General features: G+C 47.3%; 7 protein-coding genes and 1 long non-coding RNA gene across 22 annotated transcripts in view; 5 read left to right on the forward strand and 3 right to left on the reverse strand.

Annotated features, from left to right (window-relative positions):
* Positions 1–24392, forward strand: part of PIEZO1 (piezo type mechanosensitive ion channel component 1 (Er blood group)) — a 111578-nt gene extending 87186 nt beyond the window's left edge. The window contains exons 26-52 of one of the 9 annotated variants that reach the window (XM_083513465.1): positions 14–110; positions 1304–1472; positions 2103–2192; positions 3006–3094; positions 3963–4034; positions 5703–5819; positions 7325–7425; positions 8068–8161; positions 8341–8463; positions 9047–9219; positions 9314–9435; positions 10142–10327; positions 11720–11978; positions 13099–13287; positions 14373–14619; positions 14930–15041; positions 16747–16894; positions 17538–17752; positions 18487–18645; positions 18828–18975; positions 19585–19773; positions 20501–20593; positions 20799–20971; positions 21595–21717; positions 22130–22209; positions 22498–22696; positions 23419–24392. In XM_083513465.1, the coding sequence (XP_083369591.1) occupies positions 14–110; positions 1304–1472; positions 2103–2192; positions 3006–3094; positions 3963–4034; positions 5703–5819; positions 7325–7425; positions 8068–8161; positions 8341–8463; positions 9047–9219; positions 9314–9435; positions 10142–10327; positions 11720–11978; positions 13099–13287; positions 14373–14619; positions 14930–15041; positions 16747–16894; positions 17538–17752; positions 18487–18645; positions 18828–18975; positions 19585–19773; positions 20501–20593; positions 20799–20971; positions 21595–21717; positions 22130–22209; positions 22498–22696; positions 23419–23668 (4017 nt within the window). In that variant the 3' untranslated portion in view covers positions 23669–24392. Of the gene's footprint in view, positions 1–13; positions 111–1303; positions 1473–2102; positions 2193–3005; positions 3095–3962; positions 4035–5702; positions 5820–7324; positions 7426–8067; positions 8162–8340; positions 8464–9046; positions 9220–9313; positions 9436–10138; positions 10328–11719; positions 11979–13098; positions 13288–14372; positions 14620–14923; positions 15042–16746; positions 16895–17537; positions 17753–18486; positions 18646–18827; positions 18976–19584; positions 19774–20500; positions 20594–20798; positions 20972–21594; positions 21718–22129; positions 22210–22497; positions 22697–23418 lie in introns of all 9 variants that reach the window. The other 8 variants (XM_083513464.1, XM_083513467.1, XM_083513468.1 and 5 more) reach the window with 8 other exon arrangements.
* Positions 24393–24920: 528 nt separating this feature from the next.
* Positions 24921–36796, reverse strand: CTU2 (cytosolic thiouridylase subunit 2). 3 transcript variants are annotated; one of them, XM_083513702.1, is made up of 15 exons: positions 36775–36796; positions 35486–35560; positions 34775–34853; positions 34605–34664; positions 33649–33709; positions 32745–32854; positions 31640–31944; positions 30783–30918; positions 29851–29982; positions 29633–29724; positions 28343–28446; positions 27204–27339; positions 26521–26581; positions 26005–26063; positions 24921–25167 (listed from the first exon to the last, which is right to left on the reverse strand). In XM_083513702.1, the coding sequence occupies exons 2-15, from the start codon at positions 35542–35544 to the stop codon at positions 25086–25088; spliced, it is 1476 nt and encodes a 491-aa protein (XP_083369828.1). In that variant the 5' UTR covers positions 35545–35560; positions 36775–36796; the 3' UTR covers positions 24921–25085. The 3 variants fall into 3 exon arrangements, with proteins under 3 accessions (XP_083369828.1, XP_083369827.1, XP_083369829.1); XM_083513701.1 differs by lacking the exon at positions 36775–36796 and adding an exon at positions 36299–36692; XM_083513703.1 differs by lacking the exons at positions 34775–34853; positions 36775–36796 and adding an exon at positions 36299–36690.
* A 146-nt stretch (positions 36797–36942) lies between these two features.
* Positions 36943–47365, forward strand: RNF166 (ring finger protein 166). Of its 4 annotated transcripts, none has more exons than XM_083513836.1 (7): positions 36952–37197; positions 39749–39821; positions 40842–40998; positions 41587–41699; positions 42309–42423; positions 44270–44377; positions 45830–47365. In XM_083513836.1, exons 3-7 carry the CDS (start codon positions 40906–40908, stop codon positions 45893–45895), a joined length of 495 nt encoding a protein of 164 aa, XP_083369962.1. In that variant the 5' UTR covers positions 36952–37197; positions 39749–39821; positions 40842–40905; the 3' UTR covers positions 45896–47365. The 4 variants fall into 4 exon arrangements, with proteins under 4 accessions (XP_083369959.1, XP_083369962.1, XP_083369960.1 ...); XM_083513834.1 differs by lacking the exon at positions 36952–37197 and adding an exon at positions 37300–37452; XM_083513833.1 differs by lacking the exon at positions 39749–39821 and having other exon boundaries at positions 36943–37197.
* Positions 44384–74598, reverse strand: LOC310711683. Its single transcript, XR_014528579.1, has 3 exons — positions 73941–74598; positions 73277–73418; positions 44384–44550 (listed from the first exon to the last, which is right to left on the reverse strand). It is a non-coding gene; the product is annotated as an uncharacterized lncRNA (long non-coding RNA).
* SNAI3 (snail family transcriptional repressor 3) lies at positions 59680–68263 on the forward strand. 2 transcript variants are annotated; one of them, XR_014528549.1, is made up of 4 exons: positions 59680–59814; positions 62514–63146; positions 66248–67968; positions 68008–68263. XR_014528549.1 is itself a non-coding variant. In XM_083513790.1 (3 exons), exons 1-3 carry the CDS (start codon positions 59736–59738, stop codon positions 66430–66432), a joined length of 897 nt encoding a protein of 298 aa, XP_083369916.1. In that variant the 5' UTR covers positions 59698–59735; the 3' UTR covers positions 66433–68263. The 2 variants fall into 2 exon arrangements, 1 of the variants encoding a protein (XP_083369916.1); XM_083513790.1 differs by having other exon boundaries at positions 59698–59814; positions 66248–68263.
* A 133-nt stretch (positions 74599–74731) lies between the features above and the next one.
* On the forward strand, positions 74732–85330 carry MVD (mevalonate diphosphate decarboxylase). The gene is made up of 10 exons (XM_083513759.1): positions 74732–75232; positions 76797–76867; positions 77802–77916; positions 79345–79506; positions 80187–80386; positions 80520–80594; positions 80852–81070; positions 82262–82377; positions 83148–83256; positions 83964–85330. The coding sequence occupies exons 1-10, from the start codon at positions 75163–75165 to the stop codon at positions 84042–84044; spliced, it is 1218 nt and encodes a 405-aa protein (XP_083369885.1). The 5' UTR covers positions 74732–75162; the 3' UTR covers positions 84045–85330.
* Positions 85331–87347: 2017 nt separating this feature from the next.
* Positions 87348–101271, forward strand: CYBA (cytochrome b-245 alpha chain). Its single transcript, XM_083513853.1, has 6 exons — positions 87348–87490; positions 93177–93246; positions 95711–95785; positions 96488–96571; positions 98281–98362; positions 100651–101271. The coding sequence occupies exons 1-6, from the start codon at positions 87433–87435 to the stop codon at positions 100843–100845; spliced, it is 564 nt and encodes a 187-aa protein (XP_083369979.1). The 5' UTR covers positions 87348–87432; the 3' UTR covers positions 100846–101271.
* A 5545-nt stretch (positions 101272–106816) lies between these two features.
* On the reverse strand, positions 106817–112915 carry IL17C (interleukin 17C). The gene is made up of 3 exons (XM_083513854.1): positions 112709–112915; positions 110527–110837; positions 106817–109749 (listed from the first exon to the last, which is right to left on the reverse strand). The coding sequence occupies exons 1-3, from the start codon at positions 112709–112711 to the stop codon at positions 109500–109502; spliced, it is 564 nt and encodes a 187-aa protein (XP_083369980.1). The 5' UTR covers positions 112712–112915; the 3' UTR covers positions 106817–109499.
* Between the last annotated feature and the right edge of the window lie 18551 nt (positions 112916–131466).

Consider the following 131466-nt stretch of genomic DNA (forward strand, 5'->3'; position numbering starts at 1 on the left):
TCTTTCCTCTTAGCTCCTGTCCTGTGTCTTCGTCCAGCAAATGCAAAACAACTTCTGCTGGGTGATCCAGCTCTTCAGCCTGGCCTGCACTGTCAAGGGTTACTACGACCGTGAGTATTTGCAATGGGAGGTGGTGGTTGACAGCAAGGGTGCCTCCCACTCTCTTTTCTGAGTTTCATCACAACTTCTTCCTGTATTAGGCTGGTGGGGAGGGGGAGTACAGAACTGGAAAAGGTGGGCTGAAGTAAAGTGGGCTGGAGTATTGGGGGTCAGCTGAAAGTCTGGCATGCTAAACTTCCTGAATCCCTTACGAATTGCATCCCTTTCAGATTGATTGATTGATTGATTGATTGAAGCACTAGTCCCCTTGTACCTGGAGTTGCTTGTGAATTTTGTGAAAAGAAAGAAAAACTGCAGTTTTGTAATCATAGGTTAAAATCAGTGCAGTTTGGGAAGGTTCTGTTAAAAATGGCCTCCAATGGTATCCAAATCCACTTAGGGACCATCGTGCAAAATTTAGCTACAATCTCTTAAGAGGGGCCCAAATTCAGAGCCAACAAGCCAACAGCTTCCCAAAATAGATAGTTAATTTGTTTATTTATATACTGCCTGTTGCAGTTTATCTCATATGAACTTGCACAAGACCTATTTTCCACTCCAAAAGCTTTCCTTCCTTTCAGTCCAATGGTCAGCTGTGGTAAGACAGGAGGGCAGCTAGAAGAGAGCCCTTTTGGATGCAGCTGCCAGGATGTGGAATTCGCCTCCTGGGAGATACGTGGTCCTGGCCCAAATGCTACCCACTTTCTCAGTCCTGTCTAGCCTTATGTGGAAATGCTGTAGACTGAACCTGGGACCTTCTACATGCAAAGCAGCTGCTCTCCCACTGAGCCACAGCCCTTCCTCACAAGGCAGGGTGTCAATAAATCTCACACAGTCTGAACTTGAGGGCCCACTTTTGCATTCTGCTGTGCTTCTGATTTGGCCAAAATGCAAAGAAGTGGCTCCAACCTCCTCAGCTCCTGCTGTAAAGATGCAAGTGGGAGCAGGGAGAGAGCATGGGAGCCATTTCTTTGTCAGAGGCCCATTCCTGGTTTGGGAAGCATGGCTTCCCATTTAGGAGAGCCAAAATACAGTGAGGAGCAAACCACGTTTCCCACAGATCAGTGGATGTCGGTGTGTGGCAGGGAGGATCCTGTTGGCCGCCTCAGGCCGGGAGTGGGAGGATCCAACCCCTCTGTCCTCTGTTGCTCTGTGCCAAAAAAGGTCCTGTGTGCTGAGCCACCCCTTCCCTCTTCTTTGCCAGCCAAGGATGTGGACAAGAACCAGGACTGTTCGCTGCCCGTGGAAGAAGCTGGCATCATCTGGGACAGCATCTGCTTCTTCTTCCTGCTCCTCCAGCGCAGGGCCTTCCTCAGCTACTATTTCCAGCATGTTGTGGCGGATCTCCAGGCCTCTGCCTTGCAAGCCTCCAGGTGGGTGTGGAAGGGCTGGGGCAAGGGGGAATCTGGCACACAGTTGGGGAGGGACAGTCTTTGGAGGGTCACCAGCAAAACTGTGGGCTTGATCTGAGAGCTGTGTCCTTCCTGCTCCCCAGTGTTGCAGGGTGCCTGGGAGGAGCTAAGAATGCAAGGAGAGCCTGCTGGATCAGGCCAATGGACCATGTGGTCCAGCATCCTGTTCTCACAATGGCCAACCAGATGCCTGTGGGGAAACCCTGCGGAAAGCACAAGAGCAGGACTCTCCCCTCCTGTGGTTTCCAGAAGCATTATTGCCTCTGACAGTGGAGGTAGAAAAATAGCCATTGTGGCTAGTAGTTTTCTCCTCCATGAATTTGTCTTCTCCTTTAAAGCCATCTAAGTTGCTGGCCAGCACTGCTTCCTGTGGAAGTGAGTTCCACAGTTTTAACAATGCACTGCTTGAAGAAGAACTTTCTTTTATCCGTCTTGTATCTTCCAACGTTCAGCTTCACTGGATGACTCTGAGTTCCAGAAAATGCAAAAATTTAGGCTGGTGCTGGAAAGAAAGGGTTGTTGGTGCCAGCCGTGACCACAAAGGGAGGGTCTCCTCCAACCATTCTCCACCGCTTTGTCTCTTCTCCACAGGGGCTGTGCTCTCTTCAAGGCCAGGATGATCAAGAGCATGAGCTTCCACCACCAGGCGGAAAAGAAGTCCTTAGTGCAGCTCAAGCGCCAGTGAGTTTTGTGGGTGGGGAGAGCGGAGAAGCGTCTTCTTGGTTCAGCAGCTTGGGGCATGCTAGTCCTCAGCAGCTTCTAGCCCAGTTCCCGGGCATCAAGGAATTTCATACAGCTGGGAGGTGTGGAACAAGAGACAAGAGTTTTATCCCCTCGCTCTGGAGCCCTGGGACCAGGGATGGTGTGAAGCCAAGTGCCGCCTCCTTTCCACCCAGCTCCCCCTCCTCTCCTGCCCCCACCCCTCCAGCAGCAATTAGGCTTTTTAGGAAGCTTCCCTTGGCACCAAGGGATGGGTCTTAGATGCCTTTGCCTGAAGTACTTGATCACCCAGTGCAAGAAACATGCTTAGGAAAGAGGACACTCTCCTGATGGAACAATTGCACGTTTTGCCTGCCAGCCACGGGCTGCTTATTTCAGGCTCTCTGTTCTCTCGTCAAACTCTAAGAACCAATCCTACGCAGCAGATAGCATGGGTGCAACGCAGTCATTTCCGGGGCGCTGATGGGGGCATTTTTGTTTACCAGGTGCTGCGCAACTGGCTTTCCCAGAAGTTATCTGAAGGCAGAAATGGGGGGTGGGGTGCAGAAGTTCCTAGGATGGAGCTTGATAACATTGTGTAAGATGGAGTGGATCAGATCCCTGGCACAAGTGACTTGGGGATGACCAGAGATTTTGGAGAACAGACATAACAGGGCTGAGACATGGGTGTCCTCCCTTGCTTCTCTGATCACATGGGACCTAGACATAGGGGGTGGGAAACCAGACAGAGGGGGCACAATGGGCCACACTCCTGAAATTGCCACGTGCCTGCAGGATGGAGCGGATCCGGGCCAAGCAAGAAAAGTACCACCAGGGACAGACTGCAGCTGACTCAGAAGAGACACTGGAGACAGAGAGCCCAGGTACGAAGTAGATTCTGGGGCTGGGAGTATGGGGTGGGGTGGGGGTCTGCTTTCAAAGTGCTGGAAGCCTTGCCAGAGAACTCTTCTGGTTTTGAACTCCTGACCCCCATCCCTTGTCAATTGGGGCCCTCTCTGGCCTGCACACTCATGATTAGACACCCAGTTTGACCCTGGTTTCCCTGTGACCTTCCATGACTGTGTGGAGCCTTCATCTTCCCACAGACACATTGCCAACCTGTTCACTGCCAAAGGATATTCCCTAATTAATACAAATAGTATTTCATCCTCAGTCAGGTGGGCTCCACTTTTTGGAGGCAACATAATTTTCAACACCTAAATGCCGGGGTTTAGGAACAGAGGCTAGATGGGGAACGGAGGCTAGATGTGTGTCTTACAGTTCTTGGTTTCTCTCTCAACATTGCTCCTCCAGCAAAGTGTCTTTCTGATCCTCTAACTACAGTGTCACATTTTGACACTGAATTTTCAAAGTGCAGTATTATCTTTACTGTTCATACCTTATCATAGAATTGTAGAGTTGGAAGGGACCCCAAGGGTCATCTAGTAGAACCCCCTGCAGTGCTCCCAAACAGTCCTGTGCGGTGGGCCTCTTCCGTACTGCACTTGGGACTGGTGGGACCCCACTGAGGCTGACAGGCTTCTGCTTGCCTGCGTTCTTGAGCAGCATTAGGGGCTGCCCATCTTACCCTGGCCAAGTCTGCCCTCCTGCCCCTGCCTAGCCTTGTGGGTTCAGAGGAGAGCATTTCTTTGCCTTCAGAGGTCGCCAGCTGCCCTCGTCTGAGCTGGCAGCAACATGCAGGGTGGGGGTCCTTGGCCCGTCCCTCATGCTTCCTTGTGCCCTGTTCCACAGAGGCAGGGACCAAGAAGGAGGCTTCCCGCCAGAGGAAGCAGTGGTGGCGCCCCTGGCTGGATCATGCCACAGGTACTGCCCAGGCCTGGTCTGGAAGGGCTCGATGGGCATCCTAACATCACCTCATCTTGCTCTAAGGCACCTCTAACTCTGCTGGTGGGGGGTCATCACTAACGCAAACCCACCCAGGTGGTTGGTTTCTAGCACTTCCATTCTGCACGCCTCTCATCTGGGTTTTCTCTCTCTCTCATTCCTCTGTGGGCTCCTTGTCCAGCCCCCTCTCGTGCATGCTCTGCTCCACACTGACTTGATACTTCTCTGGGTTTCTCAGATCTTTCTCCCCCGGTTCTCTTCACCATGAAAGGGAACTGTAGCTCAGTTGTAGAGCACCTGCTTTTCATACAGAAGGTCCTGGCATCTCCAGGGAATGTCCCCTGCCTGAAACCCTGGAGAGCTGCTGCCAGTCAGTGCAGACAATACTGAGCCGGGTAGACCAATGCTCTGATTCCATATAAAGCAGCTTATATCTTATGTTCCTAACCCTGCCCAATAAACACCATAGGTGCAAGCATCCCTCTGCCAGAAGATTGTGCAAAAGAAAAAGAAAAAATCTCAAGATTCCTTGAACCTTTATGGATATTCGGTTATTCTCCCCAGCTTTGTGGTTTCCAAGGTTTTTGGGTTCTCCCCAGTGGTCAGGCTTCCCTTTCCAAAGTCCAGGACCAGCTAATGCTTTTATGTATTTTGCTGAATTCCTGAATCACCCTCTCTCCTAAAGGATGCTAGGGTGTGATGTACAATAAAAGATAAAACCACAAAATAAATCAACGACACACCTACAAATAGCCATAGATAGATAGATAGATGATAGATGATAGATGACAGATGACAGATGACAGATGACAGATGATAGATGATAGATGATAGATGATAGATAGATAGATAGATAGATAGATAGATAGATAGATAGACAGATAGATGATAGATAGATAGGAACTATAAAAACACCAGGATTACTTGCAGTTGTTAGGTATGAAAGCAACAAATTTTCCATCTGCAAAGGGCTGTTGAACTGAGGAACGGGAGGGACTGTAGCCCAGTGGCAGAGCATTTGTGCTGCATGCCAAAGGTGTCGGGTTCAAATCCCAGCATCCCAGTGTAGACAATACCGAGCTAGGTGGAGCCCATGGTCTGATTCTGTGTAAAGCAGCTTCCCAAGGAAGAGGTATCAAGACCTGCACAGTGAGAAATGGACACACCTGACAAAATCCGCTGGAATATTTTCCTGCACAAGTCCTGCCGAAATCTGAGAGATGTGTATGCACTGTGGACAGAAAATGCACACCCCATCCTCCATTGCAGATGGTTTGTAGCTTGGGGGGGGGAGAAGAGCACATGCTTTGCATGGGTGGGGAAGACAATAAGAAAGGGGAAGACCCCTTTGGTAGAAGCTGGGGAGCCGTTTCCTGGCAGTCTAAGCGATACTGAGCTCGATGGACCAGTGGGCTTCCTCAGCATAAGTCAGCTTCCTGCATTTCGTCCCAGGACATTTGGGCAGGCACGTCACCTTATGTGCAGAGTGGTTCAGATCAGCGGCAGCGTTTGCATGAACAAGTGCCAGAGAAGAACATCACACGCTTGTGCAGTGGCTGTTAGCAGACCATGCCATCATTTCACCACCCAAGTGCACAATGGTTCAGGATGACCTTTTCTGCTTTTTTCCTTGCTCGCTGCAACAAGGAGGACCGCGCTCAGTAGAGGGGAGCCCAGAATCGCCTGCTCTGCTTTCCAGCAAGGAAGTAGCTGCTCCCTCTAGGGTGGACAGACGCACTGTAGGGACGAGGGGGCATTACAGTGGTAACGTCCGCATGAACCAAGCAACCCAGGACTAGTAGTAGCAGCAGCAGTGTGTGCTGCCCGTGTTGTTGTCGTGTTGAAGCACCCAAATTCCTGCTCCCTCCTGGCTTGTCAGCCCTCTTCAGAATGGGAATCGCTGCCACAAGCTAGTGTCCCCCTCCTTGATTCTTCTGTGGGTATCTGCACTTTATAATTGCAGCAACCCAAGAAAATGTAGTGTGAGAGTTGTGGAGTTGTATTTTGATTTCACTGCAATGGGGGACCAGCATATAACGAAAGCGAAGAGGAGGGAGCAAGGCTTTTGTGTGTGTGTGTGTGTGTGTGTGTGTGACATTTTGTGAACTGCCCTGAGATCTAATGATGAAGTATGGTATATAAATCTAATTAATAATAATATAATTTGTAATCCCCACTTTTTTCAAGATGGCTTGCAAACCAAAAACTAACACAAAGGAATAAACATATGGTTGATATGATTGCTAAAACTAGGTAGAAACCTGTATAAAGCATGAAATCCCAAAAGCTAACGGCAGCAGAAAACAGAGGTGGCTATTTTGTGGGCCCAGGGGCCTGAGTTCCTCTCCACTGAAAAGGAAATTTTCCTGGTTCTTCAAGTCCCTTCAAATAATTTTGGCCGTGGCAGCAGGAATGGCATGGCACCAGAGCGGACAGAGATTCCAACTCTCTGTCTACCCCAGGAACCTGCTGTAGAATAGCCTACCTGCTCAGCTGCTCTGTGTCCTGTGAGTGTGGGGGTGAGCAAACCCATTTTTTTTACCATACTCACCATTAGCCTGCAGGTGACTGCAGCTCTTGAGCCAAAAACAGATAGCCACCCCTGGTATAAAACATGACGTCATGAAGTAATGCAAACCCCAATTCAAAAGCCTGGGCAGATAAATAAAATGTTTTTTTTTACCCAATGCCTTCAGCTCATAAGGCCATGCAGCAGGTGCATGGAGCTTGGAAGCACATTTCAGAGGCAGAGTGTTGCACTAAGGAGAAAGGCCACTCCTACTGCCCTCACTTGACGAAAGGCCTCTGCAGATGACCTGAAAGTAGCTGACCCTTTCCAGGATCTCTTGTCCAGTGTTTGCATCCTGATCTCTGCTTCCAGAGGATGCTCTGGCGCCCCTGGTGGCATTGGGGCAGACCAGGCTTGTGTCACTGAGCCAATCTGTTCCCTGTTCTGTTATAGGGAGGTAGTGCCTGTCTCGGCATCAGACCAGATCATTGGCCTTTGGTGGACCCAATGTTCAGCCCCCAGCAAAGCAGGATTGTAACCAGAGCTCCCATTCGCCAGTCCAAAGCCAGGCAGGCTCTTTGCATGCCCCCTCCTTCTTGCCTTTTTTACTAGGGGCAATGAACCGGTTCTCCTCTCTATGTGCCCTTCTTTTAGCTGTCTTTTAAGTCACACTTGGGCTCTTGGGCTCTTTTTCTGCATGTCTGCAGGGTGGGGGGCAAACAAGGGAACTTCCTAATGGTGGGGTCTTTTTGGATTCCAGTGCTGCACTCGGGAGACTATTTCTTGTTTGAGACGGACAGTGAGGAGGATGAGGAGTCGGTCTTGGAGGATCAGAAGCCCCCGAAACAGAGCGCATTCCAGGTGAGAAGTTGGGAGCAGAAGCAGTGGCGTCGCAAGGGGGGGGCAGGGGGGCGGTGCGCCCTGGGTGCCATGTCTGGGGGGTGACAAGAAGGCACCCCGCGATGTGCTCGCCCCACTGCCTGGAGGCAGGCTTTCCCCACTCCCATCCTTCACGGGTCACTCCAACTGCAATTACTCACTAATGAGCACTCTGTGCATGCCCCAAAGTACTCATGGGAAGCTACTTTCAGTTCACCCACACTTCCGTTTCTCCCAAGATACATGGGTCCAAGAAGTTCTTCTTTTGTCCCTCTGCTTTTCCCGGGAAAACCCGCTGTTTATTGCTGAATCGGGGGAGGGGGGGATCTGTTGGGTTTTCTGCAGAAGTGTGGATGAGCCCTTTCTTTCACATACCACACGCAGTTGAAATATGTTACAAGGCGAAGTGCCAGGGAACACTGAATGACTCCCAAGACATTGGGGTGCTGGTGGGTGCCTGCCATCAACATTAACCTGGTGTTGCTTTTAGTTGCGCCTTCAACCTCTCGGACATCTTTTGATGGAGGCTGCATTGATATGAGGTTGCCTTGCATTCCAGCTCAGAGTCGTGCCTTTTCTTCCTTCCTGCTTTCTCGTTTATGCATTTTGTCGCTTTGTTTGCAGCTGGCTTACCAGGCCTGGGTGACCAACGCCAAGTCTGCACTGCGTGAGCGGCAGCGGCAGGAGAAGGAGCAGCGAAAGGTGGAGCAGGCAGAAGGCAGGTCCTCCTGTACCCTCTCCCCTCTCCTTTCCGACTGGGCTGGGCGGAGGTGGCCCCTCTCAAGTTGACCCCTGCTGCCTGGCCCTCTTGGTCCACATTGGCAGGAGGCCCGGCTCTGATGAGCACTGGGGTAGCCAGACCAGGCGGGAGGGTGTGACCGTATCTGTGCCTTGCAGGTGACTTAACCAAAGGGGAATCCCAGCGAGGTGAAATGGCAGACAGGGCCAGCAGCAAAGGGGAAGAGGGGGAAGAAGAGGAGGAAGAAGAAGAAGAGGAAGAGGAAGAAGAGGCTGCTCCAGGTACCTTGCTCAGTGGGACTACACTCAGGTAGGGCATTCCCTGTGTACTGGGCTGCCTTTGAGCCACATTCATCTGCAAGAACCGCAGCAGAGGATTCATTTTCCTGTTTCACAGATGCAGGGTGAGTTGGGAGGGGGGAGCACAAGGAGTGTAGTGTAGACTGCATGACCCACACAGTCCTGCCCTTCCAGCACCTTGCTGTAATTTATTGTCCCTCAGCATCTGTCGCCTAATGGTATGGCCACTCTGGTTGCTGCTATAGCGACGAGGAATGGCATTTTAAACTCACCCTGCCTAATGGTTCTGAACCAAAATAGAGTTTTAGCCTTAGAAATTTGCACATCTCAGAATTTTGCAGTTATCCAGCCAAGCAGCGTGTACAAAAATGCTGCAGCTCTTTCTCCCTCAGTATCTGCTGCCCAACAGTAGGGCCGGCCCTGGTTGCTAGGAAGCAGTAGTTGGGTTAGGGATATTTTCCCAGAGACCATGGTGTTGGGGAAACTGGTTACCCACTGCAGGGATCAGAGATGGCGTTCTCGATGGACATTTGGCGTCCTTCAACCAGGCTCTCCTTTTATGCAGAGAAGAGCAACGTGGTGCAGCGGGTGCTGAACGTTCTGGGTTTCCTGTGGGTGCTGTGCCAGGCCACGGTGGATGGGCTCACACAGTGGCTGCGGGCCTTTACCAAGGAGCACGAACAGCTGTCTGCCGTGTTGGGACTGGAGAGATTCGTCCTCACGCAACAGCTGGATCAGGTAGGCCTAGCTTGGTACAGCTGGGCTTGGGAGGGGCGTCTTTTGGAAGGGGTGAGGTATGACCCACTTGGTGATGGCATGTAAAACTTTGCAGGTGGGCGAGGTTCAGAGGAGCGTCCTGGACAGGCTGTACAAACCAGCAGCGACAGATAATACCTCAGAGGACACCGCCTTGCCGGGTACGGCGGCAGAGTCTCCAGACAGCATGGCTTCCAGGCAGGTGCATAGGGGCAGAGGGCTGCTGGGGGGGAGGTCAAAGCCACATGTTGGATCTGTGTGGGGCCCCTCCCTCCACCCCAAGCGGAGTTTGTGGGAGCTTAACGGCATGTAATTCAAGCAAGGGGCTGCTCCTCAGCCTGCATTTGGTGCACCGGAATTGGGTGGGCTCAACAGTGGAGAGAAGAGTGTCCCTGGACATGTATGGGCTGCCTTCTCTTCTATAACCACAGCCTAAAACAGATGGGATGAAGTATATTTAGGAAGGCCCCATTCTGGAGGTGGGGGCTTGAACCTGAGTCCCCCCCCCCCCAAGTCTCTCTTCCTTGGTCCACCTTCCACAGCATGGTGCCATCCAGCAACTTTGGACTAGAACTCCCATCCGCCTTGTTTTTATTTCCCAAATATTAATATTAAAGTGTTTTCGCTATACTGTTTTTGACTCCTGCTAAACCCTTTCCCCACTTTTGTTTAAGTTAAGCCTGTCCAGATATGCCATTTTATTATGTATTCTATAACTAAAGAAAAGTTGCCTTTACCTGTTATTTTTTCTTGTTTTATTATGTCTGTTTGTTTTTAATGTCTGTTGGCATTTTCCTAGAAAGATTTAACACAGAGTGGGGACATTTATACGCTCTGTTTTGGAGCTGGTGCATGACTTTCTTTTTCTGCCCTCTTTCTCTCCCCTCCCCCCGCCCCCAAGCAGTGGGTGCGAAGGAGCAGAGGTGCTTAGCAATAACACCACTGGCTACGACACCCGAAGCGGCAGTGAGGAGCAGATCCCTGCCATGGGCTTCCCGGACGACGTGAGGCTCCCTCCCAGCAACTCCCAGGAGCTGCTGACTTACTCCAAGGCACGGCCGCGCACAGCCAGCGAGCTGCTGCTGAGCAGGTACTACTGGGGCCGTTCGCCTATTTTGGCTCAAGGCTTTGTGGGTAAATATGCAAAGCTTTGTGGGTATAGGGCAGGGAAGGGGCAGAGAACCATTCTCAGCCTGAAGGATGCAGCATTTCCTCGTAGTCAGTCTTCCGCAGGGGTGGGGTCATATGTCAGTGGTGGGCGTGGCCATTGGCAAAAGTGGGTGGAGAAATGGGTGTGGCTCTTACCTCTGGGCAGTAGGCTACTTTCCAGCCTTTCTGCAGGTTTCTACCATCTCTCAGTCCTTCTTCCAAGCAAGCAAGGTTTCTGCAGGTTTCTACACATCTCTCAGTCCTTCTTCCAAGCAAGCAAGAGCTGTTATCGCAGTTCAAGGAAACATTCCAGCCAGTCAAAGCACTCAGGGAGAGTGTGTATATCTGGGCCATTGAAGAATGCAGTCTGGGGAGAGTCCTGGGGACCAGATAAAGAGGCCTGGATGGCCACATTCACACACACCCAGGCCTGTGGTTCCCCACCCCAGGAGGCAGGTGCTCAGGGAGGTTGGAAGAATGAAAATTGTTTGCATGGATCACTTTCAGGAGAAAGGGCTGTAGATCAAGGCAAGTGATCTACAGCAAAGGCAAGTGTCCCTGGCTTGATTCCGGACATCTCCAGGTAGGGATAGGAAAGGCCCCTATCTGAAACCCTGGGGAGCTGCTGCCTGTCAGAGTAGGCACAATAGGCTCGATTGGCCTTCCCCCATCTACTATGCTCCACCTGCTTTGGACTAGGGCTCCTATCAACCCCAATATCCTCCAGGCACAGAATGCTGGGGCTGATGGGAGTTGTCATCCAAACCATCTGGAGGGAAGCCTGGAGTGTGATGGACAAAGTGTCTGGTTGGGTATAAAGCACCTTCTTGAGCTCCTAAACAAAAATAAAGTAAGTGTTTATTACCTTTCTATCCCACCTTTCCTCTGAGGAGCTCAAGGTAGCATGTGTGGCCCTCCTCCTTCACATCGTATCCTCACAACAACCCTGAGAGGTAGGCTAGGCTGAGAGGCCCAAGTTCACCCAGCGGGGTTCATGGCCAAGTGGGGATTTGAACCCTGGTCTCCAAGGTCCTACTGCCAATGCTTGTTAACCCCTGCACCATACTTGGGCAAATAATAAATTTGCCAGCTGATGCAAGTTTTGCCAACTGGAATACATTTTGCAGATGGGAGAATGCAGAGTTAGTGGGCATATATATGTATTACAATCTGGAAGATGTTTGTTTTAATCAAGGGTGGCAGAAACGGGTTACCTCTTTGGCTGTGGGCAGGTGACGAGGCAGGCAGACACAGCACAGGTGGGGCTGCTTTCCCTTTTGGCTCAGCCTGACTGACTCTCTCTCCTCCTCTCTCTCCCGTTCGTGCTTTCCAGGCACGTCTCCTTCGAGGAGCTGGAGGAGTCTGAGCGCTTCTACCACTCGCAGAACCGCTTTCTGCAGCTGCTGCTGGCCTGCTACCACTTTGTGGCCGGACACTCGGACCTGCTCTGCTACTTCATCATCATCCTCAACAACATGGTGACGGCCTCCGTCATCTCGCTGGTCCTGCCCATCCTGGTCTTCCTGTGGGCTATGCTGTCCATCCCGCGGCCCAGCAAGCGCTTCTGGATGACAGCCATCGTCTACACAGAGGTGGGGCCCCCAAAATCCTTGTGAAACTCCCCTTTGTCTTGTAGAAGTGAGATGATGAACATGAAAACTTTCCTCCTAATAATTGCCCACAAAAGGGGTGGAGAAACTTTTTCTAATTTTTTTTATTTATTAATTTTCCATTTCCCCCCATATTACATCATAACAATTAATATTTTTCACAATTTCAAAATTTCCCCATTCCTCCCCGACTTCCCTCAACCTCCTTCTCTGGTTTATTTCACAATAATATCATTTCCTGCATAGTACCTTTTTCACTCCTTTTTTTTTTTTAAATAGCTTGTAAATTATATAATTTTTGCTAATTGTAAATGATTATTCAAAACCTGCTAGTGAGTTCAGGATGAGGAACCTTTTTCAGCCTGAGGGCCGCATTCGCTTCTGGACAGCCTTCCAGGGGCCACATGCCAGAGTGGGTGGAGCCATTTTCTACACACACACACCTCTGTCCTCTGTCAGGGCAAGCGAGAGGCTGTATCAGAGTTCAAAGATGCATTCCAGCCAGGCAAAAACACTCAAGCAAGGGGGTGAAGCAAGGTCAGTGAGCAGAGTACCTTGGGAGAGGGATGCATGGCTGGGCAGAGTCCTGAGGGTCAGATAGAAAGGTTGCTGGGGGGGGGCACATTTGAACCTGGGGCTAGAGCACTGTTTCCCCACCTTTGGTCTCAAGCTGTTTTCGGACTACAATTCCCATCACCCCTGACTACTGGTCTTGCTAGCTAGGGATGATGGGAGTTGTAGTCCAAAAACAGCTGGAGACCCAAGACTGGGAAACACTGGGCTAGAAGCTCCCCAGCCCTGGTCTGCAATATTAGTTTCAAGTTAACAAGGGTACCTGGGCTTTTGTATACAGAAAGTAGAAGTGCTTACAAGCGAGGAACGGGCAGATTTTGGTTTGGTTCAAACCAATGTCAATCAGCCTAGGAGGTTGATGTTTTTGGACCTGTACTGAAAGACTGTTGACATATATATCTGTGTAGGTTTGGGTGGCTGGTGGCGGTAAACATTCTTAAGCCTTGCGACTGTTCTGCTGCCATGAGGTGCCAGGAACGTCCCCCTGGCTAGCCTGGTTCTGATCCTCCTCTGCCATCTCCCCACACAGGTGATGGTGGTGGTGAAATACCTCTTCCAGTTCGGCTTCTTCCCCTGGAATAGCTATACCACCCTGGTGCGCTACGAGAGCAAGCCCTTTTTCGCACCGCGCATCCTGGGCCTGGAGAAAACGGACAACTACATCAAGTACGACCTGATCCAGCTGATGGCTCTCTTCTTCCACCGGTCCTTGCTCCTGGTAAGAGGGAGCCTGGGACCCTCCATTTGAGACCGTTTCACGTGCATGCTGCTTTATTGTAATGAAACCTTGAAGCAATCTACAAAGAAAATGTTTTATTTTGAAACGCTGAAGTTGTCAATGAAAGACTGTTAAAACCAGGCTTTTTAAAACATTCAACAATACAGTCGTACCTTGGAAGTCAAATGTTTTGGCTCCCAAATGCCACAAACCCAGGAATGAGTGTTCCAGTTTGCGAACGTTCTTTGGAACCCGAATGTCTGACAGGGCTTCCGCAGCTTCCAATTGAGTGCAAGAAGCTCCTGCAACCAATTGGAAGCCACACCTTGGTTGTCAAACGTTTTCGGAAGTCGAACGGACTTCCTGAACAGATTCCGTTTGACAACCAAGGTATGATTGTAATTAAATTCAACCACAGGGAGCAAAAAGATTAGAGTGTGACAGCATTCAAAATGTCCCACAAGTAAACTGGCCCAAACTATTAAGCAATTTGTATACAAATAGTTACTTCTTGACTAGAAGCCAGCCCCCTCTGACTAACCTGGGAAAGCTGTAGGATGAACCTGGAGTAGCCTGTTGCAGAAAGTGGTACCTGGGCAGTCCCTGGTAGCTATAGCAACAGATGCAGGGAAAGCTTGTTTCTACCAGGCTTGGTATGGAGTTGAATGTAGTGTGCGACCTGAGTCCTGGGGTGGACAACATAGTGCCTTCTTGAAGCTGATGGACTCCAACTCCCATCAGGCTGATAGTCAGGGGTGATGGGAGTTGTCATTGCATGATATTAGGCAGGTGCAGTCCTTACACTGTTTGCTGCAGTAGCTAAAAACTTTTATTTTATTGTGCACATTTATTTTTAAAATGTATTAATTTTATTTATATTTTTGTAATTTTATTATGTCTTCTGTTTTCTAAAATATGTTTTTATTGTTAACCTTTAATGGCTATTTTGTGCCATTTTAGGTAAACAGCTTAGATGAAGTGGTTTGTCAATAAAGTAAATAAAATAAATAGGCCCGCTGCTTGATGTTGGTTTCTGCTTCCCAAACCCTTTCTGAACTTACCTGCCTGCCTGTCCTCTTTGACAGAGCTACGGGCTGTGGGATCACGAGGAAGAGGTCCTGGCCAAAAATTCTCTTGAAGCAGCAGAGCCTGTGGCTTTCACCGAGAGCAAAGAGGGGGCTGAGACTTTGGTGGAAGCCGACGTTGGGGCAGAAACCGTGGTGGATCAGGAGGCGGAGCCCGAGGTGCCCAAGGGAATCCGCTCACGGTTCCGGAAGAAAAAGGAGAAGAAGAAGAAAAGGAGCAAGGCTCTGAAAGAGCAGGGAGAGGAAGGTAGGTGGGGGGACGACACCTATGCTTACTCCTTTAGGAATGCTTGTTTCCAGCCTCCCCAGGTCTGGGGGCAACACTGCATCAAAAATACATATCTAAACTACCTTGTCAAGCATTTCAAGACCTGCTTGCAGCTCACAGATTAAAGCTGGTCTGCAGAAGTCAGACCAGATAAAGAAAACCTCCTGAGATTGTGGTGGGATGCAGGGAAGAGGAGGGGGTCTTTTTAGGCCATATCAGGCTGACACTGAAGCAAGGAGGTGAGGCCAATGCTTGCTTATTCCCCTGCCCCTTCTGTTTCCAACCTCAGAGGAGCAGCAGGGAGAGGAGCAGGATCCGAAGCAAAAGGACAAGAAGTCCAGCCCATCCAAGGAGAAGTTGAAGGCTGCTGGACTCAGAGTGAAGAGCTTCTTTGTCTCTGCGTAAGTGACGATGTGGACTTTTGGGGAGGGGGCTGGGGGCAACGGGCTTGGAGCTGGCTCTCCCCTCCAGGAGGCAGGTTGCCACACGGAGCAAATGAACGTGAAAAGCTGCCAAATGCCAGGGCAGCCTCTTTCTCCATCTGACTCAGCGTTCTTCCCTCTAATTTTATAGCCACTTGGATGGGTTTAAAAAAGGATTGGCCAAAATTGATGAATAAAGCTGTCAATGGCTTCTAGCCACTTGAACGTCCTGCCTTGATGGTTCTTTTAACCGTTTTGCTCTTTTATTGGGCTTGTTAATTATACATTTTAATTAGGGACATTTAAATGTAGTTGTTCTGTTATGCATTTTTAATTGTGGGTAGTTGCATTTTTATAGCTGGTTTTATTCTTGCTATTTTTCTGTTGTTCGTACACTGCCTTGGCATTTCTTCTTGAAAAGCAATATATTCATAATGATGTTCTACCTCCACAGTTGGACGCAGTAAGCCTCTGATTGCCAACTGCTGGGAAATCACCAGGGGGAGGGGGGAAGTGCTGTTCTTCTCAGGCCCTGCTTGAAGGTTTCTCACAAGCATCTGGGTGGCCACGGTAACAAGAGAATGCTGGACCAGATGGGCAACTAGCTGTGGTGGCTATGCTCTACCTCCACTGAATAATATCAGTCTTCCTTGTGGATTTCCCATTGGGGCATCTAGTTGGTGACTCTGAGAACAGGATGCTGGATTCAATGGGCCTCCTTGCGCCTAATCTAGCAGGCCTCTTCTAATGCTGGTCAATGGCTCTCCAGGTTCATTTCCGGGGTCTTTCTCATCACTTAATGCTTCCTGGGGTCCTTTTACCTGGAAGTTCCTGGGATAAAACCTGGGACCTTTTGCTTGCTCCACCTGCCCTTTCCACAACCCACATGGCTATCTTACGTTGAGCAAGCCTCTTCCATCTAACACCATCTGTCCCAAATCTACTTGTTTCTCTCCAGGGTCTCAGGCAGAAAACAGTCTTCCCCACCACTGTTCCACAATCCTTTGCATACTGGAGATGCCAAGGACTGAGCCTGGGAACCTTCTGCTTGCTAAGCATGTGGTTCTGCTATGGTAGGGTTGGCATATGTCCAGAATTTCCCAGACATCGCCAGAATATGATGGCCAAAGTAGCGTCCCAGCGAAAATCGCTAAAAACACCCAGGAAAATCCAGACATATGGCAACCCATGTCAGAAGTGATTTTCCTTTAAAAATAGCTCAACAACTTTTTTTGGTGATTTTGCCAAAAATGCTCAACAATTCTTGTGTTCAGATTTTCACTTTTTGAAACCCTAGCTATGGTACAATTTGGTTTTAATAATTTAATGTGATTTTATTACTTCATATTTTCCTTGCTTCAGGGGTGTGTGTGTGAAGCAATACATAAATTCAATAAGCCTAGCCTTACCATTCTTAGGAGCACAGGATGCAGGCCATTGGTCCATCAAGCTCAGTAATGTCTGCACTGACTGGCAGTGACCCTGGGTTTTCTGGAGTCTGTCCCAGTCTTGCCTGGAGATGCCAAGGACTTGGCCTGACATTTTCTGCATGTGGAAAGCTATATCCCTTCCTGTTATTCATGCAGATGATTTGGTTCTGGATTAGGGGTGGTTCTGCATTAAGTGGCAAGTGACAAAGGCATCAGCCCTACACCTTATCCTCCCCGCCTCCCTCTCCCTCCAGAGCAGAGCGCATGTTCCAACCACTGCAGCGGTTCTTCCAGGACATTTTGCACAGCAAATACCGTGCTGCCACCGATGTCTATGCCCTCATGTTCCTTGCTGATGTGGTCGACTTCATCATCATCATCTTTGGTTTCTGGGCTTTTGGGGTAAGTGGGACCATCACAGTTATTTGTTAGCAAACTTAATTCACACAGTGCCTCCAACAGACATGGTAATTTGCAGAGTAAAATCAATGGGCACGACCAACTCAGGTCCAAGCATTTCAATGGGTCTGTTGTAATTTGGATGTGACTCTGTGCTTGGGTGGCGCTGTGGGTTAAACCACAGAGCCTAGGACTTGCCGATCAGAAGGTCAATGGTTCGAATCCCCGTGACGGGGTGAACTCCCGTTGCTCGGTCCCTGCTCCTGCCAACCTAGCAGTTTGAAAGCACATCAAAGTGCAAGTAGATAAATAGGTACAACTTTGGCGGGAAGGTAAACGGCGTTTCCATGTGCTGCTCTGGTTTGCCAGAAGCGGCTTAGTCATGCTGGCCACATAACCTGGAAGCTGTACACTGGCTCCCTCGGCCAATAAAGCGAGATGAGTGCCGCAACCCCAGAGTCGGTCACAACTGGACCTAATGGTCAGGGGTCCCTTTACCTTTTACCTGTGCTTGGGAATCCCCAAGCAAGTGTTGCCCTCCATATCCTGGGGCAGATCTGGAGGACAGCCGCCCGGGCAAGAGGTATTCCCTTCCTCCTGCCAATCTGCCAAACACCTCCCAGCACAGGCTTCCCTTTCTCCCCAGAAACACTCTGCTGCGGCCGACATCACTTCCTCCCTCTCAGACGACCAGGTGCCGCAGGCCTTCCTGGTGATGCTGCTCATTCAGTTCTCCACCATGGTCATCGACCGGGCTCTCTACCTCCGCAAGAGCGTCTTGGGCAAGCTAGTCTTCCAGGTCTTCCTGGTCTTTGGCATCCACGTTTGGATGTTCTTCATCTTGCCTGCAGTCACTGAGAGGTACCTGGCCTAGCTATCTGTCTGCCTGTTATGTTATGTATTAATAGAATGATATGCTATATGTATTCACAGTACAGGCACAGCCCCGGACCTCTACCATCCTTCTAAACCTGTGGGCAGAAGAAGGACCAGACCCTAGCTGCATATTGCATTTTGATATTTAATGAGATTAATGCTGCAACGAGTCAGACGGTTCTTGCTACACAATTAGTTAATATATGGAGGGGCAATGAGTAGTACGTACACAAAGCATTAAAATTCTTCACGTTACTGGCTGCTCATCTAGAAACTGCAAAAACCTGGAAGCTGGCGGTCAACTTATGCATATTGTGCTTGCAGAAAAATTGGCATTGAACTGAAAAATTGGCCAGAAGAAAGGCAAAACCTTTTTTGACTTTTTTGCTACTTGGAGCCTACTCATGGAATACATTAAGGGGCATATTCAAGATCTTTGTTGTCTGCCTTCCTGAGATTGCAGAACGCTGTCTGAAGTGGCTGAAGTGTACCTCTGCCATTGGAACTCTTAATTTATTCTAGTTTGGATGTCCTCAAATGTTTTTCTGCTGCTTGTTCTTCCGTGGGTGGGTAAGGGGCTGGGAGGAATTTACCTGTTTCTATATATCATTGATGTTTCCTCATGAGAAGCAATAAAATACATTTTTAAAAATAAAAAGGAAGAACCAGCCCTGAAATGTGCCCCCCTTCCTTCCCCCAATTGTGATTTCCCTCCCCAGGATGTTCAACTTGAATACTGTGGCCCAGCTGTGGTACTTTGTGAAATGCATCTACTTCGCTCTGTCGGCTTACCAGATCCGCTGCGGCTACCCTACTCGCATCCTGGGGAACTTCCTCACCAAGAAGTACAACCACCTTAACCTCTTTCTCTTCCAAGGGTAAGGCCAAGTTCCAGGGTCCTTCCAGAGTGGGGCGAGGGGAGCCCGAGTCAGGTGAAGATGCAAGTTCAGTATGATCAGGGTTTGCTTTGTAGTTACAAGCTGGGGCAGGGGGGAAGCTGCTTTTCAGGGACCAGAGATCAAAGTGCACAGGATCTGAACGCCCCTCTCTCCTCTGACAGCTTCCGCCTGGTGCCTTTCCTGGTGGAGTTGCGGGCTGTCATGGACTGGGTCTGGACGGACACCACCCTGTCTCTCTCCAACTGGATGTGTGTGGAAGACATCTATGCCAACATCTTCATCATCAAGTGCAGCCGCGAGACTGAGAAGGTGGGGCTGACATGGTGGCGAAGGAGGCGGCAGCAAGGGTGGGCCTGACCTCTCCCACCGCTGTCCCAGAGTGTAAAAACTTACCCCATATATACACACTTGGCCACTTTGATTAATGGCACTGGCACTGTTACAAGTGCCACATCATATTGGTCCCACATTTGTAAGAATTTGATTGTTTTCACACTTTGGAACTCCTTGCCTATTGACATCAGGCAGGTATTTTCACCGTACGCTTCTTGGTGCCTGCTAAAAACGTGTTTGTTGGGCAAGTCCATCCAGACATGTAGAAGCTGCCTTGTAATCTGGCTTTAGCTTCTCACTAAACATTAATTTTTTAAATGTTTTAAATAGTTTTTAACTGTTATTTTACTGATACTTTGTTTTATTCTTTTTGTAAACCGCTTTGAGGGGTTTTCTTTTACAATCAAGAGGTATGAAGTTTATCAAATAAATAGAAACGAGAGCAGCTGGCGGGAAGTTGAATTATGAGAAAGGAGGAACTCTGGACGAGCTTTTATCCTCCTGTTGGTCAGGATGCGGCCATCTAACCACGCCGTCATTCACACATGGGCCTCGTCCTTATGCATCTCTGACCCCTCCCTACAGAAATACCCGCAGCCCAAGGGGCAGAAGAAGAAGAAGATTGTAAAGTACGGCATGGGGGGCCTCATCATCCTCTTCCTCATCTGCATCATCTGGTTCCCGCTGCTCTTCATGTCGCTCGTGCGCTCCGTGGTGGGCGTGGTCAACCACCCCATTGACGTCACCGTCACCCTCAAGCTGGGAGGCTACGAGGTAGGAAGAGGACAGCATGGGCCGGACCCACTGGGTGTCTTCGTCTGTCCTGTTCAGAAGGGTGATTCTGCCTCACAGTGAATAACGCAGTAGCAGCACCTGCTGTCAGCTGGAGAAATAGCTGCATGGCCCACTTCCTTGGGAGCTAGCGCTGAGCCGTTCTCTCTAAAGCACTGGTCGGAAGCCACGCTGACTACCATGCGCAGGGAGGGTTTTTGTCTGCCAGGTCAAACCTGCCAAAAGATCCTGGTGGCCTTTTTGCTTACCCTGTCAGAACAGCCTGGCTGAGGCTGATTTGAGTTGCCATCCAAAATGTCTGGAGGGCCCTATCTCGGGAGAGGCTGCTGCAGATGGCGTGGCCTGGTTCTCTTGCTAGAACGATGCGGTCCTTCTGGTCTGCATTCCGACAGCCCCTCCTACTGTCCACTCCTTAGCAGACCCATCTGGATGGCTTAAAGCTTGGTACTGGTCCATGGTCCATTTCTATATGTGTGATGGGTTGTCATTGGTTCCAGGGAGGATAAAGCTATCAATTGCCTCTAGTGTCAGAAGGGAGACGGCTAATGCACTCAAGCCCTGCTTCTCATTGGGGCATCTGGCTGACTTCTGTGGGGAAGAGGCTGCCAGATTAGATTGCTTGATCTGGCAGGGCTGTTCGCTTGAAGCAGCTCTGCTGGCATGAGTAGTTCTCAACCCCCTCCTCCCTCTCACCCTTTTCCTTTTGCAGCCTCTCTTCACCATGAGCGCCCAACAGCAGTCAATCCAAGAGTTCACCCCCAAGGACTATGATGCGTTAACGAACGAGTTTGTGCGGCAGCCGGTGAGTTTCCCAAGGAAACTGGGAATGGGAAAAGAGCTTCCCTCTGCATCCAGGCATGTGGCCATAGCAGCAGCAGCAGCAGGAGTCCTCCCAGTCCTCATGTTCTGTGCTGGTGCTGTGTAAGAAAAGGAGGCTTTATGGGTAAACTGGTTGTGTGTGTGTTGTGGCATACCACCCTGACTCTGGGGCTCTCTCCTGCCCCCAGGTGGCCATGCAGTTCATCACCCTTTACAGTTATGAGGATATCGTGACGGCGCGCATTGAGGGCAGTTCGGGCTCGCTATGGAGCATCAGCCCACCCAGCCGGGAGCAGCTGTACCGAGAGCTGCATAATGGCTCCTCCGCCATCACCCTGCGCTTCACGTGGAACTTCCAGCGGTATGTCCCGGTGGAGATTTTAGGATTATGGTGTCTCGCTAGGGCATGCAACAAGAAACACCTTGCTGGCTCAGCCGAATGGCTTGCGCAGTACGCGTTGCTGTGATTAATACTTCACAGTGTAATCAAGCAGCAGTAATTTCCCACTCCCCAGCCATGTTCTGCACCCTCTCCAAGTGCCTTTGACTGGCTGGAACGTGTCCTTAAGAGTCTGAGGATGCCTCTTGCTTGCCTAGATGGAGAAGTGTTGGTACATAGAGAGCCCTGCTGGAATACAGCCTGTGGTACAAAGACGAGAGTCACATTCATTTCTCTGCCCTCTTCTGCCTCTCACATCCTGCCCATCACTGGCCTGTGGCCCCTGGAAGCTTGTCTGTAAAGGGACGCGGCCCCTGAGCTGAAAATGGTTCTCCATCTCCTAACAGTCTTCCTGGTTAACTTTGACCAAGACACTTTAGCCTCGTTGTTTTTTTTAATGGGTTATCTTCTTGGTGTGTTCTGATTGCACCAAAGGCTCAGCATGGGCAAGAGCTTCTCAGACAAAACAGATGACAAAGGATTTGAAACATTAATACCTCTCTGTCTCTTCCTCTTTTCATCACTCCCACCCCCAAAACCTTCAGGAACCTTAGCATAGGAGGAACAGCAGAGTACACCTCTGAGAAGCACACAATGGAGCTGGGGCAACAAGACAACGTGCGGAGAGATTTGGCAAGGCTGCTGCAAGGCACCCACAACGAGTTTGTGTGAGTTTGAGGGGTGGCACACACCCTCCCAGCACACTCCCAAGGATTTTATTGCAAGAAAGGAGGCAATCTCTCCCCCATCTCAAAAACAAAACCCCATGGGTGACCCCACACAGTGGGGATGAGAAAATGATTCGCAGTTGACCAGAGTTTCCCCAGTGGAGCCTTGGCATGGCTTAGCATAAGAGCATCAGAAGCGACTGGCTGCTGGATCAGGCCAAATGGGGCCCATCTAGTCCAGCATCTTGGTCTCACACTGGCCAGCTTGATGCCTTTGGGAAGCCCGCAAGCAGGATCTGAGTGCAAGAGAGACTCTTCCCTCCCTTGGGGTTGGGATCATGTATGTGGGAGGGAGTGTGGCTCTGTGCACCCTTTAAAGGCTTCCTCTGATCCTTCTCCTTTTTTGTTGCAGTAAAGTTCCCAAACTCTTTCCTCCCTACATTCGTGCACCTAATGGCCCTGAAGCCAAACCTGTCGAGCAGATGCTGCCAGGTGAGACTGTTTCCGTTCTGTTTCCATATACGGGTTCAAAAGTGCCAAGTGCAAACACAGAGTAACAGTTCGTTTAGTTATCCTAGAAATCTCAACAAACACCTTATTCCAAAATTCAGCCTGCAACCCAATAAGATCCCGACAGATTGGTAACTATGGGGAAATGTTCAGTTCAAACATTTCCAGAAAGCCCACACTCCTGTTTCTGATTAAGCTGGAGGGATAGGAGAACACCCATTCTTTATGAAGACAGAGTTGCTCATTCAAAGTTTCTGTCTACCGTGGCAGAGGATGAGGACAGCTACTGGGACGTAGAGGTGCAACTAAAACGGCAGCAGGTGGGAATTGAGAACGGCAGTGCCAACTTCCTTGAGTGGTGGGTGATTCGGCTGGCCAACTGCCAGGAACAGGACTGCAACATCCTGCCCATGGTCATTTTCAACGACAAAGTCAGCCCTCCCAGCCTCGGTTTCTTGGCAGGATATGGGTGAGTAACATCAGGAGGGAGTCATTTACATTCATGGGAGAATTGTTGCCTACATTCTAAGCTCTGGAGCTGATGCAAATTTTTGGCTCAGAGGTCATGGGCTTGGATAGCCCATAACTTAGAGCACAGGGGTGGGGAAGAAACACAGGCCCCTAAGACTGTCTGGCGCCTGGGACTCTTCTGAGGCCACACACAGCCTCCTGAACCACCCCCATCCTGCTTTACATCTTCCCTGAATGTTTTGTTCCCAATTGAACGCCTAGAACCCTTCTAAAGGCTCCAAGCTAAACCCTTGGCGTTTAACCAGGCCTTTGGTTAATTAACATGGCCTCCTATGGTGGTGATCATTTTTCAGTAGCATGGGTAGGATTTGTCCTGATTAGTATGTTGCTGGGTGAGCATTTTCTGTATTTTACGTGTCACTGCTTTACATTTTTCTAGTCTTAAATCATTTTTAAGTGCTGAATTTTATTTTCGGGGACACTTTTTATTATAGAGAGCGGCTGACAAATGCTATAATAATCCTGCCCCCTCCCCCCCCCAATGCACTAGCAAAGCAGCCATTTCTTAGCTGCATTATTCTGAGCAGAATGAAATTAAAGAGGCATACAATGCTGTGATCTTGCATGCCTGCAAAGCAGAACCGCATGGGTGTGGCTTCCGCCGTGTGCTGGCAGCTGCTTTCTTGGATCCCTAGCTAACCCCCTTCTCCCCCCACCCAGGATCATGGGCCTCTACGTCTCCATCGTGCTGGTGATCGGCAAGTTCGTGCGGGGCTTCTTCAGTGAGATCTCTCACTCCATCATGTTTGAGGAGCTGCCCTGCGTCAACCGCATCCTTAAGCTGTGCCACGACATCTTCCTGGTCCGTGAGACGGGCGAGTTGGAGCTGGAGGAGGAGCTGTACGCCAAGCTCATCTTCCTCTACCGCTCGCCGGAGACCATGATCAAGTGGACACGCGAGAAAGAGTGAGGAGCCGCTACCACAACAGAGCCAAGCAGCCGGCAAGACACGAGAACAGGTGTTGAGAAAACACCGCCTTCTCTCTCACTCTCTCTAAGGGGCGGATGGAGAGCCTAAAGATGGACCTGGAGGGGATGCTGAGCTCCTCCTACTGCTGGACCTGGAAACTGCCTCTCTTCCCCACCTGCCTTTTGCTTCACCTCTGTGGGTGGGGCAGCCTCTTAACCTCTGAGCCAAACCTGCTGCCCCACTGCCTTAGGAGGAGGAGGGGAATACTGTCACTCTTTGCATCAGATTTCCCTTTTTGAAACGGCTGAATGGGAAGCACCTTTGCACTCTCCGAAGCCCCTTACCCTCCTGGGTTATTCACAGCAGCACAAGGGGGTGTTTTGCAAAGCAGGAAGTCTGCAACCATTTGCTGATTGACTTGCGGTGCTGTATCCTGCTGAAAAGCCCACTGTATGCACAGCAATAACCTGTTTGCATCTTCCTCTCCCCCTGCAAAACAAAAGAATGTGGGGGTACAGAGCTTCTCTACCCCCTCCCACTTCTTGTTCTCACATTGCCACAAACACTCCTCCCCCCCACAACCGAGTGCCATAGTCTAGGCATCACTACGTGCCAACCCCAGCTGCTGGAAACAAAGGGGTGGCTGGAGTCTATTGACTTTTTTTTCCTAAAGGAGGTGGTTTTATTTATACAGATCTATATAATAAAACTTTAAAAATAAAAAGCTGTGGTTATTAGCGATATTAGAGCATACTGAATAATGGGGACAAGGGTGACCTTGGGGGGGGGGTGGGGTGGAAAAGAGGTGATACACCCTCACCTTGAACAGAGCTTTTTCTTGGCTTCATCCTTACTACCCCATCTTCTGAAGGGTAGGGAGACTTATACCGCAAGTATAAAGGCACCTTTGTCCCTCCAGATATTGCTGAACTACAACTCCCAAAACTAATACAATACCTTTCTATGCAGATGCAATAATTACAACATATAAAGCGCAACAGGCATCCTGGACTTGATTCGTATGATGGGAAGTAACCATTAAAGAAATTTGTTACAAACATCACCATTCAGCCTGTTGCGCTTTATATGTTAGAACTACAACTCCCATCATTCCTGGCCACTGGCCATGCTTGCTAGGACTGATGGAAGGTGTAGTTCTGCAACATCTGGCAAGGCACTGATTCTCCACACTGGCAGAGTTGTGTAAGGACTCTCAAGTGCTTGACACCAACTGAAATGATGGGAGACCTCCTTGTAGCATCACTGAGCCAGATGCTGGTGGCTTCAGAATAATTTATTTGCATTAGAAAATTTATAAAATTCAGGAAGGAAGAAAAGGTCAAATAAGAGCCAAGAGGGGGTGCTTTCTTGCATTGGGTGTTCTACTCTAGTTCTCCAGAGCTCAGCAAACCTGTCATCAGCTCAGGGGAAGGCCCTCAGCAGCATCACTGTCCTCTTCTTCAAGCAAGAACTCCTGGATTTCTTGCTTCATTGCAGCCCTGCAGGAACAAAACACACACCAGTCTCTACACCTGAACGTTTCTGGTTCCCCAGCAACTCTCATTCAGCTGGCTGGAAGCTAGTAAAGTCACAGAGAGGACCCCTATGACAAGCTGCTGCTTTTTGGGGTGTGTGCGTGTGGAGATGGGACCTGCACAGGGAGAGTGGGTGGTTAAGTGAGAATCAGCACAAGAAGCATCCTCCCCGTGCCCCACAGAGACTGGTAATTCCAGCAAACCAGCGTTGCAGTTCACAACTTGGTCTGATAAAACCCTTGTCAAGATTAAGTCTATCTGGTTGTCATTTGACAGGTACTGGGGATGAGCAGACTTGACCAAATATGAGCATGGCTGCCAAGGCAGGATCTGAGCCTTTGACAGACCCTTTGGTCATCTCTAACCCATGGGGCTATCGTAATAGTCCTTGCCATGCGTGCTACTGCAATACATGCTTTGAACTCAAATTTCTCTTCGTCATACACATTTATCCAACCTACATAACTACAACAGCAACCACAAAACTTTAGATATCGCCATGATTTCCTTTTCTGTCTCAAGAGCACCCTGGCCTTTTGGTAAGGGGAGGGGGCACAACAGTAAATCCCCAGCACTAAATAACTTTGGGACCAGGTCTTGCCATCCAGAGTGATTCCATGGAGAAATGGGCCCGATTTGAGATCTCTTTGGTCTCTTTCACATACATACATACATACACACACTCTTCAGCACTGCCTCCAATATGCTCTTCCCTGCCCTTCCTATAGGTGCTTCTGTTCAGAGATGAACTATGTCTCCCACTGCACATATCCCCTCCACTGCAGAGTGTGTGGCTTGTACCTGCATCGCCGGCGCTCTGCCTCCAAGTGGATGTAGGCTGGGAGAGGCTCCAAGGAGCTCTGCAGAGGAAAGAGGTTGGGGTGAATGAACACTTCCAGATGAATGAATCTGGAAGTGATGAATGCCTGAGCATCCCTTAGGCCTGGCAGAGCCCATGCCCATCCCTAGTCTGGTAAAGAAAATACAAAAGGGTAGGCAGCCTTTCCTCTTTGCCCTGGGTTCTAGTCCTCATGAGGCCAAGCCTCCTTGTCCAGATCTTGCGGCAGGCAATGCCCTATCTCGCTGCACTCTGCTTAGGCCCACAACACTCTTCTCCCCCCTTCCCAAAGGCCGCAACACTCTCCCACCCATCAAACTCAACTGGGATAGCTTCATCCACTCGTCTGGAAGCAGCAGTTTGGTGACAGAGGCAGCCAACTGGCCTGTAGTCTCTGAACAGAAAGCAAATGTGACAGCCCAGAAAAATGCAGCATTAGAGTAGGAGGAATCCTGCGCTCCACACCTCTCTGCACTTACCATGTCTTTGATGGTCAGGCGGCAGCTGTAGCAGAGCAATGGGAGAAGCTGGGAAGAATCTCTACAGGGGAGAACAGAGCAGGAAGGCAGAGGATCAAGTCTGGGCAGGTGATGTCTATGATTCTAGTACAGCAGAGGTGAACTTGCTTCACACCCACCCACCCCAAGTGCTTTGGCCTGCTTGGTGGGCGTGTCTTCTTGAACTTGGATAATACCTCTCACTTCCTTGAATAGAGTGGGGTGTTTGAATAATTTCACAAAGGCGACATTTACATTGGTTGCTCCACCTGCATTTGCTTCTGGCCATTGACATGCAGCCTTCCAAAGGGTTTCCCACCCCTGGTCTAGAAGCACAAGAGCACCTAAGGGGAGCCTGCAGGATCAGGCCAATGGCCCATCTAGTCCAGTGTCCTCTTCTCATCGTGGCCACCCAGATGCCTGTGGGAACCTGGCAAGCAGGATTCGAGTGCAACAGCCCTCTCCCCTCTTGCGGTTTTCAGCAAGCATCTTTGACTCCTGCAGTGGAGGCAGAGCCTAGCCACTGCTGCTGGTAGTCATTCATAGCCTTTGTCCTCCAGCCCTTTTTTTAAAGCCATCCAGGTTGGGGGCAAGGAGTCCCCCCACCCATACAAAGCTAAGTTGTTTGTGGAGCTATCTGTTCTGGATCCAGCATCCCTGCTTACCTTGGTGCCAGAGGGGCCCTGCAGCATCCTGTCTGATTCGAGGCCCCTCCACAGCAGCCGTTCCCAGTGGATGGTGGAAGTGGCTTCTGGCAGAGCTGCTCTGACAGCACCGTCGACTGCAAGGAGGAGCCGTCCACTGGGGAGGAAAGGGAAAGCAGAGTCAGAGGCAGCATCGCTTCTTTGGCCGGCTGAGTCTTTGTCCTCAGTGGCGGAGAGAGTTTCAGCTGTCGCCCCCGAGTGGCTAAGCTTTGTAAGCCAGGACAGTCTTGCTCTCTTTGTACCCAGGGAGTTCAATGGGTACAACAGGCTAGAAGGATACTGTTACAACAGCCATGCTGGATCAGGCCAGTGGTGTATCTAGTCCAGCATCCTCTTCTCAGTGGCAACCCAGGTGCCAAGGGGAAGCCTGCAAGAGGGCAAGAGCCCTCTCCTCTCCTGCAGCTTCTAGCAACTGGTATTCAGAGGCATGCTGCCTCCAACAGTGGAAGAAGAACATAGCCATTGTGGCTAGCAGCCATGAACAGTCTTATCCTTTCATGAATTTGTCTACAAAAAGAAGTCATGGAAAATAAAGCTTCCTGCTGCTTTCCCCAACCAGTTTCCCTTCAGATGTCACTGCACTACAATTCCCATCATCCCTGTCATTTAGACATGCTGGGAGTTGGGAGTCCACCAGGGGGCACCAGGATGGAGAAGGTTGCTCTAGACCAGCCTTTCTCAACCTTGGGGCCCCAGATGTTGTTGGATTACAACTCCAATCATCCCTAGCTTAAGGGACCAGTGGCCAGCAATGATGGGAGTTGTAGTCCAACATCTGGGGACGAAAAGGCTGCTCTAGATGTTACTAGAGGAATCCCAGAGGCAGGTATTCCAGTGGCAAGATCATTAGTTCTATGGCAGTTGGGTACGGCAGCCCAGGAGGAGAAACTCCTGGCTCAGCTAATGCTGCCACCCTGCAGGTTAGAACAGGCAAGCTGGTGGGTGTCTGTGGCTTCTGGTGGGAGGCAGAAGTCAAGCTAGCTTTTGGGGTCCTTCCAGTTCTCCAATTTCTGACTTTGTAGAACCACATCCAGGTGCATCCCCTTCTTAAAGAAGTGAAAAAGAACTTTGCCGTTGAGGTTCACAAGGCCACCACATACCAGCATTGGTGTCCAAGGCGCAGAGACAGAAGAGGCACTGGGGTGTTTCTGTGGGTCCACCAGGGTCAGTCTCTGGGGAAGTCACACAAAGCTTCTCACCTGTCCTGCAGAAAGGATGGAGAGGGCATCAAGAAGAGGGCTGGGAAGACATGGATAGCCCTTCTGCCTCCTATTATCCATCTTGCTTTTGCCTCTCAGGCCTTCTGTGCACCATCCAGCTGGTCTCACCACATGGGGAAGTCACACAACCCACGTCTGCATGTATTCCGCAGACAGCATGTGAGAACTGGCACAGAGTTAAGCTGCCAGAAAGCAACAATGATCTCAACACACTCGTTTTAAGATTAAAAAGGGTTGTGTCCAGTGTTACGTCCTACTCAAGAGAAGACCCTCTGGAGTTAGTGGACTTCTTTAGGTCCATTCATTTCAACAGGTCTACTGTGAGTAAAATTAAGTTGGATACAACCTGGAGTTTCTAGGCTTTAATGGTGGCTGAAGCAAACTTTAAATCCCTTGAGAGGAAAATGTCATGGTCTCAAGAATTCAGAAAGGGATGTGGGGATCAGGATGTGGGGCTTTGCTGCCCTGAAGAATAAGTGGGCTTTTATCATTATTATCATCCACCCTTCACCCTAAGATCCCAGGACAGGTTACAACTGTAAAATACAGTATTAAAACTGCTTACAATCACAGAAATGAGGTGGCTCCTAAAAATATACACCTCCCAGGGCAAAGATATGCATCTTCACTATTTGCCAGAAGTTGTATCGTGAAGGAACCAGACATACCTCAATGGGGAGGGAGTTCCAGAATTTAGCGGCTGCCATGGAGAATGCCCTCTCTTGGACCACCCCAAGCCTCTTAGGGCAGAGGAACTACCACAAGGGCTCCGTCTACTAATCTTAGCACCTGAGAGGGTCTGTAGGGAAGGAGGAGGTCTTTCAGGTATGTTGGGCCTGAGTAGTTTAGGGCTTTAAACACTAATGTGAGAACCCTGAATTGGACCCAAAAGCGAACTGGCAACTCCAGCGGGTTTTAAAAGCACACAGACAACTTCCTAGTTTGCATGGTTTATTCAGCCTGCAGAAACTAGACACTTACTGTCGCTGATGCATACAGTCCTGCTTACAATAGGTGCAAATACTAATAGGCCGGCAGAAGGGAGATTATCAGCGTGCAACCGATAGGGGTGGGGCAATGTGTGTGGGGGAGTGCTGATGAATGTCCTCCTAGAAGCAGGGAGACATGCAGTTGCTTGCAGGAGAATGGCCCAGCCTGAGGGTTGCTTACCGGCAGACTGTGCTGGTGGTGGAGGGGAAGTCACACTGCAACTTGTAGAGGAAGCTTTCAATCAGGCGGTGAATGCTGGCTCTGTCGGGGGTCTGTGGAAGAGGAGAAGAGGGGCATCACTCTTGGGCAACAAGGAAGCTTACTTGCTCCCAGGAGGTCTGGTGGAAGTGGGCCCAAAGGGGTCACCCTACAGGCACCCAGAAGTAGGTCCCTCTTACTTTAGTATCCAGCGCAGGCGTGAAGACTGTGGGCACCCCAAAGAAGCAATTGTAGAAGGCAATCTCTTTGGCAGTGTATTCCCGCATGGGACGCAAGAACAGCACATCACCGTGGCGACTGTCTGAAAAGCCCTTTCAAGGAAAGGAGAAAGTGAACAGTGCAGAAAGTGCGTGATCTGTTGCCCCGTTTGTGAGATAGGATAGCTCTGGGTAGTCCAAAGCGGTGGTGTGGAGAGAACAGAATATAGGAACTTGGGAAGCTGCCTTATCCTGAGTCAGACCATCAGCCTATCTGGCTCACCATAGTCTGCACTGACTTGGCAGCTGCTCTCTAGAGGTTTCAGGCAGGGGACATTCCAGGTTGTACCTGGTGATGCCAAGGGTTGAACCTGGGACCTTCTGCATGCAAAGCAGGTACTCTGACACTGAGCTACGGTTCGTCCTTTTATAGAAGCAATAAAGAAAAGCACAGTGGTGGTGCTAGTGCTGTCAACAGACTTCAGTTTGTCTTCTGATACAATTCATTATACATGTACTTGGAAGTCAGCCCCGTCATGTTCAGTGGGGCTTACTCTCAGGTAAGTACATGCAGGAATTGCAGCTTTAGTCCCTGAATCTGGTGCTGCAACTCTTTGGGAGGTCTGGAACAACTCCCTGCTTCCCTCTCTCCAGTTCTTCAGGGCCAGGAGTGGGATGCAGAGTCTTGGCTTTCTGCTAGCTAGCAAGGCCATTATAAGCAGCTCAGATGCCTGCTGCTGAAATGGCCAGCGCCAAATGTCCTCTCTGGAGAGGGGAAACAGGGACTGGATTCCTCAAGAACCGCACTGCCCACTCCAGCTTGAAGCTTGCACCTCTCACCAAAGGGCAAAGAGGGTAAGAAACATGGGACTCTGTGGCCCCAACATATGGGAGTCTGCAGCCCCTGCTCTCACCGTATCTGCAGCCAGAAAGGCCCCCCGTCCCAGGCACAGGTTGGTCAAGAGCTTGACAGCCACACGGGTACCGCTGTCCCCCATCATCACCTTGGAATATCCACTTGTCCGGGCCACATGCAGAATCAGGTGGTTCCTAAGAACATAAGGAGAGCCCTGTTGCATCAGGCCAAAGCCCATCTAGTTCTGCATCCTGTTTTCACAGTGGCCAAGAGGTAGCCCACAAGCAGGACTCTCCCCCACTGGCAATCCCCACCAAGTGGTATTTAGATGCAATGCACAGCCATTGTAGCAAGTGGCCTTAGCCTCCACTAATTGGTCTCGCCCACTTTTAGACAAACTCATGGAGGGTATAAACTCATGAAGAGGAGCAGGGAGGTGGCTGGCCCCTCCCCAGGAGCACAGACCTCAAATTGCCAAGCAAAGCAGCCGAGTATGTTCTCATTCAGTGAAGCTGTGAAGAGGCCATGAAAAGCAAATCCGGAAGTGGCAGCCTAGAGAGGGTGAAGCAGAATACTCTAGGTCCTGGCTCTGCAGGGCCTTATGCTCCTGAGGTTGCTGATCAGGATGGGTTGGCCTCTGCTCTACCTGCAGCAGCCCTGTCATCCTTCAGCAATCTCAAAGGGGTGCTAGCAGCATCCATTCAGCTGCCAAGGATTCAGGAATTATTGGGATTAGCCAGGATCTAGCACTCAGGTTAAATTAAACAGCAAGAGGGTGGCGGGAATGTCTCCGAATGCAGCCTCCAAAACACCCTTGGGCTGCCCATCTTTGAGAGCAATGCAAACTGGGAGCTCGTTCAGCAGCATTCTAGCCAAAGGAAAGATGATCTCTGTCACTTCTGCAAAGAAGCTCACCGGAGAGTCTGTAGGAGCTCCTCTCTTGCAGTGAGGGTTTTCACAGCCCCAAAGAGCTTGGTCAGTTCTTCAGTATGGGGCACCGGAGGAGGCCTAGTTCCTGGGACTGGCGGTCCCTCCTGCTGTAAAGATCCGTGAACATTAAGCCTAGCCAGCTGGTCCTCCAGGGAGCTTGCTGAGTCCCCCGCCGTCTTCTCATGCTGCTGACATCTTATGAAACCATCCACAGCTTCCTTGTAGCTGCCGCCGTGGTCAGTGGCACTATGGGGAATGGAGTGCAGCACAGAGCCTGGAAGGTCAAACACCTGTGAAAGGGCAGAGCACATGCAGTCAGCCACGGAAAGCAGTAGCAGGACCAGACATTTAAACATAGAAATCAGTGTTTCCCACACACACCCCTTTGATATTTATTTGCCTTGGTTTAGTGTTGGGAGTGTAAAAACATCATAGCTTCTATGATAACATTTATTTTGAGATTTCTAAGCTATGGGGAAATCTGTCCTCTTCCGTTCTTCTAAAAGGTGGAGTGGGGGAACCAGACTCCTGCACAAAGGTAAGATCTGCATGCGTTGCTCTGCCCGCTTTTGCCTCTTCCCCACTCATCACTGACATGTGGTCCTTAGCCTGAAAATGTCATAAGGGGGTCTGTTCTTGCACCTTTCTTATGGGACTAATTGGCTTCCACAGTAATAAGGCTATTTCATTACTGATCAGCCAAACTGAATCTCTAAGGAGATTCCTAACTCCACTCAAAATACACCAACGTACAGTGGTACCTCTAGATACGAACGGGATCCGTTCCAGAGCCCCGTTCGCATCTAGAGGTAAACGTAACTAGCGACGGCACATCTGCGCACACGCGTGTCGCTTTTTGCCGCTTCTGTGCATGTGTGTGACGTCATTTTGAGCATCTGCGCATGCGTAAGCGGCGAAACCCGGAAGTAACGCGCTCCGTTACTTCCAGGTTGCCACAGAGCGCAACTCGAACACGCTCAACTCAAAGCGTATTAATCCGAGGTATGACTGTACTGATATGAGGAAGCGGCAACAAGGTCGAAGGTTGACACGGCACCCCGGGCCTCTCCTCATGTGCATCTTTCCTCACCTCTTCCAAGCACACCAGGTGATAAGGGAACCCTGTGGCTTGCAGGATCATCTCCACCTCGCTGCGGATCTCCTCCCGCTTCCCTGGGCTCTGTCCGCACACAGCTCCCTCTGCACGGCAAGAAAGAGGATCAGGGAGATCAGTTAAACAATCTGAGTGGGCTTCTGGGGGGACTCCCACCCTATTTTCTCCTTGCTTGGACAAGAGTGGGTCATGGTGTAAGTCACCTGAAACATTTGGAGAGCCACCTCACTCAAAACCTTTACCCAAATTAATTTTGATGCCGAAAGAGTCACTCTGAGTTTGGTAACGGTCTATGGTGAAAAATAGGCTTGACAACAGAAATTGCACTAGGAACATAAGACAGCTGCATTTCAGTGTGTGAATCTCTCCTGGGCGCATCCAGGGGTGGAGAACCTCATGCCTTCCAGATGCCCTTGGACTACAACTCCCATCTGCCCCAGACAGCAGAACAAATGGTCAGGGATGTTGAGAGTTGCAGTCCAGCAGCATCTGCAAGGCCTCTATGCTGACTGGCAGTGACACTCCAGAGTCTCAGAAACAGGGCCTTTCCCAGCTCTACCTAGAGATACTGGGGACTGAATCTTTTGCATACAAAGCAGATACTGTGCCACTAAGCCACAGTTCATCCTCTTCTAAATGGCCACACCAATCCTGCCATGGAGATGTGGCCACCTTCACAGACACCCTAAGAGAGTATTTGTTTGCCTCGAAGGTAAGGAAAAGGGGAAAATGAGACTTTTTAGCAGTATTGTTTTCAAACCTTGGAGAAGAGTACAAGTGTTTTGATGCAAGCTTTGTTTCACCTTGAACAAACTGCCTCTACTTAGACTCTTCAGTCTCCCAAACATAGAAGGGAATCCACCCAGCAAGCGTTGCTTACCATCAACATAGATGATTCCTGGCTTGAAGCGGAGTTTCTTGGCTGCTTCCCGGCTCAAGCCCTGGAATGAGAAAGATTTGGGTCAGTTTCAAGCTGTTTTTAATACTGATTTTTAAACTGATTTTTTAATACTGATTTTTAGAGCAGTACATGTGAAAAGGATCTAGGAGTCTTGGTTGACCACAAACTTGACATGAGCCAACAGTGTGACGCGGCAGCTAAAAAAGCCAATGCAATTCTGGGCTGCATCAACAGGAGTATAGCATCTAGATCAAAGGAAGTAATAGTGCCACTGTATTCTGCTCTGGTCAGACCTCACCTGGAGTACTGTGTCCAGTTCTGGGCACCACAATTCAAGAAGGACACTGACAAACTGGAACGTGTCCAGAGGAGGGCAACCAAAATGGTCAAAGGCCTGGAAACGATGCCTTATGAGGAACGGCTAAGGGAGCTGGGCATGTTTAGCCTGGAGAAGAGGAGGTTAAGGGGTGATATGATAGCCATGTTCAAATATATAAAAGGATGTCACATAGAGGAGGGAGAAAGGTTGTTTTCTGCTGCTCCAGAGAAGTGGACACGGAGCAATGGATCCAAACTACAAGAAAGAAGATTCCACCTAAACATTAGGAAGAACTTCCTGGCAGTAAGAGCTGTTCGACAGTGGAATTTGCTGCCAAGGAGTGTGGTGGAGTCTCCTACTTTGGAGGTCTTTAAGCAGAGGCTTGACAACCATATGTCAGGAGTGCTCTGATGGTGTTTCCTGCTTGGCAGGGGGTTGGACTTGATGGCCCTTGTGGTCTCTTCCAACTCTATGATTCTATGATTCTATGACTGCTATAATCCACCCTGCAACCTTGTGGTGAAGGGTACATAATAAATGGTATTAATTTAAGAACCACTCTACTAAACCCCCAAATTCTCTGTATTTACCCGGCTAGGAAGTCATGGGAAAATACCTCTTGCACTTGCCGCACCATTGAACTGGAGGCAGGGCCGCCCGAAAATGCAAGCAGAACCTACAGTAAATAAAAATAAATAAAAAGCATTAGAAAGTATTAGAAAACATGTCTGTCACTTCTAGTTGTTAGCTCCCTTGCCTGCCCACCCCAAAATAACTGGGCAGGACCTTCTCTCCAGGGTAAATGCAGCGATTCTTGCCAAGCATAGCCCGGAACTTGTGAACAAAATAATCCTTGAAACAGCTCCTACAATACAGCAACAAATGCATGTTATTAAAGCAATAAGATGCAACAGAAACACAATTTTAGTCAAATATCTTGGCCTTATTTTGTTTTAGCCATAATGCTATGCTTAGGAGCAGGAATAGAAGAAGCTGCCTTATATCATCAGACTATTTTCCATCCACCTGATAGGCTTTCCAGGGTCTCCAGTGGGGTTCCGCATCCCATCACCTGCCACGACCCTTTTTAACAGGCAATGCCAGGGACTGTATCTGTGAACTTCTGCATGCAACACATGTGCTCTGCAAAGTGTAAGCTATGATCCGCCCCACACTTAACTACAATTGGTTGAAACATCTGGGTTAGGGTAGTAGTGAGAGACCGGCAGTGAGCATGGGTGTTTAGCTCTTGAGAAAAAACAACTCAAATTGTTTTTAAAAAGAGTTCTAAAAGAGATTAAAGAGGTCTAGAAATATGCCATGACTGAAATTCTGCTGTGTGAGTCAACACCAGAGGTTGTCACTTGTAACAAAGATCAGCCAGATCCCTCAAAAAAGGGTTTGCAGCTTTGTTGTAGACCACAGCAGCCTTTCAGAAAATGACAAGCATGTCTGCTGCCAACCCGGTAAGAAGGTACAGCTGCCCGTCATACTTACTTGCAAAAGGCATCCCCAACACGGATGATCAACACCGGGGAACCTTCTTTGCATTTCATGCATTTTGAGGGGCAGCTTAGAAGAGACAAAAGGAAGATCAGATTCCAAAGTACAATTTGTATTCTTTGCCATTGGAATTAAAAACATTAGTGTATAACCATTACTGTTGTGTAGCATTTCTTATCGGTGTAAGCCACTGTGGGTGTGCTACAAGCAGGAGAATGGCATATGATTATATTAACCAAACGGCCTAAAAGATTGTGGCTGCAATCCTACCTCTGCTTACCTGGGAATATCACCCACTGCATTCAATAGAATTTACTTCTGAGTAGACATGGCTAAGGCTGCACCGCAACATTTTTATTACAGCAGAAGCTTTCACCGGACTACAAGCCCTTTCATTGGATGCATTAAGCGCTGCCTTAAATTGGCAGGTGTAATAACTGAGAATACAACCCTTTCACACGTCTAATGAAGCAGACCTCGGTCCACAAAGCTTCTGTTGCAAGACATTTCTTATTATTTAAAGTGCCAAAAAACCAGTCTGCTACAGACAGTCTTTTAATGTGCGAAGATAGCACCACCACCACAACAACTGTTATGTTGATTTGCACAACGTGGATCTTTTCACATCATTTCAGCCTGCCTTCTTAACTTCTGTTGTGGCCTCTGCGGCTATTGCAAAAACAACACCTAGTGGGAAGTCGCGGCTCTGACGGGACAAGCCGGGAAGGCCTCTTCCCAACCCCAGCTCCCTACCCCGTTCCCCTACACTCACTCCCTGCCCAACCCACCCCTACCCCGTTCCCCTACCTGCCCCGGGGTGGCCTCTTAGGCTGCGTCTCGTTTCCGCAGCCTCCCTCCTCGGCTTCACACATCGCGGCCAGACCTCTCAGCCTCCGTCGCGCGAGGCGCCCTAGGCAGCCTCTTCCCGGCTCAGAACCCGAGCAGGACCGGCCACCCGGCGCACTCTTCTGACGTCACACGCCCTGGTTTGTACCATCTGCTCTATAGATCTGTCTGCACATTCACAAAGAGGAAACCTTCCGGGTGCAGTTTGGGTGTTAGGTGTTCGTGCGTGTTAAAAGCCAACCAAATTCCCACTGGTGGGAGGGCCGGTTCATACGGCAAATGAGGTACTGCGCACTAACTGGGTGGTTGTTGAAATAAAAAGGGGGTAGGAAGAAAGATGTACATCGTCTAGAGCTCCTTAAAGGGGAAAATGGGATATAAAAGTAATTACTTAATTAATATGTGGCTTCAAAGTCAAAACTGCATGCAAAGCGAACCCGGAAGCTAGGATCCGAGTGCGACTCTATACACAGTCTACATTCCACACTCCCTTAAGCGCCGCGACGGCCGCGCGCCGCGTGGGTCGAGAGGCTCTCTCTCGCGAGGAGCGCTACGAAACGGTGGTTTGCCTCTGACATCATCAGAGCGCGCCGCCCTACCACCTTGCTTCCGCTTCCGCCTCCCTGGGCCGGGGTTGCCTCCGCCTCCTCGTCCTCCATGGCTGCCGCGATGTTCCGGAGCCTGCTGGTGTCCGCGGGCGGGTCCCGCGAAGCGACTCCTTCTTCTGCCGCCGCCCCCTCGCCCGCCCCACCGCCGCCGCACCCGCCTGAGGCCGGCGCCGCGCTGGAGGCCCAGTTCAGCTGCCCCATTTGCCTGGAGGTCTATCAGCGCCCCGTGCGCATCGCCCCCTGCAGGCACACGTGAGAGCCCAGGGGCCCTGGGGGGTGGGGGGGCACGCGCAGTCATGTCCGAGGGCGGACCGCTTGTAAACATGATGCCCGTCTTTCAGCAAGTGCAACGGGGGTAGTGGGTGGCGTTAGAGGAGGAGATGGTGAGTCTGGTGGGGGAGCATTGGAGGTGTCTGCCTGATTTGGGGGAAAGCAGGAGAAGATTTGAGGGGGCGACCGAGGGAGGAACTACAGGCCTGAGGATGCTAAGGCATAGAGTGGAGTAGGGTAAGTGGGGTCTAGGTTGGGAGAAAGTATGTTAGGGGGATGAGGAGGTGAATTTGTGGTGCAAAACTGACATGGCAGTGTTGACCAAGAATGAGACCTTGGGGCTGAAGCAGATACCTTGTAACAGATGTGGACCCTGTTGTGGGGAAGGTGAATTTCATACTAGGGATCGCTAGGAAGAAGATCATAAACCAAACTGCTAGTATCATAGTGCAAATTTGTGGCTGTTCTAGAAAGCAAGGGGGGTGCACTTGTGGAGATGCTCTCTTAAAAAGAGAGCAGGGCACCTGAATCAATGGTTCCCATGAATACTGGGAGAACTGGACCCACATCACCCTTTTCCTACAGTATTGTTACTAGCTCTGTGTGAAGGGAAAGATAATGCTTATTACAGAAAGTTCAGTAGAGGATAACTATGGAATAGCCTTATGAAATTTCACTGAGTTGTCTATATCTGTGAGTGTGAAAGTGGGGTAATATACCGTATTTTTCGCTCTATAAGACGCACCAGACCATAAGACGCACCTAGTTTTTGGAGGAGGAAAACAAGAAGAAAAATATTCTGAATCTCAGAAGCCAGAACAGCAAGAGGGATCGCTATGCAGTGAAAGCAGCGATCCCTCTTGCTGTTCTGGCTTCTGGGATAGCTGCGCAGCCTGCATTCTCTCCATAAGACGCACAAACATTTCCCCTTACTTTTTAGGAGGGAAAAAGTGAGTCTTATAGAGCAAAAAATACGGTAATCCTTTGAATAACATGAGGCTGCAGGAGTCTATTGTGAGTCCTAACTCTGCTCCTGTGAACACAGATCTTCAGGAGCTTTTTGATACCAAAGCCTTTACCAGACATTGCCATGTGCATGGCAACCTCAAACTTTGAACACCCAAACCCTTGTTACATTGTGTAATGATATAGTGAAATTTAGCACTCCTGAAACTTGTCTGCTGAAACTGTTGAATATTTTCAGACCAGTTCTTGCAATGATTTTTTTCAGAGTTGCAATGCTTGCAGTCTAAATCTTCTAAAAAGGTTTCATGGGGAGGCAAAAACCTGCTCTGGAGCACCATCTCCCGAGGAGACAGATTCTGGAAGAGAGCTGTATCTTCAGTAGTAGTAAGAAGTCAAAAAGATGCTGTGGCATTATGGAAACTAACAGATGAGGTGGCTGAGAAGCATAGCTCCACTATGCATAGTCTAGGGCATGATGCTTCTGGAGCCAGCTTGTCACTGGAAGTCCAGGTAGCCTCAGTGGCTAGAAGTGCCTTTTACTAGCTGTGATTGTTATGACAGCTGCACTTGCTCCTGGATGAAAGCTTGGCCATGGTAGTTCATGTGTTAGTTACTTCAAGACTGGATTACTGTAATTTGCTCTGTGTGTGGCTTCCCTTGCACTTGATCTGGAAGCTGCAGCTAGCACAGAATGATGCAGCACAATTACAATTACAGGAGTGAGATTCTATCAACCTGTTACACCTCAGCTCATTAGTTCAAGGTCTTTCTTATTAGCATATAAAGCCCTTAACAACTTGAGACCAGTTTACTTATGAGATCACATTTCCCCGTATATGCCCACTTGACTGCTTCCATCTGCAGTACTGACTCTATTACAATTGCAACATGACACTCTGTTTTTAAAAGATCTATATTTTAGCGTGGCAGCAACTTTGGGAGCCCCTGCCTGTTGACATCATGCAAATGCCTTCACTGTACCCTTTTTGGCGTCCACATGTGTTTTTAGCTTATCATTTATTTTAAATAACTTTTAAATGTTTTAAATAGTTGTTTTTAACAGGTTTTTTCCTGATAATTCTACTATTTCATTCTTTTTGTAAGCCAGTTCAAGGTCTTATTATAATCAAGCAATATATAAATCTATTAAAATTTATTTGCTAGATATTCTTCAGCTGTATCTCTCTTAGAGGATGCTACCACTAGAAAGGCATTGTCCCTCATCACCACCAATTACACTTTGGTTGGCAGGGGACACTGATTATCTTAATAACCAGACATGCTCATAGGAGCAGGTGGTTCTTTGTTCCCAAGTTATTGAGGGTTTTATGGTTGTAAAGAAAGCATTTTGAATGGTTCTCAGAAATAGATAGGTAGCCAGTTCTGTTAACAGTCCCCAATCCTTTCCCTCCTCAATTCTAATCTTTGCTCACTAATATGTACTGGAAGCACTTCAGGTAGTGACTGTGCTGTTCCTGTATTATATAAAATCACCTTGCCCTCCTGTGGCACCACACAAAGTTCACTTGTGGTAATAGGGTTAACCACCCTTTTCTCCTGCACTCAGTGGTGGGAAAGGCCTCTGCCTTTTCGTTTGGTATTCCCTATTGTGAAGACTTCTGGAACAGAGATGCTGATGGGTAAGTGCAGAGCTGAAGCAGAGGTTTTCCCTCTAAAAGTTAGTCAAGGTAACCAAGAGGAAAGGAGTGGCTTTGAGGAAACTCACTTGGCATATGTCTAGCGGAGCGAGAGTGAGGGCAGAAGCAGAAAACTTACTTGCAGCTAGCTGCTAGCATAAAGCTGATGAAATTTGCTGAAAGACCAGAGCATTTGCAAGTGGGCTGGCAGGTTGTCCTTTCTGCCTCTTGGATTCCCTTGCATAGCCTCAAGCTCCCTTTTCCAGTACAGTGGTTATTTTGCAGTTTCTTCCACCAACTGTATGAGAGGTTCTGATCCTGCAGGCATAAAAGAACTTTAAAGTTGCCATGATCCCTGATCTCTGGCCTGTTTCTAAAAGCCATTCTCTGGCCCGAGGCTCTTTGAGTTACTGCTCAGATTCCTGTAGCCTCTTATTCCAAGTTCAGAGGCAGACATTTCCTGATGGATGCACAAGAGTGCTCTTCATGCACAAGAGTGCTCTTTGACTTCATAGCACGTAGCGCTCAATAGTTATAAAGGGCAAGAGACAATGAGCAGCTCATCAAAATTAGATGCATAAATGACTGCAATAGATTTTTGTACCTCTGAGCAAGTGGTGTGTGGCATTCCAGAGTATGTACTGGTGCTCTGTAGTATTCAGCATACACTAGAATGTTTTGCTTGTGATACAGAAAGCTTCTTGCGTGCTTTAAGACTAGGCCATCTTCTACCCTATGCCCCATAGGTGCTGGAAATAGTCTGAGAACACCCTGCTAATAATTCTGTGTGGGGGCACTTCATAATCTAGGACATACAGAAAGCTAAACTCTCATTGGCAACTTCATGTTTTCCGGAATGTTTTTATGTTTTTTGGCTGGAGAACTGTCAGCATCTTATCCTGTGAGAGGAATCTGGCCAGCCTTTATTGTTGAATTTGCTGGTGATAAGAGTTTGTATGCCTGTAGTACTCTTAGTGCTCTCAAGGCTTGCTGAGCAAAATCAAGTCTCTGTTTCTTTTCCAGATTCTGTGGGGAATGCCTGCAGCCATGCCTCCAAGTACCGTCTCCTCTCTGCCCACTCTGCCGCATGCCCTTTGACCCCAAAAAGGTGGAGAAGGCCTCCAGTGTAGAGAAGCAGCTCTCCTCCTTCAAGGCTCCCTGCCGGGGCTGTAGCAAAAAGGTAATTTCATGAGCCACGTGGGCAAGGGCAGATGCCACATTTAGAACCACAAGGAACTGGCTGGTTAATTCCTCCCGCCCCCTTCCCAGGTCACTTGAAAATTGCTGAGAGTCTTTCTGCCTGTTGTAGCAATTGTAATGCACTGTGCTAGATGCTGCATGATTTTTAATTGTTTTTATTGCTTCTTTTATTATTTACATTGTATTATAGTTTGAATTCCATTGTATTCAAATTATAAGAAAGAAAGCAATAAAAATACAGTTAAAAATCAACATGAAACTTTAGTAAGGACAAGTCATGGACTGGCTGAATGAAGTTTACAAGTCTCAGTTGGAGGGCATGTGGCTTGAGGTTTGGCGGCTGGAAGAACAGTTTGAGGTTCAGTTCAAAGTTCCTTTGCAACCTTAAAGCGGCCACCTTGCCCCTTTTCAAGTAGCATAGAAGACAGTTTGAGTACAGAGTGATACAGTTTGCTTAATTAATTAGTGTGTGACAATTACCCGGAAACCAAGCTTTTATGTTAAGAGGATACAGCACATTCTTAGGAAGAAAAATAGAGTCCTTTTGTCTCCATTCTTCATTTTACAGGTGACCCTCGCAAAGATGAGATCCCATGTCACATCCTGTACTAAGGTTCAGGAGCAGATGGCCAACTGTCCAAAGTTTGTTCCTGTTGTCCCGACATCCCAACCCATTCCCAGGTATCTAATCTTCACCCGTTGGACAAGGTGCTGCATTCTGTTGGAGTGTTGGGCTGATGAGGCTTGCATGGAGAGAAAGTGGATAGATGGAGGAACCTTCTTAGACTGCCTTTCTGACCTAACCTGTGCTGACCTCTTAAAGTGCTAGACTGACATTCTTAGGGTTGTTGACCTCATTTCCTCACTCACCTCCTCTTCCTTGATATCTGCCACTTCTTGAGAAGAGAGGAGGAGAGACCTTTTGTCACTTTCTCCTGCAGATATCAAAGAGCAAGCAGGGCTCCTTTGCATCTCCAGCTTAATTAGGTGGAACTAGGAACTCTTTACCATCCAGTTTGTAATTCCTGTAAGAAACACAGCTTTCTTATTTGCGCACCTAATATCTCGGTGTGATTGCTTTGCCACTAAAAAAAATCATCAGCAAGTATACCATATACAGCCAGCTTTTGTGCTGTGTGCTAACTCTGCAAGGTTAACCAATAGTTTTGAAGCTGTCACGAGTGAGCCATGCTGTCCGTGGGGGTTTTCTTTTGAAAGGGAGCATTGGCAAGCACCCCACAGGTGCTGTTCTCCTGGGTGACCCTTCCAAATTTCTGCTGTCTTTTCCAGCAATATCCCAAACCGGTCCACATTTGTGTGTCCCTATTGTGGAGCGCGGAACCTGGACCAGCAAGAGCTGGTGAAACACTGCATGGAAAACCACCGCAACGACCCCAACAAAGTGGTGAGTGGCCATGGATCTAAATGGAAAAGAGGCTGGGAATTGTGCCCTCCCATATACAGGTTTGGGTTTGGGGGGGGGGAGAAGCAGGATGAAAGGCCAGTGTAGTGGTTTGCCCATCCTGCCTATAGCACAACTTGAGTTACCCGCTGCTTTAGGTTGTGAACTGCAGGCTGTTAAATGCTGCTCTTCAGCTCCTCTGCTGTTGTAGAGCTAGAGGGGCATAACTGTCCAGTGAACTGTGAGGTTTGTGCGCATCTGATTTGTTTCCCAGTGCGGAGTTGGTAGGTGCATGTGCATCCGCTCCCAGGCATGGAGTGCTGTGCCGGTTTCTGGCTCATTTAATCTCTATTCAGCTTCTCAAATGGACAGAGGCAGTGCGGTGATGCCTTTTCTGCAGCCAGATAAAAGAGAGGAGATAAGTGCCCTGGAGAGGGTCATGTTGAGAGTTTAGGGTAGCAGTTCTGTTTTGAGGTCCACCTTCCATCAGTCCAAAACTTAAATTTGGAGATCTGGTCAATTTGGTACCAATAGGTGTTTCCAAAGCAACCCAGGATGGGGTGCAGAAAAGAAGCTTGTTGCTGTTTTTTAGTTGATGTTGGTATTGATTATTTTAATTTTTTCATGGTGGAGAGGGCTATCAATGGCTACTGGCCTTGATGGCTATGCTCTCCCTCCATAATCAGAGGCAGCAATACTTCATAATATCAGTTGCTGGAAACCACGGGAAGGGAAAGGGCTCTTGTGCTCATGTTTTGCTTGCCGGTTTGACACCAGCATCTGGTTGCCACTGTAACAACAGGAGGCTGGACTTGATTGACCACTAGCCCAATCTAGCAGGCTATTCTTACATTATGTACTTAATGCATTTGATTTGCGCATGCATATTCATTTGCCAGCTGCTTTTGATGTTTGGGGTTCCAGAGAAAAGCAGGGTGTAAATATTTTTAAAAGAAATAGTCTGAGCTCCTCAGGAGTCATGTATGGCAAATGCCAGCACAGGAAAGGTCATAGCTCAGTGGTAGGGCATCTGTTTTGCATGCAGAAGGTTGGTTGTTCATTCACCAGGTAGAACTAGGAATGTCCCCTGTTTGAAATCCTAAGAACTTTTGCCAGTTAGTACTGAGGTAGTTCTACCAATGGCTTGACTTTCTAAGACAGCTTCCTAAAATTGGTAAAGGAACCCCAGGTGTGTGCTGTGGAAACTGGAGACTTTACATCAGAACTTTTGTCGCCCTCCTAAGAAAACGTGGAAGCCTTTTCTGTGTGCAGTTAGGGTGTTTGCAGGATAGCAAGGCATGCATTTGTCATATTTTCTGAGCAGAAGTCTACAGGCAGTGCAGCAAGCCTTGGATAATAGCTGAAACAGGGGAGGGAAGAGATAGAAATCAGGACCGCCTCACTGCTACAGATGAGAGACTAGCAGCTTCCGTTGATTCCTCTCAAAGTTTTCCATCCCATCTGGTCAACAGAATAACTTGTAACTAAGAACTTGTGCCTGAGTTTGCCTATTTCCTCCTCCCTCCCAATAGGTTTTCCTTTCGTATTGTGAATTTTTCGATTCTAGGTTTAAGGGCATGGACTTCTTCTCTTTTTTTAATGATTTGTAGGCTGCTTTGGGAACATTTTTTGGTGGAAGAGTAGGACCAAAAATAATTAATTAAACACATGGAATAAATTATAGTGGTATTATTTCCCTAGGCAGTTCTATGCACATATGTGTGTGGTTATACAAATCTCATTGTTGATTTAGTGTGCTACTTTGTTGCTTTAGAATGGGCTAATCTGGTTCTTTCCTGTTTAATTGACAGTCTGCTTCTTCTCTTCCTCCTGCCCCTCTGTGTTCCAGGTATGCCCAGTCTGTTCAGCCATGCCTTGGGGTGACCCCAGTTATAAGAGTGCCAACTTCCTACAGCATCTTCTGCACAGGCACAAGTTCTCCTATGACACATTTGTGGTGGGTACCTACTGCCAAACTTACATGGGGTGCATTAGATGGCGGTCAGGAGCCCTGGTGCTCAATATTGCTTTCTGTGGGTTGGCAATTAGGACACCCTTGTTGCTTGCTTTGATGGTTTGCGGTTTTTGTTGTTATTCTTTAACATGTTCTTCCTAGGGGGTCCTTTGGGCCTGGAAAGAGGGATGAAAATATAATCTTTGATGATAATTGTCAGAGCTGCTTGAAGATCCTAGCTCACAGAGGATCACGCTAGCCAGCGATCATTAAGTAAAAGTCTTTATTGAATTACAGTTTCCATTCTCACGCTGCTGCGCGCAACTCTACGTCTAGTAGCTAGGTCGGCGAAGCTCCGTCTGAGTCTCCGCCCCGTGTGCACCAACTTAATATCCTAGCCTTGCTCCACCTTTTCCGCCTGACTGTCCTCCTCTGGGTCCCTCTACCCCCCGGGGCTTCTTCCTTCCGGGATTCTTCTGACGCTGACCCGGACCCTCCTGCCTCCTTGCGCCGGGCTTTAGGACCTGGTTCCCTTTCGGGGCTGCTTACTGCGCCGCCTTCCTCTGCATTTGAACTTGGCGCGCGCGCCCAACCTTCCACTTTCCTCTTAACCGTTTCTTCGCTCCCCGATGGAGGTGTGGCCACTCCTGACTCATGCCCTCCCTCCTGTGGTGAGCTGCCAGCGCTTCCCCCCTGGCTCCCTTCCTCTTCCCTGCTTCCTGGCGGTGACGCTGGTCCCGATTTCCAGCTGCTCCCCCCTGAGTCCCCTCTGGCTCTATCTTCCTGGGGTGCCCCCCTAGACTCCCCCCTTGCCCTGGCCACTGGTGCTCCTTTCTGTGAATCCTCTGATTCACTGGAAAGACTAGGAGATCTCGGGTCGTCGTCATCACTCATCTTTTCTTCTGCCTCCTCCCCTTCGCTCTCTGTTTCCTCCCTTGCCCGTGCCTCTGCTCCTAAACCCCTGACAATAATCATGGACCAAACTGATATGGGGGGGGGATGGGGATGCTGTTGTATCAGAAATTCCACCTTCCTCCCATTTGAGAGCTCAAGTAGGTGTTCTTTCTACTCCACTCTTATAAGGAGACTTCCCTTTTGGACAACTTGGACATAATTGTTGAGATTTTAATCTTGTCCCAAGCCTTTTATTTATTTTTAAGTCAGTGTAGTGTTTAGATTGCCACGTTGGGAAACCTGGATTCGAATCCCTGCGCATTCATGAAGCTCAGTGGGTGATCTTGGGCCAGTCTTTACCTTTCAGCCTGGCCTACCGCACAAGGTTGCTGAGAGGGTGGGAGGGAAGGGTGAGGAATCAAGGACACTGCTCTGAGCGATGTGGAGGAGGAGAGAGAAAAAAGGAAGTCTTTTGGTAAAGCAATATCGGGGACGGGGCTTGGAGCAGGGAGGGAAATGCTTCCATTTGGTTCCCTGCAATGGTTCTGTCCTCATTTCCAGGACTACAGCATCGATGAAGAAGCAGCACTGCAAGCAGCGCTGGCCCTCTCCCTCTCCGAGAACTGAGGGCAACTGCCATGTGGTGGATCGGGACTGTTCGGGGCTCTCGCTGACCTTTCCCCACACAGTGGGGAGGCACAACCCCTCACCCTTCCCTCGGCCTCCATCTAACAAGTAGGCAGCCCATTCCCTCGGCTCCTGTCCTGCCTTCTTCTGCCAGGTGGAACCTTCCTTCATTTTTCGGAGCTCAGAGGTGAGGGGATTCGATGTAGGTGCCTGAACGGGAAAATGCAGCGGGAGACCCCGGCCTCGCCCACTTCGAACTGTCGTTTGGGCCCACTTTGTACTTCCGGTTGGACATTCCATATGTAACTTCAGCGCAGAGGGTATATTTTATTAAGATGCTTTTACTAAGATTTTAGCACTGTTGGCCCTCATCCTGTTTGCGGTTTATATAGCAACAACGCATTTTGTGGGGAACTCTGTAGTTTAAACCTTTTTTTAAAAAAAAGAAATATCGCCTGTGGTTTTTGTTAAGTCATTTGGGGTTTTTAAAATTATTATTTAAAAGAAGAAGAACAAGCATGGGACACAGGCACTTTGTAGGACTATTTATTACGCCCTTGGGGAGCAAATTGCTTACCACTCAGCCATTGCAACAGAGGCAGCAAATGCTGGGAGTGCATGGAAATGCCAAAGAAAGGCATTTCAAAAGGACCCAGAATCCCCAAGTCAGGTTAGGAAGCCATTCCTAGCCACATGCATCTTTCTCTCCCTTTCCCTTCTGCACCCCCTCCCCCCCAAAAAACCCTTCCTCATTTTGTACCGGCTTTTGTGATAACTCTACATGCAGCCTTTCCCAGCCCGGTGCATTCCAGGTGAGTTGGACCACAGTCCCCATCAGCACCAGCTGGGAGTTGTAGTCCAAAACTCCTGGGAGCCCCATGCTGCCTGAGGCTGCCATGCAGGTATGTCTGGGGGGGGGATTTTTTTCTACATCTATCGGTGTGACAATACTCTTTTCACATTTTATAGAGAGAAAAACAAAACAGTTAACTGTTGATACTGCAATATCTGTGTTTGACTAGGAACAATAGTATTTTTATGGAGCATTATTTTTTAAAGTATATTTTTTAAAGAAAAAAGAGGTATGTATTCAAGAATTTCAGGGTGGGGGTGGGGGGCATGCCAGAACCTGGAGTGGAGAAGGGGCTTCCTTTCATTAACACTGGAGCAATCGGACTATTGTCGTTGTCTTGTTTTTCAATATTTCTCTTCTCTTCCCCCCCACCCCCCACAAAAAAAGGAAAAAGATCTTTGTTGAAATGACCTTTCTGGGTTTCCTTTTCTCCAAGTAACAATCCTTTCTTTTTAGAAGCTAGAGGGGGGAGAGAGCAACTTGTGTGGCCATTTCAGGTTGTCATAAGCTGTTACACGCCACAAGGTACTACAAGATTTTATCATCCAGGTATCATGTTAATGGATCAGCAGGTCCAAAGTAGACTTGAAAGAAATAAAAGCTGTGAATAAGCTACAGTATATGGTGTCTGTTTGTGTCTCTAGTACGAAGAATCTGCTCAAAACGGGCACCTCATAGCACATCCTGGGGGTGGGGTTACATGCCCTCTAGATTATTTTACAGTTGGGAAGTTTCACGGTACAGTGTTTAAAATGGACAACTTCCACTGGAGTCCACAGAGCCCTGCCAGCCACCCTGATAATGCACCCCCCCCCCGGGAACAGTTTTTCAGATGAGGATTCAAAACTGAAGCCCTCCCTACATTCTCAAGGGTTGCAGTCAACCTTCTGTCACCTCATTCTATATATCTGGCCTAATTTACTTCCTAGCATAGATTTTGAGGTTCGGAGGGATGGGGACATTGTGCTGTAGACAACAGAGTCTCCACTAGGAGGAGCAGCAGCCTCAGTGCTACGCTTCCCAGCCTGCAGATCTTCCTTGCTTGAGCTGCCTTTGGCTGAAATCAGGCATGGCTCTCTTGGAGCCTCTTCCAAATGGTTTTGGAATGCAAGCAGACTTAACCCCTGTACTGCCGCACAAATTTCCTGGCCTTTGGATAGGAAGGGGCCCATGCCCCAGGTTTGAATCTCCCCAAGTGAGTTGGCTGTTTGAGGTCACTCTTATCCCAGGCACAGGGCTCAGCAAAGAATCTGTGGGAAAGGACAATATGATCTGCATGAGAAAGAAGCTCCTGTGTGGGCCGTACAAATTGTCCATCAGGGTATTGGAGCCCTTCCTGTTTGCCTTTTCCAACCTGGTGCCCTCCAGATGTTTAGTACTTCAAATTGCGCCAGCACAGCCATAATATAGTGTGGCTGATGGGAGTCATCTTAAACATCTGGAAGGTGCCAGGTTGAGGAAGCCTGGCATACAATAAGGGGAGCGGTACTCATGGGCATGAGCGGTACTTCCAAGGAAGCTGAAGATTCAGGGCAGGTAAAAGAAAGTGCTTCATCTAACACAAAGTTAAACTTTGGAGCTCACTCCAATAGGAAGCAGCGATGGCCAGCAACCTAGATGGCTTTAAAGGAGGATTGAACAAATTAATGGAGAATCATGTTATCAGTGGCTACTAGCCATGATGGCTATGCTCTGCCTCCACCGTTGCAGGCAGTAATGCTTCTGAATACAGTGGCTGGAAACCACAGGAGGGGTTTTGTGCTCTTGTGCTCAGGTCCTGTTTGCAGGTTTCCCAATTCAAGAGAAGGGAGAAAGGGAGATTTTGTTGGCAGTTTAGGGAGCCAAGTATCGCTTAGCCTGGCGAGCTGTTAGTCCCACAGCAAGGCTAGCAGGTGTTGTGCATTTTATCTGCTGCAAATGTCCCAGAGTACTGGAATGCCAAAACAGTCTGACTTCCTGAGCCAATTGAGATAAGCCTGGCTCAGATCAGGAGTCCTTGTTTCCCAAGCACACCACCTACTGACTCATTAACTCCTGCCAGTGGGACTAACAAGCCTGGGTTTCGTCACCACAGGCCCCTCTTCAGCCTCATGTTTTCAGTCTCTCCCCCTGCCTGCCTGACAGCTGAATCAATGCTCAGCATCTTTTATCAGGGGTGACGCAGGATGCAAGGAGCATCTTATCTCCTGCCTGGCTTCTGTCAACAGCACAGCCCCAACCTGCAGCTTCTTCAAGGGCCATAATCACGGCTGTCTCAACTTCAAAGGCCTTGTCTCTTTCGTCAAGTTCTTTTAATGAGGCCAGAGTGCTTAACGACTTCATTATACTTCACCCCCCCCCTTGCACTTCCTTGCCTGCCTCTTAAATGTGCACAGAGGTCATTGAAGCAATGGAAAACTCCACTCTGTGTTGAGAAATCCTGATGGAGAAGGGGGTTGGAGGGATTCAGCAAGTGAGCTGCGACACTGAATAAGTTGATAGGATGCGCCAAGAAACCTAACACTGCCAACTTGGAACACCTGTAGAGCTGTATGGACTAATGCCAATGCTGGACAGCTGGTGCCACATAGCGACTGATGCAATTTTATGCGTACTTTAACAGTAAGACCCACTGGGGCTTCCATGTGTACAGGATTGCAGCCTAAGCAACTGAGCTACAAGCCAGCCATTCCTCACTTCAAATGTGACTTCTGCCATGAATGCTTTGTAGGTAGCCTTGGCCTCCCCCATGTTTTATGGCCTACCTTACAAGGGTGGAGTAAGGATTACAGCTAGGTAATGTGTGGGGAACCTTTGCCCCTCCACAGGTGGCTGAACAACTATCATCCCTAGTCATTGACCATGCTGCCCGTGCCTGACGGAAGCGGCTGTTCAGCAACACCTGGAGAGACAAACATCTCCCACCCCTGATCTATATGAAGTCCTTTGGAAACACACTGTAAATGCTTATTTAACATTCAACAGCCTTCCGCAGCCTGATGCCCTCTATTTGGTTTGGACAACAGCGCCCATTGGCTGTGCTGCTTGGGGCTGATAGAGGCTGTAGTCCAAACCAGCTGGGGGGGGGGGATTGGAAAGTTCAGTATATGCCATACCAAGGATGTGCCATTGAACTCCCAGTGTCACAGAAGCACAGAGGAGGGCCTGTATCTCATGGGAGGGAGCATCAGCTGCTTTGCATGCAGGGAGCCCCTAGTTCCATCCCCAGCATCTCCAGTGAAAAAGTCCATTGGCAATCACTGTTGTCTACACTGACTGGCACCAGAGGCTCTGCTTGGACAACTTTGCATCAAGCAAACTTCTTATCGCTTTCCCCACCCCAGTAAGTATAACACAGTCCAGCAGCACCCTGACTACTTCTGGGCAGAGTTCAGCAAGGTGAAGTAGCTACTGAGGATTGGAATAGAAGGCAAAGAAATGTCTGTATGGCTATTGTCCCTATTTCTAAAGAGCCCTTTTTCAGGTCTCCATGCCGGGATGTTTAGGAAGGGACAATCATGCCATCGAAGAAGCGTACTGCCTCACTTTGCTATTTCCAAACAGATTAGGAACATCTACACACACTCAGATCTTGTTGGGCTCCAAATTCCCATGAGCTCCTGCTGCTGGCATGGCTAATAGGGAAAATGAGTGGGAAAGGAGCAAGAAACAAGAAATGGAACACCCCATAGGCTCTACCTTTAAGTATGGAGGCCTAGCTGGGAAAAGCATAGATCCTGTTGGGCCGGAGCTTCTCCAAGATTTGGTGTTTAGTATCAAGCTCTATCAAAAAGACCGGCAGAGAGGAACTGAGAGACAATCAAGCGCCTCGGACGTGAGATCTCCAGGCTGATAGTAGATTAAGACTGATGGACATTTTTGGGGACTGAAACCGGGAAAGGGGGGGTGGAGTTTGGGATTCCAAAGGGTTCATAATTACAATTTATTTTGTTGCTTTTATTTTTTCTTATCATTGTTATGTAAATTGGGAAATTCGTGGAAGGGAACCTTGGTCGGCCTTAGAAAAAATGGTTTAAGAATAAGAACTGATGTATAAGTTCGATGATTAAGTTTGGATAAGGTAAAACTGGATTTTGTAAATGAACTAAACTAAATGAAGATAAGGTTATCAAAAATAAACTGAAGAAAGGGATGAGAAACACTGCAAAATTAATGAATGTTAGAACGATGACGGCTTAGAAGCTAGATGGTTTATAGCAATAATGTTCAAGTTAAAAAAAAAGAAAGGTTAAAACTAAATGAAATTAAGGGAGAGGACTTGCTGAATAAATATTTTGAAATTGGAATACAGAAAGGGGAGGTAGGAGGAGGTCAGCGAAGTAAGGCATAAGAAAATAAGGGATTGAAATTATACTTGTTCTTTTTTGTCTGTGTTTTGTTTGTTTTTCTTTTGTATATAATTTCTGAAACTGCAATAAAAATCTATTTTAAAAAATAGGGAAAATGAGTGTCACAGGCTCCTCATCTCTGAGATCAAAGGATCCACTGACAGGTGATGTGGGGATGGAAGGAGCTGCTTGAGACCCCAAGGAACCACTGGAGACTAGGCAGATGTATAAATAGGACAGATCTTGTATAAAGCAACATTTTTTGTTTTGTTCCTACATTAACATGGCAGCACCTCCAAGCATGTACAGAGCACTCTCCTCATTATTGTCAACTCAGGTCAGAGAGTGTGGCCTTTGTTCTTCCCCATACACCCTTTCTTTATCCCCCCACCTTAGATCTGCTTCTCAGGCTTGCTGTTCGACACCCAGGAGATGACCCTTCTGAGAACAGCTTTTCCCCATCTCTTGCGTCTGAGCCAATATTTGTTCTGAGTGACTTTGGTACAAGCAGTCATTTCCTGCTGGTCACTGGGTCTGGATGGAGGAGGGAGAATGGGGAAGGCTTTGCTGTTTGGTCAGTTAAGGAGTGGTGACTGCATAAGAGAATCAACACAAGAAATGAGTCTTTGGACTCCTTAAAGGCTCACCGCTTTATGGTGGCATCATAAAGCAGGGGTGGGGGAACATCTGTGGACCTCCAGATGTTGTTGGACAACAACTCCCATCTGCCCCAGCCAGCATGGCCAATGGCCAGGGATGGTGATGGGACTTGCAGTGCCATGATCAAAGAGTTTAAAATTATGCATGGCATGGAGAAAGTGGTCTCACAACAGTAGAACTCATGGTCATTCAATGAAATTAAATGCTAAAAGATTAAAGGTAAAGGTAAAGGGACCCCTGACCATTAGGTCCAGTCGTGACCGACTCTGGGGTTGTGCCGCTCATCTCGCCTTATTGGCCGAGGGAGCCAGCGTACAGCTTCCGGGTCATGTGGCCAGCATGACTAAGCCGCTTCTGGCAAACCAGAGCAGCACATGGAAACGCCGTTTACCTTCCCACCGGAGCGGTCCCTATTTATCTACTTGCACTTTGACGTGCTTTCAAACTGCTAGGTTGGCAGGAGCAGGGACTGAGCAACGGGAGCTCACCCCGTCATGGGGATTCGAACCGCCGACCTTCGGATCGGCAAGTCCTAGGCTCTGTGGTTTAACCCACTAGAAGATTAGGACAGATTTAAAAAGTGCTTCTTCACACCGCACATAGTTAAACTATGGAACTCACTGCCACAGGAAGCAGTGATGGCCACCAACCTGAATGGCTTTAAAAAGAGGATTAGGCAAATTCGTGGAGTTTAAGGCTGTCAATGGCTTCTAGCCAATATGACTATGCTGTGCCACCATGGTTGGTCGGAGGCAGTAATGCTTCTGAATATCCATTGCTGGAAACCACAGGGCAAGTACTCTTGTGTTGGGATCCTGCTTAAGGGTTTCCTGCAGACATCTTTGTGCTAGATGCACAAACCATTACACACACACACCGATTCAGAGAAAATGAGTTGCAGGCAATGGAAGCTGAAGGGCCGGGGTGGGGGGTGGAATGCTAAAGGTAGGAATATGGAACTGTCACATTTCCCTGCAGAGCACAAACACACACAAGAAAAAACCAGACCTTTTTTAACAGTAGGCGTTGGCGATGAATCCGCCAAGCAAGAAATGATTGCATTAACGCAGAAATGGGGACAGTCCTTTTCTGATGGGAGAAAGATAACCCCACTCTTGATTGAGTCTGCTCTGAATTGAATTTGCCAGCAAAAACTTTAGTCATCTCACTTTGGGCTAGACATAGATGAGACCTTTTGGCAGGTGCCTGCAAGGCAGATTCTTTTGTCTTTATACCGCCTCTTCACGGAGCAAAACTCTAGAAATGTAACAGTGTCATCAAAGTGAGAAAATGCCATGACGCCTTTAAGAACCAAATGTTCGAATGTGGCACTAGCACCTTTACAGGTCGTGTAGGCTGCACGCGTTGTCTGGCAGGAAGTGGCTAGTGGGCTTTTCTGATGTGGTTGGGGACCTGGGCAAAAAGAGGTGTCATGCTTCCTCTGCCTGCCACCGCTCCGTTGCTCTGATGTCAGAGGGGTCAGCGCAGGCAGCCTGGGGCTCCGTAGCTGGGTGCTAAAAGGAACCTAGGAGGACAATGTTAAAAGGCAGCAAGTGGCCTTTGCTAAATGAGGAGGAAACTTCGCTAGAACCTGCTTAACACATTGCTAGAGTGGTATTCAAAGCTTCTTGACAGAAACTCCTGGCCGTAGGCAGATGGCACCAATTGCTCATTACGTTTGCTATGTATGACAATCGCTGCCTTCACAGGAACAGAGGAAGCTGCCTCAAGTGAAGTCAAACCCACACTTAGTATTGCCTGCACTGGCTGGCAGCAGCTCCCCAAATTTTCTAGGGCAGGCATAGGCAAACTCGGCCCTCCTGACGTTTTGGGACTACAACTCCCGTCATCTCTACCTAACAGGACCAGTGGTCAGGGATGGTGGGAGTTGTAGTCCCAAAACATCTGGAGGACCAAGTTTGCCTATGCCTGTGCTAGGGATTGAACCTAGGATGTTCTGCATGCAAAGCAGCTGCTCTATCACTGAGCTATGGCCCTTCTAATAGGACTGCAGAAGAAGGAAGGCTTCCTTTGTCAAAGGACTCTGAAGCAGGGTGTCTTCACCCTTGCTATTTCCCATCTGTTCTCAAGCATCCCTGTAGCAAGGGGTAGGCAACTGGGCAGTGCTTCAAAGAGAGCCAGTGTGGTGTAGTGGTTAAGAGCGGTAGTCTTGCAATCTGGGGAACCGGGTTCGCGTCTCTGCTCCTCCACATGTAGCTGCTGGGTGACCTTGGGCTAGTCACACTTCTTTGAAGTCTCTCAGCCCCACTCACCTCACAGAGTGTTTGTTGTGGGGGAGGAAGGGAAAGGAGAATGTTAACTGCTTTGAGACTCCTTAGGGTAGTGATAAAGTGGGATATCAAATCCAAACTCTTCTTCTTCTTCTGGGGAGGGGGTGGGAAGGCAGGTGTCTTCAATGAAACCCCGATACCCTACTTCCTGACTCCCTCCAGTTTTAGCAATATCTTACTTACTTACTTTCTTATTTTGTATACCACCCTTAGTCTGAAAATCACAGGGCAGTTCACAACATAAAAATACAAAATGAGAACACAAAATACAGAATAAAACAAAAAGAAGCCAATCCAGAAGGATATCTTGGTTGATGGTATCTGAAGCCTCTGAGAGGCCAAAGAGAATTAACAGGGGCACATTTCCCCTAGCTCTCTCCTGACATGCGTCATCATACAGGGCAACCAAAGCAGCTTCTGTGCCAAAACCGGCCCTGAACCCAGACTGAAATGGATCTAGAAAATCATGTCACTCTGTAGCTTTTTCCAAGCAAGAGTTAAAGCAGACATCACAAAAAGGCAATGGAGACTGTCCCCCTCTGTCCCCTCCATAATCGCAGCACTGCTTCCACCTTTTAAAAAGGTGCACCTGCACCTTTTAAAAAGGTGTTTGGAGGGGCCATAGTCCAGTAGATTAGAGCACGTGCTTTGCATGCAGAAGGTACCAGGTTCAATCCCCTGCATTCCCAGCTCTGTCTGAGCTAGTAGAGCATGAGACTCTTAATCTCAGGGTTGTGGGTTTGAGCCCCATGTTGGGTAAAAGTTTTCTGCATTGCAGGGGGTTGGACTAGATGACCCTCGTGGTCCTTCCAGCACTACAATACTATGATTCTATGAAACCCTGGAGGGCTACTGCTGCCGGTCAGCGAACATTATATTAATTCACTTATGGAACTTGCAAACTGCCCTTCATTAAAACAGATCCCAGGCTGGTTCACAAAGATCCTCTTAAGGCATCAATGCAACACATTATGTTAAACATTATGAAACTGACATCCAAAACAAACTGATTGACATTTCTAAAAAAATCCTCATAAAGAAGAAAGCAGAATACAGCCATTCATAACCTAAGGATCTTAATAAGGCCAACTAAATCCCACCAAAGGCTGGGGTAAATTGTCCTGATGGTCTGACTTGATATAGGCCCATTTCCTCTGCTCCTAAAAATTAACCACTGGCCTTTGGCATATATTTGAAATGAAAAACAAAGCTCTCTTCCCCTGCCCCAGCCTGCCTGGGAAAACCAGTAGCAGAAGGCAGTCAAGAAGGAGCAAGATCACATAATTGTCTGTTTTCTCAACTGATCCTCCAGCAAGCAAACTGCAGGAGGAGGAATTCTGAGACACAATGGCCAGGTGAGTAAGTTTATGGGGCTGAGCTCTTCCCGATAATGCTTATCTCACCCCCATCCCACTGCCATGCTTCAAAGGGGTTTGCAAATATCTCCTAAGCCCCAGAGATCTCCCAGTGAAGCAATGGGGCAGGGGGTGGGGTGGGGAGGTGGTGACAGAGGATAAGCAGGCCCAGGGTAGAAAGAAGGCCTCCATCTGACTCGGCCAAGATTGGGTCTGCATTTTACAAGCTAAAGCCCAAGGAGGCAGGAGAGGAGAATTGATCACCATCCCTGAAAAATTAAGAGTGTTCAGGGCTTAGCTTGAGCCAGCATGCAGCCCAAAAAAGATTATGTGTAGCCTCTGAGCATGTGCAGTGTACCATTTCTACACACATTTCTGTCCATCCTGACAAGCAAGGGGCCTGATCCAAGTTCAAGGGCACATTCCAGACAGGCAAAAACACTTAAGCAGGATGTGAACCTGGGCCAGTGAGGGGCATGACTTCAGAAGGCTAGACGGAAAGCTCTGTAGGGCCACATTCGCTTCCCACTGCTGCTGTAGGGAGATGGGATGTGGCTGTTTGGAGTGAACAGGAATGAAGTGTGAGTGGGGCAGGGCAGGCACCTCCAAACTGCACCTGGCTCATTCCCTGTCCTCAGAAGAGATGTGCCCAGAAGGGTGAGACTCTGCTAGTCTGTTGTAGCAAAATTCAAAAGGAACATTGTGGCATCTTAAAAACACACCAGTTTCATTATGGAAGAGTGGTCACTTTTGTTCGCTGCATTAATGATGTCCTCAGCTGGCAGATGTATCTACGCCTGCATAGACAGATATAAGACCAGCCTTCTAGAACCTGGTGCCCTCCACTGTTTGGAGGACAACTCTCCTCACCCCCAGCTAGCATGGCCACACCTCCAAAAGGGCCCTGGGAGTCTTTTGAGAGAGGTCTTGCTTGCTTCTTGTGCCATATGCACACTTCTTTTATCCTGCTGACACTTTTGTCAGCATTCAAATAGACTCTGCAGATTTTCGAATCCACACAAAACCTGCCCCTTTCCATAGGCGCCGACTCCATGGGGCTTGAGGGGGCCCGAGCCCCCTCAAAAATTCGTTTGGGGGGGCTCAGCCCCCCCAATAATCTCGGGCGGCGGTGGGCGCGTCCGCGGCTTTTATACGGCGCCCGTGCACCGCCGACGCTGTGGCTGCCCGAGCCCGAGCCTGAGCCTGAGCCCGATCCGGAGCCCGACCCCGAGCCCGACCCGGAGCCCGAGCCCGACCCGGAGCCCGAGCCCGAGCCCGACCCGGAGCCCGAGCCCGAGCCTGAGCCTGAGCCCGAGCCCAAGCCCGTCAGTCAGTCAGTCAGTCAGTCAGTCAGGAAGGAGAAATGGGGAGGGAGACGAGGGAGGAAAATTGCGCGCAGGGTGAAGAAAGGAGAAGGGCGAACGAGACGAGCTTCCAACCCCAAAAAGGGCTGGAAGACTGGGAGGATGCAGGATCAGGAAAGAAAGCGACGCCTTCCCCGCCCGCGACGTCGCCCGCTTGGCGCAGGGCCGCTCCGCAGCCGCAGAGGACAGCTGCGCGGCTAGCAAGGTGCGCCGCGTAGAGCGCGGCCCTTGTGTGGCCCGGTGGCCAGGCAAGCTCGGGCGGGGACCCCCATGCAAATCTAAGACGGAGAAGAGGGCAGAGCAAAGGGGGTCCCTTCCCCAACCTCCGGCTCTGAGACTTCCCTGCGCCCCAGAAAAGCGAAAGGATTTTCTCTCTTTTTTATATATATAAATATTTTATTAAGTTTTCAAATACAAAGTTAGAAACATACACTGAAGAAAAAAGTAAAAGAACAAGAAAAAGAAAAAAAGAAAAAGAAGAAAAGAAAACCAACCATTCAACACATTTTTTATATAACTAACTGGACTTCCTCGCATCTCCCTTACCCTGCATTCTTTATAATAAAGATATCAGCAAATTATTACCTTGTTTCGTACCTTATTTTGTACTTTTCAAATACTATACCTCTAAATTTAACATACTTTTCATCAGTTACTTATATCTTAAATTAAACATAGTATTACCTTAGATTTTGACCTTTTCTTACATAAAATATAATTTCCTGTTTCCCAAATCTAATTGCTGAAGCTATAGTTTCCGAATCATGTAAATTTTTAACATTCATACAACTTATATTGTTTTTGTAAATAGTCCTTAAATTTTTTCCAGTCCTCTTCCGTTGTTTCTTCTCCCAAATCTCGGATTCTGCCAGTCATTTCAGCCAGTTCCATGTAGTCCATCAATTGCGTCTGCCACTCTTCCAGTGTGGGCAAATCTTGTGTCTTCCAATATTTTGCGATAAGTATTCTTGCTGCTGTAGTTGCATACATAAAGAAAGTTCTATCCTTCTTTAACACTTTCTGGCCAACAATGCCCAAGAGGAAGGCCTCTGGTTTCTTGGGAAAGGTATACTTAAATACCTTTTTTAACTCATTATAGATCATTTCCCAGAAGGCCTTCACTTTTGGACAAGTCCACCAGAGGTGAAAGAATGTCCCTTCAGCCTCCTTACATTTCCAACATTTATTATCAGACAGGTGATATATTTTTGCAAGCTTGACTGGGGTCATGTACCACCTATAAATCATTTTCATAATATTTTCCTTCAAGGCATTACATGCCGTGAATTTCATTCCGGTGGTCCATAACCTTTCCCAGTCCTCAAACATGATGTTATACCCAATATCCTGAGCCCATTTTATCATGGCTGATTTGACTGTCTCATCCTGAGTGATTTTCTCTTCAACCTGCCCTCCATCCTCTTGCAGAAAACTCTTTGCCTGCCCTGCCCGTATCTCGTTTTTGCTTTTTAATTCCACACACGCACCCTTCGGACTTCGTGGCAATCGGGCGCGCGGGTACGTTTCCTAAGAGAGTGAGGACCCCCGCCTCCTCCCCACTTGCTCCCTCGCCAGCCAGCCAGCCGCGCGCCCTAGCCGGAGAGCCCCGGCCGTCCCCGTCGCGCAATCAGCTGGATCTCCCTTCAGCAGGCCGTGCTCACAACTCGGCCCAGGGACCCCCAGCAGCGGATCTCCGGCTCAGCTGAAGAATCCGGCAACAAGCCCCCTCCTCCCCAATCGCTCCACCGAAATACGCTCCAAAACCCCCCAGATAGGCTGCTGGCCGCCAAGTCTAGTGGCGCCCTGAGCGAGGGTCTCTCCCCAACACCGCCACCTCGAACTGCGTTCTCCCGGCTACCCGAGCGAACCAGCGGCAGGACCCCGGTATGGGCCCCCCCAATATTTTTTATAAGTCGGCGCCCCTGCCCCTTTCCCCAAAATAAATCTACTCACTCAAGTGGGATAAGTGCACAGACAACGGCAGCTGCTTTGGGAAACAAAACCCCTCTTGCCTGCTTTGTGAAGGGCTGTGGTTCAATGGCTAGAGTATCTGCTTTGCTGGCAGATGGTCCCTGGTTCAATCCCCTCTCCAGAATCTCCAGGTAGGGCTAGAAAAAATTCCTTGCTTGACAACCTGGGAAGCCGTTGCCAGTCAGTGTAGACCAGGGGTCAGCAATCTTTTCCAGCTGTGGGCCGGCCCACCGTCCCTCAGACCATGTGGTGGGCCGGACTATATGAGGGGGGGGAGATGAAGGAATTCCTATGCCCCTCAAATAACCCAGAGGTGCATTTTAAATAAAAGGACACATTCTACTCATGTAAAATCACGCTGATTCCCGGACTGCATCCGGCCCCGGGGGCCTTAGGTTGCCTACCCATGGTGTAGACAATACCGAGCCAATGCTCTGGTACACGTAGCCTATACTGTATTCTTGTGCCTCTGAATAACCATTGCTGGGGTAATTTGGAGAGACTCTTCTTGCCCTCCTGCCCTGTTTGTGGGCTCCTGGTTGTCGCCTAGGCTTGTGAAAGCCTGGATGGGCTTTTGCTCTGACCCAGCAGGGCTCTACTTCAGACGTGGCAGATAAAGCCCCGCTGCTGTGCTGAGCGAGCCCTGGACTACTGCCCTGACTGCACCGTACCGTGTAGGGACCAAGGGGCCGACGTGCTTTTCATTTAAGCGAGGGGTGGCGGGAGAAGCTGTCCTCGCCTAGCCGGAGTTTGGACACCTTAACCTTGGAAGCTAGCGGGAGGATTCAAGGTGATCCCCTCCTCTGCCCCGAGCGAGCCCGCCGCGGGGCTTCCCCGGCGTCGTGGTCGCGGCCGCCCCTTGGGCTTTGCACCTGCCGCGGGGAGGGCGGCCCCGACGGAGGCGGCCAAGGACGGCCCCTCGGCCGGCGGTTGGCTCGGCGGGAAGCCCATGCTAATGAGCCCGCGGGTTTATTGCACCTGCCCGGTCGGCTCGCTCCGCCGGGACTCTCCGCTCGCCATGCCGCGCTCCTTCTTGGTCAAGAAGCCCTCCAGCACTCGCGTCCCCAACTACGGCCAGCTGGAGACGCGCCGCCAAGGTAAGGAAGGGCGAAATGGTTTGCGCCCAGGGCGCACGGCGCGCTTTGGAAAGCTAAGCGGCAGTGAGCGCGCTGCCCACGACGGGTCCTTCCAGCTTTCCCTTCTCGCAGCTCTCCTCGAGCGCTTTTCCTTGCCCCGACCCCCTGTCTATGGAGTGGGCTGTCTCCCTTCCCTCTCCACATTTTTATCTCCGACCGGCTTCCTTTTGCGCTTCAAACTCCGAGCGGCGCGCTCTTGCGCTTGTTTACTCAGAAGGCAGCTCCGCAGGGGCTTTGTCCCAATTACGCCCGCCTAGGTTGCGTGATGGGGACTGGTTTTTAGAGTCCTTTTTGCTGCTTAAAGTGCGCTTGGAAATAGGAAACTAATTTGCAGCACAAAGTAAGTTCCTTTGACTCTCTAGTAAGTGTGTTTCAGACTGTGGCCTTCGTTTTTACCCGGCTGCTTTTTTCTTAACGTGTTGGGGAGGGGGCCCGCGCGCGGTTTTTAAAAGGGGTTTATTTCCCCTCACCCACCCCATCTGAGTTCTCAAGTACTGTATAATAAATACATTAGGGTTGCTTTTTAAAAAAAAAATGAAGTTAATCTAGCAGCGATTATTTCTCCATTCTATCTCACATTTCTATGTATGCAATTGCCGTTATTCCTTGTAGAATGGAAAATGCCCATAGGCAGCTTGGAGGGAAAATATACAGTTTTAAAAATAATACGAATGTAACATCGTAGGCCAAATATCAACAGCCAGACCTCACTCAACAAGAAAGCCTGAATAAATGCAACATTTAAATTCAGAAAGAGGAATCTAAATCTACGAAATTAAAGCCAACAGTGGAGAGAATATGTTAACCCCAGGACACTAAAAAGTGTTTCTGCTGTAAATACTGTTAAACTGCTAAGATTATTTTTAAAAGAAAATGGGTGGGGAGTGCCTAATATTTGCCCAGCCCCAGAAATCCATAGAGTGGATGCCAGGGCAAAAGGAGGTTTTCCTTCTCGCTGCCAGACACACTTCAGTACATGATTATACGAGAATGTCTACTTGGTGAGTTTCGGAGTCATTTATCCTGTACCTTTGTCACATCAAAATAGCTTCCCTGGGCGTGTGGTGTAGTTGGCTACGTGGTGTCAAAAGTTTCCACACAGCTAGTGGCATCTATTGGCAACTGAACGTTCTGTATTGTGCATAAATAAGACGCATGGAAAGGTTGGGCAACATGTCACAGCATTGGTGTGAAAAACCTGCTGTGCTGTCATGGGGTGAGGTGGGGGCTGTTCCCAGGGTCCTCCTTGTGGTAAAGTGTGATGTGTAAAAGGGGGCCTGGAGGGCAGATTTCACTCAAACAGCAACTTTTCCAGGTTAGGTAGCCAGGGTCCCTCTACCCTTGCATTGAACCCTTTTGTACACAGATAAAGAATGCCAAGATTAGGAGGTGGCATGCAGATATTTTAAAAATGCCAAGTGTTGCCTCTTTGGGACAGGATAGTATTTGCTTTATGGTATTCATAAGGGTGAGCTCAATAATAATCTCGTGAGCGTCTTGGCACTTCAACGCAAGGCTCAAATGTGGATCCCCCACCCCCTTACACACTTCTTGGAAGCTCATTTTGCAAAATGAAACTTATTAAGTTAACCACTATGGCAACATGGTTGCAACAGGTAGCATCTCTCTGAATGCATTCTATTATATGTTTTATTTGTTAAAAATAATGCTTCCAGGTTACCTTGGGGTCTGGTGTACTGATTCCAGTGCTTGATACATGGCACTGTGGGCAAATTGTGTTTCTGCGGTGTTTGCACCCGTATGACGCGTGTTTTACTGGAACTGTGTGTACACCGCATGTGCATATTGCAGTGTTTTGAGTGCATAATGCAAAATGTTTGAGTGAGGCAGCCTCGAGGAGAGACTTCTATGCAACTGTTTATAATACTGGAAAGGAGTTTAATTAAACTATGGAACTCACTACCACAAGAGGCAGTGATGGGCAACAACCTAGACAGCTTTAAAACAGGATTAGACAAATTAATGGAGGAAGGAAAGGCTATCAATGGCTACCAGCCATGATGACTATCCTCTGCCTCCACAATTGGAAGCAGCAAAGTTTCTGAATGCCAGCTACTGGAAGCCACAGGAGTGGAGAAGGCTCTTGTGCTTGGATCCTGCTGAGGGGCTTCATGGAGGCATCTGGGTGGCCACTGTGGGAACAGGATGCTGGACTAGATGGACCATTGGCCTGATCCTGCAGGCTCTTCTTATATTCTTATGCTTCTTTGTTAAAACCAACTATTTTATTTACTTCTTTTTCTATATCACCCTTCAGGAACAAAAATACAGTAGATTATATTTTCTAAAAGAATCTCAATAAAACAATTGCAAATTATTAAAAACTAGCGATCCAACAGCAACGACACAGAATGATACAATCACAAGGGCCAGGCCACGAAGTCGGATCCAACAACACAATTAATTTCTGTAAGCCAAGATACAAAGAGGCCTGTTTGAAAAGTTCCAGGTATGGAGCCTGCCTAACATTTCATGCCTGCCTGTTTGCCAGCCTGACATCCTTCTCTGGTGGGCATCTGAACCGGGCTTCAGACACAGGGAATGAACAATTTTCCAAAATATGAAGGGTAGGCATGTTGTCTGGTTTCTGAGGAACAATGGCTGCTTTTTATTTACTTGTTTTGTGTGTCTCCCCCCAGAATCCAGTGGATTGTGCCACTCCTGGAGAGGGGCAGCATTCCCTATCCTCAGTCAAGATGGCACGCCTTGTCCGGCAGCCCCCTATGAAGCTGGTAGCCTCTGGGACCACAATTCTGCCATTGCCTGCCTGTCCCCGCCTCTCCCACAGAGCAGTGAAGCCAAAGGGGAGCCCACATCGAGCTCCCAAGTGGGTTCTGGGAGCAGCCCTGGAGGAAGCTGGGGCTCTGCCACCCCTCTGCGTGATAACCAGAACAACCTCAATCTCCCGTTGGCATTCAGCCTGTTCCAAAGGAGGACTCCCAACCTGGGCAGCCCAGCAGAGGGAAATGGAGACAAACTGCAGGGGCCACAAGGCATAGCTGCTGACCCCCTGGAGACGTTTGAGTGTCCGGACTGCCGCAAGGCCTACAGCACCTTCTCAGGCCTGGCCCGACACAGGCAGCAGCGCTGCAAGCTGCAGGCAACCACGGCAAGGAAGTATTTCAACTGCAAGCACTGCGACAAGGAGTACGCCAGCCTGGGCGCCCTCAAGATGCACATCCGCACCCACACGCTGCCTTGTATGTGCAAGATCTGTGGTAAAGCCTTCTCCCGGCCCTGGCTGCTGCAGGGGCATATCCGGACACACACAGGTAGGGGGCAACCTTGAGGAAGGGGGCAAATGTGCATGGAAAAGAAGGGAGAGAAAGGTGGGGGGAGGTTTGGAGAACACTTGCATTTTGGTGTGGCTGGGGGGAACTGTTGGGCCCTCACACTCTGCTGTGATAAATGTTGCCTCTGATGTTGGTGCAAGGAGGTTCTATTTATTTCTTCTACTTGCTATTCATTATTTATTGAATGTAATTCCTCCCCAAGGACCCTAGGGCAGCATGCAGGTACACTATTTAAAAACAAAGCAGAAAGATTCTAAAACAGTTGAAACATTTTGAAAACAATTAAAATTAAAAACAGTTTCAGTTAAAAGCATTTTCCAAAAGCAATTGCCGTTAAAGACATTATTCTATCCAACGATCACAAGGTTGCCAGGAATACTATTTTTCAGCCTGCAAATGCCTTGGTATGTTTTCAAATTCTTCCTGAAGTTAGTAATGATGGAGACAGCCGTACTTTACTAGGGAGGGCATTCTACAACTAGGGAACCATCACTGAAAAGACCCTGTCATGGGTCAATGCCAACCGGGCAGCCTCACCTGCCTGTTGTAGGATCCAAGTTGGTTGGCACTGTATATAGGCCACCCAATTCCAAATTTTATCCTCCCAGTAACCCTATATGGAAGGCAAGAGTGAGTTGGTCAGTGACCCAAGCTCACCCAATGAGCTTCACTAGGTCTCCCTTGTCCGGGTCTGAGATTCTAACCATTCCACCAGCCTTCTCCTGAAATGCACTCTGCGCATGTTCAGAGAGGCACTCATCTTGTTAAGTCACCTGAACCAGCGCTCAACTCTGGATTTGTAAATGGGTTCTGGGCCGAAGCTGGAGTGAACCTCAACCTTAATTAAGCTCTGACTTAATTGGGATGGATAACTCGGGGTGTTCTTTTTCATAGCATTGTCCACCTATTTTCTCAGTGTGCAAGTGGAATTTGCTATACAAAGAAACACGTACAAGAGCCTTTGCCTCACTGTTTTTGAAAATTCCTGTTAAATTGAACCTCCCCCTCCAGAGGCAGTGTACCTCTGAATACCAGTTGCTGGGGGAACAAACCGCAACTGCAAGCTGTTGCTACCAGGACTTGCTTTGTCCCTCCACTACCTGGCTGGCTACTTCTGGGAACAGACTGTTAGGCTGGAGGGTTCTTTGCTCTGATCCAGCAGGGCACTTTTTATGATTCACTGGGCAGAAGTGTATAAAGGGGAAAGGTCACCCAAGAGCAGCTGAGAACTGTTATGCTGGAGGGAACCTCATTCCAATCCAGCTGAGCCCGTCAGATGTTTTTATGTAAATACTGCGTCAGACTTGCATGAATAACTCCAGTGTAGGGCATTGCCACTGAAGTTGTTCACGGCACAAGCTACGACTGAACAGCTGTGAGCCAGTGTGGCGTAGTGGTTAGAGTGTTGGGCTAAGACCTGGGAGACCAGGGTTCAAATCCCCACTCAGCTATGAAGCTCACTGGGTGACCTTGGGCCAGTCACTGTCTCTCAGCCTAAGCCCCCTCACAGGGTGGTTCTTTTGAGGATAAAATGAGGAGGAAAAGGAGACCTATGTATGTCAACCTGAGCTCACTGGATGAAGGAAGGTGGAACATAATTGTAAAAATAAATATGTAAAGACTTTTCCTGGCCCCGTGAGATTGGACCCCTGCTATTATTAGATTTCTGCTTCATTTGTTTTTTTAATCTCTGTTTTTATGATACTGTTTTTATGTCTGGGTTTTTGTAAGCTGTTTGGGTTTTTTTTTAAATAGTAAGCAGTTTAGCAATGTGTTTTCAATCAAAAATTTATAATAAAATAAAGTTTATTGTGAGAGAAAGTCACTGTGTCAAGCCCATCTTTGTTTTATATCAGGAATGGGAGGCCCAGTGGCTTCCAGATATTGTTAGACTCCAACTCCCATCAGCCCCAGCCATCATGGCCAATGGTTGGGGATGATGGAACAGGAGAGCTGTGCAGTGGCCTGAGAAAGAACAGTTAGTGGATACCCTAGCTGCCATCCTTGGGACCCCTGGAAAACTCACAAAGGCTGCTAAGCTTTGGGGCTGGATATGAGCCATGCAGCTGATTGAGTGCTGAATGAGAGGCAGTCTGAGGAAGCTCTGTCAAGCCCATAGATGCAAACCAAGGGTGAGACATGAGGGTGAGGTCAGCAGGTTCCAGGAACCCTCTTGGTTGTCCGATTTTGGAGGGGAGTGATCTGTGAGTTTGTTTGAGCCCTTGGTAAGAGCCAGGGTGGATGGGTGGAGTCCCAGGTGAGAGCCAGGAGGCTGCGAGGTTTTCATTGAGGAGATTGTGCCAGAAGGAAAAGGGAGAGGGAGAGAGATTAGATAGATAGATAGATAGATAGATAGATAGATAGATAGATAGATAGATAGATGGTTATATTGTGTATTTTTGTAACATTTACTGCTCTAGTTTCCCGTACTAAAGTGGTATAGAAATGGTCTAAATCAGGGGTCAGCAAACTTTTTCAGCAGGGGGCCGGTCTACTGTCCCTCAGGCCTTGTGGGGGGCTGGACTACATTTTGTGGGGGGGGGGGGTGAACAAATTCCTATGCCCCACAAATAACCCAGAGATGCATTTTAAATAAAAGGACACATTCTACTCATGTAAAAACATGCTGATTCCTGGACCGTCCACAGGCCGGGTTTAGAAAGTGATTGGGCCGGATCTGGCCCCTGGGCCTTAGTTTGCCTACCCATGGTTGAAATAAATAAAATGATGGGAGGGCCACAGGTTCTCCATCCTTGGGTACAGCCAGTGTGGTGTAATGGTTAGAGCATTGGACTAGGACCTGGGAGATCAGAGTTTGAATCCCCACTCAGCCATGAAGCTGGCTGGGCCAGCTGGACTACTGCAATGTACTGGGGGGGGGGGCTGCCCTTGGACCTGGTTTGGAAGCTCCAGCTCTGGTGCAGAATGTGCTGGCCAGGTGGGGCATCTAGATGACAACATGTGACTGTTGCTACAGCATCTTCACTGGCTGCCCATCTACTACCAAACCAGGTTCAAGGTCTTACAACAGCCCTGGCATTGCCTGCTCATCTGTCTTTCTTTCTGGCCTCCCTTTCCAGGTGAAAAGCCCTACGCCTGTTCGCACTGCAGCCGAGCCTTTGCCGACCGCTCCAACCTCCGCGCCCACCTGCAGACCCATTCCGACATCAAGAAATACCAGTGCCACACCTGCCTGAAGACCTTCTCCCGGATGTCCCTGCTCCTGAGGCATGAGGAGACGGCCTGCTGCCCTGCTGCAACCTGAGAGCCATGCTGAGCTTGGCTGGCTACCTGGAAAACGTAACCTGAGACCACTTGTGGAGGTTAGGAGGAGAGCCCCGGACTACTGAAGATCTGCAGCAGTGGAGCCTGGAGTCGCGTCCTGCAGCAGAAGTTGGGTGTGTTTTCCTCTTCTTCTGATTCAGATTCTGCAACTGGGTGGTACCCACCACACCAAAGAGTGTGTGGCTTGACCTCTTGGTTGCAGCAAGATCTAGGTGCATCTCAGTTTAGGAAACAGAAAGGTATATGGCCCCATTCCTCTTGTGTGTTTTGAAAAAAAACAGCAAAGGGGCCTCCATATTAGGCTGGTGTTAAATCCCCTGGAGTTCTTCTGCAAATGTGTCTCTGCCTCCTATTGTGCTGTCGTTGATCCATCCAAATGGTGTCATTTGCATGCTGGTGGTGCATCCCCTTAGCTGCTAGCCTGCTTGGTCACTAGGGAGTTGAGGTGGCCTCTCAATTTCTGCATTGCTCTCTGGGATGGTCTCAGGAGAAAACCCAGGACAAGAGATCCTCTGCCTGAGTCCACTTTTGGGTCTTTTGCATGAAAGGGATTTTAAGCTCCCCATTCTTGGATGACTGTTATCGGGGTGTCCTGCATTCTTCCAGCTCCCCACCGCAGTTGCTTTGTGAGGACCTTCCCGTTTCCAGAAGCTTGCCTTCTGGTCTCCCAAATTTCCAAAAGAGAGCAGGGAATGATGCCAGACTGGGCCTCCCCAGCTGCAATGGCTAAATAGTGATGGCTTCTCAAGCGCCTGTGGTGGGAGATCTGCTGTGACTCCTGCTCATCTGATCCAAGGTCTGTTTCCAGGGACGTCATACCAATCAGTGTTTCCTGGGAGTACGGAGGCCTGGAGTGACCTTCAGCTGCCGCAATTTACAGCTCCTCTTCCTTCCTCTGCCCAGCTTTCCCTTTTAAGCTTGAGTGGGTTTCCACGAACACTGAAGCTTTTGTAAAGAATAATCCACCTGGGCTTGGCAGATCCTCAACACCACCCATTTAAATCTGTTCCCGTGAGGAAATTTGTTGGTTGTTGTTTTCCAAGCTACTGGGTTGTATCCAGTATTGATCATACTGGGTAGACTCATTTAAATTAATGGGCATGACTATCCTAGATTTGTTACTTTCAGTGGGTCAGCGCTGAGTAAAACATGATTGGCTACACTTCATTCCTTTTATCTCTGCAAGCCACATTCTCTTACTGCTTTCCCCTCAGCTTAATAACTCCTTAATGCACTTTAACCTCCTGCTTAAACTGCACAGCTGGAGGCAGTGTTGCTTCTGAATACCAGTTGCTGGAAACCACAGGAAGGGAAGTGCTCTCTTCAGCTCAGGTCCTGCTTCCCACAGACATCTGGTTGGCCACTGTGAGGACAGGATGCTGACCTAGATGGGCCACTGGCCTGATCCAGCAGGCTCTTCTTATGTTCTGCCTGCTGTTGAAGGGGTGATGCAACAGGGGAGACAGTAGCAAGGGTGTCCCTTGTGTTCATGTGTACATTACCAAAAGCAAGGCCTGTACCACCCTTCCTAACTGCGACTCTGCGGTAAAAAGAGACTATCCCCTGCTCCCAAGGAGGCAGAGCAAAGAATTCTGGATTAGCCTCATAGAGATTCACCTTCCTTGAACCTTTGGGGTGGGGTTGTGGAGGAGGGGAGCTACAGAACAGTGACTTGGCATTGCTAAAAGTAAAAAAAACTGCTGCTGTTTCTCTCTGTTTTCTGTACATTTTTTGTTGTTCCTTTGGGTTTGGAGAGCGCCTCATGACACCCCCACCTCCCCAAGAAAGCCCAATAAAACTATTCCAAATAATTTCAGTGACACCATTTTTCATTGAATGTGTTCCTTATTATTGTGCTGCTAATCAGGAATGCTCTTCTTACACCTTCCACTATTTCACCAATGAGAAAGGGGACATGACTTGCTACACCCCTATTCTCATGAGACTAATAAATGCCCAAGCCTTCTACGGCTTTAGCATCCACATTGTTGAAAGACTCAACTGTGGACCCCTCCAGACTGGTGGTGTTGTTTTTTGCAATATGTCATTGATGCATTGATCAATGGCTTATACTGGACCATCCACACATCATCCAGCTTTCTGAAGCCTTGGCGAGCAGCTGCCTGTCAGTGTAGACAATACTGAGCTAGTTGGGCCAGTGGCCCGAGTCTGTATAAGGCAGCTTTCTGTGTTCCCAGGCAAAGTTCATTCTTTCATGCATCCTCGCATCCATTGCTCATGTCTTCCCAGTGGTCTGCGTCTTTTCTTTTCTATTTGAGCATCTCTTTCTCTCTCCCGAGAATGGGCTATTAAGAGGAAGGAGAGGCTCGCTGGAGCAATGATGTCAGCCTGGCAAAGCCACGTTAATATTTATAATTTGGGCAATGGGGACGAGGACAACATTCTCCTTCACCGGAGTACGTAAATAGGGTGCGGAGTTGCCTAAAGGAAACTGCGTTGTAAACGGGCCCTTCTATTTTCAGCCCCCAAGTGGCTAAATACGGTCGTTCCACCTGTCCGTCCGAGGGCCAGAGCAGGAAAGAATGTTGTGGGGTCTAAAATAAGCTCAAATGTTTCCTCTCTTCTTCATGTGGCAGATGGAAAGTGCTGATAAATATAGTGCAGGGCTGCCGGGCCGGTGGGGGGTCCAGGCAGACGGCCAGCCACCAATCCGCTGAGCTGGGCCAAAGGAGGGAGTGTTGAGCTGGAATGAATGGGTGAGTTTTTCCACTCGTCCCTGGCTGCGTTGAGCTGGAAAGTGTACCTGATGCTCTCGCCTGCTCTTTTGTCCACTAGCTTTTCTGACAGGGCTGGGGCCTCCTCGGGTCAAGAGGGAAACTGTTTTAGCCACCCCATAAACACACACAGTCAAGACAAAGCAAAGAAATGGCAGCTATTTTTCTGCATTATTGCTCGTTTTACTTATATCCCACCTTACCCTCCAAGGAGCTCATTACATGGTTCTTTTCCTCCGCTTTTCATCTTCACAACCCTGTGAGGGCAGGTTAGGCTGAGAGATGGAGACTGGCCCAAGGCCACACCCAGGGAGCTTCATGACTGAGTGGGGATTCGAACCCTGGTCTCTTAGCTTGTAGTCTAACACTCTAACCTTACATCACACTGTTTCTCAAAATGTTATCCTCACAGGGCCTCCTAAACGCACCTAGGTAATGAACCCATGGCACAACCGTCATACAATTGGAAGGGTCATCCAGTCCAACCCCCTGCAATGCAGGAATCTCAACTAGAGCATCCATGGCAGATGCCCATCCAACCACTCCTTAAAAGCTTCCAAGGAAGGCGAGGCCACAACTTCTTGTGGGCGTCTGTTCCACTGTCAAACAGCTCTTAACTGTTGGAAAGTTATTCTGCCATTTCCTTGCCATTTTGAGTGAAGTCCCAGGTTGAGACCCAGAGGTACCCCAGAACCTTGCAAAGGATGAGGATGGAGTGGAACAGCGAGAACGATGGAAGTCACACACCAACCAGCCACATGTCCTTTCTCACTACCACTTAAGAGAATTTAGGTTTGCCCAATATAAATCACTGCTGTTTTGTAGAACATTGCACTGTTCAAAATGATTTGTTGTTTATGGGATGAATTATCTGTAGTCAGGCCATTGCTATCCTGTGTGTGTGTGGAGCTTGCACCCAAAGGAGACATGGTCTTCCACTTAAGAGGGGTTAGCCAGAAGATGGAAACCAATCTTCCCCCAGTATTAAAGCAGATGATTTTGCAAATATTTCTGAGGTACTTTGCAGCAACTGTCATCTCCTACAGGATTATGTGATTCCATTCTACAATAAGACATGAAGAAGCCAAGCCTACTTGGGAGACAACCTCCTTCCCACTCCTATTCCTAAATGAGTTGTGTAAAGGAACTCTGCACATGCTCATGTGAACCATTTTTTGTGGTTTTTGTAACCACATCACTAGGGCTCCGTGAACCCTCAGTTCCCTGACATTCATTCAGGAACGACAGGATCATGGCGCGGTCGGGAGAGGTCTGGAAAGAGATGACCTTGTTTTTCAGTCTAGTTTTACAATCAGAGGGTTTTACAAGCTGCTGTCAAGTGACCTAGTGTGATCCGATGCTGGATACGAGAGAGGAGGCATTGGTTATAGGACCACGACAACCACGCCTCTCTCCCATCTCAGTTTTCTTTCTCCCACGGCAAAATGGAAAAGCAGCACTGTCCCCCTAAATACCAGCCCCTATAAATAATCCTGACTCTGGGCAGGCCAGTTCCTCTGGCACCTGCACCAAGAAGGGCAAAAATAGAGGCTGTGTTTCTATCTATACCCTGCTGGCTGGGCCTCCGCTGTCTATCTATAACCTGCTGGCAGGCCTTCATGGAACTGACCGCGGACACATCCAGAGGTCTGTGGACACTTCGGATGCTTGGCAGGTGGCAAAACAAGCCCACCAGACGGGTCCAGGGAGATCTGAGCTAGGTGGAATTGAGAGCAGATCACTGTGCCCTGAACTTTTCTGTGGAGAGGTAGGTGCCAGCTCCTCTCGTGGACAGAGCAGGATGGCCATGCTAGTATCCTGAGGCAGCCTTCGCCAACCCTGTCAGATGTTTTGAACAACAACTCCCATCAGTCTCAGCCAGCACAAATTCAGGAGTGAGAAAAGTAAGTCCTTAAGGTAGCACCTTTGGAACTCTCTCCCGCAGGGGCAGTGGATGGCCTCCAACTTTAAAAGAGAATTGGACAGATTCACGGAGGAAGGGGCCTAGCCAGAATGGCTTTCTTCTTCCTCCACAGTTGGAGGCAGCAATGCTTCCGAATACAAGATGCTAGAAACCACAGAAGGGGAGAGTGCTCTGGTTCTTGGGTCCTACTTGGGGGTTTCCCACCAAGGCATCTGGTTGGCCACTGTGAGAACAGGGTGCTGGACTAGATGGGCCATTGGACTGATCCACCAGGCTCTTCTTATGTTCTAATCTTGTGGTCCAAAACATCAGGAGGGCATCAGGTTGCTGAAGGCTACCCTGAGTGGGTATGACCAGGGCCAGCATGAGCAGGGCCTTAGACCACAGTTGACCTATCCAATCTGTGATGCATCATGTGGCAGATCACCAATTCCCATCTCGCTGCGTCAGAAGTGGGTAAAGGAACTATCTGCCAGCTTGTACCTGATTAGATTTGGTTTGTGTACCAGCTCCATGGAAGCTGGGGTTATGAGTCACACACACATGCTCATCTCTTAGTGACAGCAATGTTGAGCAGTGACTCGCATGAGGTTAGAAATGAGGTAGCACAGTTGAAACACAGCACTGGACACGATGTCCTCCATTCAGGGGCATGAGGTGATGGGGCGAGGTGAAGCCATTCGCACCAGGCATTAGATCTGTCCCCAGTCTCCACCATTGCTCTGCTGCCAGCACCTTTGTGGCTTCCTGTGCTGCTGACCCCGTGCCGTTCTCACTGCTGCGCCCACTGCGCCCTGCACACTGTATCACGGTGGCAGGATAGGTGCAGAGTAAGGTACAGTTGCACAGGTGGGGGGGCAGGGAGGGGCTGGAGAGGGGACCCAGATCTGCATGGGGGGCATCATTGGAGCATTTTATCTACAGTGGCAAAACATCTTTGACTGGCCCTGCCTCCATTCACATATTCAAGTCACATCTGCACCATACATTTTAAACAGGATCATATCACTTTAAAAAGTCACGGCTTCCCCCTAAGAATCCTGGAAACCATGGTTTTTTATGAGCACTGAGAGTCCTTAGGAGACCCCTACACAGATCTGCAGCTCTCAGAGTTGCTTAACAATCAATCCCTCTTCTCAGGGAATGCTGGGAATTGTAGCTCTGTGAAGGCCATAGGGGTCTCCTAACAACTCTCAAGAAACACCTTGGAAAACAAAAAGAAACAACTCCTAGCAGCGCTTGAAGATAGAACACAACTACTTTATAATATGATCATGAGACGTCCAGAAAGTATAAAACAATGTCCTTGAATCTTCTCGCTACATGTGCCAGTCTCGCCTGCCACACCAGTGTGGCACACCACACCCTTTAAGAACCATTGGATTAGGGAAAGGAGAGAGACAGAAAAGTGGTTCAGTAGAAGGATGCTTGGGGTAGCTGGAGCAGGGCGAGTTAGACGCACAGAAGGGAAACCTTCCTGCCTACTTGAGTTGCCATCCGTCAGAGTACTCACTAGCACTGGAGAGGGAGAGATGGAGGGGGGGAGGATGGGAACTGTAGTTTGTTAAGGGTGCTTAGAGCTGTTAGGAGATCCCTAGACCCTCATAGAGCTACAATTTCCAGAGTTCCCTGTGAAGAAAAATTGACTGTTATACCACCCAGGGAATCAAAGCTCTGTGAGGGGAGCAGGGGTCTCCTAACAGATGACAGCTAGCAGGATTGTTTGGGGGAAGCCATGGCTAATGAAGTTGTATAGTTCTGCTTTAAACACATAGTGTGGCTGTTCCTCAAGTGTAATGATTTGGTGAAGGCACTGCCATATAAAAGTCCTCATGAAGTAAGAGCACCTTGTGGTGTGTGCAGCCTTTGAGCTCCCTCTAGTGTCTTTATTAGAGGATGATGCCCAGTTGCTAGAAAGTACTGGTAAGCAAAACCAGGAGTAGTGGGCAAGGAAATTGGCTGATGTTGGCACCATGGCTGGTGTCTGCATTTTGTCACAAGATGGAAACTGGATTATATTTAACCGTTACTGATTAAATATATCCTGTGATATCAAATTATATAATTTATTCAAACTCCACCCCCACAAAGGAAAGATAACTCACTTGCAGATGAATGTGGCATGGCACAAATTCAATGTGAAACATCAAAAGGCTGGTGAATACCTGTGGCTCAGTGAAATAACACCTGCTTTGTATGCAGAAGGTCTTAGTTTCAATCCCCAGCATCTCCAGGTAGGACTGACATTGCTGAGCTAGATGAATCAACAGTCTGTCTCACTATAAGGCAGATTTCCTGCATTCTTTCCTGTGATTAAATAAAAACAGGAGCAGTCTTGGATACTTGGATGTGCTTGCACAGTGCTAATCATAAGAATGGTTAATAAGTATATAAATTTCTTAAATAATCATGTTCCAGAAAACGTTTAAGAGCCAAGTTGAGACACAGTCCCTTATCCACCATGTAATTAAAATGCACACAGAGGCAATGGCAGAGGGGAAGTGGGGGGGGGGGCAACCGTGCCATGAACAAGTAGTTTCACTCACTCCCTATGATTACTTTCCTTGAAGAAAAAGGTATTGGAAATTAACAATCTTAAGCACACTCACTTGAAAATGAGCTCCATCAAACCAGGACTTGCTTCAGAGAAAATATATTTAGGATGGGAGTGTTAATGTGAAATATATTGTTATTTCTTTTTCATAAATTTAACATATGGGATAAAGCCACCCTCCTAATAAGCTCATTTTACCCCTTTCATCCCAGTGTTGTTATTGTGGTGGTAGTGCCACCAATGCATTACACACTTTGCTAGTCATAGCAACTTACCTCATCCTCACCCAGTCTGATGCCTTCCAGATGTTTTCGACTAAAATTCCTAGCAGCCTCAGCCAAAATGGGGAAGGTTCCCAACTTCCCATGAACTGCAAAGTTTTTCCAGGGCAACGTTCAGCTCACCCTATTAGCCTATAGAGGAAACCAAACTCCAGAGGGTGAGATTGGAGTGAAAACTTCAGATGGGATGGATAACTTTTACTCTGAGGTAAATGAACGAACAATTGCAGTCTAAATCCTGCAGTTTGTGAACTGCTGTGGTCAACCCACAAGGTGTCACTGTCTACATTTTCACCGTAGCCTACTGAAGAGTTCTGGAGAACTTGAAATTTTGCACGCTGTTTTGTAACACTGCCCTAATGTGGGCAATATCATCACCGTGTTCTTTCGGAGAATATAGCTACAGTTTTCTTTACCGAAGACCCAACTTGAAAAGAGCCCTGTGTGATTCAAAAATTTGCTTCCACCACGAAAAAAATCTACTTTGTCTAAATTAAAGATATTGCTTTACTTGCTCCCATTTTTTCTAAGGGACTATTGCAACAAGAACTCTGAAAAACCAGAAAGCACCTGGTGCACAAATGAATTATGGCTGCGCCCCGTATTCCCACAAACGGAATGGAAAGCGGGGTCTGAGCAGCCTACTATGTCCTTAGAGTTATAGACTCGCATCAAGGTACTGCGCAGGCGCACCGAGCGCCTGCTTGCGCGGTGCAGAAAACGTCCGTACTGGAAACATTTCTCCCTTAAAAGGCGCCTCGAGGGTTCCGCCTTTCTGATCAGGGTTCTGAATGAGGAGAGAGAGGAGCCCCATCTTCCGACGCGCTCTCATTGGATAAGAATTGCAACAGGAGGAGATGAGGCCGACCCTGATTGGGCAGGCTTGCAGCAGCTGGTGCTTCCTTGACCAATCCCAGAGAAGGTAGCTGTGCAGGGCGTGGCATTCCCTTTTCTCCTTGCAGGCACATGTGGGAGTGTTGCAGGGAGGCTTGCAATCTTGCATCTGCTTTCCTGTCGCCCGTGTGGTCAGTGCCACTGGGTAGCTGGGGTAGAGAAAACAGCGCAAGCAAGCTAGGATTCGACTAAGCCGTTGGGTTGGCTCCTGGCATTTTTTCTGGATCTGAAGTTGCGCCCCTTTCTTACTTGATCCACCCTTTGCCCCTCTCTCCTCCTCCTCAACTATAGAAGCAGCGCCCCCTTCTCGTCTGTCATCACCATGGCTGAAGATAAACCCTTGTCCGTCGTGACCTGCACAGCCCCTGTTAACATCGCGGTGATAAAATACTGTGAGTACCTCATTTCATCTCCCATTTCACCTCCCATTTTTCTAGTGGTGTTGTTGCTGCTGTTGCAAACCTTAGCGGCTGCTCCTCGGATCTCAAGACTGGCTTTCAAATTTGTGAACCAGGAGCGTGGGGAGGAAGAAGAGTTAATAGGCCAGGGACGTAGAACCTGTGGCCCTCAGGATATTTGCTGGGCTCCCAACTCTCCTCATTCCTTCACCATTTACCACCCTGGCTGGGGCTGTTGGGAGTTAAGAGTCCAAAAACATCTGGAGGGCAACAACAGGGGGTTGTTGCTTGGCAGGGGGTTGGACTCGATGGCCCTTGTGGTCTCTTCCAACTCTATGATTCTATGATTCTAACATCTGGAGGGCTGCGGATTCCCAAACACTGTCATAGAGGGAAGTGTGTGTGTGTGTGTTCATTTTAAAGGCTGCAATCTTTCTATATGTTTTTGCTCCAGCAAGCTCAACTTTTTCTTGTGCCTTTGGTGAAGTGTGAGTTTCCCTTCTCCCTTCTTAAAATATCCCTAAAAATGCAAGAGTATCAGGAAATGGAACAACATTTTGTTGCATTGAAAGTTAGCTTTTAAAGGATTGATTCTAACACCGACAACTGGGAAACACTGGCCTGCAAGCGCTCCAGTTGGAGAACAGCCTTTACCAAAGGTGTCATGGGCTTTGAAGGCACTCAAACTCAGGACGCAAGGGAGAAATGTGCTAAGAGGAAGGCACGCTTGGCAAATCCACACCCTGATCAACTCCCGCCCAGGAACCAATGTCCCCGCTGTGGAAGGATGTGTAGATACAGAATTAGCCTCTATAGTTGCTTACAGACTCATTGTTAAAACCGTGTTTATGGAAGACAATCTTACTCGGCTGCGAGTGATCTCCAAAGAAGCAGCAGCATGTGCACTCGAAATGTGAGGGTTTGCTGGTATTCCATCAAAAGTAATTGAGGGTTCTGCATGATGTGTCATAATTTCCATTGTACTAAAGAAACTTTAAATTAAAAGTGGATCATCAAGGAAAGAGTGCATTCTGTATGCCAAATACTGACAGTGAAGGCATTTGGAAAAGCATCTTAGGCAGTTACTCCTGAGTTGTGAAATTCCATACCAAGGAACCAAAGATGAAGTGGATTAGAGATATAAACACATTTTTCCAATGTGAAAAGTGAATTGCATTTAGAATATTGTAAATAAAACAACTAATTTTGTAAAAGCCAGTTATAAATTTAAAAAAATGATTGGCCTTGTCCCTTAGAAGACTGGTGGGTTACTCTATGCATACCCAAAAGAACTCAGGATTTGTTAGTTGGTAAATCTAGTTCTGTCAAGCCGAAAGCCAGGAGGAGGAGGAAGATTGCACCAGCAAATAATAGGTTTACCTTGCTGTTATAATGTAGTTCCATCTATTGACATGAGAAAGATCAGGTTGGACTAGTTCTGTCATCTCCCAAGGTTAATGATGCTATTGAGACACTGACCACCCAGGAAACTGACTGTAGAGAATGGTGAAGTGCTTCTGAGTTCACTCATTTTTAAACAATGTCCTCCTTTACCCAGGGGGGAAGCGTGATGAAGAGCTGATCTTGCCTATTAATTCTTCCCTCAGCGTCACCCTGCACCAAGATCAGGTTAGTACCAGATCGTCATAAATGTCCCTTTTTGTTTGCGAAACTGAGGGTTACAAGTGAGCGATTGTTAGTCACTAAACCATGATTAACCTTACTGAGGGCGATACAGTCACACAGAGAGAAATCAAACTCGGTGTAGATGCTCTTAAAAAAATATGGATCTACTGGTGGTCTTGGAAGGGCTGTCATGATTATGAAGCCAAACTTGCAAGTTAGGATTCTGTTTTTTTTTGAAAGAAGAATGGTAGCATCAGGAGGGTGGTAGAAACTAACTCTGTGATTTGGGGCAATGTTACCACCATGTAGATGCATTCCTTAAGGTTTAGGGAAAACACAGGTTCCTTCCTTCCCAACAAGTGACATTGGTAGTTCTTTCTAGCCTGGAATCTGCAGCTAACATTTTATTTCCCTCTTAACCTGTCTAGGTATTGGGGTCATGCAGAGGCTCTTCTCCAAAGAGGTGGTGGTGGTCATATGGGGGAATTTGAGACCAATGCCTTGTGTATGAAAACACAAGGTGTCTGCCTTGTGTGTTTTTTAAAGTTATTTGATCAATGTTTTTACTACTTTTTAAGATTGTAAATATAGGTGTGGCCCCTCATCCTGCTGGCTATAGCACGTTGTGCCTAGCCTACTATGCTCAGTGGGGTTTACTGCCAGGTAATTCCATTGGGCAAAGTGGAACCTACTTCTGAGCAAACGGGCATAGGACTGCAAGGTAGAGGTCTGCTTAGATGGCCCCAGGTGGTTGTTCATTTATGATGGGGGTGGCTAACCTGCAGCTCTACAGTGGATGTTGCACTCCAGCTCCCATCAGCCCCAGCCAGCATGGCTGATGGCCAAGAGTGGTGGGAACTGGAGTCCAACGGGAGCTGGAGGGCGACAGGTTAACTGCTCATGGCTTGCGAGCTTCTAACTTGTGGTTCTGTTACAGCTGAAAACCACCACAACAGCTGCCACCAGCCGGGACTTCACTGAGGACCGCCTCTGGCTCAATGGGAAGGAGGCTGATATTGGTCAGCCACGCCTCCAGTCATGCCTGCGAGAGAGTGAGTAGAAGGCAGCACACAGAAGCATAGACCTCTTTTGTCAAATCTGGATTCTTAAGGTTGCATTTAATTTTAGTCATCACCACGATAGTGTCATTGAAATTAATAGTCATGGTTAACTTGGCTCCATTAATTGCAGTGGGTCCACTCTGAGTAATGGTTGGTTGAATACAACCTGTATATTCCACTTGGGGAGGGGTCGACCATGGAATATTTTTTTTTTCTTTGACTGTTTTCTGATGGAAGGTTGGGAGAACTGTGCTGTTGCTCTTTATCCTGAGGGCAGAGTAAGAAGTTGTGGGTTTAGATTGAGGGAAGGAAGGCTTAGGCACATCTGCGTAGCAAATGCCAGCAAAATGGTTCAGGTCTGTTTTAAGTTATGTGATGCAGCTGCAAGAACTGGCACCAGGCACGGAGTTTGAATTCATCTGAAATATCATTAAAAAGTTTTTCCCCCTAAAAACCGTTGCAGTTAAAAATGTTATTATTCTGTCCAGTGATCTTGGGGTTGCCAAGGCACGGTATTCTTTAGCCACCAAATATGTGGGCAAACAGGGATGTTTTCAAATTGGCTGCTGAAAGTTGATAATGATGGGGACAGGCACACCTCACTAGGGAGGGCATTGGCCAGCCTCTCTGCTGTTACCATGGTTCTGGGATCCACTGCAAAGCACACACAAAAATATACAATTATTCCTATTCAGTTTTATACAGGGCTCATATCTGGGACACTGGTGAGGTACAGCCACAAATTACAGGAGTACAGGAAGCTGTTTTACACCGAGTCAATTCCCTCCACACAGAAAATGAACGTAGTATTATCTTATGGAGCATTTTCCCTCATGAGACCCCACCTGCTGTCGGAAGTGAGCTTCCATAAGAACACAAAAAGAGCATGGCAGAAAAAGGTTAATCTAATCCAGCGTCCTGTTCTCTCTGTGTTCAACCAGATGCCCCCAGAAAGACCATAAGCAAGACAGGGTGCAACAGCACTCTCCCTGCTTGGTATTTCCACCAAGTGGCAGTTAATCCTATTATAAATAATAATAAGTTATATACCTCTTAAGGCCAAACTAGGATTTTAAGTGGTTTTATGAGTAAAAAAAGCCAATCGTAAAACGTTAAAATGTAAACACCCATCAATTAAATACACAGCAGATCAGTCCAATTAAAGTGTGAGCATCCATAATTAAAATATGCAATAAAACTATCTCATTAAAACAGAACAGTAATTAAAGCAAGAGACTCTGATCTAGACATCAAGGGAATGCCTGCATGAACAGGGGCATCTGCAGAAGCCAGTGGGGTGCCAATGTAAATAGGGGCCTTTTGTGTGTCTGTCACATTTCCTTGACTGTGAGTATCTTCTGCCTGGCTTCCATCACGTTCTTTGCTATCCTCCATTTTCTCTCTCTCTCACTCCTCCAGTACGCCGTTTAGCGAGGAAGCGGCACAGCGGTAACGGTAACAGCGGTGACAGCAGCAGCCACTCTGCCCTCAGCCTTGCCTACAAGGTCCACATTGCCTCAGAAAACAACTTTCCCACAGCGGCTGGCCTGGCCTCTTCTGCAGCTGGGTTTGCCTGTCTGGGTGAGTGGGGGAAACTGATGGTAGCCCCTAGAGATCTGGTTTGCTCCCTCCAGATTCTTTTGACTCTCTTGCTTCCCCTGTTCAAAATGGCATCTCTCGCTAGGAGCACAATGGGTATGTTGGCAGCCCCGCAGTTAGAGTGTCAGTCAGGCCTGAGAGGCCAGTTCAAATCCCCTTCATTCATGAAGCTCACCAGGAAACCTGGAGTCAATCTCACTCAGCCTAATCAACCTGGCGGGGTTGTTGAGAGGAAGGGGGAAATGGGGGTGAAAACCATGTAGATTTCTGTGGGAGAGCTGGGTGAGAGCCAAGAGGCTGAGAAGAAATGGCTGTGTTGAGGGTATTATCAAGGTCTTAAGGGATAACAGGTGTCTCATGGGAGGAGCCAGTGTGGTGCAGTGGTTAGAGTGTCGAACTAGGACCTTTGGAGACCAGGGTTCAAATCCTCACACGGCCATGATGCTCACTGGGTGACCTTGGGCCTACCACTGCCTCTCAGCCCAACCTGCCTCACAGGGTTGTTGTGAGGATAAAATGGAGAGAGGGAGAACAGTGTATGCCTCCTTGGAGAAAAAGCTTGGATGTCATAGACATCATGACAGAGGCACTCCTTAGTAGAAGGATATAAATGCAATAAATAAATAAACAACTCCACTCTCTTTTTCTCTCTGATGCTGCAGTCTACGCGTTGGCCAAGCTCTATGGTGTGGAGGGTGAGCTCTCTGAAGTGGCTCGGCAAGGCTCTGGAAGTGCCTGCCGAAGTATGTTTGGGGGCTTCGTGCAGTGGGTCATGGGGCAAAACGCCGATGGCAAGGACAGCATTGCCCAGCAGGTGGCGCCGGAGACGCACTGGCCAGAGCTGAGGGTGCTGATCCTGGTGGTGAGTGAGGGCATTGGCGGGCGCCAGGAAACCACTGCAGGGTAAACTGGCAGGCCCTGGTTTTTCAGGTAATGAGTGGACTGTTTTTGCCAGAGCCTGAACGGCTGCTGTTCTCTGTGCCCCTTCCTGGCAGGTGAGCGCGGAGAAGAAGCAGGTGGCCAGCACAGCAGGCATGCAGACCAGCGTGAAGACCAGCCCCCTGCTGAAGGTAAGAGAACGTGCTGCCTCCTGCTGGCTGCAGAAATGCACAAAGAGCCCTGCTGGATCAGGCCCACCTAGTCCAGCATCCTGTTCTCACAGTGGCCAACTGTGGGGAAACACTCAATCTAGATTTGAGCACCAGAGCCCTCTCCCTTCCTGCGGTCTCCAGCAACTTTCCAGAAGCATTGCTGCCTCCAGCTGTGGAGAAGCCATGGTAAATAAATACTAAACAGCAAAAGCCATCTCTTCCCTCTCCTCTTCCAGCACCGGGCTGAGGCTCTGGTTCCCGAGCGCATGTCCCAAATGACCCAGCATATCCAGCAGCGGGACTTTGAGGCCTTTGGGGAGCTGACCATGAAGGACAGCAACCAGTTCCACGCGACCTGCCTGGACACTTTCCCACCCATCTTCTACCTCAATGACATCTCCAAGCAAGTGGTGGCTCTGGTGCACCGCTACAACGCCCATTGCGGCAAGACCAAGGTGAAGCCGGTGGGGAAGAGAGATGCAGTGCTCATGGGAGGGCAGGGGCACCCTGGGGCTTCGGAAAGGGAGGCACCTGGGTCAAATTGACAAGGACCATCTACGTTTGGAAACATTGCAATGAGAGGATCAAAGGTCCTGAAGCTTCTCTACAGCAGTTTCGTTCTTTTAGAGCCCAACAGGCCTTCCAAGTCCTGAGACTGAAGGGTGATAGCTGTTGGCCCATACAGGCTAGGAGAATAATAGTCGTAGTGATGATAATAATAAATAAATAAATAAATAAATTTGTTATTTATACCCCGCCCATCTGGCTGGGTTTCCCCAGCCACTCTGGGCAGCTTCCAACAAAAAAACTCAGCTGGCTTGGAAGAGTCAGGGGCCAATGATCCCTAGAGCCCAGGGATGTAGTCAAAACAAGGCAGGGTCAAAATGTATGGGTACTTGGGCACCTCCCAAATTCTTTTTCATTAGTATTCTTTCTTTTAGGGCTAAACGTAGTTTAAGGAGTAGATGGCACGCCCTCCTAGTTTCTTTGAACATCCTTGGGGGTTCGTTTGAAGCTTCGTAATGTTATAAGTTTTGTTGATGGGTTTGATAAAACCATTACAGATGTTTTAAAAGTAATATTAGCACTGGAAATCATGGAAGAGCAGCTAGGGCTTTGCCCCTTCTGACGCAGATTTCCCCACAAAAAACGACTGCTTCACTAAATTCACCCTCAGGTTGCCTAAGGTGTAATCTAAGCTTTTAGAACAAGGTCTGCAAGGAGGCTCCCTATATTCTCCCCTCGCTTCACAGGACTTCCCTTAAACGATAAGCCAGGCTTTTTCTGGATCAGGAATGCAGGCACACACACCTACCCTGAGAGCCAGTGTGGTGTAGTGGTTAAGAGCAGTAGACTCGTAATCTGGTGAACCGGGTTCACGTCCTTGCTCCTCCACATGCAGCTGCTGGGTGACCTTGGGCCAGTCACACTTCTTTGAAGTCTCTCAGCCCCACTCACCTCACAGAGTGTTTGTTGTGGGGGAGGAGGGGAAAGGAGAATGTTAGCCGCTTTGAGACTCCTTAGGGTAGTGATAAAGTGGGATATCAAATCCAGACTCTACCCTGCTCCTCCCCATCACACGCAGAGGGATAGTTGCCCTTTAAAGTAAAACAGGTGCTTTGCTGACATCTGGGCTTGATTTACAGGTGGCTTATACATTTGACGCTGGCCCAAACGCAGTTCTCTTCATGCTGGATGACACGGTGGATGAGTTTGTGGAAGTGGTGAAGCGCAGCTTTCCTCCGGAGAATAATGGAGGCCAGTACGTGAGCCCAGTCACTTCGTTGCCACTTACTGTGTCACCCCTGTAATTGGAGGCAGGGGTGCCATGACGGCCAGCACCCAAAGAAGGAGGCAAGCCTCCAGTGCCTGCTCACAAAAATGCTATTGTCTGTTTACAAATGTACTCTGGTTCTGAAAATCTATTATTATAATTATTATTATTTTATTAAAATTTGTATGCCACCCTATACCTGCAAATCTCAGGGTGGTGCACTACATAAAACCACAGTATAAAAACACAAAATACATAATAAAAACAAGACCAACCCAATAACACCCCCCTTATGCCTAATGTTAAATAGGGAAGCGTTTAGTTGTCGGTTGTTTTTTTTTTTTAAGAGCCTACCTTATGTGGCAGGTGAGTGATGACCCTTGTTATTGGAGAGCTCTCCTGTTTTAGGTGTCATAGCAGTAAAATATTGAAGTGTGTGTTTTTAGTTTATTTAGCATAAGGAGGTGAACCTGTGGTCTGCTGGCCAGAAGTGGCCCACCATCCCCTGGGAACATCAGTGACAGCTTTTCTTCCTCTTGTGTCCAACCCATGGGCTGAACAGAAAGCCATTAATAAACAGAACACAAAAAATTTTTAGCACACTTTTGATGCCCACTGCCTTGGTGCTTTCTGTGCATGTCTGAAAACTGTGTTGCCCTCCCTCACCCCAGGCCTCCTAAATCTTCTTTTTCTTCTTGCTGGGGTCAGGACAACCTCAAGCCCTAACCCTTCTGTCTCCACTTCACCCCTCTGCCCAGGTTCCTGAAAGGTCTGCCTGTGGGGTCAGCAACACCCTCTGAGGAGCTGCTGTCAGCTGTGGTGAGGGATCCCATGCCAGGAGCGATCCAGTATATGCTGCTCACCAAGGTATGGCTGGATAAGGGTGGCCTCCTTTCAACGCCCCAGGCACCAGGGATGTGGCCTGACTTGGCTCATAATGCAGCAACGCAAGCTGTTCCTAATCTGTCCCTGGAAGTCTTGTGTCTTTGCTACCGCTATAACTCCTGTCTCAGAGCTCCCTTTGCCCAGTGTGTAGCCACAAGTGCCATCTTTTAAAGCTGGTGCCATCTTTTAAAACTGGCAGCATTTTAAAGGCCGGGCACCTATCTAAAAGGTTAATTTATGGGTTGGGGGGAAAGTTCCAGAAATAATAAAGTGCTTCTGGTTTCACTGACGCAGCCACCTCACTGGAAATCTTTCTTTATTTTTAACTATGTGAGCTCTGCTATTTGCTGTGTTCTCAAACCAGAAGTACTCCACTCTCTATATTAAAAACAACCATTTCCTTGTCGTTGTTTCTCTTCCTTAAACACATGTGGGCTGGGCTGTTAGCTACTCTCTTTTCCCCCAGGGTGGGGCAGAGAAGGAAAAGGAAGTCTTAATAAATATTGCCCAGCAGTGAATGTCTTGTTTTGGGGCAAGGTGCTTCAGGCAGGCTTGGAGGAAATGGATTTACCTGAACCTACATCCTCACTACATTTAAAGCACTATGATTCCACTTTAAACAATGTGTGGTTCTTGCCTCCTAATCTCTTTCCCCTTTTTCATCCCTTATGGTTTTTTTTTCCCTCCAGCCGGGGCCAGGACCAGCACTGGTGGAAGATGCAAGCTGTCATCTCCTGGGGGCAGACGGGTTGCCCCGAAGCAGCAGCTGAGCTGGGTCCCATATTTGGGGCTGCTCCACTCCCCACTCGGGGCCAAGTGACTGGGCAGGAGGACTGTGGAAACATTTGGGCAGGAAACACTGCCTGAAGACCAGTGGCATTTGTTAGTTGGGGAATGGGAAGAGGCTGTGTCTTTATGGGAAATACGAAATTGATGACTATCTGGCGGTTATTTGCATAGGATACTTTGTCTTGCCATTCTTTCAGCGGTGGCGGTGGTGTTGTCCGTTGTATTATTTCAGGGACTCCTGCAAGCCAAAATCCTCACAGGAAGGGGCAGCACAACCTTCCTCTTTTCTCCCTACCCCACAAGCCTTTTTCTGACCTCTTGGGGCTGGAGCTTCTTCCCCTGTAGCTCAGGACTAGGCAGAAGGTCGATTGTGGTAGCTCATGGACCAGTTTCTATTGTACTTCCTAATGCCTGTGGGCACCTGGGATTCTTGCAGAGAATGTTAGACTCTTGCAGGCCTCAGCCCCTGATCCAGCAAGATACCTGTTATCAAGGGGGTATGTACACATTATGATCAATGAACAAAGATGAGTGATGCCTTAACCGCTAAGAGTTTCTGAGGAACTGGAAATGTTAAAGCACAGCTGTGGGCTGTAGAAATTCTAGTAAACGTTAGCCCTTCTTTTGCTAGTCTGTTCTATTACAGCTATGGTTAACTTATGCCAGGGGTTGCCAATGTGGGTTCTAGGGGCTAGATTCTTTCCCTAGCACCCACAAAGCCTCAAAGCCCCCATTCACTACCTGCTTGCTTATGAGTCTGTGGTGGGTGGTTACCTTTTTCTCTCTTGAAAAAAGTACATAAAACTGAAGGAGGAAGTCAGAAGAGCGACAATCTTTCTCACTTCCTCTTTCAGCTCCATTGCTTTTCTAGGCTCCAATTATAGTTCTACTGACTCTTAACCTGGGTCACTTGAAAAAGTGGCGTGTGCCCACAAGCACTCTTTCTCTCATAGGGCGAGGTGGGAAGTGACTAGAGGGGATGGCACCCACCCAAGCTGCTAAAAAAAGTGGGGGCTTGCTTTTTTAGAAAATACAATTGTGGGGAGAGGTGTTAATGGTTGCCTTGTATTCAGGTAAGCCAAAGTATATCCCCCTCAGCATCTTTTGCCTCTCTTTGTTTTTTTTCCAATCCTGTGGGCTGGTTTTATACCGCTGTCTTTTATACAAGATCCCATTTGGGTTTTTCCCACTAAGGTTTTGCTTTCATTGCTACAGAATGTCATTTTTAACTTGTGGTTTTAAAGATAAATGAAAGTGATCTTCTGAACTGTACACGCCATCTTTCTCTCACATCTTCTCTGTATGTACCAATTAGCCGTTCGTTGTCTGTTGCCATCTTCCCCAAACTATTGGCTGAGCTGCTAAGCATTCCAACTGCGCTGAGTGAAGCTGTTGGCTATAGAATACTGGCAAACAGTGCAACTTCAGCAAGGGGAATTAGAGGTGAATTGAGCAGGTTGAAATCCATGCAACCTGGGCTCAGAAGGTCTATGCAGTCCTCGCAGGACAGTGATAGTAGGGCACAAGTTGCAGGCCCAGGGGTGGGTGGGTTGTAGAGTGAGATGGTGGGGGCGGAATTGGGATTGACTGAGTTTACTTGTATGCCGCTTTTCCACAATTAGCTGTGCTCAAAGCGGCTAACAGCAAACATTACACAACAAAAGACGGAGCACTGGAAATACAAATGTGCAAAATACAGAACATGTCAGCAAATTGAAAAATGGCCAAAGGTAATCAAGCACAGAATAAAGACAATAGTACATAAATACAAGGCAAAACAAGAGTTAACTGACTGCAAAGTTTCTGGAGCTGGTCTTGCTGCACTCCAAGGGTGTGGCTTAAATATAGTTCAGAGGAGACTTTCACCAGGCTAGATGACATATAGCTGGCTCCCACCTCTCCTCCACAGGAGCTTGACAGCAGCAAAAGGCAAATGTAGGGGAGGGCAGTGATAGCAGGTCTCTCTCCCCTCCCCTCTTGGAAGTACCATCTGCTGGTGCAAGTCTTACAGCACTTAGGAGAGGAGCGAACGAGACAAAGAAGGAAGAAGCAGACAAAAGGAATTGGAACCATTGTCACACATGGAGTAGGGGAGGAGAGAGGCATGTTGTATGGGAAAGAGTGAAGACGCCATGCAGACTTTGGGGCGACTGGAGAGCGTTCGGTTTTTCAGATGTGGCCTTGAACGAGCAAGGCCAATTTTGGGCTGCAGATCCCCTGCTGCCTTGCTGGATCTCTTGAACTAGTGCAGTTGCTCTACAACAACACACGTGAAGCTGGTTTTTACTGCACCCAGGCCACTGGTCCATCTAGCTCAGTCTTGTCTACACTGACTGGCAGCAGAGCTTCAGATAGCACATTCCCAACCCTACCTGGAGATTCTGCTGACTGAACCTGGGACCTCCTGCAAGCAGAGCAGATTCTCTATCACAAAGCTATGGCCCTTTCGCCTTCAGTGTCCCACAATTCACCCTCCTATTTGGATACTGCTTTTGGAGATGAATACTGATCTTGGTCAATCCAGTTCCTGGCAGCTGAGAGGAAGTCTCTTTCCCCCTCTGCTTGCAGTTAGCAGTAGAAAGTCCCCTCCTTCCCCAAGAGCCGTTGCACAAAATTCATTTCTTGTCTGATTCCAGTTTATACCTGCCAGTTTTGAAGCACAGCTTATGTTCTCTTTGCCTTATCCTGCAGCTTGCGGCACTTGATTCCCTACTTCCAAGTTTCGGGGTGCAAAGCTTAGCATCTCCTTTAAAGGGGCGCTGCTGCTAAGTTCTTTGTCTGTCCCAACTTCTCATTGCTTATTGAATTCATGTGTCATCTTTTCTCGCAAGGGATAAAACACTTAAAATATCTTAAGTAAATAAAACGGATCCCAATGATGTGATGGGTTCTGGATATGAAGAGGTTAATAAAAGTAGAGTATTGGAATGGTTTCAGTTCTACAGTGGTGTTCTCAACTGCATCTAACATCCCACTGCTTTTTGGGGGGCGGGGGGAATCAGTTTTAAGGGGCTGCGTTTACGTGGTGCTTTTACACTATGCTGAGGATTAGGAGGAGTTGTGTTAACTTTTTTGGCGCAGTCTTCCCCCGCGCGCCTCTTGAGCTGAAGAATCCTGTGCAAGTCGAAAGCTGGCATCGTTTGGAACTGGAGCGAGCCGCAGCGGCGCTTCGTGGGAATCGGGGCGGGAGGGACGGCCGAGACGCGTGTCTGGAGGGAGACACTGGCGGAGGCCGGGCTGTTGTGGGGCGTTTCTGGCTCGGCCTGCAGAGGAGGAGCAGGAAGGGACGTAGGGGAGTTAGGGGGGAGAGGTGTCCGCCCAGCAGCCGGCTCCCTCCTTCACTTTCTCGGTGCAGCTGAGCGCAGCGCGATGGGGGGCATCGAGTGGGCCATGTGGGCGAACGAGCAGGCGCTGGCCTCCGGCCTAAGTGAGTTTTTTGGGGGGATCCGAGGAGGGAGGGGGATGGACACCAGCATCTCTTTTTGCCAAGTGGAGCCAAAGGGCCCCTGAGCAAGTGCAGAGTGTCCTTGTTGCCCCGGGCAAGGAAAAGCGGGCGATGCCAGGTTAGAAACTGTTCTGAGCCCCATCCCGAAATCTTTCCTTCGCGAAAGGATTCGAGTCCCTCCAGCAGGTTTGTGGTCCGGGAGTCCTCTCTTCCTCCTCCAATTTCCCTCACCCCCACAGTGGTGTGGTTAAACCAGAGTAAATGAAGGAATCTGCACCTTGCCCATTGCAAGGGGCTCCATAGCCTCAGTCCATTTGCTTTGTGCCTGAGTGGGTAGAATTAAAAAAATTGGGGCGCATCTTTTAGTGGAGTAGCTTTGGGCTGGGGAAAGCAGGGGGTGCAGGTTAAATGTGAGCGAGAGAGAGCCTGCCTGTGAGTTTGCAGAGCCAAGACTGAAATTCTCAACCCCTTAAGTTCTCCCTTCTTTTAAAAAAATACAGAAATAAAATGTATTTGTTCCTAAACATTGAGCATTCCAATTAAGCGTGCTTTTGTGACATTCCCAGTATGTCAGTGGCCAGCAATGATATGCCCTATTCCCCAGTAATCTCAAATTAGTCTTGATGGAACCGAATCTTAAACTTTGAATTTTCATAGTGATGGCAACAGTTTTTACTCGTTTTTTCCCAGCTCTGCCTTGCCATTGGGTTTGTGTGTGTGTGTTGTGACTCTCCTGGAAGTATTGCCTTGCTGTGTGGGAGAGCAGTTCACCTGCCCTGTGGTGGTTATGTTAAACACATAATACCCCCCCCCTTTTGATGGGGGCACTCTTTTTAATTGGGGCAGGAAGGAGACTTCTAGATTTTTGGAGGGGAAAGGACTTTAACCTGGCTTGGCTGTGACCATCAGAGCCAAGGAGATTTTTGTGCTTTCCTTTAGAGGAAGTGCAATGGATGAAAATAAGGAAGGAAACTTGATGTTGCCATTAGCCCAGGAGTGATCTGTGCAGGCTAGGGCATTTGCAAGCACACAGCCTTCCATTTTCCTGTTAGTTAAGGTGGAGTAATCAAGAGCCATATTGTGTATCCATATTCAAAATCATTAGGGCTGATTAGTTGGCCAGCATCACTCAATAGGACTTCTTGCAATAAGGAAAGTGATGGGGAAAGTGCGTGGTAACATTTGCTTTGATGTACCAGACTTCCCTGCACACAGAATAAATGTTCATTAAATAGTCAGCAACATATAATCTTCCTACAAACAAATCAGGTTGATTCCTCAATATATAGGTGGTTTGGAAGCACCCTGAGACTCTTATCAAAACAGACAGTCCACAAACATCCCAAATGAGTTTTTTTTACTGGGCGCATTGCTTAGCATCCAGCATCTGTTTGAGACAGCCCCTATACATAAGCGAAAGTGACCCAGGCATTTGGTGGCTGAAGGATACTGTTCCTGACAACCCTGAGATCCATAAATGAAATAATATTTTTAATTGTAACTGGGGTTTAAAAAAACATTTTAACTATTTTAGAACACTTTAAAAAAATGTGTTTGCCAACCTGGGCTCCTTCAGGAGGAAGTGGGGATATAAATTCAACACATAATAAATAATCAGAACCCAGGGGACTACAGCTGAGCACTCAACAGAAATGTGTAAATGTATCCAACTTGTTGTCATTATAGACTTAGTGAAATTATTTCATATTTTATACCTTTGATAGCACCAATTCTTTTTTTTCAAATTTCCGCACCACGTTTAAAGCGTGTGGCTTCCTTCAAAGGATCCTGGAAGCTGCAAATTGTTAAGGGTGCTGGGAACTGCAGCTCTGTGAGGGAATAAACTACGTTTCCCAGGATTCTTTGGAGGAAGCAATGTGTTTGAAATGTATGGTGTGTACGCAGCCCCAGTCTAAACATTGTACTGTTTGCTTTGCATCTGTCAATTGTTATGTACTGTAAGTACATACCTAAAACATGTACTCTCAACATAATGGATAGTTTTGCCTTGAGGCAATGTGAAAACTGGACGTATGTTTGTGTGCACATACTTGCACTTCTGGCTGCAAGTGCAGTTGTTGAATTTGAGAGACATAACATCGGCACATAGCCTGTGTTGATTTGCGTGTGGCCCTTAGCCTTATTTTTATGTAAAACAAAAGCCAAGACTCAGAAGATAAACAAATCTAATTCACAGATAAACCTTTCAATTAATTCTGGGATATATTTAGCCCCTAAACAGACAGCATCGTTAAAAAGAGAGTTTCATGGTACCATAAAGATAAAAAGATTTCTTGCAGCATAAACTTTCATAGAGTAGCTTTGTGTAGTGTTTATTTGTATGGTATGCTACAGTAAATCATTTTGTCTCTAAATTCCCACAAGACCCTTCCTTGTTTTCACTGCACCATTATTTGGATCTTTTGAAGCTGGTATCTTAAGATGACGCGGAGCTCGGGCTTCTTTGCCAACTCCTTTAATTCCTGCATAGTTCGGCCTTCGTGCTGTAATCACAGCAGTGCACAGAACATCCCGTTTGCTTCCACAGGCCTGCTGGTTCAAGTGTGCTCGAATGCGTCCATCTGGCGCTCTGCTTGACGCATCCCAGATGTCCGCCCAGCTCCTTTCAGACAAGGAGGGCCTGGTGGCACGGCCATGACACGTTCTTGCTTTTTAAAACTTCAGTTGCCCTGTGAACCAAAACACAAGAGGCAGCAGAAGGGAGCTATTTCTGGCTGCTTTCTCGAAATGACTTTGCCGCTGGGAGCCTCACATGCTCCCTTGACAAAATAAGAAATGCTGCCCAGGTCAGAGAAACCAGCAGCTCCACCCTTGAGTGCCTTTGCTGCAGAAGTGGGCTTATTGTCCGCACATACAGAGAAAGTTCCTTTAATCTGGGTTAGTGTGTTCACACAGACGGAGGAGGGCTTATGGCCTAGCACCTTGCAAAAACTTTTTCATGAAATCAGTGCTTGCTCCTGTTCCACACCCATCCAGAGCAGTCAGGTGGTGAGGCAACGACAGACTGGGAGAAGGTTTCACTTCTTGGTTCTTCTCCCTTGCAAAGATCTGATGCTGGTAAACTGGCCTTGTAGGAATTTCCCTGCAGTCAGGTGACCTAGTAGGAAGTGAGGCTCTAAAGGAAAGAGGCATATGAAGAGACCTGTCTGCTAGATCAGGCCAAAGGGGACCCATCTAGTTCAGACTCCTTTTTGCACTGTGGCTAACCAGATGCCCCAATTGAAACCTGGTCTTTCACCTGCACCCTGTGCAAGACCAAAATTTGGCAGGTCTCCACCCATCGCCTTCCATTCTACACATGCACTACATTATAGCTGTGACTCCCTATGGCGCCCCCTTGGCTCAGCTCTCACTCCGGGGGATCCGGCCGTGCTGCCCTAAATCTACATCTATGGGAACTGCCCCCTCCCCACCCCCCACTAACTTGGTTTATCTAGCTCAATATTGCCTACGCTGGCTGGCAGCAGTTCTCCAGGGTTTCAGGCAGGAGTCTTTCCTATCTGGGCTCAGAGACGAAGGGGGTTGAATCTGGCAAGTGCTCTGCCACTGGGTTATGGCCCTTCCCTGAGCTTATATCCGCCCCCTGCACCCCCACCCCCACCCTAAAGATTTCTTCCACTTTTGCAAACATTGGGGTTTCCCTGATGCCTCCTTCCCTCTTGCCAGTGACGTAGCGTGGGGGGGTGCAGGGGGGGCGGGCCGCACCGGGCGCAAATCCACGGGTTAGGGGGCGCAAATCCACGGGTTAGGGGGCGCAAATTACTTGCCTTGCCCCGGGTGCTGACAACCCACGCTACGCCACTGCCTCTTGCACCAAGAGGGTGACATTTTTGACTCCGCAAGCACCAGCAGAAACAAAGGATATGAGCTGATCTCGGAGGCAGTAGCATACAGGCATTATGTGACTCTTAGCTACTGATAGACTCCTCCTCTGTGAATTAGTCTAATCCTCCTAGAAGGACATGAGAAAAGGGTGTGTGGAGCAAGACTAAGGGAGTTCTTAGTTTTGATCTCATCTTGTCCAGGAACACAACCAGATGACTTCCGCCACAAGGACATAAGAAGAAGAAGAAAACACCCTGTCAGATCAGGTCACAAATGTAAATTAATACAGCCTCCTTCTTCACAAGTGGGGCATAACATGTGGCTAAGAAGAGATGTTTCATTTAGGTCAGACTAGAAGCCTAGCTAGGGAGAAGTCCTGAAGCCCAGCCTCTCACAGCATCCAACCAGATAGATGCCTTTGGGAAGCTCACAAGCAGGGAGTAATGGGATAGAAGCCCTCTCCTGCTTCTGCTTCCCCAGCAGCTCTTTGTGTGTGTTGGGGGGGGGGGTAGCCTGCTCTTGAACCTGGAGGCTCTATTACTGTAGGTTGTGGTCTGCAGTTGATATAAGTCTCCCCTGAATTGGCCTCTCCTCTCCTTTTAAAAGTCATTGAAGTGAGGGGCCATTTCCACAGCCCCTGTGGCTGTAAATTCCACAAATGAATGACGTATTGTGTGTGGTGGTGGTGGTGGAATCCTGCCTTTTATCTGCCCTGAGTCTACTGCTAATCATTTTCACTGGGCAACTCCAAGCAAGTAATTCTTTCTTAACAAACAGCTCCCCATCCCCATTCAAAGCTGGGCAGTGTGGAGCTTGAGGGAACATTAAGAGCGCGGCTGAGATAATGTGTGAAAAGTGCTGTGAGCAATTAAAGAATGCCTTGCAGCACCAAAGATTATTATCTGCTGCTATGGGTGTTCCTTGCCCTCACACGTTTTCAGTGAAATAGCAAAGACAAAGTTTCCTCTGAACATGCACAGAGTATCATTCATGGAAAGCAGAAAGTTAAGAAGCAGGAATTCTTAAGGTGGGGAACGGCTGTTTCTTTGGGAGTTAATCTCTGCCTCTGTCAAAGGCCCTTCCTTTATTTCTCAACCTGCCTTTTTGCCAAATAGCATTGTGCATATTTCTGTGCTGCTTTTATCCTCACAACAATCCTGTGGGGAAGGCCACACTCCCTGAGCTGCATGGCTGGGTAGGGAACGGAACCTGGGTCCCTCTGGTCCCAGTGCAACACTCTCTGACGGATGAGTGGGGAACATTCGCCAGTCCAAGGGCCGCATCTCCTTGTGGGAAACCGTCTGAGGGCCGCGTGCCAATGGTAGGCGGAGCCAGAGGTAAAAGTGGGCAGGGCAGCAGATGCAGATTTTACTCTGGGCACAGCAGGCTAGTTTTTACATACACACCTACCCAGCTCTCTCCATCCTCCATGTAGGCAAGTAAGAGGCATTACTAGAGATCAAGGACACATTGCAGCCACTCAAGGAAGGAGCAAAGCAGGGCTGGGGAACGGTGTGGCCTGCGGAGAATGCTAAGGGGCAAACAGAGAGGGCTGCATAAAGCCCCTTGGCCAGAGGTTGCCCACCCTGCTCCAGCCATTGCACAGCATCACATGGACTCTCTAATTTTAAGTGGCTTTTCTGCTCTTTTAATTTATTTTTCTCCCGTAATAAATACATCAATAAAAGTTGGACCATGAATTGTGAGCTGTGGGCTCGTTACATTTGTTTTGCATGTTGGATTTTTTTTTTTTAATGTTGATTTGTGGTGGATGGTGGTTACCGGTAGGTAAGCTTGTCTTTTTTTTCTTCCCCCCTTTTAGTTCTAGTGACTGGTGGGATCGTGGCAGTTGCTGGGCAGTTCAAAAACTGGCAGTTTGCAGCCTATTCAATGTATCCTTCCATGTGATTTCTGTCTCCTTTCTTCTCCCCCCCCCCCCAAGAAAACCCCTGGATTCTGTAGCCGCAAGATGCCTTGTGATTCTGTTGGTATCACAGAATCAAACAGGTGGGAGGCATCTCAAAATCCATCTAGTCCAACTTCCTTTTGACCAGTTCCCCAGATGGTACAGCATAAATAAATTAGGGTTTTGCTTAATCTGGTTGTGTGTGTGTGTGTGTGTGCGCGCGCGCGCGTGTGTGCTTGCAGAAGTCTAGTGATTACAAAATTGGAATTTCTGTGACTGAACAATTTGGTCACTTCCCAGCACTTAACAAGAGGTGGAAGCAAGGTTCCATTGGCCAAATGATGTCAAGGAAATAAAAAATAGTCGCTTTGCTTAATGCAGGCGTTCTGCAGAAGTATGAGGATTGCAAAATGTGGAATTTCTGTAGCTGCAGAAAAGAGGGAAGAAGGTAGGTTCTGTTTAGTAAATGGTGTCCAGGAAGTTGCAGTTCCATAGCCAGTCACTGTGGCTGCTGGTGAAAGGGCAGAGCAGAAAGGACTGAGTTGGCTTGTAGGTTGTGCAAAGGAGCACATGGAGTCACATCCTTCTGCTTGTGGGTTTGAGCCTGCCAGTCAGTGAGATCAAGCTCTCCCCCAGTTCAACCAGAGACTTACCAAATGCCCTTGTGCAGTTTGGTACTTCTCAGACTCAGTTTCCCACATGTAACACAGCAATCAGAGGGGCTTTGTTTGCAGGAGCTGTTGAAAGGGTGAAATGGAAATGACCTTATCCTCCTCCGATCTTTGGGTTATAGTGGGGGGATAAAAGAGAGCAGAGAATTTGCAAAGATTTGGCCTGATGAGTTCAAACCAATATGAAATCCAGCCTGGTCTGTTCTCTCTCCTGTCCCTGGACCATGTGTCCAGTTTTTCTGCTCTTCTATGTCCCTCAAAACTTTGGTGTTTGCTTAAAGTGGTTTTACTCCACTCTTTATCTGAAAAGACTCCCAGAGCAACCTAGGTGTGATTAATAAAAAACACGAGCATCCCTGCTCACAGACATTCAATTTAAAAGACATGGCACAAAAAGAAAAGAGGGATGGGATGGGAAAGGAAGAGGGGAAAAACAAATTTGACAACCAGTTCTTAAAGGTACAAGGGCCATTTTATTCCTTCATCTGATTCCTGGTGCCTTTGTGAGAGAATCTCAGTCTGATCCAGGCTATACACATACAGTAGTACCTTGGTTTACAACCATAATCAGTTCCAGAGGTCCATTTGTAAACCAAAACAGGTTGTAACCCAAGGTGCACTTTCGCCAATAGGGCCTCCAAAATTGTTTTGTTTGTAACCCCAAAAAATGGCTTGTGATCCAAAGAAAGGTTTCAAACTGGGACACGCACTTCCGGGTTTGACATGTTTGTAATCCAAAACGTATGCAAACCAAAGTACCACTGTAGTCACATTTTGAAGGCCACACCCACAACATACATTTAAGGCACTATTATATCACTTTGTGAGTCATGGCTTCCCCCAAAGAATCCTGGGAACTGTAGTTTGTTAAGGGTGCTGAGAGCTGTTAGGAGATTCCATCTTCCCTTCACAGAACTACAATTCTCAGAGTATTCTGAAAATTGTAGCTCTGTGGGGGAAGAAGGGTTCTCCTCACAACTCTCAGTACCCTTAACAAACAAACCTCCCAAGATTCTTTGGGGGTAAGCCATGGCTGCTTACGGTGGCATAAAAGTGAGCTAAACGTGCAGGTATGACCCTAGTATTTGTCTACCGTTTTCTATCTGCATGCTCCCCTACAGATAACAGGTCTCGGTCTCAAGGGGCCTATAGCCTGAAATAGCTTGCAGCCGTTTCAGTTTTGGTATTTTGGGGAAATTTTTGTGTTTGCAACCACAGTGATTGCAGAAAGAGATGCAGACTTTACCTCAGCGTACAGACTGCTTCAAACAGATCTCTCTCCATGCCTCTTCCACCCCCTCACACAGAGGAAAGGTTGTGTTGAGACAAACATGTGTGCTGCATGTGTGAACTGGCTCTTTGGCTTAATATTGCTAAGATACAAACTTCCTCCAGGTCACTAGTGGGACTTTGGAAATATTTTTTCTGTTGGAAATACACACACAAAAATTGTATAACACCATAACATAACATAACATAACATAACATAACATAACATAACATAACATAACATAACATAACATAACATAACATAACATAACATAACATAAAACATAACATAACATAACATAACATAACATAACATAACATAACATAACATAACATAACATAACATAACAACATATATACATTTTTAAAAACTCTTCTCTCATTTTCCGGGACTGAGCAAAGGAGGGATTCTGGGCTGTCCTGGATATCAGTGGCTACTCAGGAGAAAGCTTTCCTAGGATAATGGGGCACAAAAGAGATACCCCCCTTCCTTAACCCTTTTCCCCAAAGAGCTGCTGGAGTCTTTATATGCCTGCTGGAGTACCCGAGGGGGAAGCGGAAAAAGGGATCTACAATGGAGCGGTGGTAAGTGTCTTTTTTAAAAAAATGCTTTATTTTTATTTATGATTTTCAGGTTTATACATTTCAATAATTTTACAGTCATTCTAACATTTCAAAACTTGACTTCCCTCTATTTCTGTGGCTCCTTAAATTTATTTTTAATATCTTCTGCATATCCAAATTAACTTAATTTGATCATTTTTTGATCTACTTTAAATATATACTCTTATGAAACTGCATTACAATAATCCTGCCAATGTTCTTAACTGTTTACAATTTGTAAATATTCAATAAACCATTTCCATTCTTTTATAAGTATGGTGTCTAATGCCTTTTCATTTTTGACCAAGATTGTTATTGACATTGGCTTTCAAAATAGGCATTCATTTTAGTTATGCAGCCTTGTACCTGGTGTTGCTTGGGAATTCTAAGAACCCAAAACTCCAGCACACTTTTGAAATCAATGGTTACGTTCAGCACATTTCCAAAAGGGTCAGCCTGCCATCTTCCTTCAAAATGGCATCCAGTTGTATCCACACATAGACAAAACCCTGCTCCTTGAGCTCGGGAACTGTCTGGTTAAAATCAATGTAGTTTCAAAAGGTTAGGTCTGCCTCCTTCGTTCAGTATGGCTTTTGAGCAAGCTTCTGGGTATCACAGAACCCTTTGACAGCTAGAATCTGTGTTTGTCATTGCACTCTCTCTTTTTACTCCCATCCCCAACAGTGGCCAGAAGTGCTTCACAACTGTCGTGAAGGCATTTGGACCCCTCACTAGGAATTACTACGTCCGTGCTTTCTTGCACATATGGTAAATAATTCATTCCACTTCTTGACTTGTCAGTCTTTTTAGTATTTGAGGGGGAAATTAGACAAAAGTTTCTGCTTTCTCTCTCCAGTTAACTGATGCTCACGTCTCATGGAGACACGGGTGTGTTTGTGTGTGGCCCACATACATGAAACTCACATGGAAGTCTTAACTGGATGTGGTCGGGGGGAGGGGCATTACAGTGGGTCCCCTTTCCTTGGTTCTGCAATGTGGGTGGGTGTTTTGTTTACTCAATTGAATCTTAAGACGGTCATAAGATGTTGCGCTCGCCTCCTTCCTACAGTGCATTCTCCCTTTTTTAATAATAAAAAAAGCAACACTGTATATCTGAAGGCAATGTAGCTTATTTATTTAACAAGATTGATATAGCACTTATTTCCCCCCCAACCCCCCCCCACAATGTTCTGGTTTATGTAAAATAATATAAAATACTCAGAAGAAAATAGCAATAAACTCAGCAGACTTTTTAAAAAGGTGACATAATGAAGCCATCAAAATGTAGATAAAATGGACAGTTTTCGAAACAATATGCATAATAAAATGATCTGTCTTGGGAGGCTTCCCAAACAGAAAAGGTTTTAGCAGGGTCAAAAACTCTACAATGAAGGTGGCTGCCTAATAGGAAGCTCACCAGGTGACCTTGAGTCACTTGCTTCCTCTTAGTGTAACTGACCTTGTTATGTATTGAAGTTCTCACCCTGGCCACCAAGAGTATCATGTATATAGTTTTCACTCAGGTCCACGTCAGTTACTTTAGGCGGGAAACCCTGGGTTGTTGTTGCTACAAGCAGGCCAGCTGAGCTGTTTGCTGTTCAGTTCTGTTCCAGCTTACAAATAAAGAGCTGCTTTGGAGAAATCGCTGCGTCGTCTGCTATGTCTACCCACTATTTAACAGACCTCGCAGGATCATTAAAAGGGGGAGAACCGCGTACGCCTCCTTGAACTGCTTGGAAAGAAATGTGGGTTATAAATGCAATGAATGATATTAACAGTTCCTTTTCAGATCCTGGCCAGTCAGCTGGCAAGACTGTTCTTAAAGTAGGAGGGTCGGGCACAAGCTCCTGCTTTAACTTGCCAACTGCATTTATCTTATTCAGAACAAAAGATGTATGTCACAGGTGCAAAACTAACCTCTTGACCTCCAGACCCCACCAGCCCTGGCCAGCATGGCCAGTGGTCCAAGGATGATTGGACTCATAACATTTGGAGACCTGTTGGTTCCCCATCCCTGACATACAATGTTCAGAAGAAGTGTCTGGGCAGAAATCCCTTAAATGTCTGGGTGGGGAGATTTTCACCTTTCGAAATTTGGGAACCCTATTACCAGCATCCATTAGAGCATCACAAGACGGCATTAAATCATTCCACACATAAATCCGGGCATTGGGAGGAGACTGCCTAGCTGGACTGCTGGGATTCTTGGAAGGAATGGCGCAACACAGGTGATGCTCTGCATATTTCATTGGTGGCTGGTGCCCATTGAGACTGATAGGGCAGAAGGCAGAAAGGTCAACAGTAGGTGGTGCCAGAGCCAACTAATTCTATCTTTGTTCCCATCGTTCTTCTGCTGAGTTCATTGCATTATGGTTTATATGTAAATTGATTTGATAAGCTATCATAGAAGTGAGAAGTAGCTTATAGATTCTCTAAAACAAATACAAATAAATCTCTCTCACTTATTCCTTTTGCAGCTTGGCCGTTCCAGCAGCATTTTTACTGGCCACGATCCTCGGCACAGTTTGTCTCGCCATTGCAAGCGGCATTTACTTACTGGTAAGTAGCCCCCGCCACAACCCCCATTTGACTCCTGAATTAACAACAGCAACAGTAATAATATATACAAAGATGTCAAATAGTTAAAATGATTTGTAGCTAATGGATCATCCAGTGTTTAGTAAACTGAATGATTGATGAGTTAAATTTAAATAAATGTGCATTTTACCACAGTGCCACTCTAGGTGTCCTTTTAAGATAGTCAAGGAGAAAATGGAAAAAAATATTTGGTTTTTGTGGGGAGGATGGTCTTGGAGGGTTATTAGGTCCTTGTCCTGGAAGTTTATTGTAAAACAGAGTCACCCCTGTTTTAAAGCTTCAGTCAGTTTGCACAAAAGTATTCTCCCCTAATATTTTTTGCAAAGATCCAGGGCTCAGCTGTCTGATGGTTTTAGGCTGCAGGATCTGCAAGGCAAGCTTTAGTTCCTGCAATCCTTTGCTTCAGAGCCTAGGAATGGCTAGCAGCCCTCTAGCTCCCTCTGCTGGTCAGAGCTCATGCTACCTTTAAATACAAAATATTGTTGTAGCATATTCCAGTATTTCATGTGGAGCAAGAAATGATGTTGTACATCCTGGGGTTTATGATGCCTAGTGTGGTGTGGCAATTAGAGAGTTGGATGAAAGAAACCTGGGAGACCAGGGTTCAAATTCCCACTTAGGAGGCTTACCATGGGCCAGTTACCAACTCTCAGCCTAACCTACCTCACAGGGTTGTTGTGGGACTTGAATAAGAAGTAGGAGGAGAAGCATGTGTGCCACTCTGAACTCCTTGTAGAAGAAGGTGGGATATAAAAGCAGTAAAAATATGATGATGATGATGATGATGATATTAGTATCTCATTTTCTTATAAGTTTTTGTAGAATGTGTATAATTTATGTGGTGTAAAAAGCTTGTTTAATCTTAACTGGGCATTTGCTATCACTTATTTGAGTCTAACAAGATATTCAATTTTTAAAAGTGCTGAGGCCTCAGCTTTTTACCCCGGACTTTGGCACCTGAGAGAATATATTTTTAGGACTCACGCTCTTCTCTTCACAATGACATTTATTTTTAGATTCTTGTAACCCATCCTGAGACCTTATGGTGAAGGGCAGGGAATAAATCAAATAACCATAATCAGAAATGAATAGTGAAAATGTTTTGTATCCAACTGACATTTACTCAGAGTAGACCCATTGAAATAAATAGTTACATCCCTTAATTTAAATGGTTGTACTCTGAGCATGACTTACATTGGATACAACATAATAAGTCTCTCCAAGGCAGAAATGTACTCATTTTCCCTCTAGTAAAGATTCAACACATTTCCCCCCTTCCTCTCAAATCATTATTATTTGTTTTCATACGTGATACAAAAGTAAAAATAAAATAAACATCGAACAAAAATACAATGCAGGTCCATCGATGCATAAAGGGCATCAAGAAAAACGGAAACAACTTTTTAAAAAAATACACAGTTTCTGTGCAATGAACTCAGTGAGGTCAGCTGGCTGGCTTACATTGCCATCAGACCGACCGACTGGGGTGGGAGGGATGTGACTTGAATGGAGGCTATGGACAGAATGAGTCTTTGACAGAACAGGGATTTGCATCAGGGTTTAAATTCTGCCTTGAAGTATCAGTCGCTGGGAATTGCTGGTGTAGAAAGCGCTGTTAGACACTCAGGTTGTGCTTGAGGATTTCCCTGTGAGAATAGGATGCTGGACTAGATGGGCCTTTAGCCTGATCAGCAAGGCTCTTCTTAGGTTCTTTATGTTCTTATGCTGAGTCCAACCATTTATTCCTCTAGTTCAGCATCATCTACACAGATGGGCAGCAGCTTTCCAGGGTTTCAGGCAGCCTTACCTGGAAATGCCAGCAGCTTCTGCATGCAAGGCAGATGCTCAACCTCTGAGCTATGGCAAGGTCAATATAGGGAACTTAGGAAGCTTCTTCTGCTGACTCAGGCCATTGGTCCAACTAGACAGTGGCTCTCCAAGGTTTCAGGTGGGAGTCTCTCCCAGCCCTACTTCTGTGGTAGATCATCTGCTTTACATACTGAAGTTTCCAGGTTCTATATGTGGCGCCTCCAGGGAGAATTAGGAATGTAGCCTTGCCTGAAGCCCTGAGGTGCTGTTGACAGTCAATGTGGACAATACTGAGCTAGCTCAACTAATCTCGTCTGACTTTGTGTAAGGCCTCAGACGCTCCTGTGAACATGGGACCATGTGCATGCAGAAAATAAAAATGGGTTTTTCCCTTGAGATACCCTTTCCCCCCTCATATCTCTCTGGGGTTTTTCCTCCAGGCTGCCATCCGTGGCGAAGAGTGGCGTCCCATCGAAGTGAGGCAACGGGAAGCGCTACAAATAGGAGCCACAATTAAACACCCTCCAACCAACCCACCCCCACGGCCTCCAGCTGAGGCTCGCAGAAAGCAAGCGGGCGAGGTAGAAGCTGCAGCCCAGGATAACCCGCTGCCTGTTGTCATCGAGGCTGAATGAATGACAGGCCGGGCTGGTGTCCTCGAAGGAGCCTGAGGGGGCTTCTTTTGCTGTGCTCGGAGCAGTGGGGGAGGAGTGGCCATTTTGTGGTTGATCTTCAGATATTGTCCTCCTCTTCCAGCTCTGTTGTCTGCCTCTACAGATGCTTCTCCACAAGCCAGATTCTCCTCAGTCCTGTCACTTCCCCCAGTTTGTTCCTGGCCAGGTAGCTGCCATGCTTGTTTCACGACAGGGCCCAGCGGCGGCCATATTGTTCATCTCCAGAATACCCATTGGAGAATTGTGAAGCTCCAGGCAGGGATGACTCCAGCCGGCATCCTGAGAGTGGCAATGGCTTTCTCTTATCTTCATGGGGAACCTTCCGTTCTCTCTAGGATTCCCCATGTTTTTACTTTGTAATAAAAATTACCTGGTTGGTTGGTTGTCTTCTTTGTACGGTTGCGTTTCTTTGCTCTGTTTCACTTTCTCAGGGTTTTCTACATCCGTGGTTTATATATACATATGCATGATCTGGTTGGCTTGACTGCCATAAATTGGCAAAGGAGTCTGGCTCTCAAGCGATTACAACTTCAGAAATTATTTGCCTCCTAAATTAGGCTGTGAGAATACCTGGTGAACAGCCACTCAAGTGTAGATTTGTACTTGTATTTCCAGGTCATCTCCGGGTTAATGTGTTTGGGTTTGTTTGCTTTTTTGTGAAGTGAAGGAAGTAATTGGCTTCATGCTTTCTGAACCAGCATTTTGCAACTGGCTCCAGGTTACCGCAGTGGAGGTCAGACTTCAAGCTTGAGGAAACTAATTTGCCTTTTGCTAGATCCCCGAGGTTATTTATTCATTTATTACATTTCTATACCACCTGTTCCTCCAAGGACCTCAAGGTGGTGTACATGGTTTCCCCCTCCTCACTTTTTCTTCAGAACAACCTTGTGAGGCAGATTAGGCTGAGAGACAGTGTCACTCAATGAACTTCATGACTCAGGAGGGATTCAAACTCTGGTCTTCCAGGTCACAGTCCAACACACTTTTCGTTACACCACACAGGAACCAGGTGCAAAGAGCAGAGCGTAAAATTAAAAGAACGTGGTGCTACCAAGCAGTTCCTAAACCCAGACATTTTTTCCCAAATACCAGAACTGAGCTGTCACACACCTGCCATACAACTATCCTTTATTGGTTAACCCATGTTTTCTTCATTTCAGCAATCTGATTTAAGTCCCTGTGTATCATATTCTTGCTATCCTTTTTGAACAATTGAGTGTCAGAAATCTATGTATTGCAAATAATCCAGGGATCTGCCCAACTCTGAGTTAGTGGACCTTGGCAGTTGTAGCAAAATGCAACTTAGCTCTCCATATGCCCAATGTTTACCTGTGCGTAATGTTGGCTACCTGTTGTAAATAACATACTCGGGAGGATAAAGCTATCAGCAGCTATGAGCCATCATGGCTACATCCTCTGATGGAGGCAGTATGCCTCTGGGGGCTGTTTACTGGGAATCCCAAGTGGGGAAGAGTGCTGTTGCTTTAAGGTCCTGCTTGTGAGTTTCCCATTGGGGCATCTTGTTGGCTACTGTGAAAACAGGATGCTAGATTAGATGGCTCACGGACATGACCCACAAGATTCTTTTTAAGTCCTTAGTCACACAGTGCATAGCTAAAACTTTGACATTCTCTCCCACAAGAGGTAATGGTGGCCAAAAAGGCTTTAAAAGAAGATAGACAAATTCATATAAGAGGAGGTTATCAATAGCTACCTCCAGTATTGGGCAAGAGGCTGCTTAGCCACACCCACACCATTTTTTCCAAAGCATTATGATAGCACTTGAAACAGTCATGGCTTCCCCCAAATATTCATGGGAACTGTTGTTTGTTAAGGGTGCTGAGAGCTGATAGGAGACCCCCTATTCCCCTCTCAGAGCTATAATTCCCAGAGTTCCTTGGGACAAAGGGATTAACTACTTAAGTGTGGCTTAATTTCCCAGGGCAATTTATTTTTGGCGCCTGAAGGTGGCGCTGCAGAATCAATGTGGCTCTATAGCATGCGCCATCTCTACAATTGGAAGCAGTAATGCCTCTGAATACCAGTTACTCAGAATCACAAGCGGAAAGAGTTCATATTCGCCAAGTGCCCCAATTTTCCGGGGACAGTTCCAGAATTACAGAAGCCATCCCGGTTTCTGATTTGATCCTGGAATGTCCCAGTTTTCCTTTTTCCTCCCCTCCACATCTTGGAGAACAATCGAAAGCATACCCTCCAAGTGTCCTGGTTTTCCAGGGACAGTCCCAGAATTACAAAAGCCGCCAGGCTTCTGATTTGATCCTGAAATGCCCATTCCCTCCAGCCAGCACCGCAGCTGCCAAGCTCAGAGAGGAGGATGAGCCAATGCTTGTCCCAAGCGACGATGGTGGCAGCTGTGGTGGAGCATCCTGTAGCCTCTCCCTGACCGCTGCTGCGGAGTTGAGGAGGGTCAGTTGGGGCGGGGAGTGAGAAATGCCCCTATTTTCATCTGAGGAATGTTGGAGGGTATGGAGAGCTCTGTCATGCTTCTGTCTTGTGTGCAGGCTTCCCACAGTCATCTGGCTCACTGTGAGAACACGATGCTGGGCTAGGTGGACCTGTGGTCCGATTCAGCAGCCAAGCTCTTACATTATTAGATTAGTTAAAGGGATGCTACAACAGCAGCAAGAATACTCATCGCAAAGTATTGGAAGACACAAGATCTACCCACCTTGGAAGAATGGCAGATGAAGGTGATAGACTACATGGGATTGGCAGAAATGACTGGCAGAATCTGAGACCAGGGAAAAGAGACGGTGGAAGAAGATTGGAAGAAATTTAAGAACTATCTTAAGAAACATTGCAAAATTAATGAGTGCTAGAATGATGTGGTTTTAGAAATCAAGTGGAGTACAGCTATAAAGATTAAGTTAAAAGAAAAGAAAGGTTGACAATTAGATAAAATTAAGGGTGAGGATTTGCTGAACTAAATATTTGGAATGGGAACGCAGAAAGGGGAGGTATGAGGAGGTCGGTGAAGTAAGTTTTAAGAAAATAAGGTTCTGAAATTATACTTGTTCTTTTTTGTGTGTCTGCGTTTGTGTGTATTGTTTGTTTGATATAATTTGTGAAACTTTAATAAATATCTTTTTTAAAAAAATAGATTAGTTAAAGGGAAATTCTCTGGCAGAGCATCTTGGCTGCATGCAGAAGGTCCCAAAAGAAAGAAAGGTCTGGAACCCTGGAGAGCGGCTGCCAGTCAGTGTAGGCAACACTGAGCTAGATGGACTGAGCAAAAGGCAGCTCCCTATTTCCCCATGTACCATATTTTCCCATCTATAAGATGCCCCCATGTATAAAACGCCCCCTATTTTTGCGGCAACAACCAATCGCCAGTCCACCTTCAGCACTATCTGTGTATAAGACGCCCCCTAAATTTTGATATTATTTCTTAGGAAAAAAACCTAGCCTTATACAGTAAAAGTCCAAATTTTGTGTGTGTGCGTGCGCGCGCAATTTACAGCTTTGTGTTTTACCTTGGCTTTTCAGTGATGTAATAAAAGTGATTAGTGCTTTGTGAGTCTGTGCCATGTGGTGGGTGTGGCCAGATGTGTGTGTTCACAGCTGCAGTCAATTCAGGCCACTTTCCCACCAGCGAATTGATCAGAAGGGTTGGCACCAGTGGGAAACACTCCTTAGCACACTTTTACTGAAGCATCTCAAAAAGGATGCATAGAAGGGCAGCAAACACTGTGGCAGCTTTCCTACAAGGAAAACTTTAGCACATTTGTGGTTGACTGAGGTTGAGGTGGGGGGGTAGAACATGAATTAAGAGGGTTATATAATTATGCATTAGTGATGTATGGAAGTGAGAGCTGGACCATAAAGAAGACTGATCGCCGAAGAATTGATGCTTTTGAATTATGGTGCTGGAGGAGACTCTTGAGAGTCCCATGGACTGCAAGAAGATCAAACGTATCCATTCTTAAGGAAATCAGCCCTGAGTGCTCACTGGAAGGACAGATCTTGAAGCTGAGGCTCCAATACTTTGGCCACCTCATGAGAAGAGAAGACTCCTTGGAAAAGACCCTGATGTTGGGAAAGATGGAGGGCACAAGGAGAAGGGGACGACAGAGGACAAGACGGTTGGATAGTGTCTTTGAAGCTACAAACATGAGTCTGACCAAACTGCGGGAGACAGTGGAAGACAGGAGTGCCTGGCATGCTCTGGTCCATGGGGTCACAAAGAGTCGGACACGACTAAATGACTAAACAACAACATAATTATGCATCCTGTGGATAAAGTAAACAGAGGCACTGTCCCCCCCTTCCCATACTTACCCTCAAGGTCATCTCCATGATATTGATTGACAAGCAATGGTGTAGTTGTGAAAATTTAGGGGGAGCACAGCTCTGGGACTTTTTTCAGAGCAGGAGTGAAGTCAATGATGTCAACTGTCTTAAGTGTCAGGGAAACCGCTCTGGCAAGTGAATAAGGAGGCTTTCAAGTTTGCTTTTCTTTTTTGAAGTTACCGTATTTTTCGCTCTATAACACGCACCCGACCATAACACGCACATAGTTTTTAGAGGAGGAAAGTCCGCAGGCATGCCACCCGTAGGCATTCCCTCCATAACACGCACAGACATTTCCCCTTACTTTTTAGGAGGAAAAAAGTGAGTGTTATGGTGCAAAAAATACGGTAGTCTGTGGTTCCAATGAATAACTACAGGCTACATGCATTTCAGCTGGCTGAAGACCTTTTCGTTGCAGCTCAGTGTGTGTTTTGCAAATGTAGCCAGTCAGAAGCAAGCATGGCTAACTTCTGTGCAGCTTACTCTTAGGTACTGTAATTATGCACAATCATACCAATTCTGAGCAGCTGGGTCTAATGCTTTGTATGTTTACTGTGTGCGCATGTATATAATGTTTGGCGAAGCTGCTTCCATTTTGGAGCTTTCCTTGTGGGCGGGGGCTGTTATTCTGAGCTAGTATTTCAAAATTCACCACTGTTGGTGAGAGATGCAGAGTGAGAACAGGTAAGTGATTTGCAGAAAACAAATTCACTGGATTTTCTGTCATAAGATGGGATGGTGGTCAACAAAGGAGAAGGAGGTCTTTCAATAACTATCCGCCATTACTGAGAACATAAAAGAGCTGTGTTGGATCAGTCCAAAGGCTTGTCTGGTCCAGCCTCCTGTTTTCAAAGTGGCCAGCTGGCTATTGAAAGCCCACAAGCTACAGCAATTGCCCACTTGCAATTCCCAGCAACTGGTATTCAGAAGCACTTCTGCCTCTGAGAATTAAGGTGGAACATTGCCACCATTGATAGCCTTGTGCTCGATTTATTCACCCAATCCTTTTTTTAAAGTCATCCAAGTTGGTGGCCATCACTGCTTCTTGTGGGGGCAAATGACACGGTTTATCTATGTATCGCTTGAAGCTGACCTTTCTTTTGCCTGCCCTGAATCTTCCAACCTTCAGCTTCGAGTGGAGCTTGCAGTTTCATAGGCAGTCTACCTTGTAGTGCCACAATCTGGTTGAGCAACAGTGGGCGAGGGATCTTGCCTTCAAGCTCTGCCTTGGGGCTGTGTGGAGACACCTGACTGACCACTGCTGGGTGGAGGAGGAGGAAGAACCTTTTGTTTTATTTCTGAACTTTCCTTATGTTTCTGATTCCCTATGACCCTATGAAAATTGTGCTTTTCACTACAGCAGGCCCCTTGGTTCACACATACATCCTGGTCATATGAAGCCATTTGCTCAGCATGGCTTGTGTTCTGGATTGTGTTGCTCAGGGGGCAGGGGACCTTTTTCACTCCAAGGTCCTTCTGGGTGACTTTCTGGGGGGGTCACACGCCAATGGCAAAAGTGGGCAGGACAACACATGCCAAGCAAGGCCAGTGACGGGTGTAGTGACCTGCAGATCTCTCAGGAGAGACCTGCACTGTAAACAAAACAGCCAAGAGTCCCAAATGCTTTCATAGAGAAATAACATTTTATTTTAATGCAATTTATTAAACAATTTCACACTGGAGGAAGCCTCTGCATCCCAGTCTGGGTGATGCCTCCTCCTATCAGGGGTTGTTTGTTTGTTTAGTGTCACAATAAATACATTTGCATAAATAACTTAATAATTTAGACATATAATTAGATATTTAGAGATAAAAACATATCAATTAAAAGCACCACAAGACATCAAATAAATAAGAGCACCTATCCATTAGATATTGAGTCCAAAAATAAATTAATTGATTGGAACTCCCTGAAGCAATTCAATAAATAAGAGTTCCAATCCATGGCTGGAAAAGCAAAAACGAATCAAAACCACACAGTATGCATCACTTGTTGTTCCACACACCCACAGCCAGACCGTGCAATGTTGAAACCTGGTGTGGGAGGTGACATCCAGCAATTGTCAGAGAGAAAAGTCACGGGCTGCTGGCACAAGGTTAGAAATGTATAGGCAGTGCCTCCCATCATCTCTGAGAGCAGCACTTTGGGGAAGGAAGTGCAGGGGTTCCTACCCCTGGGAGAGCAATGGTGAAATTTGTTGATTTTTAATATTTAAGCACACAGAGGTCTTACTGGAGAAGCCAAATAACTTTGGTAGCAACAGCTAAAGCATCTCACCCTGATGATCTGTTGCAGGTTTCCTGAACTAGTAAGGAATGCAGAGCTACTGAGAGTTTCCTCCCAAGCAAACTCCTCACCCAGCGCCTTCCAGCTAAGGAACGCAGCAAGGTTCCTCAAAGACTTGAGTCCTGGGCATGTCATACAGTTGCACTAAACCAGCCACTGCCTGGCGCAGCAATGCCAAGCACCACTTCCCTTTTTAGTATGATGCTCGGCACTCTGGAATTAGCTGTTAAGACAGGGTTGAGCTGGGTCTTCCACCTACAAGGCCCATTTCTGCCACAAGAAGACATTGCGACCATTTCTGTTATGATGAGATTGGCAGGTCAGCATGCTGCACACCAGCACCTAGCTGAAGCTGACAATCGCACCAGGCCACAGGGTTGGCTGTGCTGATCAGCTGCAACAGACAGCCAAGCCATGGGATCCCTGCTGCAGTTTGGCATATTTGGTCAGGCTGTTTGCTGGCACACTTTTGCCAAGATTGTCCCTGCTGTGCTGGGGGTTGGTGCTGTCCTGAAAAATGTCTCAACTAAGAAAAAAAAGATATCACAGTTGAGGTTTTATCAAGGAGGACAGAAAGGCTCAGTGAAATTCTGGCAGCCTGTGCTGGGTTTTTGAAGCATTTGCCTTAATCTTTGAGGTGGCTGAGGGGGAGTTTCCTTTCTTTCATTCCACAAATTACCTCAGGAATGGTCTGCACTCTGCAGCCACCCCAGCTGCCAACGTGTCAGTCAAAGCTCAGGAGAAGACCTCATGAGGTAGCTCCTCCCATGGGGCTTTCTCAGATCAGAAAGTGTGGGCAGCTGGTGGGTGCCGAGGAGCGCTGAGGAAACGTTTTACCAGTAAGTAAGAAAGTAAATATGTAGTGGCCTCAGCCACCTCAGATGGATAAGGTAAGCTCAAAGCCCCACACCCAGAAAAAGTTCTAAAATGCCCTGAGAACGAAGCAGGAAAATGTAAGCTTCTATTCAAAAGGGAAAAAAGATTTTCTAGGGAGTGGGGGACACATTTCAAGACAGCACCAGCAGCAAGAGATCACAGATATGGACTCAGTAAATTCTCGGCAAAGCCTTGGAGAGCTACTAGGGAACAAAATCAATAAATAACCAGAACAAGCACTTGATAACTTCAAACATAAATAATATAAATACAAATATGAATAAATAAATAGGTCAAAAACAATCATATGGGGAGGAGCTACCAGGATCAGTCCCTTCCATCAATGCACGTTTTGCTGGTCCATTTGGGTGAATAGGGCGCTGCCTGCCTACTTACTTGCAATCAATCAGAAAGTGGCTCTGCCTGTCATTGGCACCACCTTCTGTCGGTTTCCCTGCCTGCTGCCTCACCAGCCTCAACTGGCATCAGCCACCAGCGCATTCTGCCTGACAGGTAGAGAGTAAGGAGGACTTCAAAAGATACTGTTGCCTTAAGCACCTCTACCACTGAGCTACAGCCTTTCCCCTTATTCTTAGGATGCAAAAGGGTAGCCAATGTTAGTTTGCTACAGCAAAAGCAATGCAAGAGTCTTGTGGCATTAGAAGTGCGCTGTGGTCCATGGAAGCTACTGCCATTTTTAAAAGAAAAATCTTTAAGGTGCCAAAGGTTTTTTGTTTGTTTGTTTTTTGCTCTTAGGACTGCAGTTTCTCCATTGCTCCCTCCTGGTGAAAAAGTGCTGACATGTCCCAAGACTGTCATCTGATGGGTGGGACCAGGGGCTCTAGGCTATGAGGGGGAGTAGGGATAGGGAACCTGATTAAAATCCCTTCCTGACCTCCAGGGATGACTCAGAGCTGTTGGGCAGCAATTTTGTTATCATCATTACATTGATACCCCGCCCTTCCTCCCAAAGGGGCAGGACCACAATAATCCTTAGAGTTGAAATGAACAAGTGCTTTAAAACAAACACAATGACTGGGACATGTGATGCTGCTGCATTCAGAAAAACAGATTTAGATTTGGACCATGCTGCATATGAAACTGCTCCATAGGAGCATTGGTTGCGCAGACTGTCACCCGCTCAGCTGCTGTATCGGGGGAGGACGCAGGCACAGGCCACGGGCACATCGATGTACTTCACCTCAAAGGTAAAGCCAGCGGCCTCGTCGTTGTGTTGGCACGGCTTGCGTCGCAGCACCATCATGTTCTGGAACACCGGCACAGAGTTGAGCGAGGTCACCTCTTGTCCTGTCTTGACATCAATGCATCCTTTGCAGAGACACTCTGCAATGGACAGTTTGCGTGGATAGCGGTCCTCATCTTCATCAATACTAGTTTAAAAAGAATGGAGAAAGAAGAGTGAGCTAGGCGAACTCAAAACCACAACAATAGCCTTAATAGCTGTCTAACTGTCATGACTTCTATCTTCCCACCCTCAAGGAATTATGGAAATTATAGTTTGTTGCAAATTCTTTTCCTTGCACGACAAGCCGCTTTTGCTAAGACTTCTCCTTCCTCTAAGACTTCTCCTACAGCTCTCGCTCGCTTGTATAAACTTGATGCACCTTCTGTTTCAACTTTTAAACACCTGCTGAATATATTTCTATTCTGTCAGGCTTATTCTGGCAATCAGAATATATATCTCCCTAACAGTTGGCTGATTTCAGATTTTATCATTATAACATTTCATATTTTTATTGTAAAATCTTACATATAATTGTTGTAAACTGCTCTGATTTTTTTAAAAAAACACACAAATAGGGGTATATAAAGATCTTTATAAAATTAAAATGATAGGATGCACCTTATTAGGGGTGTTTGGGAACAGACCCTAGCAAGAGTCGAAGAGTTGCCATGTAGGCTGGGGGACTACCGTTTGGTTGTGGTGTTTAGTACACTCACATCTGTCAGTGGCAGACTTTGGGCTCTCAAATTTCAGCAGCGCCCTGTGTGACACTAAAATCTGGCACCCCTGCCCTGCACCTTGCACTCCTTTCTACAGCAGTGCGGTGCCCAGTGCAGCCGCACTGGTCATGCTACCCTAAAACTGCCTCTGCACCTGTCCACTTGAGATGCTCACCCTTGCTTTTTATGTCTTGTGCCCTTACCGGTATGTCCATGGTGAGATGGAGCGCTCGTGGATTTCTCTGTTCAGAGTGCCCTGGACCTTCAGATCGGGGCAGGTGGTCTCGTGGTGCCTCCGCTGCCTCCGTGGACTGGCCTCTTCACCCTCCACGTAGGGCACCAGCTGAACGGGAGCTTGGCGTTCCCACCGTGTGGCCCTGCTCCGGAACAGCGTGGGCACGTACCCTTCCTGCACATCCTCTGCGGCAAAGCAGTTCTGGTGGTGTCGGTGGTGGCCACCCGGTCGCTTGGCCTCTGCCCAGGCAAGGAGAATCAGTGCAAGCAAAAGGGACCGCTGGAAGGGGAAGAAAGAGATGCATATAACTATACTAGAGGGATTGAAGATGGTGGTTGGAGAGAAAACATTGTTCATCCATGCTAGGATTAATTAGGAGACATCCTTAGTTCAACTAGTTTTGAACTTCTTTCTTACAGTACACTTAAAATAGAAGGGAGAGAGCTGTAGCTCCATGGTAGGGCATCTGCCTTGTACACAGAAAGCATCAATCCCCAGCATCCCAGGTAGGGCTGGGAGAGACTCCCTGTCTGAAGCCCTGGGGAGCTGCTGCCAGTCAGTGTAGACAATACCAAGCTAGATGAGCAAGGGTCTCACTCGGTACAAGGCTACTCCCTATATTCCTATGTCCCAGCCCAGAGAGAGAACTGAAGTTTTCAGATATTCTTCCTCTTGAGTATTTTTCTGTTTCCCCCCCTTGTGTAGAATTTTTAGATTGTAAGCTAGTTGGGGCAAGGACCCATTTCTTTATATTTCGCAGAGCACCATGGGCACAGGTTATGCTATATGTATGTATATATTTAAAATTGTGTCTTTAGCCTTTCTTGTCACTTGAATCTATTTGTTTGGGTCCTAGCCTTCGGAGCAGGAGAAAGCAAGCTTGCTCCCTCCTCTGTGTGACAGCCCTTTATTTGAAGATGGCTATCTCCTCTCAGTCTCCTCCTTAGCTGGCTAAACATACCCAATTTCCTCAACCATTCCTCATAATGTTTGGTTTCTTTATCATCTTGGTCACCCTCCTGGGCACGCATTCCAGCTTGTCAATATTTTTCTTAAACTGGAAGTAGTCCTCCAGGTCTGAATAAGGCAGAATAGAGCAGGACTATTATTTCCCTTGATCGGGACACTATACTTTTGCTAATGCAGCTTACAATAGCATTAGCTCTTTCTTTTTGCTGCTGCATCACACTGTTGACTCATGTTAAGCCTGTGGTCTACTAAGACCCCTAGATCCTTTTCGTCCAGGTGTCCCCCATTTTATATTTGTGCAGCTGGTTCTTCCTACATTTGTCCCTACTGAAATTCATTTTGTTTGTTTTGGCCCAGTTCTCCAATCTGTTAAGGTTATCTTGACTCCTGATTCTGTCTTCTGCGGTATTGGCTACCACACATAGAATTCACTGCACTTCATTTTATCATCCTACAACCCCATACACACTTCACTGGGAGTAAGTCCCATTGAACTCAGCAGGTCTTACTTCAGAATAGACATGTACAGGATTTCCCCCTTCAGTCTCTCCTCAAGACCTTCCACCCGTCTTTCTCTTTCTCTCCCCCCTTCCTATTTTTTCAGATGTCTCTTCCACTGTCCCACGCTAAGGGAGAATGAGTATGTTCTATTATAACCTTACTTATCCACATTTTTAGGTCCAAGGTTATTTACTTTGTGACCATTTACCAACACACTAGACTTTGTCATATTGAAATAAGCCACAAATGAATCAATGCAGCATATACTTAAATGTTACAGTCCTTTGATTTTAAGACAACACTTTCTTGTGAGTAAATCTCAGTTTGAACGGAACATACACATTCTATCGAGATACAGGAACATGCCGCGAGGGTGCTTAGAATTACAGCTTTAAAACAGATATCGTTCATGTACTTGATTGAGTACAAAAGAATAATGTTCTTCAGATAGCAGTTTGACCGCCAGCCCTGTCCACACACAAGTCATAAAAGCACTTTAGCAAATCACAACAGATAAGAAAGAAAAATAGGTCCAGACTAACGCTGAATCCAACCCATCCCATTTCCTTTCTGAAAGGCTGCTTCTTCTCCCTTGCCCTCCTCCAGCAGAGTGGGAACTGTAAGAGAGTCCCTGAGCATTTCCCTCGGGCACCTGGAGGTGGCAGAGGTGGCATCCTTACCATCTCGGCTGATTCGAAAGAGTCAGTGAGCAGGTGCTGATGATGCTTAAGGTGGATTGTCCACGAGCTCCTCTTTCTCTGCCTCTTGGGCTTAGCTTCCCTTGGAGGGTGATTGTCAGTTGCAAGGGACAGGTAAACTGACTCCAGCTTGACACCTGTCTCCCATTTATATGCTGGGGAACAGGGATGTTACTTACACACCTGGAAACTCCAAGGCTCTCCCTCCTCCCTCCTCCCTTTAGGGAAATAGTTGAGTCTACTCACTTCCTCCTCCCTTACCTAGCAGGGTTTCTTTATTCTGCAATCCTCTGGCATTCGTGAAATAGTTCTGTTATACTATGATTACTTATTTAACGACAGTGGGCGGGGAGCTGAGTAGTCAGGCTAACCTAGTCTTTTTTTCTTCTTCTAGCCCCTGCTAATGGTCTATTACTAATAATAGATTTTACTGTAAATATCTAAACAGTTGTTTGATAGGATTTGTAAGGAGGGGGGCATCCTTGGATGACGTGGGACAGGGAAAGGGCATGTACGCAATCAGTGATCTTCTGTACACAACAAACATTGTTGACTGATCTTTCTAGTCTTCATCCTTTGTAGATGGGGAAGCGCATGCTCCATTAATTGAGAAGGCATCCTGTATCAAAAATATGAAATTTGATACTCTGTTTGTTCCATTCTTTAATGAAATAGAAATGCAGGCACCCAAGTGCTACATTTTATTTTGAATTATGCAGCAGGTATAATATTCTCTCTTTGCTGGGTGGGGGGGAGCACCTCAGCATATTTTGGGGAATGCACCAGCTGGTGGGCTCCACAGAACTCTCTGTCATATGGAACGGAAACACAGAAGATTGTACAGAGACTGAGAGCAGGAGGGGGCCATACAGATCAGTGGAGGAGAGAGGTCAGTGGAAGTTTGGCTGCTTTTTTATTCCATTCATTGAAGGGTTCTGTGAAACTCTAAAGCTGGCATACTCTGCAGCCAGCATAACTTGGCCCAATAAAGAAATATATACCTGACTGGGAGAGGGGGTGACTTTGTACACACCATACACTTAAAGCACATCACCTCACTGCCCAAAGTATCATGGGAACTGTAGGTTATGAAGGGTGCTGGGAATTGTAGCTTTGCGAGGGGTAGATATTTTTCAGTTCTTTGCTTGAATCCTTCCCGGAAAATGGTGACAGCTATGAGGCATCCTACCGTTGTCCAAATCCCATAACATCCTGTAGTGATATTGGGAAATCTTAGCAGGTTAGAACTTTGGCTCATGCAGAAGAGCATTATGGGAGAGCCAAGCTCTATAGAATCCTGGGAATGTGCATCTAGTTCTTTAATTTCAGACTTTCTGTCTTTAAGAGTGTGAACTGGTCATCTTCCTCCTACAGGAAAAAGAGTTTCTAGCTGATTTGTGGTTCTTGACACCTGCCTGTTTGGGACTCAGATTCAGAGTGAGAGGGCTTTCTGGCTAATTTGCAACTCAAAGAATCTGGTTTGTTCTGGGGATGCTTTAATCTTCAAGGCCTTTTGATAAACAGGATTCAGCTGTTGAGTCTCCTAACAAGCCTGAGTTATTGTCCCTCTCTGTAACCATTGGCAAATTGCTAATTAATCTAAGGAACTGATTGGCTTTTAAGTTTTGAATCCACCTGGTTCAAAGGGGGAAAAACCTTAGGAAACTAACTTGCAATTCGCAGCCCACCTGGCCTGGCACACCACCCCAGCCGAGAACTTCTTTGAAACTATTATGCTTGTGCTTCTGTTCTTGTTGAGAGTATAGTTAGCGATATTAAATCATGTTTTTATTTTCTGTTTGGGATCTGTAAGAGATGTGCCAACTTTTATTGTTTTGAATACCCTTTCTTTTTAATAAATTTGGAAAAAGGATTTTTTTCCTGCCTTTGTCTTTTGTGCCTTTCTGCCGGGGAAGCTGAACCAGTGCCTAATCTACTTAGTCACCTACCAGAGCCTGTTGGATTTCTGTCTGTGTCACGGAAAAGTGACATAGAGTGGGGTTGTCTGGTAAAGACTGAAGAGTAATCTCCCTCCTTGGGTTACTCTTCGGGGACTGTTCTGGAAATAAGGGGGTGGTGGCAGCAAACTACTGTTTGGTTTGGTTTTTTTGAAAAAAGCTTTTGCGTGCTTTTCTCTCTTCCTGCCGGATTTGGAGGACGGGTTGGAGAGGTGGAGAGCGCGTGTGAATTCTACACATCCTCTTGCTTTAACGCTTTAACACTAATCACTGTTCTGTTAGTCACTGTTATGCTTAGTTCTTTAATATCACTGTTATGATAGTCACTGAAATATTTACCCTACTTTGTGGGCCCTTTCGGACTGGTGTTTTATTACGTGTGTATTCTGCAAAATATTCTTGACACAAACAATAATTGATGTCCGGAGAGGCTCTAGAACAGCAAAAGTGGGACAAAAAATAAACCAGAACATTTGCGGTATTAAAGTTGTAGGAATTCAGCAGGAAGTTATGGGACATGCACTGATTGGAAGCAAAGCAGTATATCTGACCCCAACTCCTGAAGGCAAAGACAGTATTGAAAGAGGGATTGCATATAACCACCCTGATCCCAACACGAGCACAATCATGACTGCACAATATTTATCCCTGCAGAAGGAAAGGCAACACATCACTTTTCCTTTTAAAAAACCAGGTGGAATATTCTAAGGGGGAATATAGGAGGATTGAAATAATGTCTCTGCCTTCATCACACATTTACTCCTTCTTTCATATTTTTTTTAAAAAATATTTATTTATTGCCCACCTTTTTTCTCAAAGGACGTCAAGGTGGCGTTCAGTTTTCCTCCTCCCTTTTTATACCTACAACAACCCTGTGAGGTAGGCTAAGCTGAGAGACAGTGACTGATTGAGTAGGGATTTGACCAGTGTTAGAAAATGAGATATGAAAGCTAGCAGCTAAATGGCACCTTGAACCTAGGCTATGGGCGCAACAATAGAATGTCTAAGCATGCTTTTTTATAACGAGAATACAAAGCTGAAAAAGAATGAACTGCAGCTAAATTATTACGTTCATTTTTCACAGAATCTAGCCCACCCCCCTAATATTCTTAAGAGGGTCTCTTCTCCAGTCTTCAGATTAGCTGGAAATGGGGAGGCAGAAAAAGGTCCTCTTTTCCTTCAACTCTGCAGTTTTAATCTGAAATCTTAGGCACAGTACTGCGCTCAGAGCTCAGAAACTGCTCGCGCTAATGAAATTCCCTGTCACAAAATGCGCCTGGAACAATGGGAGTTTTGAACACTGGATTTGAACCCTAGCCTCCCAAGTTCTCATCCGACACTCTTACCACTACATCACACTTGTGATAAAAATGCAAAGAATTAATAAATACATTGATCACCCATGGAAAATATTTTCTTCCACTTTCTCATAGATTTTATCCTGATGGTCAGTTCTTTATGCTTCTTTGTAACTCTGAAATGCAAATATGAAAGGGAAAAAAGTTGGATTCGCAAACCAGGGAATTGTGTGAGACTTTCCATTCTCTGGGTAAAAAGGGTTTGTTGGTTTTTTTGTTACAGTTTGTATTTTTCCAACAAACCCATTTTCACTTTCTATATGAGTGTCTTTTTTTTTTTTTTGCAAAACAGGTTTGTTCATTCATTGATGTTTGATAGGTCCATATTTGCTCAGTTAGCTCATTCATTTATTCACATTTTATTCCATTGTTGGCTTGTGTTGTGGGAAAACAAACACATCCGCAAGGACACATGAAAGCCACTGTGGTGATGGGCACTGTCTTTCAGCCTAATCAATGTCGTGGGGCTGCATTGTGAGGTCAGACTTGGGAAGGCAGAACCACATCCACCATTCTGATCTCCTCAGAGGAAAGGCAGGACATAAATGAAATAAATAAGCAAAAGAAATATAGAATGGCCAGGCTAGATTGGAGCAAAGGCCTGCCTAGTACAGGGTCCTATTCCCAACGCTGGCAAGCAGGGCAGGAAGACAACAGCCCTCCCTATTGTTTGAATTCCAGTAGCTGGCATTCAGAGGTAGACTGCTTCTGAGTGTGGATGTTCCATACCCATTGACAGACTTGTTCTTCATTTTTTTTTTATCCTGGTAGAAAGGATAACCGGGATCCACTTTCCAGTAGCAGGTGAAACCTGACCCACACACAATCACACACTTTAAATACACAAATAATAATACAGAAATAGAAACACATGTATTTATTTTTTAGTAATTTCGTTTGAAGCTCACTTTCCTTTTCTCCAAAGGTTGTAAACATCTGTTTCTTTTTGACATCCATTGTGGTTTGATGTGGTTTAAAACACCTGAGTAAAACACATTAATTCTGAAACGTTACCATATCCAATAACAAGGCAGCCATGAATAAATTCAGTGTTATATAGGTTGGACATGGGACATGGCTAATTCCTTATTCAGAAGGGTGCATTCTATCTAGCTTCATAGGCATTATAAACATCAATAATGTTTCAACGGCAATACATTATAAGTCATCTGGCATTGTAGATTCTCTTTGCTTATGTGGCTCAGTACGCTTCTTTCTCTTGTCTGGGATCTGAAAGCATGACCAGTCGGATCCAAATGTATGATCGTAAAAAAACTAGACAGGTTAAGAGCTAAATCCATCAGGAGTATATTTCCCTCACCTCACCCCCGGTCTGTAAAAGCTCCTATTCTGTTTCCATTTAGTCACTTTAATGCTATTTTCCCCAAATCTGATCTTTCTATCCCAAAAGTTAGTGGTGACCAGATGGGGTTCAGAATGGGTGGGAAAGGAAAACTGAAATAGTATTCCATTCTAAACTGAGGCACTAGTACGTTCTCAGTTTCTCAGTGCTTATCTTGTTTATCAAGGCAGCCACTCTGCAATGTGGGCTGCCAACGTTTCAATTGTACAGATGGAAAAGAGAGGGATATTGGGATTTGTTATCTGCCCTTCAGTCAAGAGTCCCAAGGTGGCAAAAAATGACATTAAAAATTGCAGTCAACTATGGAAATGTGAGACAAAATTAACCAACCAGCATTGTAAAATTGGTAACGGTCACAAATAAAGCAGGTAGCAGAAACAAATAAAAAAATAAAAGTGTATGTATAGCTGCAGATTTAGAAATGATGGCTATAATTTGATGGAAAGGCAGAGCTTCTCACCATAAGGCGAGAAAGCCGTGACCAAGAACCCACCTTCACTACACATTTAAAGTGGCATCATGCCACTTTAAACAGGCATGGCTTTCCGCCAAAGAATCCCGGGGATTGTGGCATGTGCTGAGAGTTAGAAGACCCCTCTTTCCCCTCACAGAGCTACAATTCCCAAAGTGGTTTAACTGTCAATCCCTCTTCCCAAGGAACTCTGGGAATTGTAGTTCTGTGAGAGGGAGAAGGGCAGCCTAACAACATTCAGCACCCCTAACACACTATACTTCCCAGGATTCTTTGGGGGAAGCAAGCAATGCCTGCTTGAAGTGGCATCGTAGAGATTTAACTGTATGGTGCAGAGGCGGCCTTGGCGAGCTATGTCTGTTGCTCACTGCGGATGTGGGCAAGGCGCTTAGGCGGAGTCCTTTGGCAGAGACAGTGTGGTGTAGAGGTTTGAGCACCAGACTTTGGGGAAAGTGACATCACAGGAAGCTGCCTTATATCAAGCCCAACCATTGCTCTATACCAGCGGTTCTCAACCTGTGGGTCCCCAGATGTTGTTGGACTACAACTCCCATCACCCCTAGCTAGCAAGGCCAAGCTCAGGGATGATGGGAGTTGTAGTCCAACAACATCTGGAGACCCACAGGTTGAGAACCGCTGCTCTATACGGTTCACTGCTGTCTCTCCAGGGTTTCAGGCGGGGGCCATTTCCAGGATGCCACCTGGGATTGACCCTGGGACCTTCCTCATGCAAAACAGGCACTGAGCCACGGCCCTTCCTTGCTTCCTTCCTTCCTGCAACACACCCACCCCACTCCCTCCGCAGCCGCTTGCTTGAAGCGGCTCCCGCATTGCGGTTCGCAGGTGAGCCCGCTCGCCGGCCGTCACTCCGTTTCCTGGATCAGGTTGTCGTGTGGCGTCAGAGAAGAGCCTGCAGAGACAGGCCAGGCCGCTGCGCAAGGGGTTAATGCTGCGCTCTGGCGGTGACGAAAGTAGGTGAGAGTTCGGCTGGAGCCGCAGCAGGTGGTTGAACTCTCTTGGCTCACGGGATCCTCGCAAACCGGCTGCGCAAGGCTAGGCGCACTCTCTCCGGCTGCGTCGTTCCTCGGCCTCGGTGTGTCATTCGCCTCTCCAGTGGGCGCGTCACATGCTCCCGCCAGGCCGGCTCAGGGGAAAGCCCCTCCACGTGGCCCGGCCCCGCTCCATTCCGTCGCAGTTCAGCCCCGAGTCATGAGGAAGAAGAAGGCGTCCAGGGCTCGTGATTGCAAATGATGGCGCGCATCCGAAGAGATTCGGAGCCTCCCAGTTCTAAATATGCTTAACCTCGTGACCTCTTTCCTGGAGGAGATACTCGCGCTCTCGGCACCCGCTCTCCTGCGTCTACAAGATGGAGAATGACAACGCAGGCCTACCTTGCAGGGCTGTTGTGAGCAATACCATGTGTGTGAAGTGCTTGGAACGCTCTCAACTCAGAACGCGGGGAGAGCCGTGCTGGGCCTGGATCAGGCCAAAGAGGGCCACCCAGATGCCCCATGGGGAAGCCCACAAGCAGGAGCTGAGCGCAACATCAGCTCTCCCCCATTTGTGATTCCCAGCAACATGCCTCCCAACAGTGGAGGTAACAAGTCTAGAAGAATACTGTAATAACAATAGTAATAGTAATAATAATAATTTTGTATATTTATCTATCTGTGCAATCAGGAAGGTCAAAACAAACTACAACTGTGTCAATATAATTTGCTTTTAAATTCTTCTGCTCTTCTTGTTTGTTTCTATAAACTGCTCAAAGCGATAGACAATAATTTAAAAAACCCCAGTATAAAGCAAGGGCTAATAAGGAAACAGCAACTACTGTACTATCATAGAGAAAAGTACAGTGGTACCTCGGGTTACAGACGCTTCAGGTTACAGACTCCGCTAACCCAGAAATAGTACCTCGGGTTAAGAACTTTGCTTCAGGATGAGAACAGAAATCGCGCGGCAGTGGAGTGACAGCAGCAGGAGGCCCCATTAGCTAAAGTGGTGCTTCAGGTTAAGAACAGTTTCAGGTTAAGAACGGACCTCTGGAACGAATTAAGTACGTAACCCGAGGTACCACTGTCCAGTGTAATCCCATTCCTGTTTCTCAGAAGTAAGTCCTAGTCAATCCATCTCAGAGGCTGCTCCCAGACTTTGGAACTCCCTTCTTAGAGAAACAAGACTGGCTACTTTCCCTTCCACCTGCAGATGAAGACTGTTTTATTCCTGCAGGGTACAGTAGTACCTCAGGTTACATACGCTTCAGGTTACAGACTCCGCTAACCCAGAAATAGTGCTTCAGGTTAAGAACTTTGCTTCAGGATGAGAACAGAAATCGTGCTCCAGCGGCGCAGCAGTGACGGGAGGCCCCCATTAGCTAAAGTGGTGCTTCAGGTTAAGAACGGACCTCCAGAACGAATTAAGTACTTAACCCGAGGTACCACTGTATTGGGAACTGGCTGCTTTTAAGGAAAGGCTTTTAAGAGTGCTGTGCTGTTTTTATCTGTATTTTAATGGGTTTGTTTTTATATCCATTTAACTTTGCTATATTTTAAATCCCTTTTAAGCATCAGCTTTTATATATGTTGTTAGCTTTCTGTGTTTTATTCATGTTTGCTTTAATTTTTGTGAGCCGCCTTGAGTCCTGGTTCTGGGAGAAAGGCGGGATATAAATAATAAAATAATAGTAACAATTCTGTGGGTCTTCTGGGTAAGTGAGGTTAGGACTGCAGCCTTTGCCATGGAGGACGGAGGGAATCTTAGAGCTGGATGGAACTTCAAAGGTTACCTTGTCCAACCTCTGGCCAGTGCAGGGAATCCATGACACCAACCTCCCTGTTGGGTGGTCTGCCTTAGGCTCTGCTCAACAACTTCTGAGAAAGAAGAGGGCCACCACTTTGGTGGTGAATAAGGGCGAGTTACCCAACTGTTCATAAGAACATTATTTAATAACCACTCAGGCTTCCGCTCTCTCTCTTTTGATGACTTGCAGACTATGTGAGAATAAATTAGCACCTGGTCATGTGGTTTATTCATTCATTGAGAATGTTATCTTGATCACCAAGTACTAATTGCGTATTAATTAGGAAGCAGAGCCATTTGAGCAAGAAATTGGGATGGGCTTTTGTAACGTATCTAGTAGAATGTTTTGTAATGTATTTGTCAGAATGTATTTAATAGAATGCTTATTTTGTTTATGTCTCTGAGGCAATCACTGGCTTGAAAATCAGCGAGTTCCACTTGAGAAAAAACTTCACTTGCGCCTTCTGGTGCCACTTCAAATGGATTCTGAAACGTTATCATTTCCTTTCTGTGCTTCTGGCAATCAGTGATCCTGTTCTGAAACCCCACCTGCAGTAGGTTCCATCTTTCAACATGGAATTGTGAATTTCCGTCCTCAGATTTTAGTTTGTTACTGCATGAAATGTTTGAACAGCTATGTTTACTAACGTGCTTCATAAAATAAAATAAAAAAATCATTTTGCTTCCATAGCTTTCAACTCAGAATACATGTCAGACACAGTAGGCTTTCCTTTTCTCTGCAACCTTATATTAAAAGCATTCAGATGCTCTGTGATATCAGGAAAGGCAAATCAAAAATCCATTTGGGGTCAGAAAGTAGTACTTCTCGACCTTGTATACTGCCCGTGAGTAAGACATCAACTTCATAAAAAGACTAAAATACCACCTGAGGAATACTAAGCCACCTGACTTCTGCATGGAGCAACAGATCTCTGTATTCTGCTTTTATCTCTGAGAGAATTTTTTTTGAAACTGACAGTAATCAAGGCCATGATGCCATGATTAACGCTGGATACAACCAACATACATCACACTGGGAGAATCTTACTGCGGAAGGCTTGCTAGTGGATGATGCAGTGAAATTGCACGGGATGTGTGCCATTTAATTTCATTGTCTCTTGACTGATTCTTGCAGCTGCACCAGTTTTACTTTCCACCAAGTTTCTTGCACCATCAGTAGCAATGCCTCTCAAGTTATACCAACTGAGACAAGGTTTTTTACTGATTCACACACATTCAAGAATGGATTTGTTGTAGTGCTCTCAAGTCTTCTGTAATTCTGAAGTTGCAAGATATCCCGCTGCTAATAATAGTAGTTGAGCAGTGTCTATAATGTTACAGTGGTACCTCGGGTTACATACGCTTCAGGTTACATACGCTTCAGGTTACAGACTCCGCTAACAGAAATCGTGCTCCGGCGGCGTGGCGGCAGCAGGAGGCCCATTAGCTAAAGTGGTGCTTCAGGTTAAGAACAGTTTCAGGTTAAGAACGGATCTCCGGAACGAATTAAGTACTTAACCCAAGGTACCACTGTATTGTTCTTAGCTAATGCCAAAGAAAACTATTCAAAAGTTTTTGCCTTGTCCTTGATTTAGCAATAGTTAATAGTCCATTTGTGTGCGATTTTTTGGTTATTTTAAACAGTGCCGCCATTTGCAGACATCTTACAAAATGTTTAACAGAGTAACAGTCGCAGGGGTTCAATATACAGTAATCATTGAATACGTAAAATATAAAAAGTGTAACTTCAGGGGCCAAGAGAATCATAGCATTAAAGAGTTGGAAGTGATACCACGGGTCATCTACCATGGGTAGGCAAACTAAGGCCCATATCCGGCCCAATCGCCTTCTAAATCTGGCCCGCAGACGGTCTGGGAATCAGCGTGTTTTTACATTAGTAGAATGTGTCCTTTTATTTAGAATGTATCTCTGGGTTATTTGTGGGGCCTGCCTGGTGTTTTTACATGAGTAGAATGTGTGCTTTTATTTAAAACGCATCTCTGGGTTATTTGTGGGGCATAGGAATTCGTTCATTCCCCGCCCCCCCAAAAAATATAGTCCGGCCCCCTCAAGGTCTGAGGGACTGTGGACCAGCTCCCTGCTGAAAACGTTAGCTGGCCCCAACCCCTTGCAATGCAGGAATCACAACTAGATTCTTGGGTTCAGACTACATGTGAGGCAGAAACTGTATTTTAGTGCTCAGATTTACTCTTTCTACCCTGTGCAGGTAGCCTGATGTTGCTCCTGGATGGCTGCTTATGTACTGTCTCTCAAGTTTGAACCTGATATGTCAAGCCTTGCAGCTGGGAACAGTGGTGTGATGGGAGGCAAGGATTAGCTCTTCCCTTTCCTGATGTGTTCCCAATGAACCCCCCCCCCCATATGCTATCAGCAAAAAAGCACAGGCTAGGAAGAATTAAAAATTGGATTAAAAAAATCTGAGGATCACCTGGCAGAGCAGAGTTGCAGTCCTATGTAAATGGACCTTTACTGGGCTCTATGTGTTTATTCAGAAATGAAGTTTAAATCTACAGGTGGTTAAAAGGTAAAGGGACCCCTGACCATTAGGTCCAGTCGTAGCTGACTCTGGGGTTGCAGCGCTCATCTCACTTTATTGGCTGAGGGAGCCGGCGTACAGCTTCCGGGTCATGTGGCCAGCATGACTAAGCCGCTTCTGGCGCAACCAGAGCAGCGCACAGAAATGCTGTTTACCTTCCCGCTGGAGCGGTACCTATTTATCTACTTGCACTTTGACATGCTTTCGAACTGCTAGGTTGCCAGGAGCAGGGACCAAGCAATGGATTTGAACTGCCAACCTTCTGATTGGCAAGTCCTAGGCTCTGTGGTTTAACCCACAGCGCCACCCGCTGTGGTGGTTAGGTCTCATTAAAAAAAATATTGGGGGTTTCCCTCCATGCAAGAGCAAAAAGGGGTGCATAGGCAGAGCGTGAGTGTGTTGGAAAGAGCAGCTTCCCACTTAGGAAAAGAGGATATTCCATTGCTATAAAGTTGGCAGCTGGGCAGGGTGGTGGCGGGGACGGCAGGGACAGGACATGAATGGAGGAAGGTGTGGAAAGGGGAATCCCACAAGCTTCCCTCCTCCATAGTACGTTTTCCTATGTACGTGGAAAATCCAGAGAAATTAGTGCATTCTAACCAATACCCTAAAGCCTATAGAGTTCTGAGTATTCACTGGAGCCTGGCGCATCATCAGCTAATTAATCAATCTATTTGTTAATTGGCAATAACCAGCTAGCGATTGGAGTGGTTATGAAGCATCAAAAAAATTATTTGGAGCTTGCATACAATAGCAAGGAGTCAGGGATGCATGAAACACAGGTATTATACCACTTTTTTCAAAAAGGGGGAAAAGGAAAGGGTTGTAACTGGATCTTAAATAAGAGATTGCCCAACACCCTGATTCGGTGCAGTAAATTGCACAGTCTAGCAAGCTCTGAGGGCTTGCACGGAAGCATCCTTCCACCCCACCGCTGCCCCGCCTCTTGACAATTCTTATGCAAGAAAAGGCTCGCCTGGTATGTGGCTGCCTTTTGTTAACAGGCAGAGCACGCCAACAAGTTAACAAAGGCACCTGGGGGAAAACCAAGGCCGGATAGGAGGAAAAGACAGCTCCCTGGGCCATCATCACATGAGCCGTCATGCTGACTCGTGATTTTAAAGGCCCGTGGCCGGGTGGCTTAGCTAAAGCAGTTTGTACTGACTCCATATTGACTTTCTCAGAGTTCTTTTTTTTAAATAAAATTTTTATTGGTTTTTCACAGTTTTTATAAACACAAACAATACACAGTACAAACAGACAAACACACAAACAAACATGTATAATTTCATATCACTTTTTCTTAAACCTTACTTCGCCAACTTCCCCATACCTCCCCTTTCTACATCCCATTTTCCAAAATTATTTCAGCAAATCCTAACACTTGGTTTTATCAAATTTTGTCTTTCTTTTCTTTTACTTAATATTTTACAGCTGTAATCCCCTTTTTTCCTTAAAACCTCGACATTTTAGCACTCATTAATTTTACAATACTTCTTTAGATAAACTTTGAATTTCTTCCAATCTTCTTCCGCCGTCTCTTTCCCCTGGTCACGGATTCTGCCGGTCATTTCAGCCAGTCCCATATAGTCTATCACCTTCATCTGCCATTCTTCCAGAGTGGGTAAATCTTGAGTCTTCCAGTGCTTTGCGATAAGTACTCTTGCTGCTGTGGTAGCATACATGAAAAAAATTCTGTCCTTCTTTGGCACCAATTGGCCGACAATGCCCAAGAGAAAGGCCTCTGGTTTCTTAGGGAAAGTACATTTAAGTACCTTTTTCATTTCATTATATATCATTTCCCAGAAAGCCTTAATCTTCGGGCATGTCCACCAAAGGTGTTAAAAGGTACCTTCAGTTTCTTTACATTTCCAACACTTATTATCAGGCAAATGGTAAATTTTTGCTAGCTTGACTGGGGTCATGTACCACCTATAACTCACTTTCATAATATTTTCCTTTAAGGCATTACACGCCGTAAATTTCAAACCGGTGGTCCACAACGACTTTCTCAGAGTTCTTGGCCAGGGTCAGACCCCAAGGGAGGCCAAGGGAAGTAAGAGACTTCTGAAAAGTGCACTGAGTTTCAAAATCTCAGATAAAAGAAGTGACTTCTTCACTTCATACAGTGTATAGTTAAACTATGGAGGCAGTGGCCAGCTTGGAAGACTTTAGAAAAGGCAAATTCATGGCTATGCTCTGCCTCCACTGTTTGTCAGAGAGAGGAGAGTTCTCACGTCCTGCTTGTTGTCTTCCAACAGGCCTCTGGTTGGCCACTGTGAGAACAGAATGCTGGACTAGATGGCCTGTTGACCCGATTCACTAGGGATCTTCTTAGGGTCTGATTCTGTGTTCCTCGTTGGGATGAGCCCTATAGCAGAGACTTGTTATGTTGATGAACCCTGGTTTGATTTGTAGCATCTCCACATGAGAAGATCTTGAGCAGTGGAGCTTGAGTGGAGCTTGAGAGATAGACAACAGCTTCACAGGTTCAAATAAAAGCATATTGTGTCTTAAACAGCCGTGCAACAGGCAGACACTCAAAGGTGAAGCTTTATCTACCATAGCATCTCTTCCTTGAGAAAGCTGCAGTTCTTTCATTCCCATGCTGGCTAGGGCTGATGAGAGAAGATACAAGCAGGTGTGAAGAACCTTTGAGCCCCCAGATGTTGCTGATCAACAACTCCCATCTTGCCTGGCCATTGGCCATACTGGCTGGGGCTGATGGGAGTTATTGTTCAGAGGCTTTCGGAGGAGAGGACCAAAGGTTCTCTTAACGCCTGGTGTAACCCAACAACATCTGGCTAGATGCTCTAGCTCTGCCCTGCTGGAACTACCTCAACTTAAATGTATGCACATTATTCTCCTGCATTATCCCCCACACCGTCCTGCTCACCCACTGTCTCCCCTGTGTTGCATTTGAAATTGCAAGACCCTCAGGACAGAGACCTGCATAAAATGCTATTATGTACAAAGTGTGTGCTACTTAAGTAATAATCCAGTTGCTGTGGCCGCCCAAAAGTTATTAGCCCAGAGTTCGAAAGAGGCTAAAAGTCCCTACCAGAGAAGAATGGCAGACCAAGCTGATGGACTATGCAGAGATGGCAAAGTCGATTGGAAAACTCAGAAACCAAGAGGATAAAAACTTTATAAAAGAATGGGGAAAATTTATAAGTTACCTAGGAAACCACTGTAAGCAGAAGGAAACAAGAGCAGGATTTTGACTCACTTTTGGTATAAAAAATACTATGGACAATATGGTTTTCTATAAAAATTAGAGTATGTGTGAATATTCAGTTGCAGATTCTTAAAATGAGACCCCATGGAGGGAATGGGGGGGAGTCCTGAGATTTGGAGAATTTATACAGGTATGTTTTTACTAATTTGTGTTTATTTGTATGTTGTATTTGTAAAACCAATAAACATGATTTATAAAATAATAATAATCCAATTGCTGTGGAGGAAAAGTGTCACTTTGATTTAGGGTTGGGGGCAGGGAAGAAGTTCCTGATTACCCCAGGACCTGTTCATCACCTGGAACCTCAGTATTAATGACTTAACACATGCAAAAGTTCTACTTCTTTTTTCAGTATGGTGAACAGGTGAAGAGGACACTGTCCTGGCGTCACCGTCGTCTGTTGGGGCTGGTGGCCCTTGTGAGTGGTACAGCAGAAGGCAGGGAACCCAAACCGCAGGTGGAGCCAATGACAGGTAAAGCCGACCAACTCTGGATTTGTGCTTCTTGAAAATAAAATTGCTGTTATATAAATTGAGGGTTGAACCGCATTCGAAATAGCAGTGCATCGTTCTGGTCACCTTGCCTCAAAAAGAATATTGTAGAGTTGGAAAAGGTTCAGGAAAGAGCAATTAAAATGATCGAGGGCGTGGAGGAAAAGTTGCAGCATTTGGGACTCTTAGTCTAGAGAAAAGGTGAATAAGAGGTGACACAAAAGAAGTGTATAAAATTATGCACGGTACAGAGAAAGTGGATGGAGAAAGGTTTTTCTCCCTCAGAATGCTGGAACTAAAAGTGAACGTTGGAAGATTCAAGACAGACAAATGAAAGTCCTCCTTCACTCAGGGTGGAGTTAAACTATGGAACTTGCTCCCACAGGAGGCAGTGATGGCCACCGACTTGGCTGCCATTAAAAGAGGAAATGACAAATTCATGTAGGGCACGGCTGTCAATGTCTGTGCATAACCCTTGATGGCTATGCTCAGCCTCCACAGTCAGAAATGCTTCTGAGTGCCAGTTGCTGGAAGCCCCAGGAGGGAAGAGTGCTCTTGTACTGGGTCCTGCTTGAGCATGGGTAGGCAAACTAAGGCCCGGGGTCCGGATCTGGCCCAATCGCCTTCTAAATCTGGCCCGCAGACGGTCTGGGAATCAGCGTGTTTTCACATGAGTAGAATGTGTCCTTTTATTTAAAATTCATCTCTGGGTTATTTGTGGGGCCTGCCTGGTGTTTTTACATGAGTTTTAAATTTTATTTAAAATGCACCTCTGGGTTATTTGTGGGGCATAGGAATTTGTTCATCCCCCCCAAAAAAAATATAGTCCTGCCCCCCACAAGGTCTGAGGGACAGTGGACCGGCCCCCTGTTGAAAAAGTTTGCTGACCCCTGTGCTTGAGGATTCCCACAGATATCAGCTTGGCCACTGCTGGACTAGATGGGCTACTGGCCTGATTCAGCCATTGGCTTTTCTTGTGTCCCCTGCTGAGAGCCATAAGGGCCACAGTGAAACTAAGGAGGACAGGCAGGGCGACCCCCTGGACTGGCTGTTAAGTAGGAAGACAGGCAGATAGGGGAAGACTGTGGTTGGTGGTGGTTGCCTTAATTGACCAGCCTCTGCTAGAAGAAGAGGCTTCATTCCAGTGGCTTTATTTGTCTTTACCCCTGCATGCCCAGCTCTCCTCTTCTGTAGAGCTTCAGAGCTTCTCTCTCTCTCTCTCTCTCTCTCTCTCTCTCTCTCTCTCTCCCTCTCTCTCTCTCCCTCCCCCCCCCATCTCAAACAGAAACTTAAGGAATTGCGTGATTGTTGAAGCTGATGAACTGATAAGCACCTGAGCTGAACTTCCTCTTTGGTTTCCCATAGGAAGGAGGGACTCAACCCGGGGCAGGGCTCTTCACTGCCAGCCCCTGAAGCTGACAGGCACCTTCAAGTGAGCTATTTTTGTTCACTGCAAGTGTCACTGTTGCAACGAGCCAATCAGGGCCCAGTAAAGGCTACACACCTCTTACATAAAGAGACCCAGGGTGACACTGCCAGTTCCCTCTCCAGCACCAGGGTCACATCTTATGTCCTGGGCTAGCTTGACACCTAAAGCCAAGGCCAGAACTCCAAAATTAAGCAAGAATGGAAAGGTCCCAGATAGCTGGCCGATACCTTTTGCCACAATATCAGTTTTTAAAATCATCCTGTAGGCCCTGAGTATGAGGTCTATGCATGGATGTGCTTTAGTGATCAAAACAGAGTCCCAGTTGCACACCTGCACCATCAGCAGGTACATAAAATGCAGAAATTCAGCGGGTGCAGATTTGCTGATCAGAGCATCTCCTCACCAGAAAGTGGGGGAAGAGAGTGCCTCTGCTCATTTAATTTCAGCTTATTACGTATTTCTCCCAGGCAGGTACTCTCTGGGATAGTGGCAACCCTTAAGACTTTGGTGACATTAGTGTTGCCCTACACAGCAAGGAAGGGACGCGGGTAGCGCTGTGAGTTAAACCACAGAGCCTAGGACTTGCCGATCAGAAGGTTGGTGGTTCAAATCCCCGCGACGGGGTGAGCTCCTGTTGCTCGGTCCTTGCTCCTGCCAACCTAGCAGTTCGAAAGCACGTCAAAGTGCAAGTAGATAAATAGGTACCACTCTGGTGGGAAGGTAAACGGCGTTTCCGTGTGCTGCTCTGGTTTCGCCAGAAGCAGCTTAGTCATGCTGGCCACATGACCCGGAAGCTGTATGCCGGCTCCCTCGGCCAATAAAGCGAAATGAGCGCCGCAACCCCAGAGTCGGTCACGACTGGACCTAATGGTCAGGGGTCCCTTTACCTTTTTATACAGCAAGGAGGATCACCTTATGTCCTCCAGATACTTACGGAATAACATGAGCCTGAGTGGGTGGGTGATAAAAGTGATTCCAAGCAACTGGTATTCAGAGGCATCCTGCCTTCAGCAATGGGGATGGAAAATAGCCATTGTGGCAAGTAGCAATTGATAGCCTTGTCCTCTGTCGCTCAGGTTTTTTTAGCAAGTCCATAATCTTCTGCCCACTGAAAATGCAACTGTTACATAAGAGTACCAGACTATGGGCCCATCTTGTCCACTTTTCTTTTCCTGCAAGGGCCAGCTAAATGTCTCCAATGACACAATATTCTGCCTTTACAAAGGGACATAGAAAGCTGCCTTATTCCAAGTCAGACCACTGGTCCCTCTAGCTCAGTATTGTCTACACTGGCTGGCAACAGCTCTCCAGAGTTGCAGGCAAGTAGGACCCATTGGGGATTAAACCTGGGACCTTCTGGTGCAAGGCAGATGCTCTAACAGTGAGCTATGCCCCTTCCCCCAAATGAATACTGTTTTGTTAAATATATATTACTTATTTCCGGCTGTTCTTGTTTTTAGTGTTTAACTCACTTTCAGTTTAATTATTTTGAGAAGCAGCAAATATCATAAGCTAATTGCTGGTGGACTTTGGTGCCATGTTGCAGAATACCAAAGCTTCCGGAAGAACATAAGGCTATTGTATATCATATCTTGGGAGAGCCGGGTCTTAGCCTTGAGTGTAGAAAGCAAGACACAGGAAGAGTGCTTTGGCCTGACCCTACAGGTATCTCCTTATATTCCCTTGAGGTATTGTGCTATTTTAAATACATAAGCATTCACGATGTTGTTTTAAACAGCTTTTTATTACAAGTGTCCAGTGTAATTTGGGAAGTCTCTGTAAGTGGCTTGTAATAAGCATAAGAACCAAAAACTGCATAAATACAAAAAGAATGTAGTTAAACCGAATAAAAATATAAAGCCCATAAACATCCACCCAAACTTCAGCACAGAAAATGGCAATGGACAGCTGAGCGTTTAGCAGAATTCATCAAATTACAAAGACACTTGTAGAACCAGAGGTGGATAGGTGAGTAGTGTGTTAAAAGGCTTAAGGGTACTTGAAGTGAGGTCAGCAGCTTTCTGGTCCCAAGATGTGTGGGTACTGACCTTTTCTCTTTTTTTGTGGGGCTGGGTGGGGGGGATTATCACTCTTTGCGTCCCTTTGCTGCGTGACTAACATAAAATGGAGGTGTAACTGATTTCAAAGCACAGGTGATGCAATCTTGCCTGTTGGTCTGGCTTCAGGCATCAGTGACCAGTCCAGCGACTAGAAGTGTGTAAAACACACACACCCAAATTGCTGGTTTGATCAAGATAGGTTTAAAAAACTGACAAAAACCCTAAGATGACACATTTCTTTATCAGTGAAAGTTAATAGGCCAGTGTGCATGTCATGCTGACACGCAGGAGCTTTATTTACGTATTTCTCTGTCCGCCCCCCATGTCTATAGGCCTCTCTTCAATTCAAGCATCAGTTTCTGGCAAGTCAGTAAGACATAGTCAAGGAGGGCAGATGGGAAGCAGAGCCTGGAAAGGGGTTAGATCAGTGGCCTGTGAAATGCCCTCTACAACTAGTAGTGGCCTAAGGGGGAATTGGATGTTAATACTGGCTGCACAGCCAGTAGAAGCTCATGCCCATTAAAATGGGAGGCCACAGCTCCTTGAATAATCTTGTCCATAGAACACCCTGGTTGGATCGGAGTGAGTTGCCCTTCTAGTCCAGTATCCAGCTCCCCCCAGTGAAAAGCCAGATGCCTCCAGGAAGTCTACCAGCAGAGCTGGATGGCATCAGCCTTCTGCTGATGCTCTCCAGAAACTTGCATCCAGAAGTAGCAGACTGCCTCTGAAACTGGAGGTTTTACTTAACCCCAACTTGGCCTTCGTCAAGAATTTGTCTAATCCTCCTTTAAGGCTAGGGACCTATGGCTGCAAATTCCATAAATTAATTCTGCATCACATGACATATATTTGCTTGATCTGAGCTTACTTCTGACCAGTTTTATTGACAATTTTCATAAGCAGTGATGTTATGTGAACAGTGATACTAACAGGTGTTTTATTGTGTGGTGAGCACAAGTGGGTTGGAGGACGACAATGATTCCTGCTTTTAAAATGTAAGGTCAGGGACAAGTGG

Source organism: Podarcis liolepis, assembly GCF_965112155.1.
Source record: "Podarcis liolepis genome assembly, chromosome: 7".
In the NCBI taxonomy this organism is placed as follows: Eukaryota; Metazoa; Chordata; class Lepidosauria; order Squamata; family Lacertidae; genus Podarcis; species Podarcis liolepis.

Coding starts and splice junctions, on each gene's coding strand:
- CTU2 (XM_083513701.1), bottom strand. CDS start 36,363: ATGTGTGAAGCCGAGGAGGGAGGCTGCGGAAACGAGACGCAGCCTAAG. Junction 33,710..34,604: donor TGGTGCGGCAAGTGCAAGAG/GTATTTTCCCAT, acceptor TTCTCATTCCAG/GGCTTGAGCCGGGAAGCAGC. Junction 31,945..32,744: donor ACCTGGTGTGCTTGGAAGAG/GTGAGGAAAGAT, acceptor GCCCTTTCACAG/GTGTTTGACCTTCCAGGCTC.
- RNF166 (XM_083513833.1), top strand. CDS start 36,995: ATGGCTGCCGCGATGTTCCGGAGCCTGCTGGTGTCCGCGGGCGGGTCC. Junction 42,424..44,269: donor GCAACGACCCCAACAAAGTG/GTGAGTGGCCAT, acceptor TCTGTGTTCCAG/GTATGCCCAGTCTGTTCAGC. Junction 44,378..45,829: donor TCTCCTATGACACATTTGTG/GTGGGTACCTAC, acceptor CCTCATTTCCAG/GACTACAGCATCGATGAAGA.
- SNAI3 (XM_083513790.1), top strand. CDS start 59,736: ATGCCGCGCTCCTTCTTGGTCAAGAAGCCCTCCAGCACTCGCGTCCCC. Junction 59,815..62,513: donor GCTGGAGACGCGCCGCCAAG/GTAAGGAAGGGC, acceptor GTCTCCCCCCAG/AATCCAGTGGATTGTGCCAC. Junction 63,147..66,247: donor GCATATCCGGACACACACAG/GTAGGGGGCAAC, acceptor CTCCCTTTCCAG/GTGAAAAGCCCTACGCCTGT.
- MVD (XM_083513759.1), top strand. CDS start 75,163: ATGGCTGAAGATAAACCCTTGTCCGTCGTGACCTGCACAGCCCCTGTT. Junction 79,507..80,186: donor AGCTGGGTTTGCCTGTCTGG/GTGAGTGGGGGA, acceptor CTGATGCTGCAG/TCTACGCGTTGGCCAAGCTC. Junction 80,387..80,519: donor TGAGGGTGCTGATCCTGGTG/GTGAGTGAGGGC, acceptor CCTTCCTGGCAG/GTGAGCGCGGAGAAGAAGCA.
- CYBA (XM_083513853.1), top strand. CDS start 87,433: ATGGGGGGCATCGAGTGGGCCATGTGGGCGAACGAGCAGGCGCTGGCC. Junction 87,491..93,176: donor GGCGCTGGCCTCCGGCCTAA/GTGAGTTTTTTG, acceptor CCCCCCTTTTAG/TTCTAGTGACTGGTGGGATC. Junction 98,363..100,650: donor CAAGCGGCATTTACTTACTG/GTAAGTAGCCCC, acceptor TTTTTCCTCCAG/GCTGCCATCCGTGGCGAAGA.
- IL17C (XM_083513854.1), bottom strand. Junction 109,750..110,526: donor ATCTCACCATGGACATACCG/GTAAGGGCACAA, acceptor TTTTTAAACTAG/TATTGATGAAGATGAGGACC.